This window comes from Symphalangus syndactylus, chromosome 24 (genome assembly GCF_028878055.3).
Source record: "Symphalangus syndactylus isolate Jambi chromosome 24, NHGRI_mSymSyn1-v2.1_pri, whole genome shotgun sequence".
Taxonomy (NCBI): domain Eukaryota; kingdom Metazoa; phylum Chordata; class Mammalia; order Primates; family Hylobatidae; genus Symphalangus; species Symphalangus syndactylus.
In genome coordinates, this window is record NC_072446.2 from 69,922,501 (window position 1) to 70,043,436 (window position 120,936).

The 120,936-nt window shown below is 41.1% G+C and overlaps 4 protein-coding genes, 1 long non-coding RNA gene and 1 pseudogene across 15 annotated transcripts in view; 4 read left to right on the forward strand and 2 right to left on the reverse strand.

The window, feature by feature from the left end:
* Positions 1 to 6,698, forward strand: part of LRRN4 (leucine rich repeat neuronal 4) — a 15,486-nt gene extending 8,788 nt beyond the window's left edge. Inside the window, exons 4-5 of the mRNA XM_055265820.2 lie at positions 2,568 to 2,705; positions 5,005 to 6,698. Of these exons, the coding sequence (XP_055121795.2) occupies positions 2,568 to 2,705; positions 5,005 to 6,223 (1,357 nt within the window). The 3' untranslated portion in view covers positions 6,224 to 6,698. The remainder of the gene's footprint in view (positions 1 to 2,567; positions 2,706 to 5,004) is intronic.
* A 3,130-nt stretch (positions 6,699 to 9,828) lies between these two features.
* CRLS1 (cardiolipin synthase 1) lies at positions 9,829 to 43,735 on the reverse strand. Of its 6 annotated transcripts, none has more exons than XM_055265061.2 (7): positions 40,908 to 43,735; positions 37,118 to 37,255; positions 31,608 to 31,737; positions 16,111 to 16,196; positions 15,409 to 15,477; positions 12,582 to 12,673; positions 9,829 to 10,148 (listed from the first exon to the last, which is right to left on the reverse strand). In XM_055265061.2, the coding sequence occupies exons 2-7, from the start codon at positions 37,226 to 37,228 to the stop codon at positions 10,064 to 10,066; spliced, it is 573 nt and encodes a 190-aa protein (XP_055121036.1). In that variant the 5' UTR covers positions 37,229 to 37,255; positions 40,908 to 43,735; the 3' UTR covers positions 9,829 to 10,063. The 6 variants fall into 6 exon arrangements, with proteins under 6 accessions (XP_055121036.1, XP_055121031.1, XP_055121033.1 ...); XM_055265056.2 differs by having other exon boundaries at positions 40,448 to 40,951; XM_055265058.2 differs by lacking the exon at positions 40,908 to 43,735 and adding an exon at positions 39,590 to 39,752.
* A 1,784-nt stretch (positions 43,736 to 45,519) lies between these two features.
* LOC134735901 (uncharacterized) lies at positions 45,520 to 52,002 on the forward strand. The gene is made up of 2 exons (XR_010119487.1): positions 45,520 to 46,477; positions 51,481 to 52,002. It is a non-coding gene; the product is annotated as an uncharacterized lncRNA (long non-coding RNA).
* Positions 47,759 to 96,102, reverse strand: MCM8 (minichromosome maintenance 8 homologous recombination repair factor). 3 transcript variants are annotated; one of them, XM_055265054.2, is made up of 19 exons: positions 95,684 to 96,101; positions 94,548 to 94,700; positions 94,183 to 94,287; positions 92,024 to 92,106; positions 91,463 to 91,612; positions 89,451 to 89,554; positions 87,958 to 88,156; positions 83,644 to 83,729; positions 79,395 to 79,546; positions 78,956 to 79,151; positions 74,942 to 74,972; positions 73,762 to 73,902; positions 68,929 to 69,070; positions 63,797 to 63,992; positions 61,971 to 62,190; positions 60,841 to 61,050; positions 59,616 to 59,692; positions 53,008 to 53,197; positions 47,759 to 52,414 (listed from the first exon to the last, which is right to left on the reverse strand). In XM_055265054.2, the coding sequence occupies exons 2-19, from the start codon at positions 94,693 to 94,695 to the stop codon at positions 52,322 to 52,324; spliced, it is 2,523 nt and encodes an 840-aa protein (XP_055121029.1). In that variant the 5' UTR covers positions 94,696 to 94,700; positions 95,684 to 96,101; the 3' UTR covers positions 47,759 to 52,321. The 3 variants fall into 3 exon arrangements, with proteins under 3 accessions (XP_055121029.1, XP_055121030.1, XP_063490087.1); XM_055265055.2 differs by lacking the exon at positions 73,762 to 73,902 and having other exon boundaries at positions 95,684 to 96,102; XM_063634017.1 differs by lacking the exons at positions 92,024 to 92,106; positions 94,548 to 94,700; positions 95,684 to 96,101 and having other exon boundaries at positions 94,183 to 94,282.
* Positions 96,103 to 96,140: 38 nt separating this feature from the next.
* Positions 96,141 to 109,151, forward strand: TRMT6 (tRNA methyltransferase 6 non-catalytic subunit). Of its 4 annotated transcripts, none has more exons than XM_055265589.2 (11): positions 96,141 to 96,421; positions 100,348 to 100,475; positions 102,034 to 102,143; positions 102,690 to 102,781; positions 102,913 to 102,996; positions 103,258 to 103,382; positions 104,151 to 104,509; positions 104,895 to 105,019; positions 105,585 to 105,687; positions 105,791 to 105,877; positions 108,266 to 109,151. In XM_055265589.2, the coding sequence occupies exons 1-11, from the start codon at positions 96,294 to 96,296 to the stop codon at positions 108,455 to 108,457; spliced, it is 1,533 nt and encodes a 510-aa protein (XP_055121564.2). In that variant the 5' UTR covers positions 96,141 to 96,293; the 3' UTR covers positions 108,458 to 109,151. The 4 variants fall into 4 exon arrangements, with proteins under 4 accessions (XP_055121564.2, XP_063490088.1, XP_063490089.1 ...); XM_063634018.1 differs by having other exon boundaries at positions 104,895 to 105,012; positions 105,584 to 105,687; XM_063634019.1 differs by having other exon boundaries at positions 104,895 to 104,998.
* An 8,443-nt stretch (positions 109,152 to 117,594) lies between these two features.
* On the forward strand, positions 117,595 to 120,396 carry LOC129474439 (KN motif and ankyrin repeat domain-containing protein 1-like; annotated as a pseudogene).
* Positions 120,397 to 120,936: the final 540 nt, after the last annotated feature.

Sequence of the window (120,936 nt, forward strand, 5' to 3'; positions counted from 1 at the left end):
TCCGGGAAGAAGTGAGGAGCGCCTCTGCCTGGCCGCCCCATACGGGAAGAAGTGAGGAGCGCCTCTGCCCAGCCGCCCCGTCCGGGAAGAAGTGAGGAGCGCCTCTGCCCGGCCGCCCCATCTGGGAAGTGAGGAGCGCCTCTGCCCAGCCACCCATCGTCTGGGAAGTGAGGAGCGCCTCTGCCCGGCCACCTATCGTCTGGGAAGAAGTGAGGAGCATCTCTGCCTGGCCGCCCCGTCTGGGAGGTCTACCACGGAGACCAGAAGCAATGTGGGGGCTGGTTGTGGTGGCTCACGCCTGTGGTCCCGGCACTCTGGGGGGCGAGGCGGGTTGATCACTTTGGGCTAGGAGTTAGAGACCAGTCTGGCCAACTTGGCGAAACATGAAAAATACAACAGACAAACCAACCAACCAACTCAGTGACAACAAAACAGGTCTACCCTGGAGTCATACTCTAATTTTTTCTATTTTCCTCCCTTTCTGATCCTTTATCCCACTTTCTTTTTCTTCCTCTTCCTTCTCCCTCTTGTCAAATAGGGGATTGAGTTATTATCACTGATCCACATAAAGTCCCTCTCTCATTTATTTTAACTCCCACCCCCCATTTTTATTCCCCGACTTCCCATGTGCAACCTTCCTAATATATTTGATACACATCAAAAAATAAAAAAAAAAAAAAAAAAAAAAAAAAATCTGGTGTTCCAGAGGTGACTGTCACTTTCCCACTGGCCAGAGGTGATAGAGCAGATCTGGGTGACATGTCCTTCGTTTCCCAAAACAACAGCATCTTCTCCAGAGCAGTAGAAGGCAGGTTCCCAGGCAGACTGAGGACAGCCAGCCTTTGGTCAGGAGAGACTTGAAGGTAAAATGCAGCTCCCATTGCCCATGACGAATTATTACTGAGTACATATAAAGGAGGCAAAATCTGGGAGGTCCAGGAGACTAGGGAGTGGAGAAAGTCAAGGCCAAACACTCTGTGAGACTCTGGGTAAGAAAGAGAAGGGAGCCAGGAGCAGATCTGCCATTGTTAGGTGTGGTAGACTCTATGCAAAAATGGCCTCAGTAAATCCCCCCATCCCTGTAGGCACAACTCTTTGCAACATGATTGCAGCTCCTCTTATATATATATTTTTTAATTTAAATTGTTTAGAGTCAGGGCCTAGTTCTGCTCCCCAGGTTGGAGTGCAGTGGCACAATCATGGCTCACTGTAACCTCTAACTCAAGCGATCCTCACACCTCAGCCTCCCAAGTAGCTGGGACCACAGGTGTACTCCACCATGCCTGGCCAATTGTTAAATTTTTTTTGTAGAGACGGTGTCTTGCTGTGTTGCCCAGGCTAGTCTGAAACTCCTGGCCTCAAGTGATCCTCCCACCTTGGCCTCCCAAAGGGCTAGGATTACAGGCATGAGCCATCGCACCAGGCCCCATATTTCAAGGAGTCTATTGCTCGACCTCTTGAAGCTGGGCTTGGCCTTGTGATTTGCTTGGGCCAGTGGGACATTAGCAAATGTGATGTAAGCAGAAACTAGAAAGCAATTGAGCACTGGGGCCTGCCCTCTCCTGCTACTGGGGACCCCTCCACTACCATGTGAATAAGCCCAGGCTAGCCTCCTGGATGATGACAGACACATGGAGAGAAGTCCCAGCACACCCGGTTGAGCCTTACACGTGAGGCCATCCCAGATCGTCTGGCCCCAGCTGAGCTAATCCAGACCACAAGAACCACTGAGCCAACCTACGGAATCATGCAAAGGAATAAATTTTTTTTTAAGTTACTAAGTTTGGGGGATATTCTCTACTTAGCAAGAGTTCACTGATGCACTTAAATGAGGCATCTTCCAAAGGACTGGCGTTGAGTGTCCCCAGCCATAGTGCAATAACACTGGTCCATAATAACAGTATCTACTTGTATGTAGAGATTTGCATTTACAAACGCTTTTATCATCATGCACTCTTTTTGTTTTTTGTGTTTTTTTGGTTGTTGTTGTTTGTTTTATTTTTTGAGACAGGGTCTCACTCTCGTGCCTATCCTGGAGAGTAGTGGTGTGATCTTGGCTCACCGCAACCTCTGCCTCCCAGGCTCAAGTGATTATTCTTCTGCCTCAGCCTCCCAAGTAGCTGGGATTACAGGTGCACCACTAACGCCTGGCTAATTTTTGTATTTTTAGTAGAGACAGAGTTTCACCGTGTTGGCCAGGCTGGTCTCGAACTCCTAACCTCAAATAATCCACCTGCCTTGGCCTCCCAAAGTGCTGGGATTACAGGTGTGAGCCACCGTGCCCAGCCAACACACATTCCTTTTGATACAATGATCAGTCATGGGAATATTGTCCCCAGTTGATATGAAGCATAATATTTCCTGGTAGGTTGGTATCTCCGTTTTACAACAGAGGACAAAAAATGAAGTTCGAGGTCATTAAGAGTTTTGCCCAAAGCAGTATTCTGCAACCCCTATCAGAATGCTTCTGCTACCGTGGGCATGGTTCTGACACCAGGCCTCTCTGGGAATATCTTTGATCCAATTGTAAAAACCTGACTTAATTAATTTTTTTGTTTGTATTTCAGCTGCAACTTGAGTTCCTTCCCTCCTTGGACCTTGGATTCCTCCCAGGTCCTATTGATCAACCTCTTTGGCAACCCCCTCACTTGCAGTTGTGACTTGTCTTGGCTCCTCACGGATGCAGAGAGAACTGTCCTAAGCAGGTAACACATTTACAAAGCAGATGGCTGAGGGGTGAGGGTCAGCCTTCAGGAGCTGAAGTTCCTCAGCGTACGTCTTGCTCACGTGACCATGCTTGGCACTTTGGCCATGTTGGGCTGGGCAGCCTTCCCCATGTAGTCATACTCAGGGATCCAGGTGATGGAAGCTGCCTCCATTCCAGCCAGCCAGAAGGGGCAAAAATCATGGAGGAGCAGACCTGGAGGTTTTTAGTGAGCCAGGCTGGGAGGTGTTACTCCTCACTTCCACTCACATTCATTAGCCAGGAGCCACACCTACCTGCAAGGGAGGCTGGGAAGTGTAGTCTGGCTTAACCACTGGGTTCTACTGAATCTTCAAGATGGAGCCTGGCCTCCTGCTCCTGGGTTATCCAGTCCTAGGCCCATGGGCTTACAGAGCTCTCCTAGGAAATTCCTATGAAGGCTATTGGCTAGAAAGAGCTGTTTTTGCAGTGGGGATCTACATTTAGGCTGGCCACCAGGAGACAGTGGGAGCTGGGGGGCTGGAAACACCCCCAGTCCTGAGCACTTTCAAACCAGTTCCACCAAGTAAACACTACACCTTGGGAGGCAACCCCTCCTCACCACCATTCTGCAGGATTCTTTTTGTTTGTTTGTTTGGAGACAAGGTCTTTCTCTGTTGCTCAGGCTGGAGTGCAGTGGTGCGATCATCGATCATGTCTCATTACAGCCTCAACCTCCTGGGCTCAGTGATCATCCTACCTCAGCTTCTAGAGGAGCTGGGACCACAGGTGCAAGCCACCACACCTGGCTAATTTTTTTTTTATCTTTTTGTAGAGATGGAGTCTCATCATGTTATCCAGGCTGGTCTCAAACTCCTGGACTCAAGTGATCCTCCCATCTGGGCCTCCCAAAGAGTTGGGATTACAGGCATGAACAACCATGCCCGGCCAAGATTCTTTTCTCATCTCCCACCCAAGCCCAGCTGTGAAGTGGGGCTCAGTCTGCCCCCCAACCCCACATTCCCTCCAAAGAGAAGCACCTGGGCCCTTTGCAGTTAAGGGTCTCATCACGGTATTAACGATGAAGCTAAGAGTACAGGCTCTGGAGCCAGAGAGTCCAGCTTCATCCTACTATTTTATTAATTTATTTTAGAGACAGGGTCTTTCTCTGTCATCCAAGCTGGAGTGCAGTGGCATGATCATGGCTCACTGCAGCCTCAGACTCCTGGGCTCAAGCAATCCTCCTGCCTCATCCTCCCAAGTAGCTGGGACCACAGGCATGTGCCACCATACCTGGCTAAGTTTTTGCTTGTTTTGTTTTGTTTGTTTTGGTAGAGACAAGGTCTCACTATGTTGACCAGGCTGGTCTCCAACTCCTGGCCTCAAGTGATCCTCCTACCTGGGCCTCCCAAAGTGCTGGGACTCCAGGCATGAGCCACTGTACCTGGCCTACTTAACTACTGTTGATTTGAGCTGAGCTATTTCACCTGAGTTACTTCGGCCTCTACCCTCTCATCTATAAAATGGGGTAATAGAGTCTACTGCATAAGTAGTGCAGACTAAATTAGTTGACACATTGGAGTGTGAAGAATAGCCCCTAGCACATGGAAGCACTCAGAAATGGTAGCTAGTATGAGTTTTGTTTTGTTTTTTTGAGACACAGTCTCCCTCTGTTGCCCAGGCTGGAGTGCAGTGGTGCAATCTCAGCTTACTGCAACCTCTGCCTCCCAGGTTCAAGTGATTCTCCTGCCTCAGCCTCCTGAGTAGCTGGGATTACAGACACCTGCCACCATGCCCGGCTAATTTTTGTATTTTTAGTAGAGAGGGGGTTTCACCGTGTTAGCCAGGATGGTCTTGACCTCCTGACCTTGTGATCCGCCGGCCTCAGCCTCCCAAAGTGCTGAGATTACAGGCTTGAGCCATCGCACCGGCCCCAGTATGGTTTTTATTACTAGTGCTTTCTTGCCAGGAAGCAGACAGGTGAGAGCAAAATGGCAAATGACACTCAGAGAATCTGGACTCCTCGCAGTGCTTGCCCTGGGGTAGGCTCTGCCATTGCTAACTATGGTGTCTTGGGCAATTAGTTCCTCCTTCTAAACTTCTGTTTGCTTCTTTGCCCAATGGGAGTGAGGACAGGAGCTTCCTCCAAAGGTTTCCCCAGAATCAATAAGGTGATGTGCGCGGCATCTGTGCCCTGGGATGCCTGGCAGAGACGCGTCGATGGGCTTGGCAGGGGGTGACGTCGGCAATGAGAATTCAAAGCTCTGCCCAGAAGTGTCCCTGAAGCCAGACGTCTTCTAACTGGTTGGCCTCCCCTTCAGGGCAGCAGACACTGTGTGCGCGCCAGCTGCGGGATCCAGCGGCCCCTTCTCAGCCTCCCTGTCTCTCTCCCAGCTGCCTGGAGTGTGCCAGTCCGACCAAAGCACCACTCTCCAGGCTTCACACCCACCCTGCTTCAACCGCTCCACCTACGCACAGGGTCCCACCGTCGCGCCCAGCGCAGCCTCCGCCACCCGGCCTGCGGGAGACCAGCAGAGTGTCTCCAAGGCCCCTAACGTGGGCTCTCGCACGATAGCTGCATGGCCGCACAGCGATGCACGGGAGGGGACTGCCCCCTCCACGACCAACTCTGTAGCAGGTCACAGCAACTCCAGCGTTTTCCCCAGGGCTGCCAGCACCACCAGGACCCGGCACCGAGGAGAACATGCCCCCGGGCTTGCCCTTGAGCCTGATATCTCAGCTGCCTCCACCCCACTGGCCAGCAAGCTCCTGGGCCCCTTCCCTACCTCGTGGAACCTCATAAGCTCGCCTCAGCCCGGCCAGAGGGCACACGCCACACCCCAAGCCCCCAACCCAAGTCCTTCCGAGGGCGAGATTCCAGTCTTGCTGCTGGACGACTACAGTGCGGAGGAGGAGGGGAGGAAGGAGGAGGTGGGAACGCCTCACCAGGACGTCCCCTGTGATTACCATCCCTGCAAGCACCTGCAGACCCCGTGCGCGGAGCTGCAGAGGCGGTGGCGGTGCCGGTGTCCCGGCCTCAGCGGGGAAGACACCATCCCAGACCCGCCCAGGCTGCAGGGGGTGACGGAGACCACGGACACGTCGGCGCTGGTCCACTGGTGTGCCCCCAACTCGGTAGTGCACGGGTACCAGATCCGCTACTCTGCGGAGGGCTGGGCGGGGAACCAGTCGGTGGTGGGGGTCATCTACGCCACGGCCCGGCAGCACCCTCTGTACGGGCTGTCACCGGGCACCACCTACCGCGTGTGCGTGCTGGCGGCCAACAGGGCGGGCCTGAGCCAGCCGCGGTCCTCGGGCTGGAGGAGCCCGTGCGCCGCCTTCACCACCAAGCCCAGCTTCGCGCTCCTGCTGTCTGGGCTGTGCGCCGCCAGCGGCCTGTTGTTCGCCAGCACCGTGGTGCTGTCTGCGTGTCTCTGCAGGCGGGGCCAGACGCTACGCCCGCAGCTCTGCGACTCGCACCTGGTGGCCTACAAAAACCCGGCCTTTGATTACCCGCTCGGGCTCCAGACTGTCAGTTAGCCCAGCTTCTGGGCTAACGCGTCTAATCGAACTGGATCTGAGCGCAGAAAGGAAGACACAGAGGGTCAAACACGACCCCATCCGCTCCTAGGGTTTCTAATTCCCGTAAAGCCAGAATGCCTTGGGCACACATGGAACTTACCACACTGAGTGTCCCGGTCCAAGGAACAACTGCCCTCCCTTCCTTCTACTTTACTCTCTGTTCCCAGAAACCTGATGGTCAATGCCAGATGGCTCCCCACTGCCGCCAGGCCTTCTTGTGTGTTGGTTCATTTGGGGTTTTCAGCAGTCAGTGCCCCTCTATCCAGTAGAATAGTGTATGGAAGTAGGAAGGGATGAAACAGGGAAATTGCATAACCCAGCCTCTTTGATCATGTTAGAAATCACATCCTCAGGTCTTTCCAGCAGAAGCTCCTTCATGGTCAAGCTCTAAGGCATGATGAGCTCTGTTATTCAAGAAATCAATTCCAGTGGATTTCCAGTTCCAATTCCTGAGAACCAGGGTAAGGGGGAGAGCTAATGGTTGTTTCCTAAGGCCTTCTGGGTTTATTAGTTCCATTTCAGGACACGACAAGAAAATGTACTTCCGGCTTTACAGTTAAAACCAGTTTTCTGGGAACATTTGTCAAACACAGGGAAAGGCTGTCCTTTTAAGTTAGTGTTTACTGCATTTCACCTAAGACTAAATGGACAAATGAATTATAAATTCATTTTTTAGGAAGCATAATAAACTTTGGAAATCTTTTTTCTTAATTAGAGGGAAGAAATGAGCAAAAAGGCACCGGAGGGTCTAGCTAGAAGCCCAAGTGTTTCTCTGCCCTAATTGCATCAAACAGTGCCTTAATAATCTGTGTCTTCACGTGGCAGGCATCTACTCTGTCCTCTACTTTTTCACTTTTATGCAAACTCAGGGGAAAAAAATGATTCTATGAAATTATAATTAGAAGCATATTTCTAGATTTTAATTTTCAACATTAGCAATTATTAATTTCCTGCAGCTGCTGTAACAAGTTACCACAAACTGGTAAAACTGGCTTAAAAGAACAGAAATTTATTTTCCTACAGTTCAGGCCAGAAATCCCAAATCAAAGCATCAGTGGGGTTGGTTCCTCTTGGAGGCTCTGAGAGAATTGTTCCATCTCCTCTCCCAGCTTCAGATGGTTGGCAGCAATCCTCAGTATTCCTTAGCTGGCAGACATCATTCCAGTCTATCCCTCCATCATCTCACGGCATTCTCTGTCTGTTCACATTTCCTTTTTTTTTTTTTTAACAAGAAAAAAAAGTTACTGGGTTAAGGCTCACTGTAATCCAGTATGACCTAATTCTATCTTGATTGCATCTAAAAAGACCCTATTTCCAAATAAGGTCACATGTACAGTACTAGGGGTTTGAACGTGAATGTATCTTTCTTGGGAGACGCAATTCAAGCCACAAGAGCATTTACTTCTACTGTAAGAAGAAAACAAATCAAGTTTAAATCCCATGTATCTTTTGTTTCCAAACCATGCTGCAGAAACGAAAACTGAATTGCACTATATATTTCTAGGTGTTTGAAGTTTTGAAAGAGCTTCCCAAAACTTTAAGGTAGATCCCTAGTTTCATCATAAATGTAACTAAGAGAATTGGCCTAAATGATTTCAAAGATCTCCATCAGCTCCTGGTTAAAAACTGCAAAGCTACGATGTTGTGGGCTTGTAAAAAAAAAAAAAAAAAATACACACACACACAAAATCAAAACTGCAAAGCACGGTTGCTGTGCACCTGTAATCCCAGCTACTCGGGAAGCTGAGGTGAAAGGGTCACTTGGGCTCAGGAATGAGGCCCCAATTAAAATGCATTGCAAAAGCCCAAAATCTAATTAGTATAAACTCCTCAGACATGTAATTAAATGACACTAATGCTTTAAGCTTACTGTCAAGGTTAAGTCTATTCTGTGAAGACACTGAAATGAATTTTTATCATGTTTTGAGTCTATAAACAAGTACATACTCAGACGTGTCTGATACAATTCCAATGTTTTATAAACTGGCAGAATTAATGTTTTATAACAATTCAGTATCCAAAAGCCTGAGGAGACTTGGACCATTTTCCTAAGGGATGAAGTGGAAAAAGTTTATTAACCAGAGCCAGATTGAGACCTTAATAATAAAAAGATTATGGGTCCAACCCATAAGTCACTCCAAATGGCATCAACACTAAACCATAAATAAGCGTAACAAAGTGCAAAGTTCTAAATTTTCGGATAGCTACTTCAAGTCCTCTCTTTTTTAAACAGTATTATGTGGCTCACCCGTCACTAATGCAGAGACTCACTCAGTGTGCCTCTTGGGTGGTTCAGCAGTGGGAAGTCCACCTTCAGCCTAACTACTCCTAACAATGAAGCTGTTCTCCAGAGAGCAAGAATAGCCAGCCACATGCCCCCTTCTCTGCTTTTTCAGCCCCCTCCATCTGATTCAATGGCGGTATCCCTGGCTGCAGGCTTCAGTATGCTCCAAGCCAAGCACAGCTCAACTGCTGGTCTGAGAACAACCAGGACCAGCAAGCCACAGAGGGACACGCTGGTGCAGAATGACTGGCCAAGAGGCATGAGCTTTACTTACAGCCTCCCATTCTAATTTAATGCAGCTCAACAGGCTGACAATGGATAATCTCACTGCAGTATTCCGTAATAGGCTTGGATTAAAACCAGGGACAATGGGCAGCAATAGGCCATAGGTTAAGCAGCAGCAACTGGTCACCACTGGACAGTCGTCTTCTCCCCTTCCCCATATCCCACATTCTCCTAAACATGATGTACGTGTAGCAAGAGTCTTTTAAAGTCAGACGGTCAGACTAATTATTTTTACAATTTAAGTGTAAGTGATGTACATGAATGGACTTTGTGAATCTGAAAACTTACGTAACAGCAGAGAATAAGTATGTTATATGGAACAACCTGAGTGGAAGGTACAATTTTTTTTTCCAGCTCTTTTATTCCTTTAACTGCTTAACAAAAGAAAGAGTCTCCAAAGTTTAAAAAACTTTTGAAAAATATACAGCTTGATATTATTTACATAATATATGAATCCAGGTTCCAATATCAAACAAACATTGCTATGTCAGAAACACAGTGGAAGGCAGGAATGTAACTCACTGCCTTTTAGATGCAAAGACAAATAGACACGTTCTCCTATCTCGACTATCTTTGTTACCTGTTATCCTCAAACATAAATTATTAGGCACCTGAGAGGTTGGAAGACTACCGAAAATGAACTTCATACCTTCCGTTTGATTATTATCTTAAAAACTTACCGCATTTTAAATCTGTTTTATAACTTTACTTCATCTACAACTAACTTCACTTTCATTATCCCAAATGATCAGGTATTAACTACATGAACTGTTAATGTATACACAGACTTAAAAATCAAACAAAAATGTATTGCCCAGTTGTGTGGGATATATATTTGAACCCCATGACATTTCCTAGTGCTTTGTGAGCAATCCAAATTTCACTTAAAAGAGAGGTGTCAACTCTGCCCATGCTCTGGACTATGTTTTTAAAAAAACATATAAAAAAGACTGACAATAATTGATCTCTTATAAATTAATCAAGAAACCTAAGATTAAAAATTCTAAATTACAGTTTTATTTGTATTTAAAAATACATTGGAAATTCTGCATATTCCCATGATCAACCTTATTTTCAATGCATATTACTTAAATTTTGATGACATGGTTTGTTCTGACAAGTCCTTTTTCAAGCTGAACACCAAAATAGGGAACCTCCTGTAGATTTCCACCGGCCCTGTTCCCACTGATGTATACTGCTTCCTTACTAACGGTCAGGGATGACTTTCATCAGTCTTTTATCACCTGAACAGTCTTCCGGCCATAATGATAGTAACTGTAAGCTGATGCAGCTGTGGTGAAAGCTGTACAACACCTTTTATGGAAGAAAAGAAATTAATTTAGTTGTCAAGTCTAAAAAATAGTAGCAACGGGAATCATAATGAATACATGCAATGAATTTAAAATGTAAAAATGAATTTAAAAAGTAAAAAGGGCTCTGTGGTGTAATTTTTCTTAACTACAAGAGTCTAAATACACTGCTTTTCTTTAAGACTTCATTTTAACTAGTAATGTCAAACAAAATTATTCTAGGTAATGAGCCCTACAAATTAACAGTACTAGCAACCGTCATTTTCACTCAGGCATCCTCTAGGTGTCTTACATTCTCATTTTATTCTTACAACAAACTCATCCTCCAGAAGGGTGAAACAGAAGACCCGGATAACTTGCTCAGGGCTCATCATAGAACTATGTTTGAGCCTGACTTGGTTTGAACTCTAAAGCCCACATGCTCTTTCTACTGCTCCATGCTGCTCAGGGTACCAGACTATTTCCTGTAGCTTTTGAGAATTCTAAAGATATCTGAGTCATTTTAAATAAATTTCAGCTTTCTTTACCAAATTACCCTTAATCGGATTCTCCTTGAAATGACATCACCTGATACCTGTGGCATGCTGAATGCCCACAGCTAGATTACTTTTTAGTGCACCCATGCACTTCTGCTTTTATTAGGTGAGGCAGAATCAAGATTCCCTTTTGTTGGATCTTGAACCTGTTCATGCCACTTTGATATTCTAAATTCATACATAAACCAATGAAATATGTGTGTTAGAAACATTGCTATTTCTAGCTGGACGCAGTGGCTCATGACTATAATCCTACCACTTTGGGAGGCTGAGGCAGGAGGATTGCTTGAGGCCAAGAGTTTGAGACCAACCTGGGCAACATAGTGAGACCCTGCTTCTACAAAAAAAAAAAAATACAACAAATTAGTGGCTGGGCACGGTGGCTCCCACCTGTAATCCCAGCACTTTGAGAGGCTGAGGCGGGTTGATCAATTGAGGCCAAGAGTTCGAGACCAGCCTGACCAACATGGTGAAATCCCGCCTCTACTAAAAATACAAAAATTGGCCAGGTATGGTGGTGGGCGCCTGTAATCCCAGCTACTCAGGAGGTTGAGGCAGGAGAATCGCTTGAACCCAGGAGGTAGAGGTTGCAGTGAGCTGAGATCAGGCCATTGCACTCCAGCCTGGGCAACAGAGCGAGACTCCATCTCAATAAATAAATAAATAAATAAATTTTAAAAAAATAGGCAGGTGTGGTGGCACATGCCTGTAATCCCAGCTACTCAGGAGGCTGAAGCCGGAGGATCACTTGAGGCCAGGAATTCAAGGTTACAGTGAGCTATGATCATGCCACTGCACTACAGGCTGGGTGACAGAGCAAGACCGTCTCCAAAAAAAAAAAAAAAAATTTTTAATTGCTATTTCTGAAAACTACATTGGATGCTTTAGAAAGACTCAATAAAGGTGACTTGATTAAAAAAAAATACTCTCTCTCTTTTCACGGGTTCCTAGGGGAAAAAATACTGTCAAAATAAATAGGCAAGATGATTGTGAAAAGACTAGGGAAAATATCTACACAGTTCTTAGACTGCTTTGCAAATGTTTTAAGTTCTTGCATCACCTTAAAGAAGTAAAAAATGAAAATCAGAGAGGTTGTATTATGGATGTAGTTTATCCGAGAAAGAAAAAACTCCCATTGAGGGACCTACACTCAAAAAGCCTTCATCCTATATCAGAAGGTATAAGATGAATTGGGATAGATGTACGCTTAAATATTTTAAATTAAAAAGTTTAGAGTAGTTGTCATTTTTTAAAAGACTGCCTGGCTTAACTGACTGTGATTAGCCACCACTTTCTGGTCCAGACTGTACCAAGCAAGATAATTTTAATTCTAGTTAAAATTGTGCCAAAATATAATACTCCAATGTCAATGTGACATATTTTGAACTCTGAAAGCGTGAATTTGACACACTTTTAAGATGATAAATAAGCAATTAGTATAATAAAATTCAAACTCCTTTCTCCAGTTTTTCCCCCTACAACACCCTTTTCAACAGGCTGGACTCAGCTTCCCTACCCTCCTACACTGTCTCTTGGCTTAGGCCCTGTCTTTCACCTAGTGATCTCCTCTCAGTGTCTTCCTACACACAATCTACCTACACTTCATGCAACAAATGCCACTTCCTCCCTGAAACTGTCCCTCTTCTTCCTACGAAGTTATCTCTTCCTCCAAAACCCTAACACATTATCAGTACCTTTTATCCCTTTTAATTTGTATGAAAGCTAACTTCTCCATCTCATACTTGGCAGGAAGTGTCTTAACAATGCTATAAATCACCAAATATAGCCACAGCTTTACCCAGTCAGTGCTCAATAAATGCTGTAAGAACAAGGTCATTCTAGGGCTATCACAATAAGTCATTCTGTTGACATTCTAAGAGAGTGATTCTAATTTAGCTTACCATAGTATCTGAAGATAAATGCTGTCAGCATAGTTGAAAACTGGAGCTGCCAAAGAAGCTGCCACCAAGATTAACTGGACTGCTGTATTTACCTAAATAAAAAAAGAAAAAGTTCTAAGTGAATAGTGCCAGCTGGATCCTATTTCAGGCTTTCGAGACAAAAGCACAGCCCATCACACTATAACATGACATACCCTCAGCATGCTTGCTGTTCATCTACACTATCCCTGCCCAAGGAGCTTGCATTCACAGGTGAGCACACACAGAAGGGTCAACTTCACTAACTTCACTATCTGTCTGCACAGCTGCCCTTAAGAGTGAGAGTAATGACAACTGTCAGAAAATACCACTACCTTGAATTCTCACAGCAACTCAAAAATGTTACAAAATTATTTGCCTTTTTACAACTGCCCATTAAAATAGAATATTAACTAAGCTGCCTCTTCATGGGTAAAAGGGTAGTGAGTTAGGTGACTTGCCTGCAGTCACAGCAGACAACAGAACCAACCTACATTTCCTGGGGCCTTATCCGATGCTCCTTTCTTGCCTACCTGTCAAACCTTGTGAGGTTAGAAAATTAAAAGGCACTCATCTCAGGACAGATGCAGTGGTTCATGCCTGCAATCCCAACACTTTGGGAGGCTGAGGCAGAAGGACTATTGAGCCCAGGAGTTTGAAACCAGCTAGTTAAAAACCAGCCAAGCATGGTGGCGTGCACCTGTACTCTCAGCTACTTGGGAGGCTGAGGTGGTAGGATATTTTGAGCCTGGGAAGTCAAGACTGCAGTGAGCTATGATTGCGCCACTGCACTCAAGGCTGGGCGGACAGCGCAAGACACTGTTTCAAAGAAAACGCACTCATCTCCATAAAAGAACCTCTCTCAAGGAGGAAATGAGTAGGCTTCCCTACGCTAAAAGACAGCACTGGGGAGAAAAGAAAATAGAACAAGAAATACACTGGAGACTCCCTCTATCATCATGAGAAGCATTCCATGGAAGAGTCTGTAAAGTATGAAAAAGCAAGTGAAGCAGACGAGCACCTCTGTTCTATCACCCATGCTGCAGCCAAATGACAGGGATTCTACTTCATTTAAAAAATAAATAGCCGGGCACAGTGGCTCATGCCTGTGATCCCAGCACTTTGGGAGGCCGAGATGGGTGGATCACCTGAGGTCAGGAGTTTGAGACCAGTCTGACCAACATGGCGAAACCCCGTCTCTACTAAAAAATACAAAAAAAATTAGCTGGGTGTGGTGGCGCATGCCTATGATCTCAGCTACTTGGGAGATTGAGGCAGGAGAATCGCTTGAACCCGGGAGGTGGATGTTGCAGTGAGCCAAGATCGCGTCATTGCACTCCAGCCTGGGCAACAAGAGCAAAAATTCATCTTTAAGGTAAAATAAAATAAAATAAAATATAAATTTTATCCTAAGGACTTCCTATAAGGGTTTAAGGCACTTGTCCCTGTACCTCTTTAAGCCACTTTCCATGTAGTGCTACACTCAAATTGCCATACAATATAAATACAAGTCACTTGAAGCCAAACAAACAAACAAAAAACAAAAAAAAAAAAACCCCAAACCCTATGCATATAGGTAAAAGTCCACCCCAGGGAGTTCTGTATAAAAGCAACCACCCTTCTCTCCCAAAAATGATGGGCATTCTTAACCTGTTAAATCCTTGACATTAAAGATGGGACAAAAGAATGAACTGAGAAAACTTATCAAAGCTACTAGAAAAACAAAGACGGCTTGAGAGGTAGACTGGCATATACTTATTGCCCTGAATGCTAGGGAAAACAGAATGGACAACTAGGAGTAGCAGTTGTTTATCAGTGAACAAAACTTTTTCCTATTTTCCTATCCCTTTCCACTTAACTATCAATCCTGAAAACGAACAGCCATTTGGTGTTTTCACCACAGGGAAGGAGGGAGTGAAACCACAAGGGACTCTTCATAATCTGTGAGACTCAATCAAGAAGCAATTACAGCCAAGCTTGGTGGCTCACTCCTGTAATTCCAATAATTTGGGAGACCAAGGCAGGAGGATTGCTTGAAGCCAGGAGTTCCACACCAGCCTGGGCAACAAAGTAAGACCTTGTCTCAAAAAAAAAAAAGGAACAATTACATTTCAATTCCCTTTCCCTAAACAGTGGCCCAATTACCGCATTCAGAGCTTAAACTCTCAGACCACCAACTCAAGGCACAACATGTATAGGGATGATCCAAAAAACACGGAGGACAAAAGAACTGGGTTAAAGTTGCCTGCCTAACGTCACTCTCCAGCCTCTATACTCAATGCATTTAAATTTGTCTCATTTTCAGCTGTTCTTCACTGAGGTTTCTATCCCGTGTAATAAACACTCTCTGGCCTCTATACTCAATGCATTTAAATTTGCCTCATTTTCAGCTGTTCTTCACTGAGGTTTCTATCCCGTGTAATAAACACTCTCTGGCCTCTATACTCAATGCATTTAAATTTGCCTCATTTTCAGCTGTTCTTGACTGAGGTTTCTATCCCGTGTAATAAACACTCTCTGGCCTCTATACTCAATGCATTTAAATTTGTCTCATTTTCAGCTGTTCTTCACTGAGGTTTCTATCCCGTGTAATAAACACTCTCTGGCCTCTATACTCAATGCATTTAAATTTGCCTCATTTTCAGCTGTTCTTGACTGAGGTTTCTATCCCGTGTAATAAACACTCTCTGGCCTCTATACTCAATGCATTTAAATTTGTCTCATTTTCAGCTGTTCTTGACTGAGGTTTCTATCCCATATACTAAAAATTTACAAAGGAATAACTTCAAAGAACATTGCATTCTCTTACCTTGCTGATGAATGTTGGTTTTAACCTAGCAGTGGCATAGCAAGGATTGAAATACTTGGCAAGTGTTCGCTGGCACAGGACCAAAAAAGATAAAGTAATTAACTTATTGTTTAAAATAGACATTTTTATTTAAAATAGACATTTTGTTATTATACTTAGGTAACAACATAATTTTATAAATCATACATTCAATATATACTGAAAACTGATTTTTAAAAATTTACAGATTTTTCAATTGCTGAAAACTCGAACACAATACCTATCATAAAGTTTGCTTTATAAAATTTTACTAAACTCAGAATTCCCTTATTCACTATTTTCTTTTTTGAATTAAAAAATAAAATGAACAAAATACTGCTCTATTTTCAGTAGATTGGGAGCCAGAAGAGGTTAATATGCTACGCGTATGTGTTCAAATATGTATAGAGCCCATGAATAAATATGCAAACAAACCATCCCATGTTCATACAACTGTGATTTTTAAAACCAATTCTAGATTATCCATGGTAGAGGTTAAATTAGACAATATGGCTTGGACCTATATGAAACACCTTTAAAGAATTTGCTTCTAGGGATAGGGGCTGGCTGGTCTGGGTTTCACGTGCCATCAATTGAAAAGAGGTTGACTTAAAAAAATGTCTTTTTGCTTTTTCCTTAAATCATACATAATGCTAAAAGAATACTTTTTGGAAACAAACTCACTGGTGTTGGAAGAGTTCGGTATCTGACATAAAAAACAGCAGCAATCAACATTACATCTCTCGAAATGATCATGTAAGTAAGTGGAACTGAAAATCAAACATAAAATAATTTTAACTGGGATTCTGAAGAGTACTAATATGCATTATGAATACAATAACATGTCATTCAGCCTTACCACAAACTGCTGTTTTCACAAATAGAAATTTTATAATGAACACCTATCGATGGTTTAGGGTCCCCTGTAGCAAACTACTGATTTTTATATTCTTCTTTAACCTGCCCTCAAAACAAAGTGAAGCACAGACTGTGGCTCTGAAGTCTGTATCTGCCTTTCAGTATGCTGATCTCATCTGTTTGTGTTTTTTTCTTGCAAGTTTTTAAGCTATTAGTCTGCAGTTATCAGCATCAGCTCTATTCAGCGCTATCTCCTCCTTTGCTACTTCTAAGCTCTGTACATTTGAAAAAAGATCACCATACTCAGAATTACACGGAAAGAGATTATAAAGAGGTGGAGAAGGATGTGGGAGTCCTCAAACTCTTCTGGAATCTCAGGAGCTTTGATTGCTTGTTCTTCATTTTAGACTATTCTCTGAAGAGTAAAATTTGCTGTTATGTGCAACTAGTAGAGAAACAGAATTTTTTTTTTTTTTTCTTTGAGACAGAGCCTTGCTTTGTTGCCCAGGCTGGAGTGCAGTGGCACGGTAACGGCTCACTGCAGCCTTGACCTCCTGGGCTCAATGCAATCCTCCCACTTCACCCTCCCAAGTAGCTGGGAGCACAGATGCATGCCACCATGCCTAATTTTTCTATTTTTGTAGAGAAGGGATTTCACCATGTTGTCCCGGCTGGTCTAAAACTCCTGAGCTCAAGCGATCTGCCTGCCTCAGCCTCCCAAAATGCTGGGATTACAGGCATGAGCCACTGTGCCCAGCATGAAATATTTTATACTTATCCAGCCAGTTCCTTCCCAGGGATTGCTGTTTTTCTCCTTGCCCATTCAATGAATGCAACTTGTCAACAGTTTTGTCATCACCCCTCAGATTTTACACCATGTTCCCAGAGCCATAGCCAATAGAAGGATATTTTAAAATAAATACCCAAGGAACCCCTATTTCCTTACTGAATGGGAATGAGATGGCAGAGAACTTGCTTCACTTTATATCCTTCTGCACTACAGAAAGTTTTTAACTGTGAACATATCTTTTATAAGAAAAAAATTATTTTTAAAAAGGGGGGAAAAAAAACCTGAGTTCAAACACTCGGTTCAAACACTATTCAAACTATTTCAAATAAATAAAGATAAAAATAAAAAGGATCATGAACATCTCTTCCAAAATACTTTCAAACAAATCTTTTATGAATTATTGGAGGCTGTACTTATGGTCCTCTCCAGTTTTGACATTCAATTGGCTCTTCAATTTGAAGAAAATCTCTAATTACAGATTTAAAATTTAAATCTCTGCTGGTTATAGCTATGACATACATGTTGATCCTTGGCCTAGTCCTTGATGGATAATACGATTCCAAAGAAAAAATGCTTATCCACTCAAGTCACGGCATTTGGAGCAAACAAGATATGGCTATATGAGCCAGGCATGAAAAGAGTAAGTCCTAATTTTTAGGAACATTTTTGTACCAGTAAAACAAACTTTTCTGTAGCAATCATTAGCTGGCAAGATCTAACAACAATCACACTTTTAAAATGCAGCAAACCTGTGTGGTGGCTCATGTCTGTAATCCCAGCACCTTGGGAGGCTGAGGCAGGAGGATCACCTGAGGTCAGGAGTTCCAAGACCAGCCTGACCAACATGGAGAAACCCCATCTCTACTAAAAATACAAAATTAGCCAGGTGTGGTGGCATGCCTGTAATCAAGCTACTCAGGAGGCTGAGGCAGGAGAATCACTTGAACCCAGGAGGTGGAGGCTGCAGCAAGCCAAGATCGTGCCATTGCACTCCAGCCTGGGCAACAAGAGCGAAACTCTGTCTTAAAAAAAAAAAAAGGCAGCAAATCCATGCAAATTAAAATCTAGGTATAGCATGCATGGAAGAACATGCAAGACTGCATTTAACCAGGAATGTAGGCCTATGGAATTCAGACTATGGGGCAGCACGTTAGGTTCCAACTCAACAGTGTGACATAACAATTAGCATCTCTGGACTCAGTTTACCATCTGTAACCATCTGGTAGGGGAAAGAGCTATTAAAAAAAAAAAAAATCAAGGGTTCCCCAAACTGCCCATCCAAAAGTCACATTGAGAGAGCTCAGTAAAAGCCCAGATGAAAGCTCTCCTCTGGGTGACTCCTATGCACAGCAAGGCTAGAATATTTCTGTACCAGGTGGTCTCCAAGGCCGCAGCCTACTGAAGGATATGGGCTCCTACTGTGTTTAAAAATGTTACCCAATTTCCTAGCTTTCTCTCTTGGCCTCCTCTTCTCTTCTAGAGTTAAAGCAGCTTTCATTTTGCCTACTAGAGTAAGAAAGTGACGGGTAGGACAGTGTAAAATGTGTCAAGGATTTCTCCAGGTTTTTCTCCCTACTTGCTAACTCTGAAACATGTGTAATATTTGCAACGATATTTCCAGTGTCTGTAAGTAAAATTTTATTAGAACCCTTTCATACTCACTAATGTAAATATTTTCTGTGGCTGCTTTGACACTACAACAGCAGAGCTGAGTAGCTGTAACAGAGACCATAAAGCCCACAAAGCCAGACATCACGGACAAGTTTTATTAGCATTAAAGGGAAATAGTTCATAAAATCGTTTACATATTAAAAATGGTTAACATCAACACCATAGGTTTTTACACTGAAAACGGTAAACTTAACAGAATAGTCTAGAAATTGACTTAAACCGGAAATAAGAATTTGCCATATGGTAAGCCAGAAACAATAATACAAAAATGTGGCAGAACAAATACACACAGATCTAAGTTCAGTGGACATAAATCTAAGTAGAAATTAACTTGGATTTGCCTTCCACTCCCTAATCAACATATAAGCCAAAGAATTTGTTTTCATCCTTCTCCCCCTCCCATAAAAAGACCAAAAAGAATAGCAGAATGATTTATTAGTCTAGCGAAGGAAGAAAGCAAAAAAATTTCTTGATCTCCAATCCTGCAGAAGATATTTCTCACTCTTAGAGAAACAAAGCTATTAAAATGAAGGTAGATGTGACTTTTAAAAAATGCGGCATAAAAGTAGGAACATGCAAGACTGCATATATGCATCATTCTGCTTTCCAAAACTCTCCGAAAATGACAGTAAAGAAATGAAAGGATATAAAAACACAAAGAGAATGAGTAGAGGAGAAAGATTTCAAAGTTTTAACCAGGCTTATTAGTAATAAGGTGGGAAGAGCCGAAACCTAAGTTCTTTAGAAAGGCATTCCCACAAGAAGCAACTCCACAAGAGAAACTCAGGAAGTCCATACAAAGAGCAGTTAGATCCCCGCCCCAAGCCTCCCCTAACACCTTACTGCTAGGGCTGTGGCTCCCTGTGGCTAAGAGTGATATTTACATTTTTTAATGATTGGGGGAAAAAAAGTCAGAAGACCAGTATTTCAAGACACATGAAAATGCTATGAAATTCAATTTCCAGGCTGGGCGGGGTGGCTCATGCCTGTAATCCCAGCACTTTGGGAGGCTGAGGCAGGCAGATCACTTGAGGCCAAGAGTTCGAAACCAGCCTGGCCAACATGGCAAAACCCCATCTTTACTAAAAATACAAAAATTAGCTGGGCGTGGTGGTGCATGCCTGTAATCCCAGCTACTCAGGAGGCTGAAGCACGAGAATCACTTCTTGAAAGTTATTGGGAGGCAGAGGTTGCAGTGAGCCAAGACTGTGCCACTGCATTCCAGCCTAGGTGACAGTGTGAGACCCTGTCTAAAAAACAAACAAACAAACAAACAACAAAAACAAACAAAAAACCAGGCATGGTGGCCCACGCCTGTAATCCCAGCACTTTGGGAGGCCGAGGCAGGTGGATCACCTGAGGTCAAGAGTTCGAGACCAGCCTGGTCAACATGGTAAAACCCTGTCTCTACTAAAAATACAAAAAGTTGGGCAGGCATGGTGGTGGGTGGCTGTAATCCCAGCTACTCGGGAAGCTGAAGCAGGAGAATCACTTGAACCCGGGAGGCGGGGGTTGCAGTGTGCCGAGATAGTGCCATTGCACACCAGCCTAGGTGACAGAGAGAAACTCCGTCTCAAAAAAAAAAAAAAAAAAAAAACTTCAAGTTCCAGTGTCTATAAGTAAAATTTTATTGGAATACATTCACATTCACTCACCTATATATTTTCTATGGCTGCTTTCACACTACAATAGCAAACCTGAGTGGTTGTGACAGAGATCATATTACCCACAAAGCAGGAAATAGTTACTATCTGGCCCTTTGCAGGAAAAGTTACCAACCCCCACTCCACATGTTACTCTCTGAACCAAGGGGCAGGGGAGTGCAGTAGGGATCAAGCAAAGGTCTACATACCGAACACTGAGATCCCAGCCTCCTCCCACAGCTTAGCTCCCAAAACCCTGGTGGGAAGGCATTTATACTTCCCAAGCAGCAGATGGAGAGCTGGGATCTACAGAATAGGCTTAAAGATACTGAGAATTCAGGCCCTGCACCCCAGTGCCTACAGAGCCCCCAATGAACTTTTCATGCCTCATTCAAATATAAGTTAGCAGCCAAGGATAACCATACATTTCAATAAAGTCTCCATCACAAAAGAGAGGCCAAAGCAAACAAAAAATAGAATCTGAAGGAAACAGACCCAATATAGAGGTTTTTAAATAAATAAATACAAGCATACCTCAGAGATATTGATGGCTCTGTTCCAGACCACCGCAACAAAGCTAATACTGCAGTAAAGTGAGTTGCATGAATTTTTCAGCTTCCCAGTGCATATGAAGGTTATGTCTACACTATAATCCATTTTGTGTTGGCAGTAGCACTGTCTAAATATACATATACACACACAAACACACGCACCACATGCTAACAATCATCTGAGCCTTTAATGAGTCATGATCTTTTTGCTAGTAGAGGCTCTTACCTCAATGTTGACAGCTGCTGACTGATCAGAGTGGTGGTTGCTGAAGGCTGGGGTGGCTGTGGCAATTTCTTAAAATAAGACAACAATCAAGTTTGCCACATAAATTGACTCTGCCTTTCACAAAAGATTTCTCTGTACCATACAATGCTATTTGATAGCATTTTACCCACCAAAGAACTTCCTTCAAAATTGAAGTTAATTCTCTCAAGCCCCTCAGCGGCCTTATCCACTAAGTCTGTGTAATATTTTAAATCCTCTGTTGTCATTTCAACAGTGTTCACAACATCTTCACCAGGAGTATATTTCATCTCTAGAAACCTCTTTAAGAAGCAACTCAGGTAATTTTTCTCGGGAGATTGCAGCAATTCACTCACATCCTCAGGCTCCACTTCTAATTCTAGCTATCTTGCTATTTCTACCACATCTGCAGTGACTTCCTCCACTAGTCTTGAACCCCTCAAATCATCCATGTGGGTTGGAATCAACTTCTTCCAAAAATCCAGTTAATGGTGATATTTTGACTTTCTCCCATGAATCACCAATATTCTTAATGGCATCTAGAATGGTGAATCCTTTCTAGAAGGTTTTCAATTTACTTTGCCCAGATCCATCAGAGGAATCACTATCTATGTAACCTATAGCCTTGGGGAATGTATTCGTAAATAGTAAGACTTGAAAGTCAAAATGACAAGGACGGAAGAATGGATGTGTTAGTAGGTATGAAAACAACATTAATTTTCTTGTGTATGTATCTTCATCAGAGCTCTTGGGTGACCAGATGTGTTGTCGATGAGCACTAACATTTTTAAAGGAATCTTTTCTTTCTGAGCAGTAGGTCTGTCTCAATGTAGGCTTAAAATATTCAGTACCTCATGTTGTAAACAGATGTGCTGTCATTCATGCTTTGCTATTCCATTTCTAGAGCACAGGCAGAGTAGACTTAGCATAATGCTTAAGGGCCCTACAATTTTCAGGACCCTTAAGGATTATGTTGAAACTTAAACTCATTGGCTTCATTGGCCTCTAGCAAGAGAATCAGCCTGTTCTTTCAAGCCCATGCACTGACCTCTCTCTAGCTATGAAAGCTTTAGAGGGCATCTTCTTCCAATAGAAGGGTGTTTTGTCTCCATTGAAAATCTGTTGTTTAGTGTAGCCACCCTTGTCATTAGCTAGATTTTCTGGATAACTTGCTGCAGCTTCCCCACTAGTGCCTGCTGCTTCACCTTGCGCTTCCATGTTATGGAGACGGCTTTTTTCCTTAAACTGCACAAAGCAAGGTTGGCTAGCTTCCAACTTTTCTTCTACAACTTCTTCACCTCTCTGTGCCTTCACAGCATGGAAGAGACTTAGGGCCTTCATCTATTATAGATTAGGCTTTGGCTTAAAGGAATGTTTTGGCTGACTTGATCTTCTATTCAGACTTTCTTTCCATAAGCAATAAGGCTGTTTTGCTTACTTAACATTTGTGTGTTCACTGGAGTAACAATTTTAATTTCCTTCAAGAATTTTTCCTATGCAGTCACAACTTGGCTAGCTATTTGACACAACAGGCCTAGCTTTCAGCCTCTCTCAGCTTTCGAAATGCCCTCCTCACTAAGCTTAATAATTTCTAGCTTTTGATTTAAAGTGAGAGACACGTAACTTCTTCCTTTCACATTGCAGGGTTATTAATTGGTCTAATTTCAATATTATTGTGTCTCAGGGAATAGGGACGCCTGAGGAGAGGGAGAGTGATAGGGGACCCACAGATTGGTGGAGCAGTCAGAACATACATAACATTAATTAAGTTCACTCTTGATTAATAGGATTTTGGAAGAAGTTGATTCCAACCCTCATGGATGACTCTGACGGGTTCACTGCATCCCAAAGCAATTAGACAGTAACATCAGAGTTTGCTGATCACAGATCACCATAACAGATTTAATAATGACAAAGTCTGGAATATTGGCAGAATTATTATAACGTGACACAGAGACCAGGTGCTGTGACTCATGCCTGTAATCCCAGCACTCTGAAAGGCTGAAGTGGGAGGATCACTTAAGCCCAGGAGTTCAAGAGCAGCTTGGGCAACATAGGCAGACCCCATCGCTATAAAAAAATTTAAAACTTAGCTGGGTGTGTGGTGGTGTACATCTGTAGTCTCAGCTACTCAAGAAGTGGAGGCAAGAGGATCCCTTGAGCCCAAGAGGTCAAGGCCACCGTGAGGCATAATTACACCACTGCATTCCAGCCTGGCTGACAGAGCGAGACCCTATCTCAGGAAAAAAAAAAAAAAAATGTGACAGAGAGGCAAAATGAGCACATATGTTAGAAAAATGGTGCTGACAGACTTGTGGACATAGGGTTGCCAAACCTTGAATTTGTAAAAAATGTCACTTTGCAAAGTACAATAAAGTGAAATGCAATAAAAATGAGGTATGCGCATGTATTTATAGATATCCTGAATGACATTCATCCACGATATAAGAACTTTTTTTTTTAATGAAGACAAAGAACATGAGCTCTTGAAAATTCAAAATGAGAGCCAAAAAATGTCAACAGAACGGGGGGAATGGTAATGTTGGGGGAATCTTTCAGAAGAAAAAAAAAAGACAAAGATTTTTAAATGAAAATCTGAAAGATAAGAAGAGAATTAATCCATGAAGCTCAGTTATGATGGGGTGACAGTAGCTAAAGCCCAGAGCCCTCGAGGTTGGGCTCTGATAAACCACCTCCTAACTTGCAGCTAGGATCTGAAAGACTATTCCCACAGGGTTGGGAGAAAAGATGGGCCAAAGTAAAACAGGACTCCCAGGAATGTCTCATCACCTGGTGGTCCCAGACTGTTAGCATTCCTAGACACCTGGTAGAACAAAAAAATCGTCTCTGGTGAGTAATGCCTTGTTCATAAGAATCAAATATTCCTCCAAATTATTTTTCAAAGAATGTATCTAAACAGAAAAAAATAACAAACAATTAAAATACCATGAGTAAGAATCAACAGAAACAGTGAACAAATGAAAGAGACTACCAAAAGATGTAAGATTTTTGAATCATCAGAGTCTATAAAACAACTAAGCTTAGTATGTTCAAGGGGATAAAAGTCAATATTGAAAACTTCAGCACGGAACTAAAAACCATAAAAGATGACTTAGCAAGTCCAAAAAAGAATAAAATAGAAGTTCTATAGTTAGAGAATACAATAGAAGTAAGATTAAATAGATTTGGTACAGCTACAGAGACAGTAATGAAATGAAAAATAGTAAACCCATTAGTACGGCCAGAATGGAGCTCAAAAAGATAAAATGAGCTAACACAGAAAAAACCCACTGAGATGTAATGGATACGGGGAGAACGTCTAACACAGGTATACTGTAGCCCCAAAAGAAAAAAAGAATACACAACAACAACATTTAAAGAGATTGTGGCTGAGAATTTTCTAGCACTGACTTCATGATATAATCCACAGATTGAAAAGTCCAATAAATTCCAAGCAGAATAAAAAAGAAACTTGTAACAAGAAATATTATTGTGAAAATGAGAAAAACAAAAGACAAAGAAAATCTTAAAAATAGCCACAAGAAAGCAAAATTGCCTTCAAAAAAAAGCAATACGGCCGGGTGCAGTGGCTCTTGCCTGTAATCAGAGTGCTTTGGAAGGCCAAGGTGGGTGGATTTCTTGAGCTCAAAAGTTCAAGACCAGCTTGGGCAACAGGCGAAAACTCCATCTCTAAAAACCATATAAAAATGAGATGGGCATGGTGGCACACACCTGTAGTCCCAGCTACTCAGAAGGCTGAGGTAGGAGGACTGCTTGAGCCCAGGAGGCAGAGAACGCAGTGAGCCGAGATCATACCACTGCACTCCAGCCTGGGGGAGAGAGCAAGACCCTGTCTTGAAAAAAAAAAAAAAAAAAGCAATGGATTAACAGCTGATTTCTTACTATCAACAATGGAAGAAGACAACTGAGCAATACCTTAAACACGCTAAGAAAAACTAATACCAATCTGGAATTCTATACATAACAAAAATATTCTTCAAGAATAAAGGCAAAATAAAAACATTTTCAGAGAAAAAGAATTTACCAGTACACCTACATTAAAAAGAGTTCCAAAAGAACATACTTCAGACAAAAGGAAAATGATCTCAGATGGGAGGTCTGAAATACATCAAACAAGACAGACTAGCAAAAAGTAATAAATATGAAGATAAATTTAAATGAACATTGTATAAACAATATCTGTGAGTTTAAGAAATATATAAAAGTATGACAACAGTAACCTAAGCTGAGAGAAATAATTGGAATTCAAGAATTCTAAGGTGCCTCCCATGCCCAGAATGAGTACAGAATTATTAAGATCATATTTTTATAAAGATAAATGTTTTAATTTGGAGGAAAACTGAATGGAAACTGTGTAAAACTTTCAAACTAGTAGAGTGAAAGAAAATATAATTTAAAAATACTAAAAAGGACAAAACATATGTGCCAAATAAAATACTTCAAGTAAAATAAAAGACTGAATGACACATCTATCAATCACAATAAATATTAATGGGTTAAATGCTTCTGTTAAAAGACTATATGGGTTAAGACAAACTGGGTTTTATTTAAAATATGTTATTTACATATATATTTACATAAATATATGTTATTTACAAGTGATATCTAAAGAGATGCAGAAATGTAGAAGGGAAAACATTTATCATGCAAACACTATCAAAAGCAAGCCCACAAAATATATTTTAAGTTAAAAATCATTACTAGAGCTATAGAGGGTCACTTCATAACAAAACATTCAATTCACCAAGAAGACATAACAATTCTAATTCATATTCACTTTAACAACATAACTTCAAGACATACAAAGCAGACCGGGTGCAGAGGCTCACACCCGTAACCTCAGCACTTTGGGAGGCTGAGGCGGGCAGATCACTTGAGGTCTGGGGTTCAAGACCAGCCTGGCCAACATGGTGAAACCCCGTCTCTACTAAAAATAAAAAAATTAGCAGGGCATGGTGGCACACACCTGTAATTCCAGCTAGTCAGTAGGCTGAGGCAGGAGAATCGCTTGGACCCAGGTGGCGGAGGCTGCAGTGAGCCGAGAAGGTGCAATTGGACTCCAGCCTGGGAGACAGAGTGAGACTCCGTCTCAAAAAAAAAAAAAAAAAAAAAAAAAAAAAAAAAAAAAAAAAAAGATACAAAACAAAATCACAACTACAGAGACAAATACTAGAGAACTAGACACACAGTAGGAAACTCTAACTGCCGAACAAACCAAAAGCAAAAGAACATTCAGTGAAGAAACAGAAGACTTAAAAAGCAGGACTAAAAACTTGATCTAATAGACCTATGAAGAACATCACACCCAAGAACTGTAGAATATACATTCATTTCAATTCATTTCAAGTACTCATGGAATATTTATAAAATCTGATAGTAGTGGGCTGAAAGGCTGAAATCACAGAGCATGTTCTCTGAACACAAGGTTATTATGACTGAAATTGTAACAAAAAGATAACTAAAAAAATCCCCACAAAAATGGCAACAAATTAAGATATATTTATTTTTAACTTAACAGGTCAATGAAAGAATAATAATGGAAATAGGAAAATATTCTATACTGGACAATGACACACTAAAACCAACATAGGAGATGCAATGAAAGTGATACTTAGAGGAACATATACAGTCTTTTATGCAATCTTTAGAAAAGAAAAGCTGAAAAACAAGTTAGGTATCCACATATAGCTGCACCGCTCAAAATATACACTAGACTTTGAAGGTGTATAGGAAAAAAATTCTCATTAATTTATTGATTACATGTTAAAATGACAATATTTTTGATATACTGGATTACATAAAATATATCAATTTTTATGTTTCCTTTTTTAAAAAAAGCAACTAAAAATTTTTAATTACATAAGAATCTCCATTTTATTTCTAGACAGAATTGATCTAAAGAATTTAGAGCCAGGCATGGTGGCTCACACCTGTAATCCCAGCACTTTGAGAGGCAGAGGCACCTGAGGTCAGGATCACTTCAGGATCACCTGAGGTCAGGAGTTTGAGGCCACCCTGGCCAACATGGTGAAACCCCATCTCTACTAAAAATACAAAAAAACTAGCCAAGTATGGTGGCACACACCTGTAATCCTAGCTACTCAGGTGGCTGAGGCAGGAGAACTGCATGAACCCAGGAGGCAGAGGTTGCAGTGAGCTGAGATCATGCCACTGCACTCAAAAAAAGAATTTAGAAAAAGAACAGCAAACAAAACCTGAAGAAGAGAAAAATAAAATAGCAAGATTTAATGAAGCAGTAAACAACAGATCAGAGAGGCCTGACAAAACCCAAAGCTGGTTCTTTGAAAAGATTCATAAAACTGACAAATCTCTGGCAAAAAAGATGAAAAAAAAAAAAGGGACAAAAAATAATCAAGAGGAAAAGAAGGACATTACTACATATCCTACAGACATCAAAAGGTTAATGAGAGCTATTCTGGGCACACTGCCTATGGGGTAGCCCCACTCCACAAGGAGTAGTAAGTAAATAAATAAATAAAGTTAATGAGAATACCATAAATACCGTATGATAAATTTTTTATAATGTAGATCAAATGGACAAATTCCTAGAAAAACATCACAACTTAAAAACTGGTCAAAAGATGTAATACGGAGTGAGTTGGTTGAAGGTTTTTAAAAAAAAAAAAAAAAAAAAAAAAAAAAAAGATGTACTTTAAACCTGAATCATCCCGTAACAATTAAGAAAATAAATTACCTATTTTAAAACTCTGCCCTAAAGAAAACTCCAGGCCTCAATGGCTTTAACAAATTCTACCAAACATTTAAGTAGAAATATCCATAATCAAACATCTTCCAAGAATGGAAGAAAAAAAAGTCCCCAGTTCGTTTTATGAGGCTAGTTATAAATTTAATATGAAAACCTAACAAGAATATATGAAGAATTCCAAGCCAATCTCATGAATGAAAATTTGAAATCTTCCACAAAATATTAGCAAGCCAAATCCAGCAATCTCTTCATAATATATCATGGCAATGTTGGATTTATACCAGGAATTGCAGCTTGTTTTAACATTAGAACTAATATTGCATTAATATGTGTAATTCACCACACATGAACAGCTAAAGGGAAAAATGATATGAGCATAGTAATACACAAAAGGAGTTTGATAAAATTTAACATCCAGGCCAGGGGTGGTGGATTATGCCTATAATCCCAGAACTTTGGGAGGTCAAGAGTTCAAGACCAGCACGAGTAACATAGCAAAACCGCATCTCCACAAAAAACACAAAACAATTCAGTACTCAGTTGTGAGGAAAACTCTTAAACTCCCAACAGAAGTGAACTTCTTAACTTGAAAAAGGATACTTACAAAAACCAACAGCAAACATCATCCTTAATAGTGAAACACTAAAGGCTTTTCCATGAGATTGGGAATAAGACATTGACACCACTCCTTGCCAACACTGTACAACTCAGTGCATAAGGCAAGTAAAAGAAACAAAAGGTAAAAGGACTGGAAAAGAAGAAATACATTGCCATTAATTACATACAAGACATAAATGAGCATGTAAAAAATCCAAGTGAATTTACATGTACATTGTTAGAATACGAGTTAGCAAGTTTCGCTACACACAACAATCAACATTAGAAATACTACTGATTTTTTCATATCAACATGGAGTTACTAGAAAATAAAATTTTTTCTTTTTTTTTTTTTTTGAGGACAGAGTCTCATTCCATCACTTGGGCTGGAGTGCAGTGGTATAATCTCGGCTCATTGCAACCTCTGCCTCCTAAGTTCAAGACATTCTCGTGCCTCAGCCTCCTGAGTAGCTGGGATTACAGGCACGTGCCACCACATATGGCTAATTTTTGTATTTTTAGTAGACAGGGTTTCGCCATGTTGGCCAGGCTACTCTTGAACTCTTGATCTCAAGTGATCCGCCCACCTCAGCCCCCCAAAGTGCTGTGATTACAGGGGTAAGCCATTGTGCCCGGCCAGAAAATGAAATTTAAAAGCTACCATTTATAAAAGCACCAAGAACTATCATGTACTTAGGAATAAGTCTAACAAAAGTGTTTATTATCTTTCTGGAGAGAACTATGAAACTTCGAGAGATATTAAAGCAGACCTCAACAGAGTAGATACTGGACTGGAAGACTTAAAATTGTAAAGATGCAAATTCCTCCAAACAGATCATAAGTTCATTGCAATCCCAATCAAAATCCGAACAGATTTTTCTCTGGAAAATTGCTGATTCTCAGAAAAGTTGATTCTAAAATTTATAACAAATGGAAATAAATGGAAAGGGCTAAGAATGTCCAAAGTGGAAGGACTCGCTCTACTGGATAGCAAGACTTTTAGCAAAGCAATAAGAAGAATGCCACTGATGCAAAGACAGACAAATCAATGGGGAAGAAAACAACTTAGAAATTATCTTGCACTGAGTCTGAAAAATACAAATTTTTCTATAAAAAGTGCTGGGATAACTGGGTAGCCATATAAGCATTAGAAAATGAATTAAGAGAGATAACTTTTTAAAGAAAACATCAATTAGGAATCACATTTTCTTAAAATCCTAAAAGCTTTCCAATACAAAACACAATCACATGTAAAGGAAAAGGTATCTGAATAAGAGACTGCTCCGTAGCAAGTTGAAATCTCCAAGTCTATGGAAGAGGGTCTTCACAATTCTGAATTAAAATCATCTGCAATTTAAAAATTATGTCTCCAGCCTAGGCAACGTGGTAAAACCCTATCTCTACAAAAAGTACAAATATTAGCCAGGCGTGGTGGTGCACGTGGTGGTAGGTTCTTGGGAGGCTGACGTCTGAGGACTGCTTGAGCTGGGAGGTTAAGGCTGCAATGAGCTAAGATTGTGCCACTGCACTCCAGTCTAGGTCACAGAGTGAGACCCTGTCTCAAAAAGAAAAAAAAAAAAAGATAAAAGACAAAAAAAAGTAATGCCTACTTCAACTGTCAATCATGTATGGAAGACAAAATAGAGACATTGAGATGTCTAAGACCTCTAAAAATCTGGCTGCCACACTCCATCCTTCTACAGAAAACAACTGGAGAAAAGGAGTAACTTAATGCAAAGGAAGACACAGGAGCCTGGAAAAACAGACTCAACACTGAAGAAAGAAAATGGAAACTCTAAGACTGCCAATAAAGGGAAGTCTCAGCTTGGAAAGCAACCTACACCAATCATATAAGTAAAACTAACAGCAACATTACCCATAATTCCAAAAAACCTGGAAACAATTTCTATGTTCAATAGCAAAATGACTGGCCAACCTTTGTAAAATACTACATCAAAATACAATGTAACTTTGAAAAAATGGGAGGGGCCAAGCAAGGTGATTCAAGCCTGTAATCCCATCGCTTTGGAAGGCCAAGGTGGGAGGATCGCTTGAGCCCAGAAGTTCGAGACCAGCCTAGGCAAGAAAACTCACACGCACACACCCCCCCCACACACACCGCCATTCCCCAATCACATACACACCTCAATTCTAACTTTCAAAGAGGCACATAAAAGTAAACATTAGTCCAATTTATTTTTTATTTCGGTATGAGAACTTAGAAGACTAAAAATAAGAAAGAAAAATAATTTCCAGTTGGAGGAGACTAGACTGAAACGCCACTATACTTCTACCAAGTGTCAATAATAACATGATACTGAGGGACCATGTGGCAGCTTCTTTGTTCTCAGATACAATTTCTTTCTTTCTTCCTTTTTTTTTCCTTTTCCTAAACCTCAAAAATGCAAACTCTTAGACTGACAGTGAAGGGAAGTCCCAGTGTGATCAGATATGATTCCTAGCTCTTGGGAAAAAAACAGTTTAACTTGGTCTGAGGGAGAAAAGCTGAGAAATACAACTGAAGAAGAAATTGAACAATCAGAAAAGCACATGCAAAATACAAAGCAAAAAAATAATGAAATCTTATCAGAAAAAGTATTCATATAATGTACAAACTATATGTATGATTTAAAAATTGCATAATAGGGTCTCCATAATGTGAAATTTTATAGACATCTTCAGGATTTCAGAGTTCTCACTTATGATTAAACGATATTAATAAAGATAATAAACGTAGGAAAACTAAATTGCTTTCAAAAAGCTAGGCACTAAAAATATATAATGTATCACCAAAAAATTTCAGAGTAATATGAATTGGCACTGTGAAATATTTGTTCGATTTTAATTTTAAACAATCTTACTAGGAAAGCAACTGATTTTACTAGTAAAACAAGGACATAAATTCTAAAATCCACAAGTAGTTTGACAAAACAGTTCAACAGTTTAAAATTAGGGAAACAGTTTAAAGTTGAAAACTATATTTTTGGAACAAAAATCATTTGTCTCTCAAGAGAAATCCTAAGCTGACTAATGTCATTCTTCCCTGTGCTATTCAAAAGTACGCATGACGCGTTCTTACCTGGAATAAGATCTGCATAGGTCAAGCTAACATATAAGATACTGATAAGTATTTTATCAGCAAGTGGATCAAGAGCACTTCCCAAAGCTGATTTTTGATTGGCCCAGTTTCGAGCAATAAATCCATCCAACTGAAAATAGAAGTTTTTTTTTTATATATATAAATGTCATAACAGGAACAGAGTAGATATTCTGAAGCTTAAGATATACCAGAATAACAATTATACTCTCATAAAATGTTAACAAAATCTCTTCTGTTTCTTACCCCCAAACATTCTCACTCTTTCGCTGGTATACATTTCGCTTTTAAATTGGCAACTGGTCTTAAAATAAATGCACATTTATTTTCTTTCCCCCTCAAGGCCTTCTGGTTATTTCTCAGTATTTTCACAAGGCCCCTTTGTGGGATGAACCCAAACACACATTTAGAGATACAGTTAGTGATGTATTTAGAGCTACAAAGAACCCAAAGAAAACTCAAAGCATGAATGGCAGAGCCTGGACTAGGATAATATAATCCAACGCTGTTAAAACTTACCATTTTTCTGTTTTTCAACTCATTTTGCTCAATACCACTGTTTATTCCATATTCTCACTGTATCTGCATTACCTACATTTGAGTAGAAAACTCAATCCTCTCTACCTGGCCTAGTTAAAATTCTGATACTTAAATTATTTATTTTTATATCATTGTGATTAAAAATAAACTATATTTAAAGCATAAGTCACATCTAGTTGCTAGCGGGCCAAATGGGGCCTGCAAGCTGGTTCTGTTTGACCTATCAGAGTTTTTAAAAACTGTAATTAGTTATCAACATTTAAGTATTCAATTCTTCCCATAAAAACCCAGGTCTCCATCCTAACTTGAGAAGGGAGCAGTCTGGCCACTCTGGGGCCACAAAATGGACTGAAACCAAGTATTGTCTATTCACATTAAACAAGGTAGATATTTTCTGGTTTGTCCAAATCTCTTCCTGGCTTTTACTCATTTAACTTCAAGTTTCAACGAATGTTTGAGTTCTCTAATACTGTTTCTAAGGGGAAAAAAGATTAATTTAGACGCAATTAATCATGGTTCATTTTAAAGAACAAGTAAGTTGTCCATATCTCAAGTACTCCAATGAGTTAGAGGAGACAGCACTAGTCCCGGACCGTGGTAAAAAAAAAAAAAATGTGGTCTTTGTAGCAGAACAGAAGCTGTTCAAGTCCTGGCTCTGCCACTTACTAGCTGTGTGATCTTGGATAAGTTATTTGGCCTGACTAAGCCTTAGTTTCCTCATCTGTAACAGAGATAAATTACCTACCTCAAAGGCGTGGTTGTCTTCAGCACACAATGTGACTAATACTCGTTCAGCACTCAGCACTTAGTAAATCCTCAAAAAAAGTAGTTACTAGCTATTACTACTGCAACTGAAACAATCGATTTCCTTCTTAAGCATACAAACAGAAAAGTACCTAGACTGGGGAGCTGGGACCTTGGAAAATTAGGTTTAGTTCAGTTTCTGACCTCAGGGAACTTAACCTTTCGCTTTTTCGCCATCATCACCCTCTCATCTTCACTATTCCTCTAACCCACACTAGATTCCAAGGTCATCAACATCATTCCTTTACAAACATCTGTAACTCCCCTTCACTCCACCCTCCTTCAACACTGCTTAAAAACAACTCTCCATGTACGCTGGGCCTGCACCTAAGAGCTGAACAGTGCTTAAGTAAAACACACAAATGGGAAGACTGGTCTCACTTCAAACTGGTGACCACAAATCTCCCATGGGCACCCAATACTGCCTAGCAATCTCACACTTGTTTACCATATTTACCCTCTCTTTTCACACTGTCTCTTTCACACTGTCTCTGCTCTCACCTCAGACCTAACTCCATCCCTCTCGCTCATGGTCATGTCTATATTTTCCTTAAGAAAAAAGAAAAACGTAGTCAGCCCATCCTCATATTCCCATCATCAAATCCCCCACCTACCTGCATCCATTCATTCTCTCTGCCTTCCTTCATCCGTTCCCATGCCCTCTCACCTTCTGTGACCTGCCTCCCTTCTTCCACATCTCCCCTTGCATCATCCATCTCTCCCTTTCATTAAATCTCTCTACCTGATCATTTAATTAATCAGTTAACTAACAACAAAAATTCACTGGGCACAGTGGCACACCTATAGTCCCAGCTACTTGGAAGGCTGAGGTGGGAGGATCATTTCAAGCCAGGAGTTCAAGGCCAACCTGGGCAATACGAGATTTATCTCAAAAAAAAAGAAAAAAAAAAGGCCAAACAAAAATTCCCCAGTATATACATATACTCCAGCATATATATTTTTACATATAGGATTTTATATCTATCTATATATAGATATAGATACAATTCCCCAGTATATATCGTTTTAAAAGACCCTTCTGTGATCCTATTTCTCTATTCCCCTACAAAGCAAAACTGCTTCAAAGGAACGTCCAATGTCATTACCATCTCACATGTGTTCATCGACCCACTCCAATTGTCCCCACCCCTCCAGAGGTGAGGCTCATAAAGGCCACCAAGGAATTCCACATTTTTAGAGTACTTGACCTCGACATAACTGAAGCACTTTCTCCACTTTCTGGGAAATCTCACTGCCTAATTTTCTTCCTTCCTCACCAGCTATTCCTTCCCAGGGTTCCTGACTGGCTTCTTTTCTGGTGCTCTACTTGTTGCTCATTTCTCTGACCCTTCATTTCTGTTACCTCAGCCTGGATGATTTTACCCAGATCCAACCATCTATATCTGACAGCTCCCAAATTTCTCTCTCTGTAACGATGACTTCCTCCAACTCCAAACTACTAAACTGCCCAATTGATACTTCTATGTGGATAGGCAACAGAATTCTTAGTATTCTCCCTTAAACTCTGCCCTACTCAAGTGTTGCCCATCACAAAAAAAATGTCATTTCCATGAACCTGGTTTTAGAAGAGATTTTCTTTTTTTAAAGTAAGACCCTAGTATTCATATTTGACTCTTCCTACTCTCACTCCATATCTAATCCATCAACATATTACCTCTGTCTTTAAAATATATCTCAAACCCACATACTTCTCTCCAACTCCAAACTCCAACCCCAGTCTAAGCTCCCAGCACTGCTGCCATGGATCACGGCCAGCCCCTAACCAATTACTCAGCTTCCACTCTTATCTGTCTATAATCCATTTTCCACACACAACGCAATCAGACTTTGTCATTCGCCGGCTTAAACTGATGAGTCCAGCCACCTCCCAGTGGCCAGTCGAAAGGCACTAAAATTACCATGGAACAAATGTGAAATGTGGCACCAGTTAACTTAGGTTTCCACAAACATCATCTTATATATTTAGAAAAATGTTAATGGGGCCTCTCTAAAATTCAATGAATACTGCAATCTCATGTGGCAGCTTAAAATAAAAAAAAAAAAAGGTAGCAGATAAGGAGACTACAGTAACTGAAAAAGATCTTGTCTCTTATGTTAAAAAAAAACTGTTATCAGTATAATGGCCTTTGACAGACTTGGAGATAATATTAACAATGAGTGCAGGCTTTGGGATAAAAGAAGGGACAGGCCAGGTGCAGTGGCTCACGCCTGTAATCCCAGGCCGAGGGAGGCCAAGGTGGGTGGATCACCTGAGGTCAGGAGCTCGAGACCAGCCTGGCCAACATGGTGAAACCCCATCTCTACTAAAAATACAAAAATTAGCCAGGCATGGTAGTGCGTGCCTGTAATCCCAGCTACCCAGGAGGCTGAGGCAGGAGAACTGCTGGAACCCAAGAGGCAGAGGCTGCAGTGAGCCGACATCATGTCACTGCACTCCAGCCTGGGCGACAGAGTGAGTCTCCTGTCTCCAAAAAAAAAAGCAGGGACAAAAGAAAAGGAGAAAGATTGTGAGAATGGGGAGAGGTAGTGACAAATATTAGTAGACGCTAAACTCTGGAAAAAGAGAGGTAAAGCCAATTTTGGAGGCTATGTTTGAAGCAGGTTTGGAAATGCCATGTAACAATGCAAATGCTCTCTTTTGTCTGCACTCCAAAATCTTCAGTTAACTCTATGTTGCCCACCAATGCTACTGCTACTAGGCAGGTGGAATTTTGTTTCTATAAACCTCAAACAGAACAGCTGATGTTACAAAGAAAGATGGCATACAACTTTTATTAATATAAAATTAGTTTCTCTTGATTCTCAATAAATATTGAGCAAAGCTTTTCAAACATAAATTAGTTTGAAGTGGTACCAAAGCACTGCCTGTCTGGATGCTCATATAGATCTCAGACCAGCCTTGTACAAGAATATAATGTATCTATTTCTCCTGCTAACTCTGCCCTGGTTTAAAATTATTCCTCCATCTTTTCCACACTTCCCTCAACTATGTTTTTATACAGCATGAAGTTTTTCCTTTTTTTTTTTTTTAAGAGACAAGGTCTTGCTCTGTCACCCAGGCTAGAGTACAGTGGTGCGATCATAGCTCACTGCAGCCTTGAACTCCTCAGCTCAAGCAATCCTCCTGCCTCGGCCTCCTGAGTACCTAGGACTGCAGGCGTGTGCCACCATGCCCAGGTAATTTTTAAATTTTTTGTAGAGATAGGCTCTTGCTATGTTGTGCAGGTTGGTCTCAAACTCCTGACCTCTCAAAGCGCTGGAATTACAAGTGTAAGCCACTGTGTCCAGCCAGTTTTATAAGGCATTTCGAAACTTTCATGAAACAAAGTTGGTAATACAAATAATGTCATACGTGATGACAGCTAGCCAGTCCACAAAAGCCTATTTAATGTAGCCTTCTGTTATAAAATTATTTTCCAGTTCTAATTTGAGATCATCTGAATAAATCCTCCTCTCCTCTATCAAAACTAACAATGTAGTATCAAGGAGAGCTCCTCTTCTTTGTCCATCTGCTGAGGGAGGAGAAGAAGGAAGGACGTTCACTTGTCAGCCCAGAGCAGAGTATTCTGCAGGGCAGTCAGAGGGGTGTAGAGCAGAGATCAGAAAATAAATCTGTGGGGGCACCTACAGCCTCCTGCTAGCATGAAACCTGAGCAAAGCTATGACTTCTACATGCTCCTGGTCACATCCCAGTTCCCTGGGTCCTAACAACTGGTCCAGTTTCCCTCTCCACTAGGAAAACCAACTTTTTTTTGCAGATCAGAGTATTCCTCTTTATCACAATACATAGAAAAGTCATCTCAGATCTCCTCTCCTTTATTTCTATCCCTAAAGCAAGCACTCAGCTCTTTGGAAATTTCTAAGGGTGTTTCTTCCACTCTTAAAAACCAAGAGGACAAAGTATCCCCTCCTTTACTTCCCTACAACCTTCGCTTCCTCCCTGAAATCATATGAAAAAAAAATCCCATATAGATGCTAAAGACAAAGTCCTCACAAAAAGTACTATGTCAAATTCATCTTGAGGATTTCCTCCCAAGGAAAAGCAGGCTAAGGCTACGCTATTTCGGTTTAGTAGTACAGACCAGGATTTGGAAGGAGAGCAAACTGGGAATGCATTTACAACTTACCAAATCTGTTAGTCCAGCTAAAGCAAAAACTCCTAGTGCAATATTAAAATCTTCTTCAATAATCAAATAGCCCAGAACTGGGGCCAAGCCAATTCTCGTCATTGACAACATATTTGGGATTGTCCATGGGTTTTCATACTGAAACACAAAGACAACAAAATTTAAATAAAATACTGTGAATTCATACTTTGAATAACTATATACATACATTAGAAAAATATACTTCATCAACTTCAGTCAGAAGCTACATAAACTTTAAATTTAGTACATTACATTGAATTTTAAAATCCATTCTGTTCTTTTTACCGATATCTCCCTAAAATCTTCTTTCAAGAATACAGAAGATGGCTGGGCATGATGGCTCACGCCTATAATCCCTGCACTTCAGGAGGCTGAGGCGGGAGGATCCCTTAAGCCCAGGAATTAGAGACCAGCCTGGGAAACATGGAGAGAATCCCATCTCAATTTTTTTTAATTAAAAAAAGAAAAAAAAAGAATACAAAAGATGAAGATGTATCATGTACCCAAACACAGAGTAAGGTGTCTTACATATTATAGGTTTCCTTTTCTCTTTTTTTTTTTTTTTTTTGAGACGGAGTCTAGTTCTGTTGCCCAGGCTGTAGTGCAGTGGCACGATCTCGGCTCACTTGCAACCTCCACCTCCCGGGTTCAAGTGATTCTTCTGCCTCAGCCTCAAGTAGCTGGGATTACAGGTGCCCGCCACCACGCCCAGCTAATTTTTGTATTTTTAGTAGAGACAGGGTTTCACTGTGTTGGCCAGGCTGGTCTCAAACTCCCGACCTTGTGATCCGCCACCTCGGCCTCCCAATGTGCTAGGATTACAGGCGTGAGCCATCGCACCCGGCCTATTATAGGTTTTCTTAAGAGAGGGAAGACAGAACACATGTATTATCTGCCATATAAGCTAAGCCTTTAACATATAACTTCATTGTAAGAACTCAGAACTTTCAACAGTCTGCTTTTAAAGGTGAAACTTCAGGAAGATCTTGTAAATAGACAAACAGTGTCTACTTACAAGTAAAAGTGTCAGGAAAAAAGGCCAAATTATCAACTCCAGGCATTCAGCTTGGAATATTTACTGCGAAGAATCTCCCTCACTCCCTTACACACATCTAAAGAATGCTAAATGCTATATAGAGTGTATGGAGGTACAAATGAAGAGAACGAAAACAGATTTAATTCTATAACCTCATCACTAAGTCATAGAACTGCTAGAAGAAAATGGAGATAGGAATAGGGATTGTGATATTTGGAAATTGAGTAATTGTGTAAATTTGTTCAAAACAGTCATGGAAATGTTAAGATCCTCAACTAAAAACCGAGGGCTTTCACAGTTCCCATCTGGGGGCTTTGCGATTCCTAGACACCTCATTTGGAGCCAAGCTGTTTGAAGTTGGCACTAACAAAAGAGCTCTTTGGCAGCTGTGTGAAGAACATCCCCTTCTTGCCAAACAGAATCTGACTCATGAGAGGGTATTTCAGCTTTGAAAAGCCTCGGCCCAGCGGAGCTAAGACACCTTGCACAACAGGGTACAGAAATAACAAGAAGAAAACGCCTTTCCCTGAAGCCTAGATTTTTTTTCTCCGCTGTGTCAAGACTGCCAATTCTACCCCATGGGACTTTTTCTCTTCTCTAGAATCCCTTTTAACCTTCTTCTTAATCAGTACTAGCCAACTTGCCTGAATCTTAATTTTGGTTGTAAAAAAGGTGGCAAAGTCCATTTCTGAAGATTCTTTTAAAATTCTATGACCTATCCTGTAAAAAAAAAAAAAGTATTCTCTAAAGACACTATGTCTGTATTTATAAAAGAAACCCAGCAAGAAAGCACCTCAGCTTGGCGGTATAATTAAATAGTTATTGCTGGGGTCAGGTGGCAGAATACTGTCATTGAAAGCTATAGAAAAACTTCAAATTATCCGAAGAGCAATCACAAAACAAGAAGCAATACAAACCTCTACTCTGAGATCTTTTACTGAAAGTAATCCACATTATACAATGAAAACATTCTTGGAATACATTCCAAATTCAAGTTCAAATATCAGAGTGTTTCAGAGTCCAGAGAAAAAAGATAAGTCTGTTGACCATACTATGGTAGAAAATAAGTCAAATACTGATCAAAGGTTACAGCAACTCAAAGGGAAGAGTGGGAGGGGAGAAGGTTGCACATGGTTGCGAAAAAGCATTAAGCAAAAGATCAGAAAAAAGGGCCCCAAATTAACTTCAGAAATTATCCACAGGGCAAAATTAAAGACGAAGCTGTAAACAGAAACATCACTTCATTTGGCGAATTAACAAACAACTGAATGTTGCTGGAACAGTGAAGGGAGTTCTTTTTAGCTCCACATAGAATATTTCGGTTAAGGTGTCTCATTAATTTGTAATCATTAAATCCGTAAAAGTTTCAAAGTTAACATTAGGAGAGCTAATCTCAGATTACTCAACCAGATAACCTGTGGCATACTCGACCAACTACTGCTGTTCTGGGAAGGACTTCAGTCAGGATATGGCAACTTCAAACTATCCAGCATTCAAACCCCAACGTGCTTTAGCTATTAGTGGAGTTGAGACCCCTGCCAGGATCTGGCCACCTCAACCCATGCTGTACAACTGATGAAAGCAGTACAGGGGCCACTGAAGACATAACAATTGAAGATGTAATAATTGCATGAGTCTTGCTAACATGACATCAAAAGATCTCCCACACTCATGCTCGGGTGTCTTCTGTCTGGGCAGCATATCAACAGGTAAGTGGACAAGTACTTCCCTCGGTTACCTCGAGAATAGTTTAAATCTTTTTCTATAATTAAAGGTTAAAAGATCTTTTAATTACGACCTAAATTATTTAATTAGCCTTCATCCTATAATGTGTAAGGTTAACAAAGGTCAAATGATGGTGAACGAAACTTGCACAAGCAAACAGAAGGGCCTGTATACCTTTCTAAATATTCCAAAGACTTGCCCTAAACACTGGGGATTCACTTCCAAAGAATTAAAAATAGGCTTTTAGTAAGACAAGCGAAGGCTACCTTTGCCAATGCAATATGCAGAGGCGGCCCTTCCAGCAACGGGTGCAGATAGAAGGGGGATGAGAGGATTTCTAACTTGACCACAGAGACCGTAGGTGGACCCCGCTGGTGACCCTGAAATTCATCCCAACCAAATGACCTGCCAGTAACTTCTTTTCAGGGAAGAATCTAAAAGTTAGGAAACGGAAGCGTCCGAGCTGCACCACCCAGAGCATGTTACTCCAGTGCAGGGGCGGCGACCCCAGCCCAGGGCCGGCCCGCCGCCGCCTCATCGGTACGTACCAGGCTGGGGGTGCTCGCCGGGCCCCACTGGCCGCCCGGGGCTTCGGCAGCAGCGCCCGCTCCGGCCGCTGGCCTGGGGGCCGCCTTCCCCGCGCCCGAGCAGTGGTTCCGCTGGCCGATCCCGGGCAGCCGCAAGCTAAGCGCGGCTGGACGCAGCCTCCAACGTTCGGCCAGGCAGCCCAAGCAGCAGGGCACGGGCGGCAGCAGGGCCCAGCAGGCGCGCCCTTTACTCGGCCGCGTCCCCGGTGCCCAAGCGGCGCCGCGAAGGGCCCCCCACGAGCCGCGCGCCAAGCGCAAGGCTAGCATGGCCCTGCGGCCGCGCCGCGGGAACTCGGGCGGCGACAGCTCAGCAGCCTGGGACACTGGCGAGCCCCTTCTCCATGGAGACCCGGCAACCACACACAAACTGGGCCACCGCTGCCTCCATACTACTTTTCACACCCCAGCACACTCCACTTACACAGGTGGCAAAAGCCGCCAAGGGCGGACGCCTTCGCGACGCTTTTACGACACCGTCGCCGTCGGGCTTCCCCGCGCCCCTGGCACAGCGGAGGCGCGCGCGTCGGGCTCAGTGGGTTTTGGGAAGCAGCGGGTACGCGGCGCTCTCCTGTCTTGACCCGCAGCCGGGAGCCAAGGCCCGTTGCGGGGGAAGGGGAGAAACGAACAAGGTAGGATGACCGCGCAGCCAACATAGCCGCGAGGGGGCAGGAGCCACCTCAGGCCCTGGCCTGAAACCCTCCGAGGCGGGTGGCCGGCAGAAGGGCCCCCTCCGAGGTGCGTGCGGCGCCCTACGGTTCTTGTGGGTGGTTTACAGTATCTAGTACTGAAGAAATGATTAATAAATATTGGCTCTGTAATTCTCTCCTTTTTGAGCATTGAATGAAGATGCATATGCTAAAAACATAAGCATTAGCAAATGTTAATAATAGCAATGGTTGTTTTGCTGAAAACAGTAACACTGTATTATCCAGAATCATTGTTTACCTGTGAGAATTGTGTTTTTAAATAGTTTTAAAATTATCTTAAATTTTTACATTGCTAGTACAAAAGTTTCAATTATACTATATAACCTGGCTTTAGTGCATCATCCCGTTTAATCCTCCCAACGACTGCAAGATGAAGGTCCCATTATTACTTTTACAGATAAGGAAACTTAGGTGTAGAGAGGTTAAGAAACTTGCCTATAATATCCGAGATAGTTATGAGTCAGTTCACCATTAATTAGCTGATTAATATAGTCAGATTAGTATATTAAACATATTGACATATCAATATTAATTTGCAATGTTACGTAATTTTTTTCTTGCTGAGTTCAGTGTTGAACTGAATTTGAATGGTTCTTGCCGCCTCTCCACTGTCCCCCCACTAACCCCACCTATGATGGCTGAACTACCTTACAGTTGAGTTTAAAGTCTTAATTCGGGTAGTTAGGAAAGGGAAAGGCCAACTGAAAGTGAGCAACATTGTAGATGAAGCAGCGGGTATTTATCCAAAAAAAAATTTTATCCAAAAAAAATCTATTTCTTACATTGAAATCCTGACATTGAGAGAAAAATTGAAACTTCTGTACCAGCAATGTAAAAGTTTTTAAAACTTTAAAAACTATTTAAAAACACAATTCTCATAGGTAAACATTGATTCTGGATAACCCTGGCAAGAGGGAGCGGGCAGGATTCCAGTCTCTCCCTTCCTGTCATGAGATTGCCTTTATTCACTCTCCACTTCCTAAGATACTCATTGTCTCTTGGGGCTTTTTTCTATTCCCTATATTCAGTCTGTACTTCATCTGCCTCTAATCCTTGGCACTGAGGACACAAACTTGCTTTTGTGTGTTTTTTCCATTTGTTGCTCTGATAGGTTTTATTTCTATTATGGTATTTGTCCAACCTCTTATTAATTTTTTCTAAATTAATTCTAGTTACTGTGTTGATTTCTTCAACTTCTATACTATTTATGGTAATCTAGTTTTATCCAGGCTTTGTGCCCTCAAGAATAACACCATTACCTGAGCTCTTCACTTATTTGCCTTATTGTTTGGAGCTAGCACTCATAGGTTTCTGTTTTAGATACCATTTTAGTTGTATATATTTTTTGTATATTTCAAAATATGGAATTAAATTATACTGTTATCAATGTTTAAAATAGAACATCCCCAAAATTATCTATGTAGCAAATTTTATGTTCTTCCTATTTTTCACTTCAATATAAAATTAGAGAAAAAAACTCTAAGATACAATAGAGCCCGCCAATTAAAATATAATAAACTGTTTTGTGTTAAGAAAGCCAGCTCTACTACAGACTGCTGATGGCTGTCTTTAAAAAGTAGAAAAATAAAGTGGCTGGCATTTTGGCCTGAAGGGCAATGACTGCTCAATACTTACGACTAAAGAGTAACATGCTTTTAACAAACTGTTTCCCTAACATTTTAAGACGGAAGAACATCCAGCTATCACCCTTTGATCTCATTTTCTAGAACTTGACAGAAGTCAATAAATGAACAGGTTAATCTGGGATAAAGGATGGAGAAAATGCAGAAACCCAGTGAAGGAGAGTTTAGAGCAGGGCAGGGGGCAGAGGAAACCAAAATATTCCACAGTTCGTAACTGTTTTATAATGTTCATTTCCTGTTTTATGAATGCTGTAATAATTTCTATCCAAGCAGATTAAACACACAGGCACCTCATATGTCTGAAGGGACTGGGAATATCTGTCATTGAACTTTTTTCCCAAAATGGGGAGAAATTAGAATAGTAAGTCTGTAATAAAAATAGGAATAAAAATCCATATATAAATTCTAAGTTTCATGAAGTTCATTTCAAATTTTTCTCTCTCTACCCTTGTATCAGAATTATTTTCATAAGTAACCAGAATGTACTGGTCAGGTGTCTTATCCCAACTTCTGTAGTCAGTCATGTAACTGCTTACCCCAAGAGAACGTGAAAAGAGAAAGGATTGTTCAATCTTGAATAATTAGCCTGCTATTAACTGTTTAGTTCATCCTTTCATTGATCCTTTGCTGAGAAGTTGTGAAAATAAAAATTCTGCCCCTAGAGGGTAGTATTGTCTTGCCACTTAATGTTTTCCATGGTAAGTTGCAAAGTGCTGTGTATGACTGTGCTGTATATTCGAACAAATTACCTCTTTGCTACTACTTCTTGGAACCTGTTTTTAGGCTTTCCGTTTTTGTTTTGTTTTATTTTTTTGAGATGAAGCCTCGCCCTGTTCTCACCCAGCCTGGAGTGCAGTGGCGTTATCTCGGCTCATTGCAACTTCCACCTCCCAGGTTCAAGCGATTCCAGCCTCCCAGGCAGCTGGGATTACAGGCGCATGCCACCACGCCCGGCTAATTACTGTGTTTTTAGTAGAGACAGGAGTTCCCCATGTTGGTCAGGCTGGTCTCAAACTCCCAACCTCAAGTGATCTGCCCACCTCGGCCTCCCAAAGTGCTGGGATTACAGGTGTGAGCCATCATGCCCGGGCTGTTGTTAGGCTTTTGAAAATTCTGCAACCCAAGCATTCTCACTTATCACTTCTATTTGAAGTTTAAGCTTTTTGAGAAGAAAATTTTATTCCAAATCTATTATGAATATTTTCTGCCTAGGGATAAATGAACAAAGTCTAGAAATACGTGTACTGCATTCTTATATCAGATATGCAGTGTAATGTAGTGTTAGTTACTTGTGTTATTTAGTCTAGGACACAATAAACTTGGGCCACTTTTTGTTTCCTAAAACCAAAAGAAGATTATGTAAAGAAGGTAGTTTTGCAAATGGATCTTATGTAAATATTAATGATTGGAAGTTAAATCAAGTCAAAACAGCTGGATATGGTGGCTCATACCTGTAATCCCAGCACTTTGGGAGGCCGAGGTGGGTGGACTGCTTGAACTCAGGAGTTCGAGACCAGCCTGGGCACCGTGAGGACCACCCCCCTCTGCCGGACCCCACCTGCTCTCCCCCCACCGCCCGCCATCTCTACCAAAAATACAAAAATAAACCTGGGCATGATGGTGGGTACCTGTGGTACCAGCTACTCAGGAGGCTGAGGTGGGAGGATCGCTTGAGCCCAGGGGGACAGAAGTTGCAGTGAGCCGAGATCGTGCCCCTGCACTCCATCCAGCCTGGGTAACAGACCGAGACCTTGTCTCAAAAAAAGATCTCTAGGAATCAATGAGTTAAGTCTTATGGGAGTACGCTGTAATTACCGAGCACTAAACCCAAAGGTGTTTTGAATAACTAGTAATTCAAATAAGGCACAGATTTCAATCATTGTAATAAACACACCGTCCCACAGCCTAAATAGGAAAAAACTAAATGATTGGATTTAAGATTTGAAACACATGTAAGCAAAAGAGTGCATTCCTGGTAGGGCCAAGCACCTTGGGCATAGCTCCTCAGGACTTGCAGAGATTAACTCCACCTAAACTCTATAATTTAGATTACTATCTAAATTATCAAGAGATCTAAACTAATTCTCTTTTTCATTTTTATTATTTTATTTTTGATGTAAGAGACAGGGTCTTACTATGTTGCCCAGGCTAGACTGCCGTGGCTCTTCACAGGGGCGATCCCACTACTGACCAGGACAGGAATTTTGACCTGCTCCATTTCTGGCCTGGGCAGGTTCACCCCTCCTTAGGAAGCCTGGTGGTCTACCACTCCCAGGAGATCAACATGTTGACGCCGAACTTAGTGCGGACACCCAATCAGCATAGCACACTATAATAGCCCAGAATTCCTGGCTTCAAGCAATCCTCCTGCCTCAGCCTCCTGTGTAGCTGGGACTACAGGCATGTGCCACTGTACCCAGCTAAACTAATTCTTATGTCAACTTCTAGTGCCAACCTTTCCACATTTCTTCCTGACAAAGTATTGATGTCACTAGAATATGTGAACAATTAAGTCATTACTAAGTTTTTATATGGTTCTTTTGGAACCTTTAAAAGAAATAACATTCTCGTGAGGCAGATCTACAAATAAGAAAGTAAAAGGATTGGTTTTAATATTTTTTTCCTCTCAGCTCATATTTTAAAGGTGATAAAGGGATTTTTAACATCATTTAGTGTACAAATTGCTTTATTTTCTATTCCATTCCTCCTTCCTGTAAAGATTTAAGAATCTTGTTTTCCTTTTGGTTACAGGGGTCCCCAACCCCTGGGCTGTGGACCAGTACCAATCCATGGCCTGTTACGAACCAGGCCACACAGCAGGAGGCGAGCGGCAGGCAAGCGAGCATCACCACCTGAGCTCTGCTTCCTGCCAGGTCAGCAGCGCATTAGATTCTCATAGGAGTGTGAACCCTATTGTGAACTGCACATTCGGGAAATCTAGGTTGTGCGCTCCTTATGAGAATCTAACTAATGATGACTTGAGGTGGAAGTTTCATCCCGAAACATCCCCCCATCCAGGCCCGTGGAAAACCGTCTTCCTTGAAACCAGTCCCTGTTGCCAAAAAGGTTGGGGATTGCTGGTTCAGAAAGCCTTGTTTTAACATTACATCCACCTATCCTTTCTATTCAGAAGATATGACAGAATTTCCAAAAATGGTTAACCACCTGTTTCCCTCTGCTCCTACGGGAAAAAAAAATTAAACCAGTACTGTGGTCTCTTTAAGTGGTTTATTTCTGAGAGGAACCTTCAAATGTGAGCACGAGATAATTTTTTCCCCTCCAAATCCTAGGCATTTTAGTTCATTTAAAATGGGTTTATGTAATACCTGCAAATGGAACGCAAACATACCATTTTTTTCTTTCTTCTCTCAGCCACATGAAGAATTTTGTTTTTGAACATGGTAAAATATTCTTCGGCTATTAATTTCCTGTACATACTTCATACTTACTGTTTATATTTTGGGTTTATATATATATATTTTTAGAGACACTGCACTGTAGATAGACTCGCTGTGTTACCGAGTCTGGAATGCGGTGGTGTGATCATAGCTCAGTGCAGCCTCAAACTCCTGGGCTCAAGCAATCCTACTGCCTCAGCCTCCTGAGTAGCTGGAACCACAGGGACATGCCATCACGCCCAGGTAATTTTTTTTTTTTTTTTAAGAGATAGGGTCTCCCTATATATACCCTGGGCTGGTTGGTCTCCAACTCCTGACCTTTAACAGTTCTCTTGCCTCGGCCTCCCAAAGTGCTGAGATTACAGATGTGAGCCACCATGCCCAGCCCTGTTTACATTTTTAAAAACCATGTCGCCACACAACCCAGCATTTTTTATTCAGTTAAATCACATTAATAACCTTAACTGTGAGGCTGGGCACGGTGGTTCACACCTGTAATCCTAGCACTTTGGGAGGCTGAGTTGGGTGGATCACCTGAGATCAGGAGTTCAAGACCGGCCTGATCAATATGGTGAAACCTTGTCTCTACTAAAAATACAAAAATTAGCCGGGCATGGTGGCACGCACCTGTAATCTCAGCTACTCAGGCTGAGACAGAATTGCTTGAACCCAGGTGGCAGAAGTTGCAGTGAGTCAAGATCTCACCATTGCACTCCAGCGTGGATGACAGAGTGAAACTCCATCTCAAAAATAAAAAAACAAAAACCTGAACTGTGGCATACATACTGAGATGGAAAAAAAGATTCTAGAGCCACCCACAATCCTTAGCTGAAGGCCTCCTTCCCTCATCTGCAAAGCCAGCAATGCTGCATCTGTGCCTTCTTCTGTAGTTGCATCTGCCTCTGGCTCTCTTCTGCTTCCCTCTTCCACTTTAAAGTTTCTTTCTAATTATATTGGACCCATGCAGATAATCCAAGATAATCTCCCTATTTTAAGGTCATCTGATTAGCAATCTTAATTTCCCTTTGCTATGTAACCTAACAGATTCACAGGTTCTGGGCATTAGGATGTGATGTCTTGAAGGGTGGGTACTATTCTGCCTAGCAAACATGTGAATGCAGTGTTCTGAGGTGCTTCTCAGGACTTAGAAGAGTTATTTTAATACTAAAGATAATATACATTCTCTAACGAAGAGGAGTTTGCAGACTCCAGTGTTTTCAATATATCTAGATGTTTTAACCTGAGGAAGCTGATTACTATATATATATATATATATGGAAAGAATATATATATACTCTATAGAGTGTATATAGAGTGTATATAGTATATATACACTATATAGTATACTCTATAGAGTGTATATATATATATATATATACTCTCTCTCTATATATGATGTGTTGAAATTACTATACATTTCTAGAAGCAAAGACTAAGAGTCTGCAGTCCCAAGGAATTATTCAGTGACTTTGCAAGTCTATGTACTAAGAATAATTCTGATTTAAATGTCAGAATCTGGCTCAGTTTTTATTTTAACCTGTTTTTAATTTTTATCAGTGTTATATATGCACATGGTAAGTAACTCCATGGTATAGAAAAACTGATGATGGAAATCAGTAGGTGCACTCTGCCTTTCCATTCCCAAGCCCACGCTCTAGAGCAAGCCTGGCATAGCTTTTGTTTTTAGTTCTTCTGAGGGTTAAATAAAACGAGTATGTAGTTTTGTGAATTAATATTGCCTTATAATTTTAAGTATAGTACATGACCCACGTGGAGTGCTTTAGATACAGATGTATGAGTGATTAGTTGTAGGAAACACAAACAACTGTAGCTAGCCACATTTAAAAGGACTGTAAAACAGGGAACTGGATGCTTACAATATTGTCACAAGGACTAGGAGTGGGTTCCATACTGGGTCTCCAGAATTAACTCCCAGAAAAACACTGCAGGTCTGTCTGGCTTGCCAGAGGCACTGCTACCCCACAATAATGAGAAAGGTGAAGATCAGGGTTGCATCCACCATGCCCACTTGCCTCAACAACTGACTGCAAGAATTCTGCTACAGGGAAATTAAATGTCTCCTCAACCACACATGCCACCAGAACACAAGCAAGAGGAAGATGGCTGTCTCCTCAGTTCTGCCTTCCAAATCTCACACATGGATATCTGATCAGTGGAACCCAATTCACATCTGGAAATCTACCTGCAAAGGGAATTTGGGAAATGTGGTTATTTTCTCACCTTCCAGCCCCTGCATTATAGGAAGGCACACTAGGAAAACAGAATGGACACTGAATTCCAAATCCCCGTATCATTCTATCTACATTTATCCACCTCTTTGGCTAGCCAATATCCATATCATTGTTTATGCATTCAATGCATTCATAAACAATATATGAATATTGTTTAATATTCTTCTGTATAACAACAGCAACTATAACATGTTAATGTAAGTATGATATTTCCCTTCTTTATCAAAGGGGAGCTATAAAGATCCATCAATCACAGGGTGGTGTTTATTCCTCTTCTGGTTCAGTTATACTCTCACCTTGATATCTCTATCCTAAAAATGAAATGAACAAGTTGATTACCACCAATACAATTTACTTAACACAATATTGGAAAAGAGAGAAGGCTGGGCATGGTGGCTCACACCTGTAGTCTCAGCTACTCAGGAAGCCCTGGAGTTTGAGAACAGCTTGGGCAACAAAGGAAGACCTCATCTCTACTAAAAATCAAAATTAGCTGGGCATGGTGTTGCATTCCTGTGGTTCCAGCTACTCAGGAGGCTGAGGTGGGAGGATTGCTTGAGCCCAGGAGATCAAGGCTTGATCATGTCACTGCACTCCAGCCTGGGCGACAGAACAAGACCCCCATCTCTTAAATTTTCATCTTGCAGCCAGGCATAGTGGTGCATGCCTGTAGTCTCAGCTATTCAGGAGGCTGAGGTGGGAGGACTGCTTGAGCTGAGGAGTTCAAGTCCATCCTGGACAACATGGCAAGCCCACCATCCCTTAAAAAAGAAGCTTTCGGCCGGGCATGATGGCTCACGCCTGTAATCCCCGCACTTTTTGGGAGGCTGAGGCAGGCAGATCACCTGAGGTCGGGAGTTAGAGACCAGCCTGACCAACATGAAGAAACCCCGTCTCTACTGAAAATACAAAATTAGCCATGGTGGCACATGCCTATAATCCCAGCTACTTGGGAGGCTGAGGCAGGAGAAACGCTTGAACCCAGGAGGCAGAGGTTGCGGTGAGCCGAGATCGCACCACTGTACTCCAGCCTGAGCAAAAAGCGAAACTTTGTCTCAAAAAAAAAAAGAGAAAAAGAAAAAGAAACTTTCATGATGTAATGTTTTTTTGCTTTGCACGTTTCTGTTCTAACATTTGTACTTAGGATTTGTTTTAATCAGCAGTGGTGACACAGAAACAATTACCTATGGAAGATTACTTTCATCTCCCAAGAGGGCATGCCATGCCACACCAGGCCACATGGGGAAACACCAAAGTCAGTCAGGCAGTAAAGAAGCAAGCGAAAAGCCTAGGCCAGAGCTTTGTTGCTACAGTGGTTGAAAGGTGTGGGGACACCCCCTATTGGTCAGGAAGTGAAATACTGTATGTTGGGGTTTGTGGTTGGAGGGACTGTAATGTGATGTCTGCACACCCACAAAAGCTGGATTGTAAGGGAAAGCTAAACAACTTTTGTTGTTAGTTTGGCCCTGTGATTAATGGATGCTAAATACAGAATCTAAGGAAACATGGAACAATTCATTCTGAAAATACAGGTTTATGTCTTTTTAAAAATAAATTTATATAACAGCCTTAACCTTTGAGATTTATTTTCCTCTTTGAACAATAAATTAGTACATTTCCTTTTGTGTCTACCACTTTATTTTGGTTGATATTATTTATGTGTTGACTTTTGTGAAATGTTTTAAATTCTATTAATATATTTTTTTCAGCTTTAAGTATCTCTTATTTATTTAGTTTGGAGAAAGAGTCTCACTCTGTTGCCCAGGCTGGAGTGCAGTGGTACGATCTTGGCTCACTGCAACCTCTGCCTCCCGGGTTCAAGTGATTCTCCTGCCTCAGCCTCCCTAGTAGCTGGGACTACAGGCGTGTGCCATCACACCTGAGTTATTTGCTTTAAATATCTTTTAACCCCTAGCTTTTAAAGACTTCACTATATTTATACTACTATCTACTTTCTCCTTTTTTTTGAGTCAAGGTCTTGCTCTCTTGCCCAGGCTGGAGTGCAGTGGTATAACCATAGCTCACTGTAACCTCAAACTCTTGGGCTCAAGTGATCCTCCTACTTTTCAGCCTCCACAGTAGCTAGGACAATAGGCATGCACCACCATGCCCAGCTAATCTATTTTTTGTAGAGATAGGGTCTCAATGTGTTGCACAGGCTGGCCTCAAAACTGGCTTCAAGTGATCCTCCTGCCTCGAACTCCCAAAGCTCTGGGATTATAGATGTGAGCCACTGCACCTGGCCCCTCTTTTGATTCCTGATTTTTCCTTCCTCACTTAAAAAAAAAATTTACACTGTGGTCTATGGCAATAGTCTCCACATCTTAGTTTTGGTCCTACAGTTAAACATCTGATATACACTGCCAGTTCTTTTTATTTACATTTTCCATTCATCTTCTGGTTTGCTGGAAGCTGTATTTTAGTAGATTCTCCAACAATGGTTCACATTTCCTGAGTTCTTGTATGTTACAAAGTGTTTGTTGGATTTACACGTGATTGACAGTTTGGCTGGCAACCCTGTAACATTTGAATCCTCTCACAACATATGAGAAATTCTGGTCTTATTGATCCCACCACCCAAAAGTAGAACCAGGAAAACTCCCTAGCAGCCTATGAAAGGGGCATATAACATACCCTTTTTCAATCAGATGTCTTTGTATGCGACTTCTTTTTTGAATTCAGCAACTTAGGGAGGCGCCTCATGGGGAATCCTTTTGTTGCTGTTCCGGTGTGGGTGGGGGCATTCTTCTACCTATTACTGCTGCAGAAGTGGCAAAGGTGGGGCATGGAGGCAGTAGCACTTTCTTCCAGCGCCCTGTGTGGCAGTAGAGTGTCAGCAGCTTCTTCCTTAGTCCAGTTCTAACGCATGGTTTTACAAATTGCTGCTGGGAGCTTACCCTCCTGGTTCACCTGCCTTCTAGTAATTCTGTGAGCTAACCAAAATTCTTTCAAAAAACTACTCCTGCTTAATCAGTCTGTTTCTATTGTTTGCAGGCAAGACTCTACAAACTACAGCCTGTGGAATAAATGAGGCCTATTATTAAATGGCTAAAAACAAAAATCGAGTATTTTGTATTCTTGACATGGGAAAATTTTATGAAATTCAAATTTTAGTGTCCATAAAGTTTTATTGGAACATAGAATATGTAATATGTTCATTGGTTTATGTATTTGTCTGAATGCCTACATTTGATATGTGAAACTATGAAATATTCATACATATAAAAGGCAGGTCAAAAATATAACTATAAAAAATTTATAAGTAATTTACTTTTAGCCTTTTGGAGAATTTATTTAACAACTAACACATGGCTACCACTACAATTTTTTTTTATTTTTTTGAGTCAAAAGTTACTCTATTGCCCAGGCTGGAGTGCAGTGAACGGTGTGATTGTGGCTCACTGTAACCTCAAACTCCTGGGCTCAGATAATCCTCCTGCCTCAGCCTCACAAGTAGCTGAGACTACAGGCATGTGCCACCACACCCAGCTAAGTTTAAATTTTTTTTTTTTTTTTTTTAAAGAAATGGGGTCTTGCTAGGTTGCCCAAGGTTGGTCTCGAACCCTAGCCTCAAGCAATCCTCTCACCTCAGCCTCCTGAGTCGCTGTGATTGCAGTGTGAGCTACTGCATCTGGAGACTTTATCACTCCTTAAATTAGTTTATTATATTTAATGCTTTTTTCCTATAATACTTTTGGGACATCATTTTTCAGAGAACAATATTTGAGTGTGTGTGTGTGTGTGTGTGTGTCTGTCTGTGCATGCGCATATATCTTCACTGAGATGGTTTTAATCTGCTAATAAACCCAGGAGGCCCTAACTTGGTGAAGTCCTTTTACATAGTTTGAAGCTGGTAAACTTTTGGGCCTTTTTTCAAGAGGTAACCCTGGTCATTTAGTGATCCAATAAAGTTTTCAAAATCAGCAACCTGGAAGAAAACAAAAAGTTTAGCCCATTAAGTAACATGTCAAAATATTACTTTTAAAATAAATCTCTCAAACAATAATATGTAACTGTAAAGTTTCTTGGCCAAATAAAATTATTTTTACTTCTTACAGAGCAAACTGCCTATATTTGAGCTCTGGATTATATAATGCCTAAACAAAAAATAAAAGTTCCAACAGGCAGAGAATATTTTATGTTTTAGGTTAGCTGAAAAGCAAATCAAACTAACTTTTGAAATTAAGAAGTTAATTTTCCATAATGTGTAATAGCACGTTTAAAGTGCTATTACATTGATTTTCACGAGAACTTTGAAGTAGGAATAGCAGGTATAATCATGTCCATTTAACAGATGAGGGAACTGAGGTTAAAAGATGTTAAAATGACATATCCACAAGAGACTGTCAGAAAAACAGAGACTGTGTCTTATTACAATGTTTCCCTCTGACTATCAAGATGCTGAAAAGCCTTTGAGAAGCAGGTATGAATTTTAAATAAGTAAAAACTGTTTCTGTTTTACTATATATTAATAAGGACCTCCTGAAATTATTACAAAAGAGATTAACTTATTTAACATACCTGAATGTTTAGTTCTTTGGCAATCTGCCGAAGTTGATGAAATTGAAATATATTATTATAAGTCCTTTCAGCAACGTTGTTGAGAGCAGAAATAAATCTTTTTGCTGTTGACCTGTTGCTCATTCCAGAACCATGCTGGGATCGCTCAAAATCTAGGTTCCCAAATTCATCAGAGTAAGTTCCTAGCATGCTTAAAAAGGAAGAAAAAATTACCCAATGTGGCACTGCCATAGAAATTGTCCTGGGCTTTCAGGTTACAGAAGAAAAATTTGGAAGTAGCCACAAGGCTCACTTAGCAAACATTTCAACATGTGTTTATTGAGTGGCCGCTCTGAAATTCACTATGATATGGATTGATAAGGAATAAAAATATTTTGGACATAGTTACCACTTTTAAGAAACTTCTAAATTTGAAGAGAGAGATGCATAAAAACACAAAATTGATAAACTACCATATAAATACCTGGGACATACTTTTTGATTCATGAAGAAAAGAAATTCTAAATATAATAAATCTAGACTTTACTGAATAAAAATGTGTCCTATCTCCTGGAACAGCATCTGGCTGTACCAGTATTTTAAATAAACGGTATTTAAAATACTCTAGGAATGAACTAGAAAGGTTATGGTGAGTTGCAGTGATAACGGTTAGATATTAAAGGATGCACCTATTACTGCCACACTTCTTCTGCTTTCTCTTATTTTCACAATATCTCCAAAGAAAGAAATATGTACTTGATAGTGAATTTTAGCTAAAGTCTGAGAACACCAGTTAGAAACACAATTAACCATCCTGTTTAATCCAACTCTATTGCTGATTCCCTGCTTCAACAATGGGACAGCTATATTTCACAGCCAGATTAACTGGTAAAACTGTTATTTAATCAGGAATTAATTAGTCAAATATATACTGGTCACCTGCTGGGCAACAGGCTTATAGTGGTGAACAAAACAGGTATAATCCCTTCCCTTAATGAGCTGCAGGAATGATTTTAATGGGTTATAAACAATAAAGCTTCCTTTTGTTCCTTGAATAGTTAAAAGCCTACATTATACAAATAGGATTGAGTCATTCAAATAAGACTATTAAAAATGATAGTAAGATGGTAACTGTTTTCCTCTGAAATACAGCATAATCTCTTTTATGATAAACCTCCCATATGATTGTTTCTCATGAGAAAGTTGTTAAAAATGCTTTCAGTTAATAATAATAGGTCACATTTATCTTAATTATATTTATTTACCATAGGCTATCCCACTTAATCCTTCCAGCAATCCTGTGATTTAGGAACTATTCTTATTCCCATTTTACGGATGAAAAAACATTCTTATTAGGTTGGTGCAAGAGTAATAATGGTTTTTGAAATTGTTTTTCTTATGGCAAAAACTGCAACTACTTTAGCACCAACCTATAACATTAAAGTGACTTGTCAGAAGTTACACAACTAGTAAGTGGCATACCTCAGATTTGAATCTGCTACACTGCTTCAGATTTTAAAAAGCTATGTAAAATATTTGAGCTAGTTTCCTGAAATAGAAAAAAACAATGATCTCTCACCTTTGAAGGTGGCTCTGTTCTCTTCTGCTACCTAGTATATTTTCAATTTTAGGAGAAAGCTTATGTGAACTGTCTACTAAATATAAGCATTTAGTTTTTAAAATATAGCTAAATGCTCTGGTAACTCAGACAAGCTATGTCACTGTTTAAGAATTTTCTTATTCAACTGTCGGCTTCCCAGTTAAAATGTAATCTTAAAAGGTTTAAAACCACATTAAGGGCAAAGATTGAACAAAGCTGAAGAGATGAAAACTCTGAAAGGGAAGATTTAATGAATGAATGAATGATTACTAAGGTCAACTTTACCATCAATGCAGGACATTTATTGAGGGCCTACTTTATGGCAGGCATGATTCTGGGCCCTGGGAATATACTGGTAAATGAGTCAGATAAGGTCCCTGCTCTCATAAACTAAGGACAGAATCCACATTGAGCATAACAAACAGATAACTCATAATCTAATTTCATTGTGTTTCACTGGATCTTGATCTCTGCCATGAACATAGTGTCAGGTAATTCCAATCAAACTATTTTTCCTGAAAATTTTTATGAATGCCAGTAAACATACTGAGACAATTCAGGGAAACAATCTGGTAACGTCATGTGGGTACTGTTTACACTTAATAGTAAGACCTCTTTTTTTTCAGGGGCCCAGATGTAAACTGATCTGAAACTTGTTCAAATTTGCCACCAAAGCAACTCTGGGAAGCAGTATGAATACAGAGTTCCACGAGACAACACTTAAGAGTTCCTCTTGGACAGGAAAGCACATGGAAATGCTGTCCAACATAAGTATTCAGACATGCAGATAAATCTTATACCAAGTATAAGCCAACCATAAATAGGCAATATAGCATTTTTACTGAAAAGGTAATTATAGCCTAATTTACTCTGCTTAAGTATGATGCTCAGATAGGAGAACTAATCTACCGTGTCCACAGACCAGTGAATTTATTGTGGAGAAACACTAGACAGTTGAGGTGACATCTGTGGTCTAAGGCCTGCAGAAACTGAGCAATGGTAAAGCCTCAAAAGAAGAACGTTACAGGTTAAAAGAGAAAAGGAGCAGGGTAGTGTACCCCATAATTTGCTCGACAGACGAACAGTCTACAAAGTAGAAACGTGACATTCAGGAGAGCCAGGCACCAGAAGACCCAGAGGGCCAGAGGTAATTAAAAGGAAAAAGAAATCAGGAGTGGGAATCTCAGCCACACTCCCAAAGGTGGAGTGTTCAAGTGCAGGATGCAGAGAAAGCAAGATGCACACATTCTAGACTGTAAGTCAATAGGCAACTCACCATCATTACATAAGAAGTGCCTATTTTTGGTCTTTGTTTTTGTTATGGGAAAAAAAAAAAAAATTCTGAAATTTTGGTTGGGTTGTGACTTACTTTCCTAATGGGAAAAAATACCTCTGCTAGGTCAGTCTCTAGTCTGGTCTCTCAGAAAGCCATACCCACAAGAAGTCAGGCAGACAACTATATTTTGTGGCCATTCTCTTACTTCATATGCTAGCACACCATGCCCCCAGCAGCAAGTTGTATGAGAAAGTCTAGTAAATTCCTAGACTATCTGGTTGCTTATAAATGGCAACGGGAGGGTCTCCAACATAATGAGATCAACTGGAGAGGGACTAAAGCCAGGTTGGTAAAATTTTCAGCTACAAGTTCCCTCAAACCCTAGTACTGAATCACAAAAAGAGAGAAAATTGACGGGTCAAGCACTGTGTGATGTCAGGCGCAGTGGCTCCCGCCTGTAATCCCAGCACTTTGAGAGGCCAAGGTGGGCAGATCACCTGAGGTCAGGAGTTCAAGACCAGCCTGGCCAACTTGGTGAAACCCCGTATCTACTAAAAATACAAAAAAATTAGCTGGGCGTGGTGGCAGGTGCCTGTAATCCCAGCTACTCAAGAGGCTGAGGCAGGAGAATCGCTTGAACCCAGGAGGCAGAGGTTGCAGTGAGCCGAGATCACGCCACTATACTCTCCAGCCTGGATGACAGAGCGAGACTCTAAAAAAAAAAAAAGCAAAAAAAAAGCACTGTGTGATGCCATACCAATAAGATACTTAGACACAGAAGGTAAGTTGTTAGAAATTAGCTGAAAGGGTTGGGAGTCAATAATTATTAATTTTTCTTATTATGAGGCAGTTACTTTGGTGCCACCAATAAAAAATTAAGAGCTGTGCCGGGGGCGGTGGCTCACGCTTGTAATCCCAGCACTTTGGGAGGCCGAGGCAGGCGGATCACGAGGTCAGGAGATCGAGACCACGGTGAAACCCCGTCTCTACTAAAAATACAAAAAAAATTAGCCGGGCGTGGTGGCGGGTGCCTGTAGTCCCAGCTACTCGGAGAGGCTGAGGCAGGAGAATGGCGTGAACCCGGGAGGCGGAGCTTGCAGTGAGCCAAGATCGCGCCACTGCACTCCAGCCTGGGTGACAGAGCGAGACTCCGTCTCAAAAAAAAAAAAAAAAAAAATTAAGAGCTGTCAATTCTAGAATCTTTAAAGCTTTCAGAGACAGCCAGTAGAACCTCACTGTTGCTTACAAACTCAGACTGAATTGAGAAAGGTTTCTCTTCTTCCATGGACTCCCTATAAGGGCAGGAAACAAGCTGCAGATTATTGCACCTTCAGGAGGTGACATGGGTGCCCTTCTACCTATATGCATACTTCCAGAGGCAGCAGAGAGAAGACAGCAGCCTCCTGGGATGGGCCAGTACCAGGCTGGGGACAAAGAGACAACTAGGTAAGTGTCTCCCTATGAGGAAAAAGACAAGAAGAAAAGGATCTGCAGCTAAGACATACTGCACAATTTAGATGGACAGCATTGAGGACTAGACCATAAAAATTCTTTGAAAAGGGTAATTTTGGAAACTTCTTATCTAGGGTGAGATCTGCCAGTTTTTGAGGCCTTCGGTTTATGGTAGAACTCAGAGAAAAGGGGATCTGCTCAGCCTCATCTGAGTATCAACAAAACTTGCACTATCAGGCCAGGCGTGGTGGCTCACGCCTGTAATCCCAGCACTTTGGGAGGCCAAGGCAGGCAGATCACTTAAGGCCAGGAGTTTGAGACCATCCTGGCCAACATGGTGAAACCCCGTCTCTACTAAAAATAGAAAAATTAGCCAGGTGTGGTGGCATGCACCTGTAGTCCCAGCTACTTGGGAGGCTGGCAGGAGAATTGCTTGAACCCAGGAGGTGCAGGCTGCAGTGAGCCAACATCACACCACTGCATTCTAGCCTGGGAGACAGAGTCTGGCTCTGTCTCAAAAAAAAAAAAAAAAAAAAAAAAAAAAAAAAAAAAAGTCTTGCGCTATTGATAGTAAACAGTGTTTATTGAGTGTCCTCTTATGTATCAGAACCCTATTTGTCACTTTATAGAGCATAACTGCATGACACCTCAGAGCACAATCTTTTGTGGTACGCTTTACACCAGAGGAAACTGAGAAGCAGTGTGTAATTTGCCATGGCAGCTCCAGGTTGGACTCCAAAGCCCTTGCTCTTCCAGCTATGCTGCACTTTTATTCACAGCCAAAGGGGAATAGCTGGGCAAAACCACCCGGTTCTGACACCATGCAAGCCTCAGAATCAGCAGCTACTAGGACAAAAGAATTCATCTACCTTAGAAGAATTAGAAATTACTTAACAAAATAAGATAAATAATTTCATCTTCAATATATTTTTTGGTCTTGGAAAAGTAGATCCCTAACAGATATGTATTTTCATTGCTATAAGAGGATATTAAAAATGCATTTTAAATGAAAAAAGGAAGGTATAGTATGTATATGGTATGTTGTTATAGTTAACCATTTGTCTACAAAGGGGAAAAAAGAATATATAGATACGTAGTCACAAAAAAAAACTGCTAATAAATGCCACTGGCTAGCAGGAAGAACGGGTAGCTATTAAACAGAGTAGGAGGAAACTTTTTCCACTATATACTTTTTTTTTTTTTTTTTGAGACAGAGTCTTGCTGTGTCGCCCAGGCTGAGTACAGTGGCACAATCTCAGCTCACTGCAACCTCCACCTCCCAGGTTCAGGCAATTCTCCTGCCTCAGCCTCCCAAGTAACTGGGATTACGGGCACTTGCCACCACACCCAGCTAATTTTTTGTATCTTTAGTAGCAACGGGGTTTCACCATGTAGCCCAGGCTGGTCTCGAACTCCTGACCTCAGGTGATCCACTTGCCTTGGCCTCCCTAAGTGCTGGGATTACAGGTGTGAGCCACCATGCCCGGCCTATACTTTTTGAACTTTGGAATTTTGAAGCTTATGGAAGTATGGACCTATTAAAAAAATTTTTTTAGATGGAATAAAAAACCTACCTAAAATAATATTACTGATTTTTAAAAATCTATGTCTAAGGTAAACATATATGCTCAATTAATTTTTCTTTTCTACCTTCTAGGAATCATTATCTACTAAATGATATAAAATGCAAAGGATACAATTTAGCAATATTTATCAAAAACCTATAGTATTTACTGTTGAACCCAGAAATATCACTTCTGAGAATTTATCATGTAGGTGTACAACTTACCCACATATGAAGTATCTTACATGGAACATTACTCATTGTAGCATTATTTAAAAGCACAAGAATGGAAAATATTCATGTGTCAATAGGGGACTGATCAAATATACTATATAGTATCTCCACACAATAGAATACTCTGGAGCTATAAAAAAAGAGTCTCTAGTAAGATCTCTAGATATATTGTTAAAATTCAAAACTGGTACAGAAGAGTGTAAACAGTAGACTATTTATGGAAAAGCAATGGGTGTCTGGGTGAAGGGCGAGTAGGTGGTAAATAGCACGGGACCTAGCTTTTCTCCAATAGGTTTTGGAACTGATTTTAGCACTATCTAAATGTATTACTCATTCAAAAAAATTTTTTAATGTAAAGATTATTTACACACTGAGAAATATGTTAAACTAAGAAACAATACTCTGTTCAGGAGGAAAATAAGTGACCCAACGGCCTATTACCTAATTTGAGATGGGAAGATAACTGGTATTTCATTTAAAACAATTTGAAATTTTTATCTTACCTATATTTCATAATTTCCACTATATCCTCAGCATCTTCTTTGGTTGCTTCCTCTCTCAATTCCAACCTTGCTCGTGCCTTTGAAAGAAAACACATTTTCAGATGACAAAAGATGAATATATTTACCATAGTATGTCTAAGTTTTACTTCATTTACTCATTTTACACAAAAACTGACCTTTAGGCAATGAAGGTTATAACATCAAAAGTCAAAATATGAAAATAATTCTCTGGGCTGGCGGGGGTGGCTCACGCCTATAATCCCAGCACTTTGGGAGGCCGAGGTGGGAGGATCACTTGAGCCCAGGAGCTCGAGACCAGCCTGGGCAACAAAGTGAGGACCCGTCTCTACAAAAAAATTTTAAAATTAGCTGGGTGCGGTGGTGTATGCCTGTAGTCCCAGCTACTTGGGAGGCTGAGGTGGGAGGATCCCTTGAGCCTGGGAGGAGAGGCTGCAATGAGCCTTGATCATGCCACTGAACTCCAGCCTAGGTGACAGTGGGAGACCCTGACTCAGGGCAAACAAACAAAAAAAATCTCTGAAACCACAACTATGAAAATTACAACTCATTTAAAAGAAGGATAAAACTCATTTTTACTTATTAACATATCTTTCTGAGTGTTCATTTCAGGAGATTTGATGTTGAAATACACTTGGTTTTCCCTTGCCTTTTACTTTTAGGAAATCATACCTAACCAATATGGTAAAACAACAAAGAATAATTAATCAGATTTTAGGAGCAAAAAGCCCAAACTCTGAGCTAGCTAATTTTTACTGCCAGAGTTCTCTTAGTATTTCAAACTGTGAATAGATATTACTGCTGTTAAAAACACAGGCACTATCCTTGTGGACCTGTCATGTAAAAAAATAAAATACTCAAGATCCTGACACATTCCATGTTCCCATATACTCAACTTGGGATCTCAGACTCCTAGTTAACCTAACCACTTTTCAGACATTCCAGGAGTCTCCTAAGAGTCAGTCAAAGAAAAACAAAAGAAAAGTTGCATGCTAACTAATTGATTCTGTGACTAGAAAGAAGTAGCTATACTTTGGTATGTTATAGACATGACAAAATCTTTTAAAAAACTTTCATCTGTCCATTTCTAACGTCTCTCAATAGAAAGAAAAACGGAGTCAATTATGCAGAAAATACTTCAAAAGAGAAGTCAAGGCACACCCTTCCCCTTTAAGCCAAAAAAGCATGACCATAAAAAGAAACAAACCTCTGTCAGACGAATCAAAGATTCCAGCTGCCTGGTAGTGATTGGTGAGCTATTTAACCTCTGGCTCTGTTTCCGGAGCTCAAGGTAAAAATCTTGAAGAACTTGAGCAGCTTCTGTGGATAGCCTTGGGTACACATACTGCCGAGCATAGCCAATGTACTTTCTCAATAGCTGGTGGGGAATGGGATCTATTGTTTCTCCAGGAACCACCTGAAGCAGGATTAAAAGGCCCAAGATAACAAAGATAAGTAGCAAATAAAATCTTTCTGCTAAAATAACTTGTTTAGGCCAGGTGCAGTGGCTCACACCTGTAATCCCTGCACTTTGGAAGGCCAAGGAGGACACATCACCTGAGGTCAGGAGTTCAAGACCAGCCTGGCCAACACAGCAAAACCCCATCTCTACTAAAAATACAAAAATTAGCCGGGCATGATGGCACGCGCCTGGAGTCCCAGCTACTTGGGAGACTGTGGCAGAAGAATCGCTTGAACCCAGGAGACGAAGGTTGCAGTGAGCCAAGATCACACCACTGCACTCCAGCCTGGGCGATAGGGTGAGACTACATCTCAGAATAAATAAATAACTTGTTTAGATAAATATACAATTCTAAAAGACTCTCCAAATCAACCAAACACTTTATCTGTAGCTCTCATCTTAGCTGACTTAGATTCCTTTTTTTTTTTTTTTTTGAGACGGAGTCTCGCTCTGTCACTCAGGCTGGAGTGCAGTGGTACGATCTCAGCTCACTGCAACCTCTGCCTCCCAGGTTCAAGCAATTCTCCTGCCTCAGCCTCCCGAGTAGCTGGGATTACAGGCACACGCCACCACGCCCAGCTAATTTTTGTATTTTTAGTAGAGATGGGGTTTCATCATGTTGGCCAGGATGGTCTCGATCTCTTGACCTCAAGATCCGCCTGCCTCGGCCTCCCAAAGTGCTGGGATTACAGGCATGAGCCACCGCGCCAGGCCGACTTAGATTATTTCAAATGAAGATTACATAAACTCTAGTACTGAAATATTAAAAAGTTCTGGTAAAAAAAATGTATATCCTACTGCTCTACAATAAGCCACACACTGAACTTTGACATTCAAACAGAACCAAACTGAATAAGGAGAAGAAACATTTATACCTTTAGTCTTTCTGATAATGGTTTCTCAGAAACTACTTCAAGTACCGAAGTATTTGAATCTTGACTATTCATACGAGCTACTGTGGCACTGCTAATGGTTCTCTGCTTTCCAGCTCTTATTGCAATCACATGTTCAGAGAGTAAGTGATCATGATGCTCATTTGGAGTATCTAACAGGATAAAGACCAAATCAAATCTGGATAGTAGTGCACTCCCCATTCTACGAAGCATGAAAGAAAGAAGAAACAATGGTTGGAATCAAAAGGAAAACTAGAAAACTGTTTACTCACTTGTTTACTACTCAAGTTCCATGCAGAACTTGAAAAACCAAGATTCAGGTTAAAGAAATAAGCAAATAGCTTCTTGGATTCGATATATCCAACCACTACAACATAGGCACAAGAATTACATGTATCTACCCTCGGTAGGTTGAGGACATGGCTCTTTCTCACACCACCAAACCCACTGAATTCTTCATGTCCTATTATCACTAATTGGCAATACTGCTACATGACATATCAGAGGTTAGCTAGTTCAGTATTTTGTTCATGATACCATTAACAAACAGAATCCAAGTCTGCTGGATTTTTGTTCAATAGATCTTTCTGAGTTTTCTAATATAGCACTTTGTCATTTTACTAAAGAAAAACTACTACAGGTTGACTTTTTTGGTGGTGGTGGTAAATACCCTAAATCTCCAAGTACAAATTGTGTATTTCGCTATGTATCAGACTGTTTCTATATTGATACATTGTTAAACAATAGGAAATTAACTCCACCCCCATTAGGCTTATGGCTTTAACTTTTCAGGAGGCACTCTTTTGTCTTTTTCTCACTTTTGTATCACTTAAATATATTTTTCCTTTTCTACACATTTTGTCCAAGCTGTACAGAATGAATTAGAAGAGAAAGCATACATACAGATATAAACATTGTTTTTGAAAAAGCAGGATCATACCACATATTTAAGTTTGTCAATGTGCTCTTCTCACTTAATAGTACAGCACAGACATGTTCCCCCATTAGTACATACAAAGCCACTTCTGTTCTCATAATCACTACAGTCTTATTACAGTGTTAAGGTGTTTCCAATTTTTGGCAGCAATAATGCTGCAATACCAATGCTATAAACCTATCATTGTGCACTTGTATGACTATTTCTGTGAACAGTAGTCCTGAAAGTGGAGTGGCTATAACAAACAGAATGTGCATTTAGAATTGTGATTAACACACCAAGGGGTCCTACAAAATAATAAATTGTGTATGTGAGAAACAATTTCTTTTCTTTTTTTGACATGGAGTCTCACTCTGTCACCCAGGCTGGAGTGTGGTGGCACAATCTCGGCCCACTGCAACCTCCACCTCCCAGGTTCAAGCAATTCTCCTGCCTCAGCCTCCCAAGTAGCTGAGATTACAGGCGGCTGCCATCACGCCTGGCTAATTTTTGTATTTTTACTAGAGACAGGGTTTTGCCATGTTGGCCATGCTGGTCTCGAACTCCTGACTTCAGGTGATCCACCGGCCTCAGCCTCCCAAAGTGCTGGGATTACAGGCGTGAGCCACCCGCCCAGCCAGTGAGAAATCATTTCCACACTACTTTGCCAAAAATGATTCATATTTAAAATGTTTGCCAATCTGGTGGATCTCGTTGGTACTTCATAGTTTTATTTTGCAGTGTTTAAGCACATTTTTGTGCATTTATTGGACATTTGTAACTTCTGTGAACTATCCATGTATTTCCCATGTAGTTCTGTGAACCATTTCTTTTTCTTATTGAATTAGAGTGATTCAATATATTAAAGGTATAAATATTTGAAGAGACTTACTTTAAATTCTCAGAAACTGTTTTGGCTTTATTGTAATGTCCTCCAACTGGATTTGCAGCAGCAATAATGGAAGTTCTTGCAGGAAGGCTACAAACCACACCAGCCTTAGCAAGACTAATACTTTGCTGCTCCATGGCTTCCAACAAGGCTTGATGTTGATTCCCCATCTTATCAAATTCATCAATTCCACAAATACCTACAATCAAAGTAGAATAATGCAGAAAAAACATTTTTTTCTTTGGTCAAGTTCCAAATTTTATAGGATAGAAATTGTTTCACAATAATTATTTCCATTTGTTTCAGCAGTTAAAATTATAAAATGTCATATAATGGAGAATTACTGTTTGTTTCGCAGCAAGTTAATACATTTGTCTTATTTAACTACGTTTTGTGTAATAGTTATTCCTCTAGCATTTTTCATATGCAAGGCACTATGTTGTGAGGATTACAAAAATGAAGAGGAGGTAAGAGTCATCCTCAAAATGCTTAAGGACTTAAATTCAAACACGTGAGATGTTATATACACACACACACACACACACACAATTTAATAAGTATACCTCGATACAGATATGTTTATTATGTTTAATAAGTATATTTCAAAACCTATACCAGGTATTGACTATACACTTGTATGCACTTATAGGGAAATCACTTAACCTCTTTAAACATAATACAATGCACCACCACTAACTAAAGGCACTGTATGTACCAGGAATGTCATGTCTATTGCCTAAGTTATTGGAAATTCTCTAACATTACCTTGTAACATTTGTCTTCCTTTCTCCCCATACCAGTTAGGTTAGTATCTGGGGGTGACATCTGAAGGGCTTTGCTGTGGTTAAACCCCTCCGTATCTACTCTATATCCAAGTAAGCCTTGCTAGCACAGAGGAGTATATGGAAAATAACTGCTGATTAGTCTTTTTGACCCCTAGCTGCTAACCTAACTGGTATGGGGAGCAGGGAAGACAAATATTACAAGGTAATGTTAGAGAGTCCCCAATAACTTATGCAATAGACATGACATTCCTGGTACGTACAGTGCCTTTAGTTTATTTCAACAGATTTTCTTCTATCCTTGAATCCATTTCTGGTTTCATGTTTGGGTTTTCTACTTCATGGAACCAATTACGTTGAATTTCCTTTGTTCTCTATCTCTGTTACTTCCCCTCTAATTGTGTTAAGCTTTGTTCTTTTGCATTCACTGTGATTATCTCAAGCCTTTCCTCTTTATAATTTCTTATTCGGCAGTGTCAATTTTATATATTAGTTTAATAACATTGTTAGTCGTCAATTTGTCTCTCATATCTTTACGTCTTTTTGCTTTGAGCTATTTCATTAAATTTATGTTCTTGTCAAACACGAAACACTCATGGAAAATTTTCATTTGTTCTTTAGATTACAATTTTGTCTAGAATGAGGTCTTTTACTGGGCATATTAAATGTCTTTCTTTCTTCCTACGTTATTTCTTCATAGCTGTTATGCTCTCTCTTTATCTTGCTCATGTATAATAATGGCTGCTCTGTCCAAAACTATTTTTTCCGACACAGTATACATGAATTCTTGTCAATACTCTTTTCCCAATGTAATTTTGACCCATTTTTTCCTTTCCAGCTAGTTTGCACTTTTTGGTAACCTAATGATTTAGGAGGGGGAAGCAAGGGGGGCTTCGTTGAACTTTGTGCCACCTTTCTTGCTGATCTCTCTTCAGAGGGTTCACCCCCCGCTGTTAGGAATGTGTCCCATATTCATGGCAGGGGATCCCAGTGCATTAGCCTGTTCCTGCTGTTCAATGTGGAGCTCTGGGACATGGTGAGCCTTCCCTGCCTGTGCTAAGATCCTAGCAGTGGTACACTCATAGGCTTTATCTCCACCTTTTCCTGGGCTGCCTATTGCTCTGTCTGCCTATACCTCTCTGGATTCATGGTATTACTGGAAATTATCAAGATTGCTAATACAGTTCCTCAGGGATGGGGATGGGGTAGGAACAAAGTCAAGCTACTTCCTACTTTGGCTGTCACTTTTCAAAGTGTAAAACAGGAGCTGGCAAGCCTTTTCTGCAAAGGTGCAGAAGTACATATTTTAAGTTTCACAGGCCATGCACAACCTTACATATTCTTGGGCTTTTCTGTTTGTCTGTACTTTAGTCTTTTAAAAATATATAAGCCAGTTTTAGCTTGTGGACTGTACTAAAACAGGCTGCTGACTGATTTGACCTATGGACCAAAGTTTAATGACCCCTTGTTTTAAAGCATAAAACATAAACTTTGAATTTTTTTTTTTTTGAGAGACAGTTTCGTTCTGTTACCCAGGCTGGAGTATAGTGGCACCATCATGTCTCACTGCAACCTCCATCTCCTTGGTTCAAGCGATTCTTGTGCCTTAGCCACCTGAGCAGCAGGGATTACAGGCATGCGCCACCTCACCCGGCTAATTTTTGTATTTTTAGTAGAGACGGGGTTTTGCCATGTTGGCCAGGCTGGTCTCAAGTGCTCTGCCCGCCTTGGCCTCCCAAAGTGCTCGCATTAAAATTTTTTTTAAAAACCTCCAAATCACCTTCTACTTCTAGTTAATGAAAAGTTTCATGGTTTCATGAGTATCATCTTTTTATTACTATATTTTACCTGGTAACTTAGCAAAGATATTCTCACTTCTGATGAGCTATATAATAACCAGATACATGTTTTTGGTATTTATTTATTCAGCAAATATTTACTGGATATAAATGCAATAAATTTATAAATTCAATAAACTGAATGCCTTCTATATACCAGTACTATGTTCTAGGCAGGCCGAGTATGGCACTGAAAAGACAAAATTCCCTGCTCTTGTAAAGCTTATGTTCTACTCAGCCAATGAGGGGGTAGGCAATAAAAAAGTAAACAATATAGGAGGTGAAAAGTGCTATGGAAGGAAAAAGTAGATTAGGGTAAGGAAAATAAGGTCTGCTAAGGTGGCAGCAGGGGCAGAGGAGGTTGTAAGTTAAAATACAGTATTTGGGGAAGACCTCACTGGGATCAGGACAGTTGAGCAAAACATGAAGGTGGAAAGAAAACAAGCCTTCGCAGCTCTATCTGGGGTAAGAACATTCCAGGCAAATGGAACAGCAAGTACAAAGGCGCTTATGAGGAAATGTGACCTGCCTGGTGTGCTGGTGTCCAAGGTAGAGCCACCAGTGGAGCTAGAGAAGAGGAGGCATGGGAAGCAGCAGATAAGGAGGCAAAAGAGGTGAAAGGCCAGAACATGAACAGCCCTGGGCCACTCTCTAGACTTTGGCTTTCACTCTGAGCGAGACGGGCAGTTACTGGAGGGTTATGAGTGAAAGAGTAACACAATCTAATTTTTAATGACATTACTGTATTAAAAATAACAGGAAGGGGCAAGGGTGGTTACAGGCATGCCAATTAGGAGATTACAGTAATAATCCATGTGAGACATGATGGTGCCATGGACCAGGGTAATGAAGAAGTGGTTAGATAGCAGATATATTTTGACCGTAGAGCCAACAAGATTTGCTGACAGATTAATGTGGGGTATGAGAAAAAGTCAAGGATGGCTCCATGTTTTCTGATTTGAGCAATTAGAATGAGAGAGTTGTCATTTACCGAGATGAGAAAGACTGTGAAAATAGATTTGAAAGGCAAAATCAGGATTTTAATTTTAGACATGTTAAGTTTGAGAAATTTGTGGAGATACTGTGTAGACAATAAGAAGTGTGTGCCTGATATTTAAGGGAAACGAGATTATAAATTTAGAATTTTTCACGGATAGGTAGGTAAAGCCAATGAAATGATACAAGATCACCAAGAAGGTAAATACAGACCTAGAAGACAAAAGGTCCAAGAACTAAGCACCTTAGTTAACAACAGGTAAGAGGTTGTGGAGATGAAGAACCAGTAAAGACTGAGAAAGAAGTCAAGAATGAAGTAAAGTGGCCTGGAAACCAACGAGAGTTCAAGGGTCTCAAGGAGGAGGGAGTGATTAACTGTGTCAAATGTGGCTACCAGGTCCTGGGTTCAGAAATGTGAAAGTCACTGGCAAACCAGAAGGAATGAATGACCTTAACTGGACTGGAATCTGGACACTGCCTGACACATGCATGGAAACATGTTTTTCCAATAAGGTGAAGACATCACAAAGAGAAACTTAGGTGACAAAGCCCAATGTAGAGGTTTCTTCTTGCGGGGCCCTATGCCTGGATTTCTTATCACCTATCACTCAAATCCTGAAAAAAAAAAACAAATGAGTTCGGTTACAATACAGCAAAACTATTCATTCTGAAGTAGGCCAGGTGTGGTGGCTCACGCCTGTAGCCTGTAATCTCAGCACTTTGGGAGGTGAGGTGGGTGGATCACTTGAGTCCAGGAGTTCAAGACCAGCCTGGCCAACATGGTGAAACCCCGTCTCTACTAAAAATACAAAAATTAGCTGGATGTGGTCACGCACACCTGTAATCCCAGCTACTCAGGAAGCACAAGAATGGCTTGGACCTGGAAGGCAGAGGTTGCAGAAAGCTGAGACTGCACCACTGCACTCCAGCCTGGGTGGCAGAGCAAGACTCTGTCTCACAAAAAGAAAAAAAAAATCGCAAGTAACACCTCTAATCTCCTATTACAAGTCCTTTGTGAGCAAAGGATGACATCTACCTTTTTGTCAGTGCCAAGGTTTCTAAACTATTTAGAGCTAAATCATAGTAACGCATTCAACAAGTATTTACTGTGCCCCTATGTACTAGGCAATGGGAACATGGCAGTCCACAAGACATCCAAATCCCACCATACAGGGAGGTTACTATAAAGCTTCAAAACAGGCTTTTAAAAAAATGATCACAAATGTGATAGGTGGTATGAAATGGGAAGTTTAGGGAGCTATATATATTTATTTGATTTTTACATATACTTGTATCTGCTATAAGATTCTGAAAATAAATGACATTAAGTATAGTTTCAATTCTGTAGTATAAAAATGATGATACTGCATTTCCAATGATTATTTCTGACAGTGTCAACTTACTGGTTAGGACTTTGCTATCTAAATGTCTCTTAAACAGAATGTAAAGAAATTAACTGAAAAGGAAAAGGCTTTTCAAAAAGTCCCAGAATCACTAATTATTCCCTTTGGCCTCTCACCTTGATCACCAAGTACCAGGGCACCAGCTTCCAAAGCAAAATCTCCAGAGGAACTATCTTTTGAAAGAGTTACCGTCAGACCAGAGGTGGTCGTGGTGTTACCACAAACATACACGCCACGTGGGGCAACATTGCATGCTGCCTAAGGAAACAAAAAGTTTAAGAGAATCATCCAAAGTAAAAGGGAAGTAATAGCTAACAGCAGTTGCTCACAAACGTTAGGTATATGCTAGGTATTCTTTTAAGAGCTTTAGTGTACAAGGTGCACCATCATCAGCAGAGAAAGGTATTATTATATCCTGATTTACTGATGTCAAAACCAAGGCCAACAAAGAGTGAATGAGGAACTACACAGCTATGAAGGTGGAAGGTCAGGATTCAGTCAAACCCAGGCAGTCAGATTCTGAAGTCTGTGGTCATATAAATACTCAACACAATTCCAATTTATGCTTCATTTTCAAGTTCGAAAAGCAAAAACATGAGTACCAATTTTAATTTTGAAGGTTCCAATGCTTCTTTAAACATCAGGTAATAAAATGACTTAATACATGCTCACCTTCTGAGCAAACATGCTATAACAGGCCAGAAAAGTAAACAGCACAAGAGTTAAAAGCATAGCTCTCTGGAGTCAGACAGACCTGTTCAAATCGTGGCTCTACCATGCACCAGCTGTGTGGCTCTCAGACCTCTCTGAGCCTCAGCTTCCTTATGTTTTATCACAGCATTGCCCTGAACAATAAATGAAATCATGTGTGCAAGGCATGTAATTTGGTACCTGGCACATAAGTGCCCAATGTAAAACCGCTGTGTATGGCAGTGCACTGCCCAATTCCAGGGGACAGTATTCACATCTCAAACATCCACTGTTATCCTATGCTGCTGGCTCAATAAATAGTAATTATTATTTTTGTTACTTATATAGTCTTTCTGAGAAACCTTATAACACACAGAGTATGATGGTTTACTAGGTGGTCAGAAGAAAACACAAAAATATAAAGTAAATGGTTCATAACGGTTGGTGTTAGCCTAATTTTTAATTTGTTTTGTTATATTTATTATTTTTGAGGCAGGGTCTCACTCTGTCGTCCAGGCTGGAGTGCAGTGGCACAATCCTAGCTCACAGCAACCTTGAACTCCTGGGCTCAAGTGATCATCCCACCTTGTGATATCCTACCTTGTTTTAACCCGAGTGACTCTCTCCTAGCAGAGAGAGAGCCGGACAGACTCCATTTTAGTTTCTTTACTTGTAAACCCTTTCACCTCCCTCCAGGCATAGCTAGTGTAAAAGTGACTCAAAGCACATCCAGGAATGCACCTGTTGATAAGATGTTGAGACGAGCTGCACCAGCAGCTCCTGGGGGTGCGCGCAGTGGATGGCACCCAAAACCCCTGCATTTATCTCTTTGTGATAGTTTAAGCCCCTGTAACCTGGAGCTGTTTATTTTTTGTAACTGCATTTGTAACCAATTAATTTTTTTAACTTTTTGCCAGTTCTGCTTCTGTAAAAATTGCTTCAGCTAAAATCCCCCCTTCCCTATTTAGACCATGGTATAAAAACAAAACTAGCCCCTTCCTCGGGGCTGAGAGAATTTTGGGCGTGAGCTGCCTCTCGGCCACCGGCTAATAAAGGACTCTTAAATTTGTCTCAAAGTGTGTCATTTCTCTGTAACTTGCACGGTTACAACAACCTCAGCTTCCCTAGTAGCTGGGTCTATAGGAGCATGCCACCATGACTGGCCAATTAATTTTCTGTAAGAAACAAGGTCTCACTATGTTGCCCAGGCTGGTCTAAAACTTCTAGGCTCAAGTGACTCTCCCACTTCAGCCTCCTGAGTAGCTGGGACTATAGGCACATGCCACCACACCTAATTTTTTTTTAAATTGTTTTTAGAGACGGGATCTCACTATATTGTCCAGCTTGGTCCTCCTGCCTTGGCCTCCCAAAGTGTTGGGATTACCGGCATGAGCCATTGCACCCAGCCTGTTAGTCTCGTTTTTAAAAACCCTGGCTTAGTGTGGCTTACGTGCCATACTCTGTACTATTCAGGATGTTTAATTTCCACTAATACTACAGATTCTATTCTAAATTGAGCCAAAGGCATTATTCCAGGTCTGAAAAACAAGAAAAACTGCCAGTGTAACTTCTTGGTATGAACACTTTCAATACCACTAGATATATTTTAGAACAACTATCTGCCAAGAAACATTTATTAAAAAAAAAAAAGAGTTCGGGCACGGTGGCTCATGCCTGTAATCCCAGCACTTTGGGAGGCCAAGGCGGGTGGATCACAAAGTCAGGAGATGGAGACCATCCTCACTAACACGGTGAAACCCCATCTCTACTAAAAGTACAAAAATTAGCCGGGCGTGGTGGCAGGCGCCTGTACTCCCAGCTACTCGGGACGCTGAGGCAGGAGAATGGCGTGAACCCAGGAGGCGGAGCTTGCAGTGAGCCAAGATCACGCCACTGCACTCCAACCTGGGCAGCACAGCGAGACTCCGTCTCAAAAAAAAAAAAAAAGAGAGAGAGCAAAAAAAGGAAGTTTTATATACTGCAAGCAGTATGTATAAATTATGAGATTTGTACAGATAAGACACTCTAGGGGTTAAAGCAGGCTCCCACCTATAATTCACTAATTCCAAAGTTACACACACGAACATGTATAATACCACACAAAAGACAGAAAAGAAAGCTGTAACAATTCAGATCCCCACTTGCATCTCTTCCTACATATTCCAAACATAATGTTTTCTTTTCTTTTTTTTCTTTTAAAGACAGGGTCTTGCTCTATTGCCCAGGCTGGGGTACAGTTGCATAATGATGGCTCCCTGCATTCTCCAACTTCTAGGCTCAAGCAATCATCCTGCTGCAGCCTCCGGAGTAGCAGGGACTACAGGTGTGCGCCACCACGCCCAGCTAATTATTTTTTTTGTAGAGATAGGATCTCACTTTGTTGCACAGGCTGGTCTTGAACTCCAGGCCTCAAGTAATCCTTCCAACTCGGCCTCTCAAAGTGTTAGGATTACAGGTGTAAGCCACTGCACCAAGATTCCTGTTCATTATGAGCTTTGTTTCACCTATAAGGGGTACCCTGAGCCTCTGTTGTCAGGCTACATTGTAGCGAGGTCTCAGAGCAGAATTTATTTTTTAAAAAGTAGCCCCAGCTGGCCAAAAGGAACCAAACATAGATGAAATATCTATGGAATTATAATAATATCTAAGGAATTAAAATGACTGGTTTAACACTCAACCACAAGCAATAAAGGATGACTCAGATACGAAGGACAGTGGGTTTACAATGTAATGACAAGATCAAAGCAGTTCTCAAGTCTGGCTGCATATTAGAATCATCTGTGAACTGTTGTACACATATAGACACTAGGACCCTAACTTGGAAACTCTTAACTCAATTGGCTTGCAGTGGGCTATGGTATTTTCAAAGAGCCCCAAAGGTAATTAAGATGTGCGGCCAGGGTCCCAATCCTTGGACAAAGATTTAGGAGCCACACTACTACAACTTACCAAAGGGCCAGAGAAGCCCTGGTCAATTTTCCACATCAAGTGAAGAAGGGGGTCACAGGCATTTTTAGAAAGCACAGTGGCCAAGCACAGTGGCTCACACCTGTAATCTCAGCACTTTGGAAGGCTGAGGCAGGTGGATCTGCTTGAGCCCAGGAGTTCGAGACCAGCCTGGGCAACATGACAAAACCCCATCTCTACAAAAAAAGCATTAGCCAGGCATGGTGGCACATGCCTGTAGTCCCAGCTACTTGAGAGGCTGAGTTGGAAGGACTGCCTGAGCCCAAGGTGGAGGCTGCAGTAAGCCAAAATTGCGCCACTGTACTTCAGTCTGGGCAAAAGAGGGAGACCTTGTCTCAAAAAAATAAAGTAGAAAGCATATTATGGCTGGCTTACTGGGTGTCACTTTAAGGAAACTACAAGCATACCAATAAGCAGCACCTTCTAGAGCCATCATAAAACCCAGGAAAGGAAAACCACTAGGCTCTGACTGGCAGAGGCAGAATTTTCTTGGGGATCTACAAATGACCGGTCACAGCAGTTGCCTTGCTTTGGGCCAAGCGTGGTAGCTCACGCATGTAATCCCAGCACTTTGGGAGGTTAAGGTGGGTAGATCACTTGAGGCCAGGAGTTCAAGACCAGCCTGGCCAACACGGCAAAACCCTGTCTCTACTAAAAATACAAAAATTAGCTGGGCGTGGTGGTGCGCACCTATAATCCCAGCCACTCAGGAGGCTGAGGCACAGGGATTGCTTGAAAGTGGGAGGCGGAGGTTGCAGTGAGCCCAGATCACGCCACAGAACTCCAGCCTGGGCAACAGAATGTGACTCTGTCTCAAAAAAAAAAAAAAAAAAGTTGCCTTGATTTGGACTCAGAAGCAGTGGAGATGTATACAGACAGATCCCACACCTTTAGCAGACTGTTCTTAAGGCCCAATACAGTGTTTATGTACTTGTATGAGGGAGAATAGGTAACCCTGCTTTAACTCCCCTGAACTATTCTGTTCATAGGTGAGGTCACATAACAACGACAAAGACTAGCAAAACAATGGTTAGAGGAATGGTTAATATTTCCTAATAGTTGATGTCTCAACAGACCAGGATGTTTGTACAGCCTATGTAACAGGAGACTGGCTCAATTTAAAAATATGGTCAGATGTAAGTTACATATTACTCACACAAATTCCAATTCATTTACGCCACCTAACCATGTCCTCTGGAACACACACACTACATGCTTTGAGAAAATTCACTTGTGAATTATTAATGCATTTTACAAGCAAAAGAACAAACACTAAATGACTGATTTTCTACCTGTAGCATCTGACTTTTTCCTAGGCCTGGATCTCCAACAACAAGGATGTGTGGATCTCCCCGAATTGGAATTCTGTTTTTGTCATCTGCGTATTTCTGGCTTCCTCCAAAGAGTGCTAATGCCAAACCTGCTTTAACAAGCTCAAGTGCGAAAAAAGAACAAAAAACAGAAGTAAAGAAAACATAAAGGTGACTAGTAAAGGGGGTATTCCTCCTTCTATAACATTGATTTGCTTGGGGATTGTTTTAAAAGCATGACTGAATGTTAATTTTTTTCTAAGAAAAGGAAGTCTAAAAACAAACTTCTATCATGTAAATGATTAAAAAGTAAAAACCTGAAAGCATATAAAATCAGAGAGGTATCTTAGAAATTACTAAGACCTACCTTGCAAGGCATAAATCCATTCCACAAAAACGAGAAATATTTGTTTCTGCTTTAATACTGGCAGTGTCTAGTCACTTTAAAAGCCCATTTCTTACCAAAAGTAGCTGGGTCTGGTGGCGCGTGCCTATAGTCCCAGCTACTCGGCAGGCTGAGGTGGGAGAACTGTTTGAACTTGGGAGGTGGAGGTTGCAGTGAGCAGAGATCGCACCACTGTACTCCAGCCTGGGCGACAGAGCAAGACTCCATCTCAAAAAAAATAAATAAATAAAATAAAAGCCCATTTACATTTACTTTAGTTGGTAAAAGTTTTTTCTTAAAAGGAGCTATACGGCCGACACCTATAATCCCAGCACTTTGGAGGCTAAACTGGGTGGATCACTTGAGGCCAGGACTTACAGACCAGCGTGGGCAATATGGCAAAACCCCATCTCTACAAAAAATACAAAAAAATTAGCTGCACATGGTGGTGCATGCCTGTAGTCCCAGCTACTCAGGAGGCTGAGGTTAGGAGGATGACCTCAGCCCCAAAGCTCGAGGCTGCAGTGAGCCATGACTGTACCATCACACTCTAGCCTGGGTGACAGAGCGAAACCCTGTCTCAAAAAATAAAAAAAAAATTTTTAAAAAAAGGAGCTATAGTTTGCTTGCCTCCCATATCATTAATTTACAAATAAAGACTCATATTAAGATATAAATAACTGGCCAATAGAAATTTGCTATTTTCTGTGAAGTTTTTATATGTTATTTTTGCTAACCTTACATACTTTTTGAGTAAAGATGAAGTAAAATACTTACTTCATGACCAAAAATGACAGGGCAAAGCGAGCTGAAAAACAGAACACAACTTATAAATTCCAATTTATACTTCATTGATCCATTAGGAGATCTCCTTTACAATTTGCTTAACTTGCTTAATATCAACAAAGACAAATGTAAAAAATTTACATCCCCTCAACTAAAATTTCATTCGTACATTCTTGAGAAATATGAGTACATTTCTCAAAATTCTTGGTTAATCTATAAAGGTTCGAATGTTTTAAAAACTCTGCCTGCATAAGGAAAAGAGGATACTTGCAAAGCATCTTAAAGTAACTAAATATAATGTTGCTCTTCTTACACAACTAGGCTTAAAATGCGTCACAATCATGGTCTCCCATTTTAGGATACGGGATTATATTGTATTTCACGTGAATAGACATCTTGAGACTGTGCAGCCAAGTCACTGAAAGGAGACTAAGAAGTGAACTCAGTATATAATACTCTTAAGATGGGATAAAATTTCATTTTTTTCAGTTCAAGTCAAAAGGTCAAATTAAATAAGAAAATGAGGCCGGGTGCAGTGATTTGTAGAACCAGAAAGTCCAGAAAGGTGGGGTAACTCAAAGCATGGGCTTCCAGCCTACAGGTAAATCTAAACATTTTCTGGTTGACAATTGGTTGAGTTTGTCTAAAGACCTGGGATCAATAGAAAGGAATGTTTGGGTTGCAAGAGGTTGTAGAGACCAACGTTTTATCATGCAGATGAAGCTTTTAGCTAGCAGGTTTCAGAGAGAACAGGCTGTGTTGATGTTAATGCCAGAGAGGTATAATAAGGCATGTCTGACCCCACTTCCCTTTGCGGCCTGAATCAGTCTTTCAGGTTAAACCTTAAGAACCCTGGCTGAGGAGGAAGTCTGTTTAAATGGGTGGGGGCCTTAGAATTTTATTTTTGGTTTACAGGTTCATGCCTGTAATCCCAGCAAGGGAGGCTGGGATTACAATCCAACTTTGGGAGGCCAAGGTGGAAGAACTGCTTCAGCCCAAAAGTTCAAAACTAGCCTGTGCAACAAAGTGAGACCCTGATATCCACAAAAAAAAATTTAAAAATTAGCCAGGCGTGGTGGCATACACCTTTAGTCCCAGCTACTTGTGAGGCTGAGGTGGGTGAATAACTTAAGGCCAGGAGTTTGAAGCTACAGTGAGCTCTGATTGTGCCACTGCAATCCAGCCTGGGCAACACAGCAAGACCCTGTCTCTAAAAAAAATTAAGAAAAAGAGTATAAAGCAGTACATTTACATTTATCAATTTTATAAACAAGGAACAAACAAAAATAGGGTGGGAGAGAAAATCAGGAGTAAAACGTGAGTCTTTATTCCCTTTTAATATATGTAAACACAGAAGGAGGTGGTGGTGTGCTCATATCCCCTTGGCACTCACTGTTCAGTATGTTCCGGCTTCCTACTGGCATCTGCACCTGTCTGCCAAAGACCTTTCTATGGCCACACAAGCATCATCAGCAGGCAGGATGGGCAGGCCAGAAGTGCTGAGGTGTTTAATACTCCTGGGGGCAGTCCCAAATGTAGGCCCTTAAATGGAAAAACACTGAAGCTGGCTTTCCACAGTGGAGTTTTCCACTGGCCCAGGAGGACTATGTCCCAGATGCTAGTGGGTCACCTGTTCGTCAAGGCACTTACACTGGCTGCCGTCACTTCCCCATTTCCCTACCAGTAACTCCAGAATCACCTCCCAAGTAAACTATGTTGACCCAAATCATTGCTTCTGAAGGAATCTAAACTAAAACATAAACTTCTACTGACAAACTTTTTCTTAAAGGGCCAGAAAGTATTTTCAGCTTCACAGGCTATACTGTCTCAGTCACAACTACTCAACTTGTATCGTGCAAGCAACTATGAACAGTAATGTAAGTAAACTGGGTGGGGCTGTTTTAATAAAACTTGACTTACAAAAACAGGCAGCCTGCCTAGTTTGCCAATCTCTGCTAGACTGATAATGGAGGACCATGAAAAATTCTAGTTTTGATGCTGAAATCTCACACATGGGTGGGAAAAAGCAAACTGTGGGAAGAAAACTAAAGTTTTCCATACTTACTCTTCTATAAGTACGGGAGAAGAGGGACCACTAAAAATGTTCAGTTTTAATTTACAACCTTTAAGAGGAACCAAAGATGTTTGGATTCTCGACCAGGTTGCTTCCTTGGCCACCTGCTCAGACTCACTCCCAGACCACCCCGGCAACCCTAAGTTAGAGCAGCCTCTCTTCCAGGGTGGGTCTGGATGGCTTTTTATTCAGAGGGAAGTGGGATTTAAGGACAAAAAACCCCTGTGGAGCACTATTCTTTACTCAGTCAGCTAATTAACATATTAAAGCCAGACAGAAAAAGCATCAAATCCTCTTACAGACCTGAGCCTACTGAACAGCAAAGCATGACAAAATCACTTTTTTTCTTTTCTTTTCTTTTTTGTGAGACAGTCTTGCTCTGTTGCTCAGGTTGGAGTGCAGTGGCGCGATCTCAGATCACTGCAACCTCCGCCTCCTAGGTTCAAGACATTCTCCTGTCTCAGACTCCCAGGAAGCTAGGATTACAGGCACCTGCCATCATGCCCTGCTAATTTTTCTATTTTTAGTAGAGACAGGGTTTCACCATATTGGTCCGGTTGGTCTTGAACTCCTGACCTCAGGTGATCCACCTGCCTCGGCCTCCCAAAATGCTGGGATTACAGGCTTGAGCCACTGTGCCTGGCCAAGATCACTTTTTATAATACAATGCATTTCAAAACGTTCTCAGTTCTTTACCTCTCTTAGATATATCTATTATTCAGTCTCTCTCATTTTCTCCTATTTCTTCAAAATTACCCCACAATTGTCAAAAAATTATCAAAAGTAACAGTATGTTGCAGTAGTTATGTTAAGTACATTATAAAATTCCACTTAATTTTTAGAACAACCTTCTGAGGTAAGTCTTATTATTTCCATTTTAAGGTGATATAAATAAAGGGGAAATTAAGTAATATGTCCCAGATCACACTGGAAGTAAATGCCCAAAGCAGGAGTCTAACTTAGGTTTGTCTCCAAAGAAAAGCTCTTAACCACTAAGGCAAAAAAATGCCTATACTTTGCTGCTTCTCCACGGCATGGCAATAGCATGGAAATAAAATTATCAAATACTTTTTGAATATATGTTAATTCGATTTGAATCTCTATGAACAACACCCTACATAGAACTAATTGAAATGGCTTTGGAATTCACTGTTCCCTCACTCTTCTGTTGAGCAACAAACTTCTTGTATAAGATAGTAAATATTCCGTATTGTTTAAACTAGAGATCGGCAAATTTTTTCTATAAAAGGATAAAGCAAAAATATGTGAGCCATATATATGTTCTCTGTTACAACTATTCAACTCTGCCACTGTAGCACAAAAGCAGCACACTATGTAAATGAATGAGTGTGGCTGTGTTCCAATATAACTTTATTTACAGACACTGAAATCTGAATTTCTTTTTTTTTTAAGACAGAGTTTCACTCTTGTTGCCCAGGCTGGAGTGCAATGGCGTGATCCTGGCTCACTGCAATCTCCATCTCTCGGGTTCAAGTGATTCTCCTGCTTCAGCCTCCCACGTAGCTAGGATTACAGGCGCCCAGCCACCACACCCGGCCAATTTTTGTATTTTTAGTAGACACAGGGTTTCACCATGTTGGCCAGGCTGGTCTCGAACTCCTGACCTCAGGTGATCCGCCCGCCTCGGCCTCCCAAAGTGCTGGGATTACAGGCGTGAGCCACCACATCCGGTTGAAATCTGAATTTCATATAAGTTCATGTGTTGCGAAATATTCTTTTAATTTATTTCAACCATTAAAAAATATAAAAACCATTCTTAGTTCATAGGCCATACTCAAGTGGAGGGAGTGCTGGATTTGGTACATGGATTGTAGTTTGCTGACCATTTTGACTAGTTTTTGGTTACCTGTAGCCAAGAGAACCCCCAACATCCATCTATGTAATAAAATTTCAAATGACAGCATACATACTTGACAATGAGTTTAAACAGGTTTTCTTCAGCTTGAATCTCTTGGACGGCATAAAGGTCTTTAAGTGAGAACTCCATCAACATTCCATGCTTACACCCATCCTCAGAAGTCTTTGTTTTCTGTCCTTTGCTATTACTAATAGAATTTGCTTCAATGTACAAAAGGAACATACACTTGTCATTCTTATTTCGAGAACCTGTAAATTAAAAGTATTAAATACAATAGTTGGTATTTTCATTTTCCCTACAATGACTCAACTAGAATATAAAACAAAGTCATAGGCAGCTACAAATATATTTTTTTTTTTTAAGGGAATGTTTCATCTTATGTATGCAACAAGAAATTCCTCAAATTATTTGAGATTCAGGGGCATCTCAGAAAAGATGAATGTTGATGAATCATTATTGAGAGACAAATAATGAAAAGAGTTGTACCATACCTTCTTCCGCATTTGAGACTTTGACAATTCCAGTAATAGTCACTGTGTCTCCCGGGACACAGCTATCCACAAGATCATGAACAAGCTCACATTCTATTGTTCGTGGAATCCGACCTGCCTCTCTCTGATCATCAGACATCAACTCCTGGATTCTAAAAAGTTTAAATAGTTTTCAGTTAGAATACTTACTTTGGATGGTTTCTGCAAGATATTAACTATTCAGGGTTCACATGATGCTGAGGGAGATAAAAGCAGATTTGCTTATTAACAGTTTAATGGTATATCTAAAATTACTTCAGCAGTTTCCAATTCAAGATAGCGGAATGAATGTATGTATTTGCCTAGCCTCCCTCCAAAATGTCCACCAAAATGAGTCACTAAAAATTTGGGGGTATGTAGAGGTATCATCAGCAAATGAGATATTAATGAAATTTTTGAAAACAGCAAATGGTAAAGTATTGATGGATAAAACAAAATGAAGTCCAGAATACACATGGGCAAAAGCTATAAGCATACAAGAAAAGTGGGACCCAGTGTTCTTAGCAGAGCCCCAGAGAAGCTTCCAAGTCGGATGTGGAAGGAACAGAGGGCAGGAGTAGATGGCTGGAAGAAAATGGTAATCAATAGAAAGACAAGTCATGGAATAGCTGTTGAGAATTTTTGGAGAAGGTGAGTGGACAGATGGGTAGGGGAAGAACGTGTACTTTATCATCTGGCAAAAACCAGAGCACTGTTCTAAGGAAACAAACCCATCCGCCCTGTGAAGGGAGCTAAACTGTGCAGTGAGAATATCAGAGCTTCAGAATAAAGACTCTTCATTCTACCATTTGAGAAACCCAATTCCAATTCAAAAACACATTCATAAAGCAAAATCTGATAGCCCAAACCCCTATCTTTGTATTCAGAGGTAAAGTCTTGTGAGAAAAAACTACTACCTAAAAAATTGCAAAGGAAACCTATCTTACCTACTTCAAATACTTTCTCATTCCTCATCAGACATTTGAAAACTAAATGGTAATAATTCAGGGAGCATTAAAAACAAAAAACTGCCTAAGAGTTTTGAGAAAATATTGCCATCATAAAACAGGAATAAGCCACTATAAAAAGGGAACTATGGGGAAACAAGTACGAAATCAAGGAAATTTAAAGCATGTATATAAAAATCAAGCATTTGTAGAGAAGATATAAGAAAAAGCCAAAGAAATCTAGAAAACAGAACAAAGAAAATGAAAGAGTGAGGAAAAAGTTAAAACAAATAATCCAAGGAATGCATTTGATAGGAAGCTGAGAAAAGTCAGATATTCTAGAGTTGAAGACAAAAGATCCTGCCAATCAAGCAGGATAGAGACAACTAGATACACTTTCACTGTTTCACAGCATGATAGATAAAACGGTTACAAAGAGGAGGAAAAGTCTAGTCCTCAAAGGAATGAGAATCAGATGAGCACCAGACCTCTCATAAACAGCAGAGAAAATTAAAACCAAATAGACTTCAATAGCTGGCAAACTCTTAGCCAGACTAAGATCCAAATAAAGACATTTTCAGACATGCAAGGGCTTAGAACTTTTTACCTGTCCTGTATACTTTCTGAAAATTTACTTGGGAATATTCCTTAGAAAAAATGCAATGAAGCAAGATCCCAGGATGACGCAGGATGCAGGTCTGGAGAACTACTGATCCAGACTCAAGCAGAAGGAAGGTATGTTTTTTTGTTTTTGTTTTTTAAGAATAAAAGGTGGATTCCATGTATTCCATAGTATATTGAAGAGAGAATGGAGAATTATGGTGAAATGGTACAGGCATACTCTAAGAAGTAAAACCAGCACTTAGAAACCTTAGGAAAAATAAAGTACTAAATGACAAAGTTACAGTCCAAATATGATGCACACTAAAATGTGGGATAATTCCAAATAACTAGCAGAGTATAAGAAAAGATAATTTGATGCTTTAGTCATTTTCATTTAAGGGGTAAAAACCAACAAAACAAAACAAAACCCAGTGACATAAATTACATCTCCTTTGCTTGGCATTTGATCACTTCACTTGGTTCTTTGTTGAGCTATATTTACATTTTTATGTTAATAAAATGGGAAGGGAAAGGAGTAGAAGGACCGCCGTAATAAGGACTTAACAGACGAAAAGGGGTGTTTGATATTGGGACAAAGCTGGAGGTTTTATGTTAATTATTGTGGTAATAAAGTTAATGGCCCCTAAAATGGAAGAGACAGTGGAACGTGAAGATGGTCAGATCCACAGAGGCTCCTGCATGTGCTAGGTTTTTTGCTAAAGGGGGATAAACTGTCCAGCCAGTTTCAGCACCAGCTTCGACTACTGAGGACGCAAGTAGGAGTAGAAAAGATGGAGGGAGAAGTCAGAAGCTCATATTATTTATCCCGGGGAATGCCATATCGGGCATTTTTATTAACATAAAAATGTAAATGCCTGTTTATTGTTTTTGTTAGACATGACCTATAAATAAACTCTGGAAGACAATTATAATTAGAAGACAAAAGGTAAACCTTGACAATTTAAAGTAATGTTGGAACTGAGAAAGTCTAGAAGGTAAAAGAACAAGTATGTTTCTAATGTCCTCAGCTCACGTAGAACGACTGCAGTAAAGCGAAGGATGAAAGACACACAAGAATGGTATCTAAAGTTATGTATAATGTAACGGCAAGTTGTGGGGACTGTGCCTTTCCACACTGATTGAATTTTTAAAAACATGCACATGTTATTACATTAAAGCTTTTTTTACTTAATAATTAATGTAAATACAATCATTGAACACTAAAATAATAACTTTGGAATACATTCATCATAAATCTAGACTACCTCTCAATGTTTTTCAGGTCATGGGCCAGGCGCTGGCATCCACCTAACCTGCACGACTTCAAACCTTGCTCCAAGATCACTCACCACTTCACAATCAATTCACCCCCCCACACCCACTTTTTTAAGATGAGTCAAGTGCAGTAGTGAGAAGGGAGGAAAGAGTAGAACATGAAGTTTGATCTGTAAGTGACTGTGAATAATCAACTGAAATAACTTACTACCTCCAGACTAACCCTTTGTCCCTCTTAAGTGGTAAAAGTCCCACAGACTGCGTTGGAAATCAGGCTCTACTACACTCATAGGCCACACGATCGTACTCAAGAGTCTTAACCATTTCCTCTTTTATAAAATGGGGTGTTTGTAAAGATCTCACTATAGTACAATTAATTATTATATATGTTGGTCTTAATTTTTCAGGGAAGAAGGGGGTGAAGGAGTTAGCAGCAGACCATCTTATCTTTTCTCTAGGTTCTTAGTTCTTAGGACCATCTCATTTCAGCCAGGTTTGCTAGAGAGCACTGACTTCAAAACCATTCATAATTTTATATTTAGGGATGAGCTATAGATCTACAGCTAGAAAAAATGGAATCAATTATGGGATGAAAAATACATACACAAAGAAAACTCTGACTTGCAAAAAAAAAAAAAAGCTATTAAAAAAACCGTATAGTAAAATGCCCCATTGCAACATTGAGAACATAAAATGAAACATGCCATTTCAAAGGAAGTCTATCGAAAACTTCAAAACAATATTATTTCTATCACAGCTCATTACGGAATGAATCATATAGCTTTGCTTATGGCCTATATCCAGTTCAATTAATCACATAATTGAGATATAAAATCAACTATTTCTCAGTAGGACACAATATTTGCATAATGAACCCTTTCTGGAATCTGACAGAGAATAAATTTCAAATAAAGACAATTATTTAGGCCAGGAGCGGTGGCTCACACCTGTAATCCCAGCACTTTGGGAGGCTGAGGCGAGTGGATCACGAGGTCAGGAAATCAAGACCACCCTGGCTAACATGGTGAAACCTCTAAACTAAACCTCTACTAAAAATACAAAAAAATTAGCCAGGCATGGTGGCAGGCGCCTGTAGTCCCAGCTACTCAGGAGGCTGAGGCAGGAGAGTGGCGTGAACCCAGAGGGGGAGCTTGCAGTGAGCCAAGATCGCGCCACTGCACTGCAGCCTGGGCGATAGAGCAAGACTCCGTCTCAAAAAATAAAAAAATAAAAAGACAGACAATTATTTTAACATAAAAATTCTTCATCAAATAAACCATCTATTATACACTATTATACACTTTGTCATTTAGATAAAACATACAATATAATACAGTAAAATTATGGATTTACTCAACAGTGTGACATCTAAAGACTGCCTTTTATGTAACAGTCTGATTGCTTACTTGATTGACTGCCAGTCCATTGTAACTGTGAGAGGAGAGCTGCAGAGAGCAGTAAATGACCTGCCTCGACACACAGGCACAGGACACTGAATGAAACAAAAGTAATTCACATTCAGATTTTGATAAACTATAATCACACCTCAGGAAAATTCAGTTAAAACATTTCATTTAATACTGTTTTAAAAGTTGGTCTCAGGATGCTAGTAAAGTAAAATCCACTGAGAGATTAATGACTTTCTATTTCCTCCTGCAACAACTTAACATCGAGAGCTTCTGAGGCACTTTCCAACTGATCCTTCTCGCTTACCGTTCTTATCCTGCAATGGGTATGCAAGGTGCTTTGCTTGCCTCCCACACGAAGCACTTACTGCTTCCTCTGTGCCCATGCCACCTCTTGCTCCTTGAACACCCCCTCTTATTCTGTCCCACATGCCCAATGCCAATCTTCTCCTTTTCAAAAGGCTTTCCAGAGTTTTCTTTAATCCCCAGCTTTCTCATCTGGGCTCCTTTTGCACTTTCTGTAGAGTGTAATATTTATTATACCACACAGGCACTTGTTTGGTGTTTGGATCTCAAGAAGCATTTATAAATTCAGACTGTGGCAGACTGTATTTGCCAACTATGATCGCAACAATATTTATCTTCAAGTCTTTTTAGAACCTTGCTACTCTTCCATTAAGAAATGAAGGCTAATTCCTTCTCCTGGAATTTGAGAAGGCTTGTGACTCACTTTGTAACCAAAAGAATGTGACACAGTGATGTTGCACAACTTCTGAGACTAGCTCACAAAAGGCAAGGCCATTTCTGCCTACCAGCTGGACTTCTTGACTTGAAGCTGTCAGCAGCCATATAAGCAGACTGAGTGCCCTGAGCTGCTATACTGTGTGCAAGAAGCCCAAACTAGCCCACACAGCCATATGGAGAAGAAGATGCCTGGCCAGCCCCCAGCCACCTTGCTGTACTCCAGCCACCATCTGACTACAACTCCATGAGAGGCCTGGAGCCAGAACTAGCCAGTTCAGTAGTTCTTCCAAACTCCTGATCCATAGAAATCATGAGAACTAATAAAATTGGCTTTATTTTCAGCCACTGAGTTTTGGAGTGATGTGTTTTGCAGCAATAGTGGCTGGAATAGAGATCAACTGAAACAGCCATCTTTCTGTCACTTCAAATCCCTACAGTTCAGACAAACAGAGGACCTCTTCACGACATCACTCATGAGTCAATGCTACTACCTCATCTATTAGAGGGCATGAAAATACCCTTAACAAACACTGTCTAGAAAATATCTGACTTAAGGAGGTCGAGGCTGCAGTGAGCTGTATTCATGCCACTGCACTCCAGCCTGGGTGACAGAGTGAGACCCCGTCTTCAAAATAAAAGGAAGAAAATATCTGGTTTAAATCAGGATTTAAATTCTGGCCTCTGAGCTAAAGGATGTACCTTGAACCTTAAGCCAAGACAAACACCAGATGAAACCCATCTATCAACACCACTGATTATTCAAAACCAACAGCTGAATCTCACATACCCTCTTCTTCCAGTAAGAGAAAGAAGCCTTAGGAATTTCAAACATAAACATCTTATGTTTCCCTTTTTAATTCTTCAAGGGATTATTTACCTCACTAAGGATTCAACCCTTCACATGAGCAAAAATTTAACAAATGTTAAATTTATTAAAGCCCAATGGTGATAAAGATGACTCTGGGTACCACCGAGGAAACATTATACATCCATGGTAATGAGGGCTTAATTAATAAATGGTGTCAGGACAAATAGCTTTTCACCTAAAAATTAGATCACTAGTTTGTTTTTTTAAGAGATGGGGGTCTCACTATGCTGCCCAGGCTAGTCTCAAACTCCAGGGCTCAAGCGATCCTCCTGTCTCAGACTACTGAGTAGTTGGGACTACAGGCATATGCCACCATGCCCAGCTTAAATCCCTAGTTTTATGCCATTCACCAATGGCTTAAATTCCAGATGGACAAAAGATCTAAAGATAAAAAACAAAACTTAGGATTCTTAGAAGCAATGTAGGAAATATGTTTATAATGCTCGAGTGAAAACAGCTTCTTATTTATTTAAGTATTTTTTGAGGTGGAGTTTTGCTCTTGTTGCCCAAGCTGGAGTGCAATGGCGTGATCTCGGCTCACTGCAACCTCTGCCTCTCAGGTTCAAGTGATTCTCCGGCCTCAGCCTCCCGAGTAGCTGGGATTACAGGCATGTGCCACCATGCCTGGCTAATTTTGTATTTTTAGTAGAGATGGGGTTTCTCCCTGTTGGTCAGGCTAGTCTTCAACTCCTGACCTCAGGTGATCTGCCTGCCTTGGCCTCCCAAAGTGCTGAGTACAGGCATGAGCCACCACGCCCAGCCGAAGAACAGCTTCTTAAGCAGGGCATAAAATGTACAAGTTATGGAGGAAAAGACAACAATTTGATCATGTCAAAATGTGAAACTGTACAACAAAACAACTCACAAAGTTAAAAGACAAACCAAAGACTGGGAGAAAATATCTAATGTATATAATCAACAATAATTAGTATGTAGAATGTATAAAGAACTCCTATCAATAAACCAATAGAACCAGGCACAGTGGCTGGCACCTGTAGTCCCAACTACGTGGGAAGCTGAGATGGGAAGATCACTTGAGCCCAGGAGTTCAAGGTTGTAATGAGCTATGATCATGTCACTACACTCCAGCCTGGGCAACAGAATGAGACCCCATCTCTAAAAAACAAAATTAAAGAATAAACCAATAAACAGGAAAATGAACATTAGATATAAATAGAAAATTCAATAAAGAAAGAAACTGAATGGCCACTAAAGATATGAAAAGATGCTCAACGACAACAGAAATCAGAAAAATTCACATTATAAATGCAGTATTATTTACACCTCCCAAACTGTCAAAAATGTACAAGTCTAACAATACCAGGTGTTAATGAAAATACGGAGAAATGGTAACTGCTTAACACTACCAGCAAAGATTTAAGTTGGGGACAATACTCTGGAAAGTAATTTGGTGACATCTAATACAGTTAAAAATAAGTATAGCCAGCCAATCCCAGCACTTTGGGAGGCTGAGGCAGGCGGATCACGAGGTCAGGAGTTTGAGACCAGCCTGGCCAACATAGTGAAACCCTGTCTCTACCAAAAATATAAAAATTAGCCAGGTATGGTGGTGTGTGCCTGTAGTCCCAGCTACTCGAGAGGCTGAGGCAGGAGAACTGCTTGAACCCGGGAAGCGGAGGTTGCGGTGAGCTGAGATCGCGCCACTGCACTCCAGCCCGGGCAACAGAGCGTGACTCCGTCTCAAAAAGAAAAAAAAAAAGTACAGGCTACAACTTGGTATTCCTATGCTAAGGAGACATGTACAAGAATGTTCTCTGTAGTACCATTTATTATTATAAAAAACTGGAAAGAGCACAATTTTCTACCTCCAGGAAAATGGATAAATAGTGGCTATTTATTTAAGGCAACACTCCACAATAGCAAAAATGAAAGAATTCGATATGTATTAAAATAGGTAGAACTTCAAAATAACCAAGTAAAAAAACAGCTGCATGTTACATTCAGGATACCATTTATGTAAACACAATACAAAAAACTAACTCTACATATATAGTCAAGAATAAAAATGTAAACTTGAAGAATACATGCCAATTTCAGAATAGTGGTTGCATCTGGGGAGCAAATAAAGGGAATAAAACTGAGAACAGAGAGACTTCAACTTTAACTATATAACCATATTTTTGTTACAAATTAAGCTAAAATAACAAAATATTAATATTTGCCAAATCATAGAGTAGATAAATGTTAATTACATTATTCTCTGAACTTTTCTATAGTTTTAAAATCCAGTTTAATAAAGGCTAATAAAGATTTTTTAAAAACCCACCACTTCTAAATAGTAGAAGAAATAAAGGGAAAAAAAAATTTGGTGTGTATACCTAGAAGTCAACAGAAATATGAATGGAAGGGATGCATATTATAATAACTTCAGGACAATGATCATCCCTGGGAATACTACAGGTAAAGGGTAAAAAACAGACACTAATTGTGCCAGTAATGCTTTATATCATTAAAAAATGTGTCCAGAGCTGAAAAATGTAAATTCAGGGTGATGAGTAGTGGAATGTTTTATTTATTTCTGTATTTTTCTTACCCTGAAGTATTTCATAATATAAAAGCAGAAAATCGAAAATAAAAAATAAAAATAAGCTCTGTGTTCAGAAACATTGGGAAATGTTTTCTGTATTCTGATTTGCCTTCTTTACCAAGATAAAGAAAGAAGCAGTTAAAGAACGTATTACCTTTGTGGGAAGACTGTATTTTCCATCTGGAAGAGGAAAACTCTGAACTTCTCCACATGCAGCACAACGAAAAGCCATCTTGGTGCAAAGAGGCTTTATATTACTAACACGAACCACTGTCCCTCTTAGAGCAATGTATTTTCCATAGTAATTTGCTCGGACATTCTTGAGCTGTGTCAAAGGCTCATAGTTGTACACCCTAAAGACAAACAGGAAGTAATGAACAGAAAGTTGATGTTTTTTATATTTTCACAAGTTCCTTTTAGGAGCGACTAAGAATTCTCAAACCAAATCATCCTTTCGATATATCAGAAATATCACAAGAATTAAACCATTCTTGTTTTGCTTTATTTTGTTTTCTTGAGGCGGAGTCTCACTCTGTCGCCAGGCTGGAGTGCAGTGGTGCAATCTCGGCTCACTGCAACCTCTGCCTCCCGGGTTCAAGTGATTCTCCTGCCTCAGTCTCCTGAGTAGCTGGGACTACAGGTGCATGCCACCACACCCAGGTAATTTTTGTACTTTTAGTAGACACGGGGTTTCACCATGTTGGCCAGGATGGTCTCGACCTCTTGACCTCATGATCCGCCCACCTCGGACTCCCAGTGCTGGGATTACAGGCGTGAGCCACGGTGCCCGGCCAAACCATTCTTAAAAAGAAACAACACTAAATCTTCCTTTTTCTTCTTATCTCATAGGCTGTTCTCAAGGAAAAAAGAAAAAAAATTTAAGGAAAAAAATAATGCCAAAAGGAAAATCTACAGATTCAAAAACCTTTGGGTTTCTAAGTTCTTTTTAAAGAACTGCTAGGAAACTGTCTTCTATAAATTCTGGAAAAGAAAAACTCTGATGATTACCTTATAATGAATTCTTCTAATGAATTTAAAATCTTAAAGATAAATTCAAGAAAAACAAAATAATTTCATTTATTCCCTTGTATCTAACAGAAACCTAGTAATTTAACAAAAAACACTTAGTGTATTACAGACTGAGTATATCCCTTACCCAAAATGCCTGGGACCAGAAGTATTTTGGAATTTTGGGACTTTCAAATATTTGCAATATTACTAGTTGAGTATCTCTAATTCAAAAATCTGAAGTGCTCCAATGAACATTTCCTTTCAGTGTCGTGTCAGGGCTCAAAGTTTTGAATTTTGGAGCATTTCAGATTTCAGATTTTCAGATTAGGGATACTCAACCCATACATGGATTATTAAACTTACACAGCAGGGTCTTGATAAGTTCACATCCAAAACCAATGTTTAGAAAAATCTGCAGGTTAGGAAATCAACATTTTCTTCCTTATTTAGGAAGTACTGTCATGATGTCTTTGATTAATTTTCAATGAGTTTATTTCAGTATGATGATCAATGAGATGGCAAGGAACTCATGTCCTTTTTACTGATTTCCTCATTTTTATAAAATAAGCGTTTTCATTCTTAAATGGCCTTCAATGTCCCATTCTAAGTAATACTTTAATACATCAAATTCCTCACCTTGCATGAATATGTGGCACATTTACCATTGTTTCTCCATCACTAGACAATCCTTCCTGGGCTTGTAACTCAGCTGCATGCCTTTCAAGGTCCTTAGTTAACACCTAAACAGGACAGACATTTACTCTGAAGTTGGAAAACAAAATATCCTCTTTATACAGAACTCTATTTTTATAAAGAATATAAAGTTTATGGACAGAAACAGAATAAAAACAGAAAACTTTAACAGCCCTTTAAAAATCTAATATTTAATTATGACTACTTTCTTTATAGTGGATGTTTTACTTTGGATTTTGCTGTCCCTGTGCTGAAAAACTCCAGCATCCCAGTCTGCTACTTTCTGTCCCAACGAAACCTAACATTAAAAGCCCTTATAGTAGTCCCCAAAACCATCACCTCTTGATACTAATTTAAAAAAAAAAAATGCATTCCTATTTCTCTATATTCACTGATCAATCAAGACATAGGAAATAAAAATGACCTTTAAAATACCTAATACTCACTCCCTTGGCATTTAACATTAAATAATATAAACAGGCTGGGCACAGTGGCTCACACCTGTTATCCCAGCACTTTGGGAGGCCGAAGTGGATGGATCACCTGCGGTCAGGAGTTTGAGACCAGCCCAACCAACATAGTGAAACCCCATCTCTACTAAAAATACAAAACTTAGCTGAGCATGGTGGTGCAAGCCTATAATCCCAGCTACTTAGGAGGCTGAGGCAGGAGAATCAATTAAACCTGGGAGGCAGAGGTTGCAGTGAGCCAAGATCACACCATTGCACTCCAGCCTGGGCAACAAGAGCAAAACTCCATTTCAAAATAAATAAATAAATAAACAACAAACAAACAATACCACTTGTGCACAGCAGTTTGCTGGCAACCTAAGAGGCAAAATAAGATGCACATATACAGCTGTAATTGTTATAAGGACCATAAAGATGTATAGACAAAATACCATCAAAGTTTTGAAAAGTGGTCACGAGAAAGGTTTTACAGAGAGACAACTGAGCTAGGCCCAAATAATCTATGTGAAGGGAAGGGGATTCTATGTTGAATGGACAGCACATGCAAGAGGTAGGAGAATGCCCCTCTGAATGCCCCAGCACTTTGTGTATGCCTGTCCTGAGATTTGCTACTCATTACCTTGAAGCATGTATCTGTTTGCTAGCCTAAAAAATGTTTTTGGCTGGGCAAGGTGGCTCATGCCTGTAATCCTAGCACTTTAGGAAGCCGAGGCAGGCGGATCACAAGGTCAAGAGATCGAGACCATCCTGGCCAACATGGTGAAACCCCGTCTCTACTAAAAATCCAAAACTTAGCTGGGCATGGTGGTGCACACCTATAGTCCCAGCTACTCGGGAGGCTGAGGCAAGAGAATCACTTGAACCCAGGAGGCAGAGGTTGCAGTGAGCGGAGATCATGCCACTGCACTCCAGCCTGGCAACAAAGTGAAACTCTATCTCAAAAAAATAAATAAAAAATAAATTTAAAAAATTAAAAAAGTTAAAAATGTTTTCATATATGTTGTATCACCTGACCCTGAAACAAAACTCAGGCAAGCACAGTACAAACTGTTATTTACATTTGATATACAGGGACACTCAGTGGTTTGCCTCATGCCACAGAACCTAAATCTAAGGTTGCTCTTTTTTGCTCTAAGTTCATAACTGGTAACACCATGATTCCTTGTTTTATCTTCCCTATGAGATTGTATAACTTCTTGAAAGCAAGGTTTAATTTCTGCACAATCTTTAGCAAGATTAAGCAAATCCAAATAAGTTGGAAGTAAATATTTCATTTAGATAAGCTGTTGTATATAGAATGAATGGTATCTTTCCGAACGGAACTGCAACCTCTCAGTTCTAGCCAACATCTTTTCGTAAAAGCTAAGTATCTCTTATAGAAAGTACAGTCACTGTAAAATCTTCCTTTAAACTTAGACAAGGTGTGCATGTGTGTGCAAACATTAAAAAAGTTTAGACAAAACTATGCATAAGACAAATAGTTACCTGATGTATTGCCAAACCCATGCAAGCCAAGGTTTTCTCAGGTGCATCTCTTAGTTCATTTGCTATATCTGGTATCAAGTTAGTTACTTCACCACCTTCTGTCAGTTCTTTAAAATCCACCAAAATACTTCCCTTTCTTTCTATTTCATCCTATAAAATATGAAAGTATGAAAACGATACTTGCTTTTCTGTAGTCAATTACCATTAACTGAGCATTCTATTATACACTTTGAGAAAGCATACAATGTTTATATGTGATAAGGGTAAGTACGACAGAAGTATAAGCTTTGTGCCAAGCACGGTTCTGATATTTTAAATATATTAACTTATTGCTGCCTCTTAACAATCCTTTGAGGTAGGTATTTATACCTCTATCTCCAAATAAAAGAAAACTGAGGCACAGAGAAGTAATTAATCAAAGTCCATACTGCAGGTAAGTGGCAGAACTGAGGTCTGAGCCAAGGTAGTCTGACTCCAGTGCCTATGATCATAATCACAAGTACCTCAAATGCATTGATAAGATGGCACACGACTGGTAGCTTTGCTGTAGAGGAATCTTACCTTGTCATACAAATCAATATGCCTTGTGAAAAATTTTTCAAATGCTTGAATCTTCTCAATCAAAGGAGAGCTATCGCTGTAAACTAATCCAACAAATATGGGATAAGCACAAATAATCACACACGTACATGCATATTCTTCATGAGACAAAAGCAGCACTACATACATGGTAGATGACTTTTTTCTGATTGCTTTGTATTTTGATTACATTCACATAAGAACTGGTATAGAAGGTAAACTTAAGATTCTAAAACAAATTTAGGTTTGCATAATGTGAAATGCAGACAGAAACTCTCTCTCCCTAAAAGCCCCACTATCTGGGAAACTTTGTTTTGCATCTTTGACACCTAATAGGACATGTTAGTTCAGATAATTTAGACAATAAGCTTAAACCAAAAATTATAATAAAGCCAAAGCCAGAAACATAAACTAAGCTCTTACTCTGACAGAGCTGAAGACAATCACAGTCTTTCCTGAGATCAGGAGACAGACCACCACTTGACCCTGGTGGCAAAACTGAAAAGCTTTATTTTTTTTCCAACATTCTAAAGTTCTACATTTTCAAATATGTCTCTCACAGAAGAACAGTACAATAAAGTAGTTTGGAAGTACAGATGGTGAAGGCTAAGGCACCTCTAGAACTCCATCTTTAGGACTGTCCAAAGATCACTTATAGCGTTCTGAGCTATCTATCTGCTAGGGGAACAATGTGAGTGCTGGTGGCTAATACATCCTAAAGGAACAAGATCATTCATGAAACAGATTCTATTGATGGAAAAAAACAAACAGATTTCCAATAAAGAAAACATTTGTAAAGTACTCTATTTATTCACAAAATGACTACTGAGTGCCTGGTACGGGGCAGGGAGGGTCCTGGACCTCAACAGTCTAGTTACTAAAAAAAAGTATGCAGCCGGGCGCGGTGGCTCACGCCTGTAATCCTGGCACTTTGGGAGGCCGAGGCGGGCAGATCACGAGGTCAGGAGATGGAGACCATCCTAGCTAACATGGTGAAACCCCGTCTCTACTAAAAACAGAAAAAATTAGTCAAGCATGCTGGCAGGCACCTGTAGTCCCAGCTACTCAGGAGGCTGAGGCAGGAGAATGGCATGAACCTGGGAGGCAGAGCTTGCAGTGAGCCAAGATCGCGCCACTGCACTCCAGCCTGGGCAACAGAGCAAGACTCCATCTCAAAAAAAAAAAAAAAAAAAAAAAAAAGGTATGCACACGCACATACACACACACACCCCTCATGAGACATAAGAAACAAATGGGTATTTTAACAGCACAGAAAAGACAGTTCCCTGCACCTATACAGACTGATGTAGGTTAACTGGTATTCCTAATTATCAAAGGGAGATTCCTTACCTGTGTTTCTACACAAAGCTGTATTTGTTATTGTCCCTTGATTTCAAGCCCACTGTTCTACTTCCTACTCTGCGATGCTATAATTCAGATCTGTACCCTACAGTCTCAGATTCTCTTTAAATTCTGCCAATTGAAGGCACTTTAGAGACTGGAAGGTGGCAGGAAGAGAGAAAGGAATTTATTCTTGTTTCCAATTCTTTTCAGCATCTCTGCAGCTGCAGAAGATAACGATAGTGCTAGCCTCCAGTTCCAAGCGCCACTGAGTCACGCCCCCTCAGTCACCAGTGGCAACCAGCTTCATTTGCCTTAGCGGTCTAAGCACAGCTCTCTAAGGTAGCCTTCAGAAGTCCAAGCATAGCTTTGTAGGGTGCCCCTCAAAAGTCAAAATTAACAGCTATGCTGTGACCTCTCCAACCTTTGAATTCCCACGTTCTGGTAACCTCAGAACTTCTTTTACTCTCTTAGCCATAAGGATGGTTGCTGCTTCCTGAATTACGACTTTCTGGGGGGTTACCTCAATATTTCCTTTCTGCTTTTTCAGTCTTCCATTTTTGTATCCAATTTCTTGTATTAAGTCCCCTTTTTGAAATACCTAGTATGGTTTCTGCTTTCCCGACTGATATAGAGTCTAAAATGCTTTTGAAACATAAACATCATTTAATTGTTTGGATGAACTAAGATTAAAGCAGGTATATGTTAGTAAGTGAATTATAGTAATACAAGATGTAACATCCAAAGACAAGTTAAGAAAATACGATTTATGGTGCTTTTTTGTACTTTTTAAACCCTACCTTCGGAGAAATAAAGCTTCCAGCCTTTATATGGTATGAGTCGATCCAATGTTGACTGCACTGACTGTGGGGTCTTTGTTGAAAGCAAAAACTGTGGAGTTTGTTCTGAAAAAAATAAAATACTAGGTTAGTAGAAACAGAGTGAACATTTTTCCAATATGCTTCTCTTTCCAAATGAGACTCTCATTAATAGAGTATCCAAATTAGAAGTTTTAGTAAGAATCTAGGACATCAATGTTCAAATACTTACTAAGGAGTAGCACGAAATAAAAGACAAACCGAAGTATGAGACAAACCGCCTTGTATGATAGACATGAATTGCTTCCTTAAGTGAAAAAAATTGAACAATCATTGACCTCACCTACCAGAAGTATGTTTTCCGGTGGTTTTACTCAGATCAGGTCTGTGTTCTCTTTCTCTCCATTTTCCTGAGAAGTTCCCACCACCTCTTCCCCTTTTCCAGCTTTGAAATCTTCCTCGTCCAAATCCTCTGCCTCTATACTCTCCATTCATCTCTCCTAAAAGATAGATATTAAAAAGGTCTTCACCAAAACTGTAAGGAAAATAGTGCTCCTAAAAATGTATTAATAAAAAGGGAAAAATTAATGTATTCTAGGTTCAAGACTAGCAAACGGGCTTGCAAAGTTGTACAGCTATGATACAAGACCCAAATATTCTGCAGTTAAGTTTCTAATTTCTATCGCTTTTTAAGGTATACCATAATAGTTTAATAACTATTAAATATGGTTTACGTATACTAGACGCCCATAGGTTAAAAATAAGGACAGGTACTGCACCTGTTTGCAAGTCCTCATTACAGAAATGAAAATAAGACAGGTAATTAACTCTATGAAAACTTATTTGCAGTATTTGAGACTTATTATTGTAGGACAGGACAGGATGAACATAATTCTGGCCTGTGAGACACTAGGGATACATCATCACAGCTTCTTACATACAGTCAGTCCTGCAGTGTCACATCCACTTTTTGTGCAATTTTTCTGTAAATCCAAAACTGTTCTTTTAAAATACAAGTCTACTTAAAAATGATTCATATCCTAAGTATACGAGTAAAGATATACCTGTACACTGCAGTGCAATTCATTATAAAATAATCTATCCAAATCCTTACTTAAAAGGGGTTTAGTTAATAAAACAAGTTAGTAACTAGAAAGTTCACGATTTAACGGCATGATAGGGCTCCAATAATTAGGCATTACACATTATGAAACTGATGCTCAAAGAAATTAAGCAAACCGATCAAGATCAAAGTTGTTTGTTGACAGTACAGAGATAAAACTTTCAGGCTCCCAAGGTGAGGCGCTCCTTCGACAACGCTGCGTGCCATACCCTTCTCAAACGAGACAATATGCTGAGAATAGTAACAAATTCAAAAAAACGTTAAGAGGTAGGACTGGAGAAAGAGTAAAAATTAACAGTTGGGTACCTGTGCTTCTTTAAATACTACTTTATTTACATCTCCTAAGGCTAAAGTTCTTACTTGCTAGGGACAGAGGTCCCAAAGCTCTCCTAGTTCACAACTGGGCCGGCTCCAGGATACGCGCAGATCTGTCCGCCCGGATTCTCCCTCCCGTAGAGAAGCACCACGGGGCTAAGAGTCTCCGGGATCTTAGCTCCTCAGGCGACTCCCGCCAAGTCCGCAGTTCTCTTCAGCCGCAGCTTTCCTGTCGTCCCCGCGCGGTGCTGAATCCCATCTGTCTCAACGGCTCGGGAAACTCAGTTTCCCCACCGCAGCTTCCAGAAGGTGTCTGTAGCGCACAGCGCCGCAAAAATGCCTCAAGCAAAAATCAGGTCTTCCCCTAAATTCTTTTTTGGCGCTTCAGTGATCCAACTTCTGCTCAAAGAAGCGGCAAGACGGGAAGGGCGGGGCGGAGTGCAGCCAATCAAGGAGTTTGGCCAGACGGAAGCTGAGAGGCTCCCGGAAGCGGTCTTGAGGTCTGGACCGGAAAGCGGAAGCGGCGTGCAACACGTGGGGGCGGTGCCGGTCGGAGGGCTCCTAGTGCTCCAGGTTGTGGGAAGTGAGGCTGGCGGTGGCGACAACCGAGAAGGAGGGGCGAGACGCCGCGGAGCACGGCGACCGGCTGAGCGTCATGGAGGGCTCAGGGGAGCAGCCGGGCCCACAACCACAGCATCCCGGAGACCACCGCATCCGCGACGGCGACTTCGTGGTGCTGAAACGTGAAGATGTGTTTAAAGCAGTACAAGTCCAGCGGAGAAAGTAAGTCAGATCGCTGACTTTAGGGGTCTCCCGCCCCCACATTGTAGATACCCCCTCCCTCCAGGTTTCTCCACAGACTTCTCTCGCCAGGGTGCCATTCTTGGCTTTCTCGGTCACCATTCCCCGCCCTTGTTGTCTCCTCGGGTCTTTCTGTCACAGAAGGCTTTTCCACCAGGATCCCGTCCTCGAACCTCATAATCTCCCTTAACCCTCCTTTTTTTCCCAGAGCCCCCTCCATGATTTCATATCTGGCCGTCCACCTTCAGCATCCTTTTCAGTCTTTCCACAGAGTTCCTTCCCCGGAATTCCATTCTTGGCCCTAGGGTGCCAATGCCTCCCTCTCCACACCCTTAATCACCTGTCCTGAAGTTCTTTCCCTAGGACCTTGGGATCTTCACTGTCTTTTCACAGACACCCCCTCCTTTCTTCACTTTAGGATCTCATCCTTGTCTCCCAGAGTCTCCTTCAAGTTCCCCCTTTTTTTTCCACCATAGATCCTCCTTCTTCCCTAATCCCTCAGTCAGGATCTATCCCACAAAAAATGAAACCTCTCCTACCTAGTCTGGCTTTCCATCCTCTTCTCTACCCAAACAGGATACACAGAATAGATGAAGGAGACAGTTCACCACAGAGTGTGGAATCACTTTGAATTTCCCTCGTTTTACTCACCAAAGGATTCAACGCTGGGAAAATTGCTAAAAAGCAATTTGCTCAAGGCCTCAGAACTCGAAGTTAGGTTTGGTTTGTGCACCTGCTGATTAGTATCGCTCTGTTTTATAATAGTAGAGAAGTGGGATTTTGATAACTTTCTGGAAGGGCTGGTGAGGTTGTTAAGTCCTAAGAGCTTATTAATGGTGAAAATTTATTGGGATATTTGGATTACTTTATCTGAGAAATAGAACCACAGTTTTTTTGTTTTTGAGACGGAGTCTCGCTTTGTCGCCCAGGCTTTAGTGCAGTAGTGCAGTCTCGGCTCATTGCAGCCTCTGCCTCCTGGGTTCAAGCGATTCTCCTGCCTCAGCCTCCCTAGCGGCTGGGACTCTGGCACCATCACGCCATCACACCCGGCTAATTTTTTTTTGTATTTTTAGTAGAGATGGGGTTTCACCATGTTGGCCAGGCTGATCTCGAACTCCTGACCTCAGGTGATCCACCCGCCTCGGCCTCCCAAAGTGCTGGGATTACGGGTGTGAGCCACCACACCTGGCCACAGTTTCTTTTGAGCTAGGTTATTGTATTACTTTTGACAGAGATAAGTTGAATGCAATGTCAGGAGAACAGCTTTCTGCAGACTGGGAAGTATGAGATTTGGAATTTCTGATAAGTACTTACTTCAGATGAATTCTTTTACTCCTGGTTTAAGCAAACTGTTGACTGGTATTTAAGGTGAAGCAAGCATCATAAAATAGTCAAGAAACAAGTCTCCAGAGCACTAAGCTGGTGATAACCAAGCTTTTTGCACAAGCACTAATTTAGTAAAGAAAAAAAGTTTTTTTTATGAGAGGTATGTTTCTTTTAGTCCGGAAATGTAATACCTGCACCAACCTTTAACCATTTTTAAATTCTTCTTCTTTTTTTTCTTTTTTAAACTAACTAATTTTTTTTGTAGAGATAGAGTTTCACTATGTTGTCTAGGCTCGTCTCCAATTCCTGGGCTCAAGTAATTCCAGCCACCTCAGCCTCCCAGAGTGCTGGGATTACAGGCGTGAACCACTGCGCCTGACCTTCCCCTTTTGTGGTGCCAAAAGGGCTGGGGACCACTGCCCTAAACGTTTATTTGGAAATACTTTGCAACAGGCCCTCTTCCTCGCAGAAGTCATAGTGGCAGTTTCCATTTTATTTAGGAAATGACTCTAAGCTCGGCTGCATCCTGGGTCAGACTCCCACATCACCCTTGGGGCTACACTCATCTGGTTGGGCAAAAAACAGTCCAGGCTCTCTGAGAAGTAGACTCTGCAAATCCCACTCCTTCCCAGTAAAGATGTGGCCTCCTCATCCTTCTAACTGGACCCCACATTCCCGACTGGGGCAGTGACCTGTCAAACCAGCCAGTTTTAAGTGACATTCATCATCCCCTCTGCATTTCACATAGGCTTGCAGAGAGGTAAACCCACCCATCTCAGATCCAATGTTTTCGTTTGGTTTGTTTGTTTGTTCGTTTTGTGAGACGGGATCTCACTCAGTCCCCCAGGCTAGAGTGTAGTGTCTTGGCTCACTGCAACCACTGCCTCTTGAGCTCAAGCAATCTTCCACCTCAGCCTCCTCAGTAACTAATTTGTGTACTTTCTGTAGAGAAACTCCTGAACTCAAGTGACCCTCCTGCTTCAGCCTCCCAAGTAGCTGGGACTACAGGTGTGTGCCACTACACCTGGCTAATTTTTGTATTTTTTGTAGAGATGGAGTTTTTCCCCATCAGCCAGGCTGGTCTCAAACTCCTGGACTCAAGTGACCCACCTGGCCTCCCACGCTTCTGGGATTACAAGTGTGACCCACCACACCTGGCCAGATCCAGTGTTTCAGTAGCACCTAGGTGATTAAAGGATGAGGGTAGGGGGTGCACATCTGGGCTGAGCTGAATTGCAACATCTAAGGAGGTTTACATTAGCAAATATTTTGAGCGTCTGTTACATTCTGTTGTATGTAAGTATCTAGGAACCCAGCAAATAACAAGAATTGGCCATATCTGAATCACTTATGATCATACAGGATTTCCCTCAGATGCTTTGAGTAAGCTTTAATGAAGATGCGACGCGAAAGTGTGGCGGGATTTAGGGAACCAATAAAGGTGACACACCCAGAGACCAGCAATGGTGGTAAGCCTCTGACACGGGAACGTGGGTGATGTGGCAGTATATTCTGTCGTAGTCAGCTTCCTGGCGGCACAGAGAGGAAGAGAAAGAGTGGGATGGGGCACAAACAGAATTAACAACTACATGATTCCCAGAATTCAGTGTTCTGTGCACATGGGCCATGTCCTGAAGCTAGGTGGGCTTTCTAAGGTCCTTAGGTCTTTGCTGGAGTAGACCGTGTGGTATAGTGGAAAGAATGAGGCTTGGAGTCAGACACAGATTTGAATTTGAATCCCAGCTCCAACAACACCTTGCAACTGTGAATCTTGGACAAGATACTTCTCCCTGGGCCTCAGATTGCTCTTCTGGAAAGAGCTATGTCCCAGGATTACCATGAGAATTAAATCAAAAAGTGTGAATCACACCTAGCACACACTGCCTAGCCCCTGGTTGGCACTCAGCAGATGTTAGTTTTCTTCTTTTGAGAAGAAAGGATTGTGTTCCTGTGGGATTTCTCTTTTAAAATGCAATAAGATAAAAAATTTATGTCATAGGAAAACCTCAAGTTGCCTGGTCCTCAGTAGAGCATTGTCAGTGATAGGCTCCATTTCCAAGTGTGTAGGTTGTCAGTGTTTATTTGCAAGTATAATTTGCTTTTATGAGATAATTTTCAAATAAAATGGCCAATCAGACCAAGCCCAAGAAATTTGTTAAATCCTTGTTACTTCAATGATTGTTCAGTTTTGACATTTTCTGGGGTAAGTTGCAAGAGGTGTCACAGTGTGTGTCCAGGCCTGGCGATCTTGGGGATCCTGTCTGCCATTCAGGATATCTGCAGAGCCTGTGAGTTTGGACATCCTGGTAGACAGTGCAAAGTGGGGTCAGCCCAGTGCACCAGAAGAGGAATGTCTTCTGTCTTTGCTTCCCCTTTCCAAAATTCAATTTCTTGTGGCTTATTCATTAATTTTATGTCTCTATCCCAACCAGGTTCTCTCTAGTTCCTTTGTTGCTTTATGTTCAGAGATAATGCTGCTGATCATCCATTGTGGAGACCACTTTTGAAATAAACTGTAGTGAATGTGTCTTCTGTACTGAATACAAAAGATATTCAGTTAATTGATTGCTTTTTTTCCCTAGAAAAGTAACTTTCGAAAAACAGTGGTTCTACCTGGATAACGTCATTGGCCATAGTTATGGAACCACATTTGAAGTGACCAGTGGAGGAAGTCTACAGCCCAAGAAGAAGAGGGAAGAGCCTACTGCAGGTGCACATGCTGGATGCGTGAAATAGATGCTTTCCAACTGACTAGTTAGAAACATCTCAACCTCCACCTATTTCCTAAGTGCTAGGCCATGCTATCCCAAAAGAAATCTTAACTCATAATCTAAGAACTGAAGCTTAGTGGAGTGAAGCAAGTACTGCCTTTGGCCATGGGATAACCTGGATTCTGGCTCCAGCCCACCATTAAATGGTTCTCTGCTCTTGGGCCAGTCCTTTCATCCTATGAGTCGTTGCTGCGTAATTGCAAGAACATATGTAGAGTTCTCTGTTGGCCAGGCATTTAATCCTGTGAGTCGTTGCTGCATCATTGCAAGAACAAATGTAAAGTTCTTTCAGTGCCCAGAAGTTATGTAACAGCTGTAAGGTGGTTAACATATGGTGTAGAGGTTAAGAGGTCTGGTTTTGGATCCAGCTAAGTTCAATTTCTACCTTCATCACTTGCCTTGTACCATTGGGCAACTTATTTGATTTCTGTGAGTCTTACATCCTTATACATGTAAAATAGGGTCATAAACACATTTAATGCCTAGGTTGTATTGAGTGTTCAATGATATGACTCATAGGAAGTTCTGAATAGTGTCTTGCTTTTATTTTAGTAAGGGCCCATAATTTTAGCTATTACTATTATTATTTCTTAACCTCTTGTCCAAAAGCTGTTATTATTAATTAAAATTATATTTATTAAAATGAACACTGAGAATATCTTATTAATTAAAACAAAAGTAATTATTTGAAGTTAAATACTATTAAAGTTTTGAGTCAAATCAGTTATTTAGATACATTTAAATTAATAACCATATTTTTACTAAGCACCAAATATATGCCAGGTATAATTTGGCACTGCAGTTATAGCAGTTCATAAGATAGACTGTCATATAAAATGTGCTTACCAGTTGGAACGCCAAAAATAATCAAGTAGACAAGCAAACAGCATGATTTCTGATGGTGAAGTGACACATGCTATGAAGATAATAAAGTGGGGGCATGTACTAATTTGGTAAAGCAAGAGAATGAGCTCAGCCTCAAGTGATAGGAAGGATCCAGCCACTCAGACATCTGTCATAGAACCTTCCAGGCAGAGGAAGCAGCAGGTGCCAAAAGCCTGCTGTGGGACCTTGCTGAGTGTGTTCAAGGAACAGAAAGAAGGCCATTGTGGCTGAAGCTAAAGTGTCAAGAGATCAGGCCAGGAACGATAGATAGGGGCCAGATCATTTATGACTTTGCAGGTCATCTTTGTAATGTATTCTCGTTGCTGTGGGAAGCCACTGTATGGTTTTAAGCATGGGGTAGATGAGTCAAATTGCATTTAAACAAAGAGCACTCTGGCATCCAGGTGGATAGTAGGGGGGCAAGACTGGAAGCAGGAAGATGACTTAGGGGCTTGGAGTAGTTTTGGCAGGAAAGGGTCGTGTGATGGGGGCGGCACAGCTGGGAGGCCAGGCTTGAGTGGCCGATGGACTGGTTGTGGAGATGGACTCAGAAAAAGAAAATGTCAAATAATTTCAGACCATAAATATCAATAGAGCAATTTCTTTCCTTAGAGACTAAAGAAGCGGGCACTGATAATCGAAATATAGTTGATGATGGGAAATCTCAGAAACTTACTCAAGATGACATAAAAGCTTTGAAGGACAAGGGCATTAAAGGAGAGGTAATATTCAAAGGATTTTTAGTTCTGTTTTTGTCTGTTTGGCATTTAGGAAACTGGTTTTTAAAGCAGACTGTACCTAAGGTAAAACAAAAAAAAAAGTTATAGCTTTGATAGAAGTAGGTTGAAATGTACATGTTACTCAACATTTCAAAGATTTTATGTCTTATATACAGGAATATAAGTGAATGACATTACTAACGTCAGTGGTAGAAAATGTAATAACAGTGCATATCAGGATTTAACTTTGTTCATTTTCAGTAATGTTTTCAGCCAATGTCTTCAGAAATTAGTTTCCTTTACCTCTCTTCTCCTTTTATTGGATATCTCTGTTCTTTTACCTTGGTTTAAATGGAGTTATAAAGTACTTGTATTTTATTATCAATTCCAAATATAGTATAGAAATACAAAGTTCATCTATTTGGACTTCTGTGGAAAAGGGATTGGAGAATCAGACCGTTGGATCCATTCTTGGGTAAGAAGCCTTTGGAAATTACTTGTTTTGTGAAAGTAAAGTTTCAGAAAATCTACTTGCTCCTTTTCTTATAGGAAATAGTTCAGCAGTTAATTGAAAATAGTACAACATTCCGAGACAAGACAGAATTTGCCCAAGATAAATACATTAAAAAGAAGAAAAAAAAGTAAGTAGTTTTTATTTTAAAAGGCCGACAATATTAAACTTTTTTATGTTTTAAAATATACATTTTATTACAAATAAAATATTTTAAGTCATTTTTTTCAAGTCAGTGTTCTGTTTTTTCTTCCCCTCCAGATATGAAGCCATCATTACTGTTGTGAAGCCATCCACCCGTATTCTTTCAATTATGTATTATGCAAGAGAACCTGGAAAAATTAAGTACGCTTTGTTTCCTTTCAAAAGTATAATTGGGGGAAATATGTCTTTAAGAAAGTCATGATTTTAAGTAAAATGAAAAAACTTGCTCACCTGCATAAAGTATCCTCCTACCTCATAAATTGTAAGTCCTTTTACTGTCACCTCCAAAGCAATCAATAATCTTATCAACATAATTTTAATAAAGCAAACAAAACTTGAAAAATGATTAAAATAATAGGCTTTACTTAGCTAAAAATGAACGAATTATTGTTTTTACTTTAGCCACATGAGATACGATACATTAGCCCAGATGTTGACATTGGGAAATATCCGTGCTGGCAACAAAATGATTGTGATGGAAACGTGTGCAGGCTTGGTGCTGGGTGCAATGATGGAACGAATGGGAGGTAAGATTTAATATTTCCATTTTCAACGAAACCCCACCCTGATGTGAGTAAAGGTGGTCCAAAAATGTAAACTCATGGAAAGCCAGATTGAATTACCTCAGAGTTAACGAAGTGACTTGGGTGAACCTGCACAGCTCCTAGCATGGGGACCTTCTTACACAGTCTCCATCACCCAGCCCCCCACCCATGGGTACCCCCAAACCCATGGCGATTGTCCTTTCTAGCTTCACTGTGGGTGGGCATGATGCTGCAGCCTGTGGCTGGCTAGGGCTTTCAGGACAGTGATTTTAGTAAACTCCTGGGTAGCTGGTGCTCATTTCATTGGGCCTAAATCGAAGGGATTGAGTGGGAAGGTTACTAAGCATGTATTCTCTCTGGAAGAACACAACACAGCCTGATTTGTCTGGTTTTTTTCTGACCCCATAGAAGGTAAGAACTTGTAACTGCTCCATTTGAGGATCAGAGTGAGGGGAAGCAGAGTCAGTCACCAATCATGTGACATCCAAATTTGCAGACACAGGGTTTTACAGTAGTATCAAGTGGGGATAAGCTTTGAGACTTCCTGCTATCTGCTTTAGGATTATATTACCTCCATTGGTAATACTTATAGACTCCAAACAGACTCCTTGAGGAGCTGCACCATCCTTCAGCCTCTGAATAAAGTATTAATAGAAAGACCTTCAGTCTCATTACTGTGGAGGACTCACTGAGGGTTTGCATAGTCTAGAGTCACTCCACGGGCAGATATTATTTATTTTATCTGTTCAGGTTTTGGCTCCATTATTCAGCTATACCCCGGAGGTGCACCTGTTCGGGCAGCGACAGCGTGTTTTGGATTTCCCAAATCTTTTCTCAGTGGTCTTTATGAATTCCCTCTCAACAAAGTGGACAGTCTTCTACATGGAACATTTTCTGCTGAGATGTTATCTTCAGAGCCAAAAGACAGTGCTTTGATTGAAGAAAGTAATGGCACACTGGAGGAAAAACAGGCTTCTGAACAAGAAAATGAAGACAGTATGGCAGAGGCCCCAGAGAGCAACCACCCGGAAGACCAGGAAACAATGGAAACCATTTCTCAAGATCCAGAACATAAGGGGCCTAAAGAGAGAGGAAGCAGAAAAGATTATGTAAGGATGCCAGGAGTCCCCACCACCCCCGTAATCTCAGGCCCTCAGTTAACTTCAGTTAAGTCATGAGATTTGATTTGGCTTTTGGTGTATTAGCTCCCAGGATGATAACTGTCAAAACAGAGAACGAGTGTGCATGTACACAAGCGTGTGATTCGGTCTTTGGGATGGAGCTTTAGGATACAGAAGCGTTGCATAGATAGCTTAATGGTTTTAATAGTATATAGGCTTTCTTGTGTATTTGCAACTTCCTTATAAACAACCTGCTTCTATTGGTTTAGTCCAAGTTGATAAATATTGTTGAAATGTTTTGACAGAGCAGAGCATTTCCATAAATTTGACTGAAAGACCCCAGTACATTGATTGCTTATTTTTCTTTTTGAAGATTCAGGAAAAACAGAGGAGACAAGAAGAGCAGAGGAAAAGACATTTAGAGGCTGCTGCTCTGCTGAGTGAAAGAAACGCAGATGGGTGTGTTGATGGAAGAAGGCAGGAGACTCCTCGATGCATGTGGGCTCTGCTTCAGACAGATTGGCATTCTCTTTCTCCTTGTCTGCTTTGATTCTAGTGGGACCTGAGATGAGAATTTTGTCTTGGGGGTTTTTTAAAGAAAGGAGGCTGAGGCTGGCAGGGTTGGGGAATTGATGATGCTGGTTTCAGGGTTTCAGAAGAAACTGAATCTTCTCCATCACAGTGCATCAAGACGGGCCTTGTGGTCCCACTGGATGCAGGGGATGGGGCACTGAAATGCTGCGACACAGGCTATAACAGATGTCCACAAAGCAGCTTATGCAGTGTTGGATTTGTTTCCGGGTGATTTTTTTTAGAAATCAAGAATGTTATTAAGTGCCACTTAGAGTTGCCAAGTACCACAAGAGCTTCTAACCTAGTTCGCGTTTCCTGGAAAGAAATAGCTCATGATTGTATTCTGTTTTGGATTTCTAGAATGTTATATTTAAATCTCTTCTCTGTGTGAGTCATGCAAATTAATACATGATTATTTTAAATGCATTTTGAAACCTGTGCTCCACTTTGGGGGAGTAGAGAAATAATTTGTCTGGCATTTTCCTTACAGTTTAATTGTAGCTAGTCGTTTCCACCCCACTCCCCTGCTGCTGTCTTTGCTGGACTTTGTGGCCCCTTCAAGGCCGTTTGTGGTCTACTGTCAGTACAAAGAGGTAATACTGGAATGGAATGAGCAGGAATTCTTACGTCTGAATGTTGATTCTTAAACTGCATCCCAGGAAGTAGTTCTTAACGGAATTCTGTTTTTGCCTGCAGCCTCTGTTGGAATGCTACACAAAACTGCGGGAGAGGGGAGGGGTCATCAACCTCAGGCTGTCTGAAACCTGGCTCAGAAATTACCAGGTACGTGTTCTTACAGCCAGTCCCAAGAGCTGCCCTCCCAAGACTTGACTGTCCTTGCAATAGTACTAGAAGTCATTAAATAGAGTTATCTCAGCCAGGCACAGTGGCTTATGCCTGTAATCCCAGCACTTTGGGAGGCCAAGGCAGGCAGATCGCTTGAGCCCAGGAGTTCAAGACCAGCTTGGGCAACATGGTGAAACCCTGTCTCTACAAAAAAATACATAAATTGGCTGGGCGTGACCCTGTATCTACAAAAAATATAAAAATTAGTCGAGCATGGTGGCAGGTGCCTGTAGTCCCAGCTACTCAGGAGCTGAGATGGAAAGATTGCTTGAACCTAGGAGGTCAAGGCTGCAGTGAGCCGAGATCCCACCACTGCACTCCAGCCTGGGTGACAGAGTAAGACCCTGTCTCAAAAACAAAATAAAAATAGAGATATCTCTGTTTCTTTCTACAGGGATGCAGATGTCTCATGGCTGTTACTCAGAGAATGTGCCGCTGACTTTTTCTGACCCTTTTTTTCTCTTATTATGTCAGAATATATTACTCTGTAACTCTGCCCTAAAGGCATTTAAAATGCAAACCGCTGTGGTTCTTATTTCCCCAAGGCCTCAGTATCACTGTGGATGATATAATTGACAATAACAAAATTCCCAGGTAGATGAGAAACTGGCCCTTTCCTCTCTGCCAGGATGTTTTTGCGGCATGTTTTCAGGATTTACTAGTGGGCTCTGTGTCAGTTCAGGTCTTCTGGAAGACATATGCTAAGATGGAAGTCGAAGCGTAAGAGGTTTATTGAGGGAAATGCCTTAGAAAGATAAGGGGAGAGGGAGCAAGATTGGTGGTACAGGTTGATGCCTGGGCAAGGAGCGGGTAGAGAAAGGAGGATGGTAGGAATAGCCTGCAGTGCTGCTCTGAGAAAGTCTCCAGGAGGCTGATGGCGAGCCCAAGTGGAAAGATAGCCATTCAAGGAGTCCTGTGTTAAGCAGAAATTCTCCAGCCCTGGTACCCATGCTCAGTTAACTGACTGGAAGCAACCCATGGCCTCCTTCAGTATGAATGCTGCAGTGGATCCCAAAGGAGCGGCAGCTGGAGGTGTTCTGCCTGAATGCCTTGCAGCCGTTCCCTCATGAAGGGAGATCTGAGGGGAGAACCTCCATGCTGCCGTAGGCCCGGTCTCATTGCTTGCTGTCTTACCATACTGTAGTGGGGATGCTGTTGAGCCTTGGTAACCCTGCCCTTTGTGGAGGTTGTCTTACTTAGCTAAGGTTACAGGAGAAAGAGGAGAGAAGTTGCCTTGGCAGAGTTAACAGGGTAGCGGGGAAGGGAGGTTTGAAGTGTAGTACATTCAGTAGCAACTTCTCCATAGACCCAGGCTCCATTATTGGCCATGAAGCTTCCTGAAGCCAAGAGAAAGAAAGCTATATGCACAGTTCTAGAGTACTGCCCAGACCATTACCCATTCTCCATCAGAAACATGCTTCAGTTTCTAGAGAAACCTGGGCTGAACTGAAAACTGCTTCAGTTTTCTTTTTCTTTCTTTTTTTTTTTTTTTGAGACAGTCTCGCTCTGTCGCCCAGGCTGGAGTGCAGTGGTGCGATCTTGGCTCACTGCAACCTCTGCCTCCCGGGTTCAAGCAATTCTCCTGCCTCAGCCTCCCAGGTAGCTGGCATTACAGGCGTGTGCCACCACGCCTGGCTAATTTTTGTATTTTTAGTAGAGATGGGGTTTCACCATGTTAGCCAGGCTGATCTCAAACTCCTGACCTTGTGATCCGCCTGCCTCAGCATCCCAAAGTGCTGGGATTACAGGCGTGAGTCACCATGCCTGGCCAGTTTTATTTTTCAAAAGAAAATCAATTAAACCAATTTCTACACTTTTCTCTGCATTGTAATGTGAAGGAATGAGTCCTTAGTAGTTGGTCCATTTAAAGCCTGGTGCCGTGGCTCATGTCTGTAATCCCAGCCCTTTGGAAAGCCAAGGCGGGAGGTTCACTTGAGGCCAGGAGTTCGAGGTTACAGTGAGCCAAAATCTCACTACTGCACTCCAGCCTGAGGAACAGAGTGAGACCCTGCCTCTGAAAGAAAGAAGGAAAAGGAAAGAAAAAGAAAGGAAAGGAAAGGGAAGGGGAAGGGGAGGGGGAGGGGAAGGGAAAGGAAGAGAAGGGAAGGGAGGGGAAGGGAAAGGAGGGGAAGGGAAGGGAAGGGGAAAAGGAAAGGAAAGGAAAGAGGGAGGAAGGGAGGGAGGGAAAGAAAGGAAAGAAAGAAACTGGTCCATTGAAATTATCAAGAGAACTGTGTTGTTTAAATTCTAATTTTTGGTATATGTGGTGTTAGCATGGACTTTATTGTCTTGGGAAAGCATGAATGTCTTTTCTGTCTTGATTAGGTTTTGCCAGATCGAAGTCATCCTAAACTGCTGATGAGTGGAGGTGGGGGTTACCTTCTCTCCGGCTTCACCGTTGCCATGGACAACCTTAAAGCAGACACCAGCCTCAGATCTAATGCAAGCACTTTAGAATCACACGAGACTGAGGAGCCTGCAGCTAAAAAACGGAAATGCCCAGAGTCTGACTCTTAACCCTTTGAGAATTGCTCTGAATTTTGTTCTCAGGCATTATACAGTTAGTAATTAAACTTTAAATGCCATTACTACTTGTTTTTTCATATCCCAAGAATAAGAACGTGTCTATGTACCCGTTTCTAGGAAGGAGGAGTATATGCCTTTTGTCTATTTCTGACACAGATGCACTTGGTCTGTCAAAACTGCAACCATGGGGTATGTAGTATGACCAACTGCATTTAACAGAACTCCTCTAAGTACTTCTAAATATTCTGTGCAAATATCTTGAGAACTTCAACATCCTAAAAATGTGTTTCTACAAGACTTTATATTTTAAGCTAAGTGGAATAATACAACGTAACTAAAACTTGGCGGGTACCGAAAGGAGGGTAATTCATGGAAGAAATTTCCTCTGTTCATTCCGTTCTCTTCAACCTAAGCAATATGGATGTGTGAGTGTGTGATTTATTATGGTACCAAAAATGTCCACCCTCTTTCCTGCAGTGGAATAAGCTTTTTTGAAATGCTAAGGTTTTATTTTAATAGTTGATAACCTGGGAAAGTTCTGAGTATTTATTTTACTGCTCTTTTTTGTGCATAGAAAGGTTTAGTAGGGTACTTTTTTGCATTAATTTGCCAATACTCTTATTCTTTGTTCTAAATAAAGTGACTAGAATTTTTGTGTACTATTCAATTAAAGGAAACAAATGTCTTTTCCCTCTCTGTGGTCTTATGGATACACATTTGAACACACACACATATATGTATATAGATGTTGGTATATATACACACATATATTTATATATACATAGATATATACATACACATACATGTGGAGACATAGATTGTACCACCTGTATGAATATGTATGTACACATGGGGACAGAAAGAGTATGCAAGCTGTTTGAACTATATCAAAGTTTTGTGCAGGACTTAGACCAGTTCTCATTGTATTAGTGTTATTCCTTGTCAGATGTCCCTGCAGTGCCTTTCTTGATGATTATTAATGCTGAAGAACTCTGTCATGATTAGATGGTTACCCTTTCTAAGCTCTGAAAAACTCTAATCATTTGATCATATGCTGTAGCAAAGAAAGTGTTCAGAATCAGCCAACGCTCTTGTTCGTTTGAGAGATTGAGTCTTGCTCACTGGAACATGGTCATCGTTTGTGTTGCTTCTGTCATCATAGGATAGGTGTATATCATACAGCAGGGAACATCTCAGAAAAAAATATTTGTTTTCCAAATAGCATATGCTATTTTGATAATAGCCAATGTGATTACTAAGTACAATTTTGAGTCCTTTATCCTAATTGCTATTAAAGAATGAAAATGTTGGCCAGGCACAATGGGTCATGCCTGTAATCCCAACACTTCGGGAGGCCCAGGCAGGCGGATCACCTGAGGTCAGGAGTTCAAGACCAGCCTGACAAACATGTTGAAACCCGATCTCTACTAAAAATTCAAAAATTAGCCGTGTGTGGTGGCTAACGCCTGTAATCCCAGCTACTCGGGAGGCTGAGGAGGCAGGAGAACCGCTTGAACCCGGGAGGCGGAGGTTGCAGTGAGCCGAGACCATGCCATTGCACTCCAGCCTGGGCAACAAGAGCGAAACTCTCAAAAAATAAAAATAAAATAAAAATGTTTCCTACTGTGATTCATCTAACAGTGATGCAGTCAGTGATGCCATGTTGGCTTTCAGCCGATTGTGACATATGGTCTGTCTATTGTAGAGGACATGTCTGGATTGGCACCTCACGGAACGTGTTGCAAGCTGTTGTCACACACATATAGCTAGTCAAGTTTGGACAAGGAGAACGGAAAACTATGTGCATAGATTAGAATCAGTAGTGGCCGGTCTCCTGGTTACTGGTTTGCAAGTTGCATTCCATTCCCTACATCTTTTCTCTGAGTTCCTTGAGCAAGGGGTCTGGGGTCTGAGCTACCAAGGCCCTGCATTCTCATGTTACCTTGTGAACTCATCTTACCAATGCCAACAGCATAAGTTAATCTGTATTTTTTTTTTCTCATTCATATAGTTTACTTCATCTGAGTACAGATGATTGAATTCTGTGGTTTGCAAACTTAGCATTGGAAAACTTAGAATCCCTTGGAGGGCTTGGTAAGCAGAGGCCATTGGACCCTCCACCCCACAGAATAACATTTCAGTACTTGTGGAGTGGGACAGAGTATTTGCATTTCAAGTAGTTTCCAGGTGATATTGGTGCCGTTGGTCCAGGAACGGCCCATTGGGAACCACTACTGTGTGCATGTACATCATTGGTATAGCTAAATACAGGATGTTTTTGTCTTGTGTTTAAAATGGACATTCACCTTTGGAGCAGATGAACGGATAATTTTATGATTTTTGGACATCCAGCCACCAGAGGAGTTATGTAGAATAGCACTTTAATGAATGGCAATCAAAAAGTCAAAGACAAAAATCATTCTGTAACATCCATCCTGTTTCTCCATTGGACTAGGGTACTTGGTAATATAGCCTGGCACCCATTACACGGCATTTTTTAGCTTAAAGGTACACTAAAATCGTATAAAGCAAGTACTGAGCAATCATTCATGCACTGGTTGTATATTGAAAAGCCAAAAATACAGTCTTTTCTCAATACATAGTGAAGCTTTGAAAAAAAAAAAGGAGTGTTTCCATGTTGTTTTAAAGTGTTGGTTGTAAATATTGCAAGAACAATATTAAATATTAAAATGCATGTCCTAAAAATCCATGATCAAGATTCACTTTATCCTGATTTTGTAATGCATTTAGGTGCAGTGCTAGAAAGGAACAGAGTATCTAATAACTTGAAATATAATGTTGCCTCTAGGCTAGTATTAATTTTTGTAAAAAGGATTATAGATTTTCCTTGAACTTAACTGTGTAGCACAGGTCAGATGGTGAGAGAGGTAAGTCCCTGAATAGCTACTTAAAAAGCAACTAGTAACCTTTTTTTTTTTTTGAGACGGAGTCTCGCTCTGTCGCCCAGGCTGGAGTGCAGTGGCGCAATCTCGGCTCACTGCAAGCTCCGCCTCCCGGGTTCACGCCATTCTCCTGCCTCAGCCTCTCCAAGTAGCTGGGACTACAGGCGCCCGCCACCACGCCTGGCTAATTTTTTGTCTTTTTTAGTAGAGATGGGGTTTCACCGTGGTCTCGATCTCCTGACCTCGTGATCCGCCCGCCTCGGCCTCCCAAAGTGCTGGGATTACAAGCGTGAGCCACCGCGCCGGGCCAGCAACTAGTAACCTTTTAACTACCATATTAACATTTACTAGGCACTCACAGCTATTTGAGTTTTTATGAGAAAGGGCAAAATCTTTGCAGCATAGGAAATGAATATCATACTCTACCCACTCCTTTTGGAAGGCCTTTTTTACAGTTCTATTAATAACCTGGGGTTTTTTTGTTTTTGTTTTTGTTTTACTCTTAGCTGAGATTTCATTAAAACAAGACTGGAAAGATTTTGACATTTCATTTTTGCTTTGACAGGTAACAAGGTGCTATATATATTTTGTTTTGAAAGAGGGGTAGGTTAATCTGTTGGATGTTTAGTCTACATAGTGTTATAATTCTAAGCCAACAAAGTTTAAAAAGTGGAGAAATTAATCCAGAGGAAATGATGGCAGGCGTTCTTTTGCCTTTTGGGAACACTTTTCCTCAATCAAATGCTCAGGTGGGTAGTGACCTCTCAGTGCTCTCCTGTCACCTGTGAATGACACAAAATAGGAGCTATAAACCAGATTAAATTAAATTAAATTAAATAATTATATAGACCAGACTTGGTGGCTTACGCCTGTAATCCCAGCCCTTTGGGAGACCAAGGAGGGTGGATCACTTGAGGTCAGGAGTTTGAGACCAGCCTGGCCAACATGGTGAAACCCCTTCTCTACTAAAAATACAAAAATTTGGCGGGCACCTGTAATCCCAGCTACTTGGGAGGCTGAGGCAGGAGAATCGCTTGAACCCAGGAGGTGGAGGTTGCAGTGAGCTGAGATCGCGCCACTGCATTCCAGCCTGGGCATCAGAGTGAGACTCTGTCATTCATAAATAAATAAATAAATAAATAAAGTCATATGGTGATAGATTCAAGAAAGGAGATAAAAATAAGAAAGAATATGATTAATTTAAATCAGGGGCAGCAAATCTGGCCCACTACAAGTTTTTTTGTATGGCCTGTAACAAAAGATTTTTACGTTTTTAAGTGGTTGAAGCAGAAAAGTAAAAAATAAAAAATAAAAAATAAAATAAATTTGTGACATGGGAAAATTACATGAAATTCAAACTGAAGTTTTATTGGAATGCAACCACTCTTAATTTGTTTATATCTTGTCAATGGCTGCTTTCACACTGTGGCAAAGTTGAATACTTGTGATAGAGCCCATATGGTCTCAAAGCCTAAAACACACGCTCTGTGGGCCTTTGTGAAAAACTGCTGATCACCGATTTCAGTGGCGTGATGAGACGGATTGCGGCACTGGTGGAAACGGGAGAGCAGCCCCTTTGGAGCAGCCACAGCGGGAAGCAGGTTTGGTGTGAACAGCAAGCAACGATGGGCAGTAGTGTGACATCCAGAGCTCCTTCTCGGTCCGCTGCACCTATCAGCATGTCTGACACCGTCCATCCCTCTGTTGCCAGGCTTTTCCTCCCTTGGCTTCTAGAATACCACTCTCTCCTGGTTTCCCTCCTACCTCTCTGGTCTTTCTTTCCGTATCTCTCTCGCTGGTTCCTCCTCATCTCTGAAACTTCTAAACGTTGGCATGCCTCAGGGCTCAGCACTTGCACTTCTTCCTTTTCTTGTCTACACTCACACCCTAGGGTGTTTGGGGGATTTGGGGACTGATCAAAGAGAAAGACATGACCATGAGATGGCAGCAGCACACACATATTTTATTGGTGATGGTGACACTCTGACAGGTTTGCATAGGGGTAGGGGGATGTCCCTTACAGCAAGAGTCTGTCCAAAGGGCACACACTACAGGTGCTGCTACTCAGAAGGAGAGGAGGAAGGGCAAGGATACTCCCGAGATAGGGGAGAGTCAGAAACAAGGCTTATGTGTCTAGGTGGTGTTGCACAGCAGCACAGAGGGGAGTCTCTGGGTCAGAGAGCTCTGAAGGACAGGGACGGCTTGAGGTTTGTGTTTTTGTTTTTGGTTTTATTTTTCTGAGACAGGGTCTCACTCTGTCACCCAGGCTGGAGAGCAGTGGCGTGATCTCAGCTCACTGCAACCTCCAACTCCCAGGCTCAAGTGATCCTCCCACCTCAGCCTCCCAAGTAGCTGGGACTACAGGCACATGTCACCACACATAGCTGATTTTTGTATTTTTAGTACAGACAGGGTTTCATTATGTTGCCCAGGCTGGTCTCGAACTCCTGAGCTCAAGCGATCTGCCTGCCTCGGCCTCCGAAAGTGCTGGGATTAACACTGCACTTAAGGTCTTATAACCACAAGGCTCTATGTTATCAATGGCCAACAGATGCTGGGTATAGTTTCACCGAGTATGTACCAGGAAGGCCCTGAATGGCTAAAAATTGGCTTAAAATTTGTTTAAAATAATTGGATGCGTAAAAATTTGAGTTTGGCTTCTGCAGTAATCAGTGTCAGCCTGCAATGAAGAAATAAACACTCTATGAGCCAATACACAGAGGCCATCTTTGACTCATTTATATAATTCTAGGTGATCTCACCCAGTTTTAAGGCTTTAAATACCATCTCTATGATGATGACTCCCACGTGCAGTCTTCAACACAGGACTTTTCCTCCAGCACTGGCTCATATACCCAGCTCAACACCTCTGTGGGTATCTATTCACGTCTCAAACTTAACAAGTTCAAATCTGAGCTCCCCATCTCTCCCCTCCCAAACCAGTCCCTCCTGCAGTCTCCCCGTCTGTTTTCCCAGGTGCTCAGGCCTAAAGCCTTGGTATTCTCCTCTTGTTCCCTCATGCCACTCCAAAACCAGCAGCCCTACCTGTCAGCTCTGTCTCCATAATAGATCTAGAATTCTATCACTTCTCCCCATTCCCAGTGCCACCACCTTGGACCCAGCCATCATGATGACCCACCAGGGTCATTACAGTGCCCTCTTTATTGGTTTCTGTGTTTCCGCCTTCACTTCCCCTGCAGCCATCTCTCAACCCAGCAGCCAGTGTTGTTATAAACATAAAGCAAATCCTATCAGTCATCCGTTGAGAACTCTCCAATTGCAAAACAACCTACAGAGAGCCCAGCATGACCTGGCGCCTGCTGCCTCTCTAAGCTCACCTCCTACGACAGTCTCCCACTCTGGCCTCTTGTTCTTCTTCAAACATGCCAAACACATTCCCGACCCAGGGCCTTTGCACCTACTATTCCCTCTGCCTGAAATGTCCTTCCCCCAGGTGTCCACATGGCTCACACCCTTTCTTCAGGTCTTTCATCAACAGATACTTTCTCAGTGAGGCCTGTCATGTATGTGAGTGTCAGGATCCTGGACTGCAGAATTTTAATTACTGCAATTAATTAATTATTTCAGCACCTGAAATCTCCTGATTATATATTATGTGTTTGTTTGTTTTGAGACAGAGTTTCGGTCTTGTTGCCCAGGCTGGAGTGCAATGGCGAAATCTCGGCTCACTGCAACCTCTACCTCCTGGGTTCAAGTGAGTCTCCTGCCTCAGCCTCCCAAGTAGCTGGGATTACAGGCAACTGCCACCATGCCCAGCTATTTTTTGTATTTTTAGTAGAGTGGGGTTTCACTATGTTGACCACGCTGGTCTCCAACTCCTGACCTCAGGTGATCTGCCTGCTTCGACCTCCCAGAGTGCTGGGATTACAGGGTTGAGCCACACACCTGGCCTCCTGATTATACTATGTTTTACATGGTGTGTATTTTCATTTTGTAATAATAGGACCCTTTCTGTCCTCCTGTCCCATCTCTGTGTATAACTCCTTCTCGATAAACTTGTCATGATATTATAAATCATGACAATTAACATATTCAAATAAGAAAATAAATCTAAAATTTAAATTACAGGTGGCTGCATCTGCACAAGGATTTGGAGGATGGGGCACTGAGGCCATTGTTTCTCATTGTATTAGATACCTAGGGCTGCCATAACAATGTACCACAAGCAGAGTGGCTTAAAACAACAGAAAAGTATTCTACTGCATATCTGGAGGCCAGAAGTCTGGAATTGAATTGTTGGCAGAGGCAGTGTTCCCTCTGACAGTTCTAGGGCAGAATCCTTGCTTGACCCTTCCAGCATCTGGTAACCCAGGCATTTCTCGGCTTGAAGAGGCATAGCTCCAGTCTTTGCCTGTCTCCACATAGTATTCTCCTCTGTGTGTGTGTTTGTCTCTGAATTTCCGTCTCCTTGTAAGGACACCAATAATACTAGAATTGGGCCCACTCTAATGACCCCATCTTAACTGTGGAGACCCTATTTCCAAATAAGGTCACATTCATGGGTGCCAGTGGTTAAGACTTCTTCATTTTGGGGACAAAATTCAACCCATAATCCTCATTTATAAGCCTTTCAGGACTACTTAATGTTTTTACGATGAACATAAATTATTTTGATTAAAAGTGAGAAAAACAGTGGCCTAGATTGTTCTTCACTTCTTCCTGAAGAAATGGTGGCATCCCTGAGATCCTAATTGCACCGTCTGAGCAGCAAGTGTTGGGTGGGATTCTCTTGGGTGTCTCCTTCATCCTTGATAGACCATCTACACCTTCACGTTTCCTTCCCCTGGGGTGTTGGCAAACTAAAATGAAAAGATGTACTAATGTGCAGAGCCTCAACAAGGCAGATGCCGGGGGAAGCTGGGGGGTGCCATACTGCATTGCACTCTAGCTTCCAGCAGCTTTCCTCGTGAGCAGCGCCCAGTGTGTGTGTGTGTGTGTGTGTGTGTGTGTGTGTGTGTGTGTGATTTGCTAGGCTGGCATTTGGTGTATTGCTGGGTTTTGTTTTCTCTCCTACAGTGAGTAGATCACTTTTCACCTTGGGCCCCTCAATCTCTCTTTAGGAAAGGATTTTGTTTTCTGCTGGGCTATGATAGGAAAAAAGGCAGAGACGTTGTACTCCGTGCGTGTGAGTACATGTTGAGCATTTCCCAGTATCTTGTATCAGGATATATTAAGACAAGGGGTTGCAACTGCAGGTATACTATCTGGCATAATATAAGCCTTGACTTTGGATAGTTTCTTAGGTCTGGGTCCTCCAAGATCAAACCCTGAGACAAGTATTTGAGAACAAGCGGTTTACATGACAGATGATCCCAGGAAACACCGGCAGCGTCACCAGTGGGCAGCGGAAAAGGTAAAGGCAGCCAATAAAGGCTACATTATCGTGCAGCTCACTGCTGTGGCACCTGGGGCATGATCCACGGAGGAAGTCTGGGAGGCAGTGCAGAATATGTGCCTCAGCGTCTCTCCACCTGAGGGGGGTGGGTGCTGCCCTACTTTATTATGGGTTGAATTGTGTCCCCAGAAAAAAATATGTTGAAGTCCCAACCCCTAATACATGTAAATGTGACCTGAGTTGAAAATAGGGTGGTTGCAGATGTAATCAGTTAAGATGAGGTCCTACTGGAGTAGGATGGGTCCTTAATTCAATATGACTGGTGTCCTGATGAAGAACACCATGTTAAGAGACAGACTCACAGGGAGAGAGCGCCCATGTGCAGACAGAGGTGGCAGTGGGAGCTCTGCTGCCACAAGCCAAGGAAGGCCTGGAAGAAGCAAGGAAGGAAGAAGCAAAGATGAAGCAAGAAACTAGGAAGAAGCAAGGAATGATCCTCCTCTACAGGCTTTGAAGGGAGCATGGCCTTGCTGACACCTTGATTTTGGACTTCTGGCCTCCAAAACTGTAAGAGAATAAATTTCTGTTTTAAGCCATCCAGTTTGTGGTGATTTGTTATGGCAGCCCCAGAAAACTAGTATGCTATGTATTTACCAACCACCCTTGTCTACTATAAGAGCTACCTCCTCCAGCAGCCTTTCCCTCCTCACACCCCCATCACTGCCCTTTACAAACAGGCAGTCATGATCCCATGGCCAGAAAAAAAAAAAACAACTGCAGGCAGAGAGATAGCAAGAAACCTTCTAGAAGTGTGTGTTCAGGTTTAGAAAAATTCGCCATCAGATTTATAGCACTGATGGGCTCCCCATATGACGAAGCAGCAATGCTCCTGGAAAAGTATGTCACAGAGAGTTCATCTAAAAAGAATCTGGTTAAGTAGCACAGGCAATTCTTGACTTAGCCAAGAGGAGGAGAACCAGGCCTTTCTTGATGGATAAAAGTCCTATGTGATTTTAAAGCTTATTTTTGCGTCTGCTGAGGCTCAGCACACACCATCCCAAAATATGACTGGAGGAGACCACAATGTGCCACCCAAAAATATACCTCTTTGGCATATTTTGAGCTGGTTATTCAGAGAAACTGCAGACACAGGAATGGCTCTAAAAAGCTGTCCTTTTTACAAGGAAATTTACATCTAGAAAGGAAATCTACATTAGTAAAGTATCTGTATCAGGAAGAAGGCTGCTCAGAGGTGGGGATCTCAGAAGGAAAGCTGGTCAGCAGCCAGGATGCCTTCCCTGCTCAGGAAAGTACACGGTCTCCAGTGAACCTGACAGACAACCAGATGGCCACTGGCCTCCGTATGCACAACAATGAAAGTACACTGGAGCCCATTAAGAAGAAGAAAGATGGTAACAAAGATTCAAATGGCGTGAAAAAGAATCTTCAGTTTGTTGGCATTAATGGAGGATGTGCAACAACTTCAAGTGATGATTTCAGCACAGATGAAAGCTCTTCTTCTGAGTCAGATGATGAGTGTGATGTCATTGAGTAATATCCTCTTGAAGAATATGAGGATGAAGACACTTGGGGAATGGCCAAAGGGCACCTCGCCATTAACATTGAAGGTTTCAAGTCAGCCAGGGTGGAAGATGAAATGCAGTTTCAAGAATGTGAACCTGAGAAGGTGAAAATCAGAGGGAGGTATAAATTAAGTGAAAAGATGTTGTCTGCTTGCAACTTACTGAAAAATAATATAAATGACCCCAAAGCTGTGACCAGCAAAGATATGACGTTCTGTCTGAACACCCTCCAGCACAAGTGGTTCTGCATGTCCAGTCAGAAGTCAGCCATTGCAGCCACCCTGGGACACCACAGGGCTGCTTGTGAGGCTACCTCCCTGGATGCCCTCTACTAGGTCATCAACTTGGCAGACGGCAACAGCAACACAGCCCTCCATTACAGCGTGTCCTACTCCAATTTTGAGATTGTGAAGCTGCTGTTGGACACCCAAATGTGTAACGTGGATCACCTGAACAAGGGGCTATACCTCCATCATGCTGGCGGCCCTCGCAGCTGTGGAAGCAGAGGACATGCAGGTTGGGGAAGAACCCTGGCTGAAAGGTGAGCCTCAAAGCCAGTCAGCTGGGGCAGATGGCCCTCATGCTGGCAGTCAGTTACTGGGCAGATCGGCATGGTGTATGGTCTGCTGGCCTGTGGGGCTGAGGTCAACCTCCAGGACAACAAGGGCTCCATGGTCCTCATTGTGCCAGCAAGCACGGGCACATGGAGATCATCAAGCTGCTGCTGGCCCAGCTGGGCTGCAGTGTCCACCTGGAGGACAACGATGGCAGCACCATGCTCTCGATTGCCCTGGAAGTGGGGCACAAGGGCTTCACTGTTCTTCTGTATGCCCACATCAGCTTTGCAAAAGCCCAGTCTCCGGGCACCTCTAGGCTTGGAATGAAGCCACAGAGTTTCATTTGATTGATTGTATGCAAATAGCCCTCCATTTTCATGCCACTATTAAGCTGCCAACTGTGCCTGCTGGAGTGACAGACACCGAATGTATATGTATTGTGCCTGAGCTCACCAGCAAACAGACGCATAAAGCCCAGGGCCAAAGGCTGAAGCTTTCACAGTGCAGAGATTGCCAGCCTGGGCACGCATGCCTCCTTTCTGGCCATCTTCTCTCTGCGTGGGGTGCACTTTAACCTACTCTGTGTTGCTGGTGAGTCTCTGCTCTGTTATGTACAGCCATAGGGACTTGTGACCTGACCTGACCTGAATGGGCACCTTCTATTCCATCTCTCCACTTCTAGACCACCACCACAGAGAAGTGTCAGGTTCTCATTGGCATCACGTTTTAAAATTTTTCCACAAATATTTATGTTTACCATATGTGGCACCATTAGAAAGCTCTTCCAAAATTCTATCCCAGCACAGTTTTGTTGATTTTTCTTTTTTTTATTTTAAAGTAAGAAAGTTGATCATCAGTAACTTCATCCTGGGCTAGATAGAACTCTCAAAAAGTATGAAACTTACAAAAGAAAATATTTTCATTTGGTTTTATCTAGGTAGATGTAAATATGACTTTTAAAAAAAAGAGTATATGAAATTGGCACAGTATTTTCAACTTTTGTATTTCATACTAATTAAAGACATGAAGAACTACATGTAACATTATCATATTTTTGTTAATAATTGCACAATTCTGTATCTAACGATAAAGGTGGAATTGTGTTGGAGGAATTGGCTATGTATTTGCCTCTAGAGAAATATAGCGTAGTTCTCTGTGTTTATGGATTCCTTTATACTGTGTCACATTTACTTTGGTCCTACATGTATTTAAATGTTTGAAGTGCCTTAGACTTTTGCCATATTTTCAAAATAAAATTTCATTAAGCTCTAAAAAAAAAAAAAAAAAAGAAGGCTGCTGGATCACTTTGATTACCTGAGAGATTTTATCTGCATAACAACACAACCTTTATTTATCATACAATTCCTCCTGCTACCTTCCCATAACTGTGTCCCCCAGGAACCCCAAGCCCCCTATTCTCTTCTGTAGCTCAGGATGCCATAAAAAATTCAATCATCTGGCCCTTCTGAGTCTTATATTTTGTGGGACTCCTGGGCCTATGCATGTAATTAAAATGTTTTTTTCTCCTGTTCATCTGCCTACTGTCAGTTTATTTCATAGACTTAATTATCCAACCTTCAGAGAGTAAAGAGAAGGTCTTATTCTCCTCTGCACCACCTTCCAGAGAATAACTCTTTACCAAAACTGTCAAACCAGTAGAAATCAACCAAGTAGAAGCCACCAAGGGTGAGGAATTAAATGACAGGTAAAAAAAAGGGAGAAAGGGAATTGTCCAACTGTATTGCCCTAAGAAGCTGCAGGAATGATTACAGCAGCAGCTAACATTTCCTACGCCATTGATATATACCAGGCACTGCTCTGTTTTGTATCAACTCTATCATCCTTGTAACAACTCAATGAGACAAATGTCTTATTTTATTGATGATCTTAAGGTTCAGAGAGGAAAAGTAACTTGCCCAAAGTCAGAGCTACTTAGTAACAGAGTCCGCAGAGTAAGAGCTCTATCTTTTCTTTTCTTTTCGAGACAGGACCTTACTCCGTCGCCTAGGCTGGAGTGCAGTGGCACGATCTCAGCTCACTGCAGCCTCAACTTCCAGGGCTCAAGTGATCC

Coding starts and splice junctions, on each gene's coding strand:
- CRLS1 (XM_055265056.2), bottom strand. CDS start 40,753: ATGCTAGCCTTGCGCTTGGCGCGCGGCTCGTGGGGGGCCCTTCGCGGC. Junction 16,197..31,607: donor CTATGCAGATCTTATTCCAG/GTAAGAACGCGT, acceptor TTTGATTTTCAG/TTCCACTTACTTACATGATC. Junction 15,478..16,110: donor ACCGAACTCTTCCAACACCA/GTGAGTTTGTTT, acceptor GTCCTGTGCCAG/CGAACACTTGCCAAGTATTT.
- MCM8 (XM_055265054.2), bottom strand. CDS start 94,695: ATGAATGGAGAGTATAGAGGCAGAGGATTTGGACGAGGAAGATTTCAA. Junction 92,107..94,182: donor GAAGCTTTATTTCTCCGAAG/GTAGGGTTTAAA, acceptor TTGTTGGATTAG/TTTACAGCGATAGCTCTCCT. Junction 88,157..89,450: donor GTGCCACATATTCATGCAAG/GTGAGGAATTTG, acceptor GTTTGTCTTTAG/GGTGTACAACTATGAGCCTT.
- TRMT6 (XM_055265589.2), top strand. CDS start 96,294: ATGGAGGGCTCAGGGGAGCAGCCGGGCCCACAACCACAGCATCCCGGA. Junction 96,422..100,347: donor GTACAAGTCCAGCGGAGAAA/GTAAGTCAGATC, acceptor TTTTTTCCCTAG/AAAAGTAACTTTCGAAAAAC. Junction 103,383..104,150: donor AATGATGGAACGAATGGGAG/GTAAGATTTAAT, acceptor TTATCTGTTCAG/GTTTTGGCTCCATTATTCAG.